General features: G+C 41.6%; 1 long non-coding RNA gene across 3 annotated transcripts; it reads right to left on the bottom strand.

Moving 5' to 3' along the window:
• Positions 1–52,534: 52,534 nt before the first annotated feature.
• Positions 52,535–105,025, bottom strand: LOC127687459 (uncharacterized). Of its 3 annotated transcripts, XR_007978392.1 has the most exons (5): positions 104,811–105,025; positions 80,287–80,357; positions 77,256–77,533; positions 59,072–59,188; positions 52,535–56,492 (listed from the first exon to the last, which is right to left on the bottom strand). It is a non-coding gene; the product is annotated as an uncharacterized LOC127687459 (long non-coding RNA). The 3 variants fall into 3 exon arrangements; XR_007978391.1 differs by lacking the exon at positions 77,256–77,533 and having other exon boundaries at positions 52,536–56,492; XR_007978390.1 differs by lacking the exons at positions 77,256–77,533; positions 80,287–80,357 and having other exon boundaries at positions 52,536–56,492.
• Between the last annotated feature and the right edge of the window lie 39,154 nt (positions 105,026–144,179).

Below are 144,179 nucleotides of genomic sequence, written 5' to 3'. Positions count from 1 at the left end.
TCTTCCTACCTCCACACAAGCCAGGATTAAGTAAGACCCTCACTGTTCTCATGTTCCAGCAAAATACCATGTCCTGCATCATAGTGACAATGAACCTTGGGGATGCAAGATGGTAGAATGACTGGAAGAATGTTCCAGTATCATCACCTGCTGGAGGGTGAAAGTGAAGTGGTGGTGATCAGGTACCAGTTCAAGCAATGTGGAAACTGCCTTATCTTACATAGAAGATTTGTTGTTTCCATTCAAGGATTTTATGATGCTGTTTGTCTATGACAGGACAAGACCCTAGCCTCTCATTACAATCACCAATGTTAATACCTGCTGCTGCCGCCACTGCCGCCACTGCTGCTACTGCTGCTGCTGCTGCTGCTGCTGCTGCTGCTGCTGCTGCTGCTGCTTTAATGCCAACCTCAGCACATTTAACTAGTCTCCATCCAATTAAACCAGGTTCAAATCCTGGGTTCTCCATATCTCCAGCAAAGTGGTCCCCATCTACAAAGCCATCCATGTCAGTCTGTCCTCATCCTTATGGAATCAGTCACTATTTCTCTATATCACTCCTGTGTCACCACCTTAATACTTCCCCAGGGGTAAAGGGGGCATTCTTACCTGTGCTACAGAAGATTAGCCCTGATTCTGTAATATCTCCAGAGACTTTACAACTTGGTTACTGAGAGAACTTTATTCAAAAATGTCTGATTCTGATTAATCTAATCAGAATTGTAATACATAATCTCTCTCTTTCTCTCTCTCTCTCTCTCTCTCTCTCTCTCTCTCTCTCTCTCTCTCTCTCTCTCTCTCTCTGAGTATATATAATCAAGGCAAAAAATGAGGGTATCTGAGGGAACCATCAAGATGGGAATCTGGGAAGGAAGTCAGCTAGAATGTGTCAGCACAGTTGAAGCCCATTTTTACAATAGCCCCATAAAGCATTAAAAATCTCTCTTTTACTAAAAATAAACAAAAAGTAATCACTGTGAGAAGGGCGGTGGAGTCTGGGAACCAGGGCAGTCATTACCATCCTCTGGGGCCAGTCTGATGTATAGGTGGCCTGGATTGGGAAGCAAAGCTCAACAATGCTAGCACAGCCCTGCCACTCACTCTCTGCTGTGAGACACGCATTGCATTTTTGTCCAGACTTGAAGCTGTCTCCTAGTTCTCACCTTATAAATAATCCAGTTGTTTGGAGGCTGGGGGATTTTCTACTCATGCAATATATGTTTGGAACTCTCTAGATACTTTGGGTTTCAAAGCTGACTTTCTACCAACAACTTACCTTCCAGTTTAACTAACCAGGTCTTTGCATATGAAATCCTGGGCATCAACCAATTTATTATTTAAAAAAAAAAAGGTGCTCCAATTATGACTTCAGTGTCTCAGTTGAAATAAGATGGTTTGAATTGTCTCCTAAAAGTGTTTAAAACTCGAAGTGGAGGAGGGCATCTTTGATATAAGCTAAGACATGGTTTTCCCATATGTGAAATCTTTTGGGGTTAGGATGCCAGAGTGACAAAGTGACAGATCCTAAGACCTCCTGTAGCCTAGCGTCTGTCCATTTTCTCATTAGTACAGGGGAGACACAGTCCCGGCCTCCTAGCCTTCCAGAGGAGTAGTGTTCTCATCCTTTAGACTATATCAGAATTATGTGGGATGCTTTGACAAGAGAACTGAACCTCTGTATCTTCCTGGGAAATGCATATAATTGGTCTGCAACAGCACAGGAAACTTGATGGAAAACAACCTATGTGATTCAACAAGCAGGTTCAGTTCTCATGTCATGGGGACTCCAGGTGCCTGGATTCTTCAAACAAGAAAAATTTTCTTCATATTAATGATTTAAAAAAGAAAGCAAAACAGAGGTATTCTGCGTCCCTCAGGTAAGAACTACATGAGGATAACCATGAATGGGATATGATGACATGGGAGAAAACTGTCTGATCTGTAAGCCTGAGAGCCTGCTTTGGGATCCCCATTTAAACACTGGGCACAGTGGCCCACACCTGGAGCCCCAGGGCTCAGGAGTTGGAAACAGACAGACCAGGGGAGGGCTAATCATCTCTGTATAGAATTTAAAGACAGAAGCATCCGGTTCAAGCTGGTTCTTGACTCTGCTGTCACTCAGTGGGGCTCAATAACAGAACCCACCTCAAAATAAGGTGATGATCAACAGAGGAAGACATGTGACATTGACTTCTGGCCTCCTCTCAAACATGTATGAGCGAATGTATGAAAACATACATGTGTAAATCAGAGACAGAGGAAAGGAGAAGGAGGAGGAAGAGGAGGGGGAGGAGGAGGAGAAGCAACAATGTAGATTTAAGCTGTCCACAGACAGAGTGCCTGGGAAGGTGGTTGTTCCAAAAGAGATTTTTGGAATCATCTGGGAATGAATATTAGGCCCGAACTGTGCCAGCCAACGTTCTTTTCACAGTCTATACAACTAGAGACTAAGCATTACTGCCTCAGAATCTGACTCATTTGAACTCAGGTTTCCTGCAGATGCAATTAGTTGAGATATGGTCACCATGGTTGATTACTGGCTGGCATACTTAGTATCTTTATCCCAGGATAAAATGTAGACAGATGTAGAATGCATGTAATGATAAAGGCAGACTGGGTGAATGTTCCTATAAGCCAATGAATGCCAAAGATGGACAGCAAGCCAGCAGGAGCTAGAATATCACAGGGCATATCTCTCCCTCCCCCTTACAGTCCTATAGAAGCAGCTAACCTCATTGAGACCTTGATATTAGACTTTAGATTTGTAGAACTGTGAGATGATATTCTTAGATATCAGATCCAGGCTTTTGTGAAGCCCTGCAAATTAGCATGTCAGCTCTGTGCATTTAAGATCTCTTTGATCAGAGAGTTTCAGACAGTTTAATCAGAGACAGAGGAGCAGTGAGAAAAGAACCAGCATTGGTTGAACACCTACTATGTTCCCAGTACTCTGGGGAGTGTGATAAGTAAAGTTCATCACAACTTAATAACCATGAGAGGTTTACCTGACTGATTAAATAAAGTATATCTAATTACAGAGGAAATAACTGAAGGGAAGGTCATTTAGCTAGAAAATGAGTCATACACAACCAGACAGACAAAAGGAAAGGAAAACATTTCTAAGTGTAATCTATGCATTCGGTGGAGGAGAAATGACTTCTACTTGGGGTTAGAGAGAAAGTTTGTCTAGAGAATGCCTGAGTTCACTCACAGACTGTCACAAACTGTATGACTTAGACACCAGATGTTTGTTTTCTTACAGTTCTGGAGGGCAGAAGTCCAAGGCAAAGGAGCCAGTGGCTTTCTTTCACCTGACATTTCTCCGGCTGTTTCATCAGAGGCCTCCATGACTAGTCTCATGTGAACACACATGCCTGGTATCTCCTTGTGTTCCCAGCCATCCTTTATGTGTCTAAAATTTCTTTCCTTAAAAGAACATCAGCACTGGGAATAGCTCCAACAAGAATGACTTCATTTTTCTCTCAATTGCCACTTAAAGGTCCTATCTCCAACTACACTCACAGTCTAAGACACTGGAGATTAGGACTTCAAGAGGTCTTTTGAAATTATGAAATTCAACCTCTATGCAGGGGGACCAGGACAGACTCTAGGAAAAGAGGTAAGTGGTCTTTATAGGAGAGGCAAGCTTGAAAGGTATGAACTGTGTCAAAGAGCAGTCACATAGCCCAAATGGTCCTACCATAGACACTCTGTCATTATCTACCATTGACAAATTTAATATATTCCCTTGCCTGACTTTCTGTAAACTAATAGAGATACATCTCTAGTATAAGTGTGTGAATATACCCAAGAGCCTTATGCTTTGCTGGTGTGTGTGTGTGTGTGTGTGTGTGTGTGTGTGTGTGTGTGATGTATGTGGATGGTGGGTATTCAAAAGTTTTTACCCTCACTGATTAGAAACTACTGGAGCAATTTTTCATGAAAGACAAGCAGTTTTCTCCAAATTACTTAGATGAATAAGAAGGAAAGTAAAATAGTTGTGTTCTGTGTCATCAAGGGTAAGAAACACACAGGAAAGAAAAGTAACGATCAAAGCTGTTCACAGGTAGATGTCAGGGACTTCCGAGAAGGTGATCATTTCTCTTCACTTGATCCAAAGACTAAGGGGATTGAACATGAGATTATCAACCTTAAGTAGACCTACAGATTTTTCATCTGTAAGATGGCATAGCAATGCTAATCAAGACCCTTATCTCATGTGATAGATAGGAATATTGGATCAGGACAGCAATGGCACCCAATCAAAGTTAGTCTCCCCCATGTACTCAAAGCCCTATAGCTGGTCATGAAGTGGTCACAAACATGTAACCAAGAAATAGATTGTCAGTATTCCTTAGAGCTTATGCAGGCAAAGATGTAAACTGTAATGTGATTCAAGTAGTTAAAAGCATAGAGCTAGGTACTGGGTGACAGCAGAGTTAGGAACCAGTACAAACCAGATGCTTCTGGCATTGGATTCTTCACAACATTAGTTTTAAACGGCTTTCCAGGAGAAAGACAAGTCAGGAAATCAAGGAAAAACAACCCTGGAGATCCTTCCACCTACTCTTGGGAAGCCATAAACTGTTAACCATGCCATGTGGACAAATGACGTGTACCTTGGTGAATGGCTGAAGTCAGGCCTGGGGCAACTCGGCCAGGACACAAGTGGCTGATCCTAGGTTGACACTGTCTATCACAGACTGGCCAGAAGTTACCAAAAAAGCCAGGAGGAGGCAACACTCCTCATGACAAGAAGCACACACAAGTATTAGACACACACATGTGCCCTTTGGGTTTGTGGGGTAAGACTCATTGTAATGACCTGTGGCCTAACTAGCTTGCTGGAACAAGATAAGGTGATGTAATTTGGTGTGTTGTTAAAGAGAGATGTCAAAGTCACCAGAAAGATATAATTGGTGTCTGTGGAGCACAGGATAGTGGCTAGAAAGTTTTCAGGAGCTTAATTATGGAAAATAGGGATGGGAAAAGATCACCCACAATTCTTTACTACAGCTGAAGAAGGAGGAACACTGAGAGGAGATTGATTCACCTAATTATACACAGAAACCTTAAACCTGGGCTGAGATTCTCCTGGGCTCCAATGTCTACCTCTGTGGTTTCTCCACATGTTCTGGGTCCTATCTTTCCCCTCTTCACCTTGACTCAGTAGGGCCTTGCCTGGTTGGCCTTTCCTCTTCAGGATTTCTATGCTACCATAGCCTCTATCTTGTCCTAAGATTCCACAGGAAATCTTTCCCGAGTTTGCACTTGCTCCCAACTGAATGAGGATTATGTTTTCCCTCTCTTCAAGTTCAGTGTTCAGAGTCCCACAACTGTGGCCCTATATTCTCTCTACCCAACTAGAAGGCAAAGATTGAAGAACTAGGTCTAGCATGCAGCAACTGGCACATGAAGAGTTGAGTGCGTGGTGGCTCCCTAGTGTTTATGTATATCCTAGGAGTAGAGGACCAAGTGGAGGACCACTTGCCAGAGATCCTTTTAGGACTTTTGCATTGTCCTGGTCAGCAAGGATTTGTGAGGTCATCTTACTTCTGAAGGAAATTAATTCTTCTTCAACACAAATATAAAGCAGTTTAAGAGCCTAGCATTATAATTCTCCTTTGAACCAGAAAGTTGTTTTCCCAGGGGGATGCTGATCTTCTGTGACCTTTCAGGGGATGTTGGTTCCATGTGTAGGTTCCTTTATCCACTGTAACTGTTCTAAGCTTCTTCTATGGGATTCTATGAAATACCCTGAAGGACTTCATAGATCTCCCGTGACCTTGCTGTTGCAAAGCCACTGATGCCTCTTTTTAAGAGTCTTCTCTGAATTAGAAAATGCAAGAAGTTGGTACCTTATCTTGAATTACTGTATACTAGCCAGGCATAAATGACTGAGAGAAGGGGACACTGAGATGAGATAGGAAAAAAGGTCATTGAAACTAAGAGAGGTAAAAGAGAAAGGTGACACCCTGTGACTCATCCTTTAACTTGTGACTGAGCCAATGAGGTCTATGGAAAATAAGAGAGTGTTCCACTCCAGTGACTTCCAAATCTGCCAGGATGTTAGATTCATCTGTGGAGATTTTTTTTAAATGCATAAATACATGAAATTTATACACCATGATCTAGATGTTTAAGGGCAAGTCACAGACATTGTGATTTATTAAAACTTCCCTGGCAAACCTAATATTCAGGCCAATGAGAGAAATACTGATGTGAACCAGCTCCAGGCCTATGAGGGTGGGTTCTTTCTCATCCTTAATACTTTGAATGTGGAGGTAGGAAGGCATGCTGATAATGTGTCTAGGATGCAGACATCCTGGGTCTTATCCCTAGCAACACAGAAAGCAAACAAAACTTTATTTTGATCTTTGGGTACATTAAGCAGCCATAAGGACCTTTAAAATATTTTGTTTCATTTTGTTTAGTCTCTCTCTCTTTTTACTCTGTATGTGTGTGTATCTTTGTGTCTATGTTCATGTTCCTCTCATTATGTCTTTATGTGTGTGTATGTGTGTGCATCTCTGTCACTTTGTCTTTGTTTCTGTCTCTGTCTCTGTGTCACTCTGCCTCTCTGTCTTTCTCTCTGTGTCACTCTGTCTCTTTCTTTTTCTCTCTCTGTCTCTGTCTTTCTGTCTCTGTCTTTCTGTCTCTGTCTTTCTGTCTCTCTCTGTCTCTGTCTGTCTGTCTGTCTGTCTGTCTGTCTGTCTCTCTCTCTCTCTCTCTCTCTCTCTCTGTGTGTGTGTGTGTGTGTGTGTGCGTGCGCGCGCGCGCGCGTGCGCGTGCACATATATCCCATAGCTTGTGAATAGAGATCAGAGGAAAACCTACAGTGTGGTATTGACTCTCTCCCTAGAGCATGTGGGTTGTGGAAACCCAAACTCAGACCATCAAAGGCTCAGCAGACAGGGTTAGTACTATGGGAGCCACCTGCCAGACCATGAATACCTGCTTGGGGGGACTTCAGTTGATGGAGTTTGAGAACTGATCCACTCTTGGATTGACAGCTTTCCTAATGAACAGTGCCATTACCCACATGGACACCCAGCTTTTCAGAAAATGAACTCATCTATAATATGCACAAACTGTACCCTGCCATCTTCTTCCATCTCTCAGCATTAGGGCAAAAGCATAGGCTGTGTGGCCTGGGAACAACCTCTGCTTTGTTTCCAGTCATCTTATTTCAGCAGCACGGAAGCCATGAGAGACAGGGGCTATTTTCTATCATTTTGGAGCTAGCACGTGAGTGAGTAGGGAGAACAGACACTTTGCAACCGACTGCACCTGGCTTCAAATCCAAGCTCCAATATTTCCTGGCCCCGTGACATTGTCAATTATTCATATGATCCATAAAAGCAAGAGCCTCCACTTTCTTGTTATAGAAAGAGGACAATAATAGCATCTGGCTCACACGGAAGTGGGGAGATTGTAAATGTAAGAGTGTTTGTTATTAAGCGATCCCTACACTTGAGATTCCTTCCTTTCTCACTTTGTCTTCCCCAGTGCCCACCGTGGTCCGAGCACATTGCTGATGAAGAAATGAGCTGCTTGGAGACTCAATGGAGAAATTATTGGGTTCTGTGTGCCATGATTTAACAAAACCCAGCATGAAAACTTCAGTTTCCTACTTGAGTAATAAGTGGCTTGCAAGAGTCATACTTTATAGAGTCTTAATTAATCATTTATTGGGGACTTTGCTATAAAAGGCAATCACCTTGGGGTACAGGCACAGAATGAAAACACTAATTACCCTGTTGCACAAACCCTAGTCAGCACTGGAAGTTCCGTGGAAACCGGAGCCTGTCAATCCAGCATTTGTTAGAGCTGGTCCAGCCTGGAGAAGCCCATGTGGAACAAGTCCTTCCATTCCCTACCTAGAAGCCCTTCCCTGCAGACAGCGAGTCTGGGTAGTCAGGCAGAAAAACACCCTTTATTGGACAGCACCCCAGCTCCAGGCACTGTTCCACATCCATTTTAGGTAGATCTTCACAGCATCCATTTAGTTTTAGAACAATGAGGAGAAAAAATAATAAGAGAGATTAAGGGGCCCACTCCTGTTATTCATCAAGTGACAAGGACAACACTCACACTTTGTGTCCTTGACACCCTCAGGAGTGTCTTGACTCGCATGGAAGGCTTGAGGGTTTACTGAAATGGAAGGTGTTGAGCTGTGTCTTTCTTTCAGGCCAGAAATGGATCTGAAAGCTGGACAGGGACAAACTCCATATTGTTTAGCTGGCCTTTGCCTTGAAAAAAAATACCCAAGAAACCCAACTAACGAAGAGATGATTTATTTTGGCACATGATTTAAGTCTGCGGTCACTAGGCCCCATCGTTTTGGGGCCTGTGGTGAGGCATCCCTTCATGGTAAAAGAACATGCCAGAAGAAACCTTTGTCTTATAGGATCAGAGAAGCAGAGAGATGATTCCAATATTCTTTTCAAAGGAACACCTCCAAGATCTAACTTCCTTCATATCTTAAAGGAGCTACCACTTCCCAACAGCACTGAGACTGACAAGCCTTCAGAATGAGGGCCTATGGGTGGATTTGAGATTGGAAACTCTAATGCTCCACATGGTGACAAGATACAAAACTCCTTAGAGTTGATACTGGGAGAACAAAACAGAGAAGATGCTTGTAGGACTAGAGACATGTGCCGTCACTAAATGGACATGTGAGCATCCTTTCTACTCTGAAGCAGCAGTTTTAACACTTTTTGACTTCACTAGAGCAGATGCAACCATGACCAAGATGTTCCTTAGACAGCTGGCTCAAATTCTCTCTCCTCAAGGAAAGAACATGTCTTCATTTATAACCCTGGAGGAAAGATTTCCTTGCCTCCATCCTGTGTCTTCATACTTTCAAATGGTTTTCATTTATGACCTGCCCCTGATCTGAAAATTGATATCCAAAGTTCAAATAGGTGGGAAACCCCATACTCTACCCATCATTACTTCATTCTTTCAGTCATGACCACCATGGCTTTATTTTGGACTCCTTTATACCATAGATGCTGTGTTCCACCCTGCCCCTGTGTACCAGAGGTTCACTGACCCATCCCTGGTTTCATTGTAGTAACTATTATTTATCTTATCATATTTTTCCTCTTTTACTATTTTCATTACTCTAATAAATCAATTCAAGGAAGGAGGGATGTATTGTGTCTCATTGTTGGGGGAAATATAGTCCATCCTGGGGGAAGGTATGGCAGCAGGCAACTTGGGAGTGAGAGTGAGACTCTTCCTCCTCCTGTCTGTATGGAACAGGAAGCAGGGGGAGCCAGAGGAGGGTATGTAACAAACATCAAAGGCTGTCTCACTCATGACACACCTCCCCAGTTAGGTACCACTTCCCAAAGACCCAACAGTCTCCTAAAGCAGCACCATCAGCTGGGATCCAAGTATTCAAATACAGGAGCCTACTGGGGACATTCCACCTTTAAACCACGATGTCTCTAGTTTAGTACATTATTTCTCAGCTAAACCTCCTAACACACTCTTCAGATTTGACTAAAGCCCACTCCACAAGAGTGACTCCCTTGTCTCTTATTTTGTCTATCCCGGCTACATTTTGTGTACTTGGCTCCCAAAATTCTTATTTTCATAATCAAATAATAAAGAAAAGAACAATTGCACTAGACTTGGCAAAAAATAGAGACTAAATGCTGGGCTGATTCTGCTTTCTTATCTCTCTCTCTCTCTCTATCTCTCTCTCTCCATCAAATGTTGAGTGTCTATTTGCTGAAAACTAGCGAAGTTGCCTTTACCCCCCATGTGCAGAGATTTGAAGTCCACCCCCACCTGTCGCTTTCAGTAACACTTGACATACATTGCAGGAGGCTTGTTTGTACTTTGCAGATAGAAATGGGAGGTCCTAATCTGAAGCAGGGGAAACAAAGCCAGGCTGGAGCCTATGTTTCTAATGTCAAGTGCCCACTTGCAAAGGACATCTGGCTCCTCTTACCTTCAGTCTCTGGATAAACAAGCGAGGGAAGAACTGGCCTCCCTAGATGAGAGCTGCAGGCTTCCCTGATTGAGTTCCTGTGAACAAGTCAGAGATATGTGGAGACCGCTGATCTGGCATAGGGTTTGTCTCTGATGTCATTTGGGAGCTGGAGCCCAGATCTCTTTGAACTTATTCGATGAGAAATCCTACAGAGTTGAAAAGAGCCAATGACCATTTCCACCTATATCCTTTAAGTGCAATGTGTTGGGGCAAAAAATGATTGAGATGCAACTGGAAGAAAAATCATATAGTGGCCTTTGTCTTCTCAGAGTAGCAGGAGTAGGCCTGCTTGCTCAAGGTGGGGGGCACGGTGGGAGTCAGTAGGAACAAGCGAGCTGCCTCACCCTGGAACTATATTCTTGAAACACCACCCCTAGTGGCCTCTTCATGTCACTATGAAGGTATCCTTGCCGGAGTCTACAGCGCACATGTTTGTGAATTTAACAGTAGAAATATTAAGGTTGTCAAGCTGCAGGGGTAGAGCACACAAGAATGAGGATCTAAAGTTGACCCTCAGAAGTTAGTTAAAATCCAAGCACAGATGCTTGTGACAATGATCTCATAGCTGTGGGGCAGAGATGGGCAGAACCCAGGCTTGCTCTCTGGAGGTCCAGGTTATCTCGGCTATCCGAAATCTGAACCAGCTTTGGGTTCGGTGGGACACCCTGTCTCAAAAGATATAATGAAATGATTATCTTGGTGATATCATTTGTTTATTCTGTAAAGTAAACAGCCTTGGTCTGGAGGTGAGACTTGGAAGGTTCTGCCTAGGAGCACTTCAGAGCATTTAACTTGCAGATTATCAGCCTCAGGGCAGAGCAAGTCACTTGGGGAATCACACAGTGCAGGCAGCTCAAGGCAGAAGCCTTGATTACCCTGGATGAGGAGAGACAAAGCCTCATTTTTAATTAGCAGACTCTATGCAGCATTTCTTCTTCAGCTTCACATAAGCATGGAGAGCATTGTGGTTTCCCGGGCGAGCGAATGTTTCTCCACCTCCTTCCCACCACTTGCTCAGCTAGCTCATTTGCAAGCAGAAGATCCAGGCTTCAGGGAGATCAGGTTTACACTCTAATCCCTAGGAAACTTTGCCTCAGCTCCCTAGTTCACTCCAACCCAAGGTGAAAGGAAACTGAGCATTAGCTAACACCAAAACAGGCAATCAAACCAGCCCAGACCAGAACCAGGCTGTGTCACCCTGGGCTTTCCACGCCAGTGCTGCAGTTAACACCTGGCAGGCCTTTGATTCTTACATTAGCCAAACATGCTATAAAGCCTGAGCTCCCTTAGGTCCACAGAAATCCTCCTGTGGCAGGGGGAGGCAGAAGACTGTCACAAAGAGGCCATTCAGCCCTTGCATGGGCCTCTTGAGGGGAGACTTCATGTAAATCTTCCCCAGGAATGCATTGGTTGTTCCTGAGTCCATCCTTGCAGATACCGGCTAAGCTGCTCTGAAATCCCCAGCAACTGAGAGTACATTTCAAAGCCACCTTTCCAGGCAGATGGAAGGTGATGGGATTCCAGGAGATGTGGATTTCTCTGTATTCCAGTGGTTGGATAATATTAAGACTTTGAAAAGCCAATAGTTGCTAACTTTACCTTATGTGGAAGGAAGAGCTGTCTATCATATGTAGAGTATGTTCAAATAAGAGAGCTATTGATTGATAAGACAGGACCCCATGTTCACAAATACAAAATCCAAAGAAGAATTGCAGGAGCATGTATGTGTGTGTATATTATGCACACACACACACACACACACACAGAGAGAGAGAGAGAGAGAGAGAGAGAGACAGAGACAGAGACAGAGACAGAGAGACAGAGACAGAGACAGAGAGACAGAGAATATATTAAACTGCCTAACTTGGAGAAGTCAAATCATGCTTAAATTTATAATTAGGCAAATAGGTAAAGTGTCATCCTTTATGAAGCCAGTGATTTTCTGCTCGTTTGGAGATGCTTGTCTCCTCATGTCTCCCCATCACCTGTCCCCTTCCACAGAGCTGCCCTTTCCTTCCTCCAGCAGCCTCAGCTTGGCTCCATCTGAGCTGAGAGGCAGTGCTCCTTCAGGCTTTATAAGATCTGTCACCGGAAATGTGTTCCCAAGCCACAAGTTTCCATTCACTACACAGTCTTTACAACATAAATCTCTCGCTCCATGGCTTCTTCAAGTGATTTTAAAAGCCTTTCTCATGACAACATGCAGGGAACGGCCTTGAGAGGTCAGACCCAGCCCTTCCCTGCACTTCCCAGAGGAATAATTACAACGAAATTAAACTTCTTTGCCTTCTTTGTAATAATTCCATTAAGTGGCTTCTATGAGTGTACAATAACAATGTTTACTGAGGTTACCACATGTTAATTTCTCTTCTCCAAATATTATTCTGATTTAAACATGAAAATTGTTGTGGCGATGGCCCTGCGATAGATTTTGCATATGAAGAAATACTATCATGTATCTGCTTTCAAAGGGGTGCTATTTCTTAGAAGAAATCTTGTCTTTCAAGTTGCTATTTGTGGTATAGTCACATTGAGAGGTAACAGAGAACGAGGGGTGTCTGGCTTCTTAGGGGAGAGAAAGGATTGGCTACAAAACTTTCCAAAGAGAATGTGTGCTGAGGCTATCCGTCAGGCCACAGAACAGAGGCTGAGAGTGCCTGACCCTTAAAATGTTGAGATATGAGAAGGGTCTAAGATTTTACCCCCTTAGCATCCTAATAATTTCGCTGCTAAAATTTCATTGAAATAAGACTCCTGGGTCAGAAATGAATGAATTGCAATCCTGCCTTCATCTCCTGGATCCCACTTTTCAAAGGTGCAATACAAAGTTGTCTGGGTAGACATGGTGCACACAGTAGGTCTGCACCACAAGTAGGGAAACTGAAGGCCAGAGAACATGAATCTTTTATAATGGACTTTAAGAAAATCAATTTCTATGTTCCCCTTGAGGTAGACTTTATCTTACATTATCTGACAATAAAGCAAGTTGATTTTCACTCTCCAGGGTGGCACTGTTTCTATCTACCGAGGGAGCCATCATGCCAGCCCCAAGAAAGATACTCTTTGCAGTGGTGTGCACATCAGAGCCCTGTTTATTCACTGATCAAGAACTTAACTCCCCAGAGCTAATATTGTTTTGCTCAAAATAAACACACAGTGCATCCCAAAGTACAGATATATAATATATTCACAGTAGCATTGTTTACATATGTGGAATACCATAACCAAACATTCATACAACAAGGAATTTGGTTAGATAAACTATTATGCATTCATATAAATGAGATCCTGGGCAGCAATGAAAGACAGGTCTATATAAATTAATATTAAGTGTTTTATGGACAAGAATTGGAAAAAAGAAAGAAATGACATGTTTAGTTGCTATTCATTATGCACAACAAATGAGGAGGAAATTTTAAAAATTGCATAACTATGCTCAATGCTCACACACACAAACACAGGATAAACAAGAACTTAATGTCATTTTTTTACCTCACACAAAGAAGTGAGTTAATGGTGGAAGGCGGTGGATTGATTGCAAGTGGGCTAAAAAGCATAATGGAGAATGGACACTCTCTGAGGATATATTTTGATGACTTTTACAACTATGCTAATATTTTACATAGCTTAAAAAGTAAAGCCATTAGGACTGAAAGGAAAAAATGAAAATGAAATGCAAACCCTAACAAATAAACCTGGCTACGTACAGATGAGTGTGTGGGGGGGGAGGCGGCACACTGAAAAGAAAGTGCAAGCCTAGCCTGTCTAACACAGGTTGAGTAATGAGTCCTCTGCATCAGAAACTGGCACGCCGTCCATCGTCTCTGTAAATAGATGTAATGATGGTAAGGGCTGTAGCCACACAGTGTGTGGCTATCCTATAGGATAGTGATATCCTATTCTGAAATTAGCTTCAGCTAATGTGTAAACAAGAAAAGAGGAGCCTGTATTCCAACAAAACTCTGAATGACAGGTTGAAATCTGATTTTTTACACACCGTTCCTATGTCATACATTTTTATTCCTTTTGTCTCCTTCTTCTACATATAAAAATGTAAAACAAACAAACAAAACCATTCTTATCTCACGGCCGATTTAAAACAGGAATGGTCTAGATTTGAACCTTGGTGCTGTTTGCTGACCTTTGTACTACATCATTTATTTATTTCATGTTAGTTCTCTTTTTACTGTCAGTGAATATTTTTACTAGATATTTTCTTTATTTACATTTCAAATATTATCCCCTTCCCTGGTTTCCCCTCCAAGAACACCCTATCCCATCTTCCCTCCCCCTACTCACCAAGCAAGCCACCCATTCCTGCTTCCCTGTCCTGGCATTCCCCTATACTGGGGCATCAAGCCTTCTCAGGACCAAGGGCCTCTCCTCCCTTTGAAGACCAGCAAGGCCATCCTCTGCTTGAACTTCATTTGGTATGTGAATTGTATCTTGGGTATTCCACACCTCTGGGCTAATATCCACTTATCAGTGAGTGCATACCATATGTGTTCTTTTGTGATTGGGTTACCTCACTCAGTATGATTTTTTTAGTTCCATTCATTTGCTTAAGAATTTCATGAATTCATTGTTTTTGATAACTGAGTAGTATTCCATTGTCTTATATTATGGCAAATACACTTTGCCCAACTCTGCCAGCTCCCTTAAAATGCTACTTACCTCTGGACCAATGCAAACTCCATCTCACTGCATGCAGTAATATTTGCTTGCTTATGAAATACACAGAGTATATGTATTCTGATCTTTTATTCCACCACATGACTTCTTTTCCAAAGCTGGTTCTTACCTGCTTCTTTATTACTGATCCCAAGCTTTTGTAAGGCTCCAAATGGTCTCACACAACCCAGGATAGTGTCTGTTGTTTAGCTGGTGTTTCTGTATACAGGTAACTTCTGAATGAGTCCACTATTACCTCACAGTCAGAAAGTGTGTCCCACTTTGATCTCTTATTATTCACCTGGGTGCTCACTATCACCCTAGCATCTTAAACTGTGCCATGAGCTAAATACCTAGCGAGTGGCAGACCTTCATTTTATGATTTGTGAAACAAATGTTTCTTCTCTCAGTGTCAACCCTTTACTCTTAGATTTTTCCCCCACACCCTACCTTCCATATATTTCAAACAAACTGCATTTTTTTCTTGCTCATATAAATGTGGAGCAGGTGAAAATACCCTATCCAGAACATTCTCCTCAGTCTCTGTTGGCTTCATGACAGATTTGCTCCTGGCATTACCCATTCTACCTAGTGGTTTTGCTTCTGCAGCTGGACTCCCTGAGATCAAAGACAGACAAACATAAAGCAGGCTGTTGTGTAAACGGGGGAAAAAAGTGACCCAAAGCCTCCTGATCGTGGAGGTCCCCAGGCCATCATGCATGAGCCAAGGACCTTATGTTCAGTCACACAGATGGGTGTCTTTGAGAGAGTGTCATTCACAAGCTCTAACTTTCTTGAATAATGTGGGATCTCTCAGAAGTACCGTTGAGAAGTCTGTCACTGACTGTCTCCAAGCTTCTCCTGCTATAGCTAAGGATAACTCTTTCCGAGACTAGATGGCCATTCATCTAATTCCTCCCTTCCAAGAGGAGCACACTTTTGCCTTTTGATATGTTTCATTGGTAGGTGTGGGTATAAAGACAGTATGGTCTGTCCATGCCTATGATTCTACAACAAGTAAGGACTGGACCAGCATCGGAGCCTAACTACCTTCCATCTGAATGTAGCAGCATGTACCTTCCATATACACACACCTTGCCTCCAGAAATATTAGGCTACTCGGTGTCAACTGAGAGATTAAAGAGTGACATCAATAGATTCAGTGTGTGCACTAGCTTCTTGTCTGGTTGTTGTGATGAAACACTCTGACAAAAGCAACTTAAGGGAGAGAAGGTTTGCCAAGGCCCACAGTTCTAGCATGAGTGCTCAAACACTGGAAAGCTGTGGTGACAGGAGCTTGAAACAGATTCACGCATTGCACCCAGGGTCAGGAAGCATCGAGAGATGAAAGCTAGTTATCAGCTTGCCATCCTCCCTTTTATTTATCTTAGAACCCCAACTCATTCTCTGGAGTACATTGGTGCCTTCCACAGTTGACATGGGCCTTTGCACCTCAATTAATCTAATGGAGATAAGCCCCACAGACAGGGCAGAAGAGATATCTCCCAGGTAACTCTAGATCCAGCCAAGCTGTCAATCAGTACAAGCCACCACAGTGTGTTCCTATAACAAACGGCAAAGTGATGCATCAATAGGATATAAGATCACCTGTGTGAAATGTATTTTATAGAGGTTTTGCCTGATTCCATCTCCATTTGGCAGTAGCATGAAGAAATGATTCAGAACAGAAGGCTGGATAGCACTGTGAAGCACTCTGAGGTTACCTTGCTCTCAGATTTATATATTTGAGGCAATTTGGGGACTGTGGGTACCTGTACTTTATATTGCAAGTCATCATTAATGAGTGATTAAAATAGTACTCAAACACAGCCACAAATCTGAAAGATGTATAGTCTTTGCCAGCCATAGCTAGCAGATGTATAGGAATCATTGGCTTTTAATGTTCATTAGTTTTATTACAAATAATGTATTTGTATGATGTTTGTAAATTTATACACCAGTGGGAAGGCATGGTGACAACCTAGGATCCACAAGAGAAGCAATTAGAAAAGATGAATCCAGAAATTTACTAATGCTTCACCGTTCCATCTATTTATATGTTTGTTTGTTAGCTTGCTTCTTTCAAAATCAAAATACAATTGAAGGGAATTTAAGAAATACAGTCTTTATTAGAATTTTAAATGAAGAAATTATAGAGACAGAGACAGAGACAAAGAGAGAATGAAGGTCAGAAAAATGGAATAGAGTTAGTCTGAACATTCTACCCTTGTGATAAAAGACAGAGAGTAGCCTGCATCACCTCCATTGGCATCTAGGACATAAGTGGTACTGACTGTGAAAACTGAAGCCAACACAAGCATTTCTGGGGCGGGGGTGTGTGTGTGTGGCGATATAGCATTTTCTAGTAAAATAGAACATGGAATTCCATCCTATAGTCAGAAAGGTGAGATACATGGAAAAGCAAACTAATATTGAACAATATCTTGGAGGAAACACAAGAGCATCCTTAGCAATACCACAGCATCAAAACTGACACACCACATCACTGGTAATGCTTGGGCATTTTACAAGAATCCCCTCTCTTGTCTCCTTCCCCAAGTTACTTGTGCATGCTGTCTGGACCTCAGAACATACCTTACAACAGACCAATATTTTAATTATATTTAGATTTAAAAAAACTTGGATTTACTTATACTTGGATTTAAATTCATACAGTGTCTGCTTTCCTATGATGTTGACAGTCTACTCACAGACCAGGGATTTGCATTTTCATATATGACATGGTTTTCCTAATGTCTAGGTCATCACTTTTGTTTCATATGTTTACTACTCCAAGCCCAGAGTCTTCCCCAGGAAAAAAGATGGGCATATCTAACCCATGATCCACCCTTGTTTGGAGTCTGATCTGTGGTAACTACTCATCAGGCAGGGTCCTGGGCTTGAGGCATGGTGTTAGAGTAAATATTTCTTTGATATCACATGACAACCTCCTGACTATCTTGTGTTTAATTATAATTTTAATGAATAGCCCACTTTTGCTGACTCACCTCTTCCCTTTTTTGATTAAAGTGGATATAGGGGAGACTTTTTTGAGTTTGCAAACATCTAAAAAGGAGTATAATAGTTCTGTGCAACTGATGTCATGACAAGTCTATAATGAAGGTTAGAAATACAATTCTCCTTTGACATGCACAGAGGGTCTTTGAGGATAGGATTCCAAAACCAAATCCTAACAAAAAACTACTATTTGCACATAAAGTAGTGCACACTGTTGCTATACTTTAAATCATCATACTTAACACTTAACACTTAATACTTAACACTATGTATGCAAATTATTACACTGCTTGAGGAATGGTAAGAAAACAAAATATGTCTTTATTTAACACAAGTTGTTATTTGTGAATATTTTCTGTTCTGAATGGGTTGTATTTGCAGTTGTAGAATCCATGTGCATAGAGTACTGGCAGGAATTTCCCCTTGGAACTCTCATGGGTGTGTCTCTCTTGCCTCTAGCTGAGGCTCTACGTTTAAGTCTATGGTTAGACCTCAGTAGAGGTCTGCTATTTAGAAGCTTTTTCAGGCCAGATGCACTGGGTAGTCTGGTATCTACTAACATCACTTCTGCCATAACTGCCCCACTCCCCACGTCCCAGCACTGCTGTTCAGTCTTTACTATTGCCCACAAATCCAAACCTCTGCAAGCCTTCAGAGACAGGGTTGAGACCTTCCTTCTATACCTTGAACCATCAGTCAATCTTTCTGAGAAGAGTTGCTGACATTGGCAGGATAGAATGGACCAGCTAATTTTCTGTTGAAGGCACAGTATTTCTATGCTTCAAACATAGATACTCAATTATAACACAGACTTAGTACAAGTTTGGTCAGAGGAATGATTCTATTGTTAATGATTCTATTGTTAAATTTGCCTACCTCTGTTCCTGTGCTCACTTCATGTGCCTGTGTCAGTTCTGGGCTATGATATGTTGTCTTAGTTATATTTTACACGTCTCTGTAGCAAAATACCTCACCAAAGCACCTTAGGGGAAAAGGGCTTATTCTAGCCCACAGCTAAGGTTACAGAGCATCACAGCAGGAGAGTGACAGTTGTAGGAGCTTGAGGGTATGTTCACCATACAAAGTCAATAAACAGAGAGGACAATACATATGCTTGGCTCCCTCTCTCCTGTTCATTCAGTCCATTCCCAGCCTTAACCACACCCTGATTAACTCTCTGAAGAAAATACTCACAGACATACTCACAGGTTGACTTAATCTAGAGAGTCCCTCATTGACATTCCTTTCCCAGGTAACTCCAAGCCATGACAAGTTGTCAGTTAAAATCAACCATCACACAGGGCTGGCTGACATTTTCGCTTTGATTATTAAGTGCCTCTTCTGGGATGGATGCTTTTATGTGATATCACTTTTATGCTTTTATGTGGAATCAGCCATCTGATGGATATTGTCATCAATCACAATATCCCCAAATACACACGCCCATTCATAGGCTTCCACCCACAATCCTTTTCCATCCGCCCATAATATTTGCCCATTCTGATTGGCCAGACTACTGTGAATATATGTATCCTAAAACAGATAAAGTAGTTTGGCTTGCTATTTAGATTCCATTACAAAATTAATAATGGTTCTTGAAAAGATATAATTAAAAATGCTGTTCTCGCCAGGCGATGGTGGCTCACACTTGTAATCCCAGCACTTGGGAGGCAGAGGCAGGTGTATTTCTGAGTTCAAGGCCAGCCTGGTCTACAGAGTGAGTTCCAGGACAGCCAGGGCTATACAGAGAAACCCTTTCTCGAAAAAACCAAATCAAAAAAAAAGTTGTTCTCCTTAGAAATATGTCATTGTAGAATAAATAAATTAACTATTTTGAGGTTAAAAAAATGACTTGGGTTATCCTTGTTTACCATGAGTCTCATGACAAATAGAAGGGCGAGAGAGATGACTTGGAGATTAAAAACATTTACTACTCTTGCTAAGGACCCCAGGACCCTCATGAAAGATCAGCTGTTCCTTACTCCACTTCCAGAGTATCTTAATTACATGTTGCTTCTCTTCAGATACCAGGAATACAGATGGTACATGTGCCTAATACAGGTAAAAGAATTATACACATAAAAATAAGTAAACAAAATAAATTAAAGTTTAAGGTTCGAAGTGGGAAATTTAATAACAGAAATAATAAAGCAAAGTTCTAATGTAGACAAAGATTATAGTGATGAGGTAACAAGTCAAGGATTATCTGGAGTCATCAAAAGCAGGAAGAGACAAGAGATGAACATATAAGAGGTTTCTGGGGCATGCAAGATCATGTCAATATCTTGATTTTAGATTTATGGCCCAAGAACCAGGAGGATATTTGCTTTATGTTTTTTCTTTTACAGAGATTAAAAAAGAGTTGTATTAATAAGATCCTGGATTGCCTTGACCTCTGAGCCCTTGAGTGTTTCACTAGTGTGGTAAATTCAGAATCTCTACCGGGTCCACCTCCCACTGCTGCATGGGATACCAAGGTCTCTAATGACATTGCTACTTTAGGATCCTCCAGTCTCCTTTGTCCGATGATGATCAAGGAAAATGACCAACGCAATGTACTGTGGTCTATTAGACATCCCTGAAGGTTCTTTGGGCAGTTTTGTTGGCAAAACAGAGGAAGAAGAGAATAACTATCACCCTTGGACACAATTTCAGGGCTCTAGTTTTGTAGCTACAAACCATGTATGAAAACCAAGTAAATTCATTGTATTTACATAACCAGATCAGCAAAGAGGTGCAGTTTTAGTTGGAGGTGTATTTCGAAAGGCTAGTGGCAGTGCCTTGTCCTCTAAGTATGAAACACTTCTGTAAGGCATGATTAATTAGCCAAATAGGGATGTAATAAGGAGGTTCCCCAATAATGAGATTCCATTTTTCACAACCTACAGAATGGTATGTTGCTTTTGTTTTACTATTTTGGCTTCATGGAAGAGGGATTTCCAAAAGTTTTGGACAAAGAAAGAAAATTGTAGGCACATAGATAAAGTGGACATTAATCAGATCCATCTCTTTGCTTGGCCATACTCCAATATGGGCCCTTGATGACTTTGGGCCCTGGTGTTGTTATCAGTTTAAGTATTCTTACTTACTGTGTATAAAGTTACTTGGGTAAATGGCTACTGGCCCTTTGGGAAAGAACTGGGTACATCATCAGGACAGTTCCCCTGTATCTTCCCATCCGGGCGAGGGTCCTTCATTCTGTCTTTGCTTTTATTTAATGAGTTCTCAATATAAACTGGCTCAGATACAGAACTCTTCAAGAGAATCAGAATTTCTTGCAATGAGGTAATTGTTTTCAGCTACCATATCATGTATCCTCAATTTCATCTAGTGATGTAATATTAGCTTTCTATGTATTTTAAGCATGGGACACTTTCTAATGTTAATTTACCATCTTAACTAAGGCCTCCTTGCCTGCCACTCTAACCTTGACACTGCCTGAATTCATGGTATCTTCCTGGATTTGTATAATTTAACACCACCATCTGACATTAAAAAAGATTTGACTATCCTTAGGGCTCTGCAATGCCCTCTCCTACTGACAACCCCACATTCAGCCAGGCTTAGGGAGAACACTAGAGCTAAAATGGATGGGGTTCTCCAACATTATGCCATAGTAGCAAGACTGTCAATGCTCCTGATCAGACACTGGGTGTGGGTCATTCTTAGATACACATGACATTGAGCAGGAGAGAACCTACAACTGGTAACACGTGGAGCCTGTCACCCAACATCTCTACCAACAACTGGGAGAGAGATAGTCCTTCCTTATAGGACATATGACTGTCACATCTCTAGGTATGTCACAACTAAAGAAGATCTGGAAAGGAAATTAAGATACCTTCCATCTTTCATATGATGAGTTCTATCTCTGCCATAGAAACATGGAATCATTCGATTTCCATAAGTCACAGATCTGATTACGAGCTAATGCTCTCCGTATATTACAATAAGTCCCAGAATAATTAGCAGTGTACTAAACACACACATATACACACACCACACACACACACACACACACACACACACACAAATATTCCTCTCAGCCTGAGGATATGGCTTAGTGGTAGAGTACTTGCCTAGCATCTGTGAAACCTTGAGTTCAGCTTTGCACAAATAAAGCAAAAGGAAACAAAACCCTGATTGCTGTATAAGCAGTAGAAAATGGGAAAGAAACTATCCACTCCTGTCAGTGCTGAATGATTTCAGATGGATCTAGTCAGTAAGCATTGATCAAGTGTCTGTATGGAGTGAGATACTGTGCCAAGGGGCACTGGTCCCTAGATGTATGCTCTAAATCCAGTAAAGACACAAAACACATTTGACAGGAAAGCTGTTAACTATAGCAGCAGTTGCTATAGTTAAATAATGCCCCAGCTACAGTACAGCAAGAGCTTAAAAGAGATAGCCTCCACAGGAGGCTAGAGAGAGAGAGAGAGAGAGAGAGAGAGAGAGAGAGAGAGAGAGAGAGAGAGAGAAGGAGAGAGAGAGGGAGAGAGAGAAGGAGAGAGAGAGAGAGAGAGAGAGAGAATAAAGCACCCGGACCCTATGAGAGCTGACACAGCATCATCCCTTGAAAGGTGCTGAATAGATTATGAGTGGAATATTAATAGACAAAGAAATTGAAGTAGAAGGGAGAACTCCAGGCAGCCATTAGATGCTTTCCTGAACAGAGAATAGTGGGTAGTCAGTAAGATATTTATCAGTGAGCCCAGAAAGGCATGATGATGTCACTGTGCCTTGAATCCATTGCAGAGCATCCTTCTAACTGTTCTTTGGATGGAGCAGAGGGTGTCCAGCAGGGGAAGGTTTTCAGCTGGTGAATGGCTGACAATTGTGGTTTAAAAGACAGGAAAAGTTGATTATTTAAAGTGAGGATTAAGAAACAAAGACAAATTAAGGGGCTCTGACAGTGGCACAGACAGGAGATAATAAAGGCTAAGGTACCAAATCTCAGGATGGCAGTCAAGGAAAGAGAATACTCATAAGGGAGAGTGAAATTCCAGTTCTCAGATACAGTATTCCACCTGAGATCCCATCATTCACATTTGCCACATTTGTGTTTCATTTCTCACAGCCCTGATGAGGTTACAGACTTTAAGAAACCAGCAGAAGTAGGATTTGATACCAGCCAGTCTTGACTCTCTCCAAGTCCAGCTTCTTGTAGCATCTTTATGCCTATAACCATGAACTAGTGAAATCTATTTAATTTTAATAACTGTGCATCCGTATCAGCACTTTTATTCACCACTCTGTGTGCAATGCCACAAGATAGGTCTGTTCACAGGATAGGTCTGTTATCTGAAAATTAGATAGCATCTAGCTTTGCTTGTTTCGTTGTTTCCAATCAGATGACCAGCATGTGAACCACACCTTGCCACCTTCCAGATCTACATTTGTCTTTGTGTTGCTCCTCTGTCTTCTCATAGTTGTGGACAGAGCCAAAATGTGCAGAGATTTCCCTCATGAGCTAGGATACAACACTCATCCACCCAAATCACTTCACCTGTTTCAGTGTGATGGAGAGACTTGAGTGGAGAGATGCATGACCTCACACAAGGGAAGCAGGACAGGAGCAAGTTGACCAGATGGACATGAAATCCAGGGTAGGTTCTTGTAGTAGAGTTAGTCTCCAGTCAGTACCCTCACCCCCAGGTTTCCAGGTAGCAAAACCAGAAGGAATCAGCTGTGTAGCTGGCTGATTCACTTCCCCTCCAAATCTATTTTCTCATTCAAAGCAAATGATAACAGTCTACTACACCAAGTCACAAGGAAATGAGGAGAAACATTTTATTTAACATGTCAGTCATGGCACTTGACAGATGGAATATGCTTGACAATAGAGAGCTTCCTTTTCTTCACTTTGTAAAGATTCTAGAATTTTCCAGGTGCTGGTACAATTGTCTTCTCTGTCTCTTTGGGATTTTAAACTCTTGGTAGTGAAACTATGATCTATATTTATAATCTCAATTGAACTGGTGGGGAACGTTCGGGGGCAGAAAATTGGTCAGAGCCTCAAAATTGATAAGTGCATCAAATGTTCCTCTCCCATTTTCAATGGCTCTCAAGTCCTGATGGGTTATTAAGCAGAGATCTTCTTTCAAGAACTTCAAATGCAAAGTAGGCTGGAAAGATGGCTTAGCCATTAATGGCATGCACAGTTCTCAACAAAGGACATGGGTTCAGTTCCCAGCATCTGTATCAGGTGGCTCATACCTGTCTGTAACTCCAACTCCTGTGGATCCAGTGCCCTCTCTGGGCTTCCATAGTCAACACATGCACTTGTGTGCACATAACCACACATAGATGCATGCGCATACTTGCAATTTTGAAAACATTAAACATATCTTTAAAAAGGAGGACTTCAGATACAGGAAACTTTGGGGTGTCGATCCATTTGGGAAGACTATGTTTCACCTATCTGCTTTCTCTCTGGAGAAATAAGAAAAGCCTGAAGCTTTCAGTGTGATTTTCTCAAAACTTCAATGTCATGTTTGCCAAGAAGTCATCTTAAGGTGGCTCACAAAACAAAGCACCATTAAATATATTTCTAGAAAGTCATGGCTCAGTGCTTAAGAACACTCACTGCTCTTTCAGAATACCCAAACATGGTTCTTAGTCCCCAAGTGTAGCAGCTCTCTATTACCTGCAACTCCAGCGCCAGAGGACTCAACACCCTTTCTGGCACCCCCACATACATACACACACATGGCTTACACCCATATACATACATTTTTTTAAAATATCAGATTATTGGTAAATTTAAGATGGCAGAAGCAAAAGTCCAACCAAGGATCTGTCCTTTTTTGTCTTGGACACTATGAGTTTGTGAAGCAAGCTTTACTACTCTTAACCATCACAGCTGGCCATTAGATGCTTTCTTTTCTGTGTGTGGCTCTGCCTTTGGATGTGAAGCTAGGCATCATGTTTTACAGTGAGTGACAAAGTGATATGTTATATCCAGCTACTTTTGGAGGTCAATGTCATGGAGCTGTGGCCCAACCAATTTGTTCACATCTAACAGACAGATTAAGTGGGAAAAATGTCTTAGGACAAACAATATCCACCCATAACTAGCCATGGGTCTGAATATCTTTGCACACAACCTCCCCATCTACTAATACAACTCTTCTTTATTTTTCTTCCCATGCCAGTTCTTGTGCTTATCATCCCAGGGGGAAGATGCTAATAGGCAGCAGAAAGCAAAAGGATGGTTTGTGTAGTGGAGACAAGCATAAGCCTGCACCCTTGACACTCTCTAATTCTAAGGTAGTAAGTAATTCAATTGACAATGGTCCCAAATCTAAACCAGGATAAAATTAAAATTAGAAGACATTAAAATTACGTCTTCTACTTCACTCACATTCTAAATTTCAACTCATTTCTGGAAATAAGCTACATATTATAATAGTAATCAATTGTTGTATTTTTATTTTAGAGAAAATATAACCATTTGAGTACACATCATCAGGAGCAAAACCCTTCATAACACCAAGGAATGGCAAAGAACTTGCTTTCCTTTCCCCCATCTCTGCATTGTACTAAATCCCCAATCTATCATCTCCTGACATTCAGCTTTTACAACTTGCAAAATGCCTCACAAACAATCCAAAGAGATTTGTAGAAATGAGCTCCCTCACCCCTGCCAGAGTGGCACCAGGCAATCCCAAGAGTAAAATAGTCATTAGCAGTGATCATGTTGATGACATCACCAGTAATTTGCCTCGTTCATTTTTTAACACATGGAAATTTCACTTTGCTCATGCTGCCCAGAATACAGTTATTGGCAAGGGCTTTGACCTCTATCACCTCTCAAGCCATCTTAGACTTAACTCTTTGAATGCTGAATTGTTCATGCTGCTTTGCAGCCTGAGGGGATGCTTGGGGCAGCTGAGGTATGTGTAGATACATCATGGGTTGTATGGTTTCAATTGATGTCATCTTCTTCTTGGGAGCATGTTACCTATAGAGTGATGTGGTGTGAAGCTGTAAGCAAATAACAAGGAAGACTCAATTAGAGTCAGAAGAATCCATGGCAAACTGAGAAATTCAGCTGAATTACTTTATGCTTTAAAGTATTAATTCACATCATTCCACTGTGACTCTGGAAACCACCCAAGAGCATATACATAAAGGTAGTCAGAAAGCCTTCGAACAGTTAGTTGAGATGTAAGAAGTAGAGTAGAGTTTAAAAACTACAAGCCGTTTGTTTGGTATATATTTCTAATGGAATAAATATGTTAACCACAGAAATTGGGAGAGGTAGGAGACAGTTCCAAAGGGGACTCGGTTCCATTTCAGTTGTCAATGCCATTCTTTCCAAAAATAACCTCTTTCCCTACCCTCATCACTGGTTTGCTTCTGGAACTTGATATATGTGAAGACATACTCTATGAACTCCAAGAAAATGGCCCTTTCTTACTGTCCACTCATTCAATAATGAACCTTGCTCTAGGGTTCCTATTGCTATGATGAAACACCATGACCAAAAGGCAAGTTGAGTAGGAAAGGATTTATTTCAGCTTATACTTCCAGGTGACAATCTATCACTGAGGGAAGTTGAAGCAGGAACTCAAATAGGGCAGGAACCCAAAGGCAGGAGCTGATGCAGGGGCCAGGAAGGGATGCAGCTTACTGCCTTGCTCCTCCTGGCCTGAGAAGCCTGCTTTCTTATAGAACCCAGGAATACCTGCCCAGAGATGGTACCACTCACTTTAGGCAGGGCCTTCCTCAATCAATCACTAAGAAAATGCTCTACAAATTTGTCTAGAACCCAATCATATGGAGGCATTTTCTCTATTGGGGTTCTCTCCTCTCAGATGACTCTAACCTGTGTCAAGTTGACATAAAAGTAGCCAGCACAGCCTCTTCATTTGGTAAGACTTGGGGATGATACCAAAGGGTTTCATGGTATCCTAATTTACATTCTATTCCTGTGATAAACCCTGCCTAAAACTACCTTGTAGTTTACACATTTTTTTTTACTTGTTTTACACATCCCAGGTCAGTTTCACACCAAGGGAAGTAAGGGCAGGAACACCATGGAAGAACACTGCTGATTGGCTTGCTCCCCGTGGCTTATTCATCTGCTTTGTTACACAACCCCTGGATCACCTACCCAGCGGTGGCACCCTCTCCAATGATCTGGGCCCTCCCACATCAATAATCAATCAAGAGAATGACCAACAAACTCACGTACAGGCAATTAGTGTAGCAATTTTCTCAGTTAAGGGTACCCCTTCCTAGATTATGTCAAGTTGACAGAAAAAAATCAAAGCAAAACAAAACAAAACAACAACAGCAACAAAACCCTAATCAGCACACATTGTCAATTGTGTGAAAAGCAAATAGCAATTATTCCCAGTAAACTAAGGGTATCCGTGTCTCTACAAGAATAACATTATATCTATCTTTTGAGACATTTGAGTGATTATTTCAGAAGTCTTAAAAGTGAAATTGTGCAGTTGTTAAATCTGCATCTTCAATTTTGAGAAATGCATAAAGTTTTCTGAGTCATGCGAAGTCATATCCCTGCCATCAATATTCATAGTTGCTTCATATTTTTGATTCCTATCTTGATTGAGCTTTTTTGCAGGCTTTATCATACGCAAAATGTCCATTTGCAAATCCTCCCTGAAATGTCTCTCTAAGATTCTTGCTTGTTGATTTTCCCTTGTGTCTCTGTATTGATTTGGAGTGGCAGTGAATGCAAATTTTCCTCTTCTCTGTCAACACTGAAAACAGCATAAGGAGAAGTAATGTGCAAGATTGGAATTTGATTTGAGAGAGAAAAACAAAGTGGAAAAAGATAAAATGCCCAAATTGATCCTTGTGGATAATAATATCTACAAACTGCTATCAAAGGTCCCCAGTGACAGCGTAAGATGACTGTGCTGGATGAAAAGGATCTCACAGCCCTTTATATGATGGGATCCTGCAGATCACTGTCCTAAAATTGGTCACGTGATTCTGAGAATAAATAAAGCAACTTTTCTGTCAACTGACTTATCTTCATGAATACAAACTCTTCTTTCGTTTTAAGTAAGTAACACCATTCTTCCTCTGGGATTGATGTGGATTTTATTTATGCCACATCATTTTAGGATGAGGAACCACTGGGCATTTCTGGTGTTTCCTGTTTTGAACTGTGCAGGACAATCATCTGGAAGTAGAGATCTGTCAGAACCAGAGGATGCTCTCAGCATGTTCCTCAACTGTCATCCCCTGAAGTGGTTAAACATAGGGTGCTGTGCTCTTGAGAAGTGAGTGAGATCTCTCCATCCCTCACCATGATCCAGTGAGGTTGTAATTGCTGGTAACTATTAATTAGTGACTAAAGGCTTATTATGGTTAATTTTACATTTTTCTATCCGCCAATGAGTTTTTTTTTACAACTTTCCTTCTCTGCCTTTCTCTCCCCCTCCTATCTCCTCCTCTCTCCATACTTCCTTTTCTTTCCTCTCTTTTCTTTTTAGCTTTGTTTGTTTGTTTGTCTAGACTGTCCCTCCCCGATCATGTTCCCAGACTACACTCAAATTCAAAATCTTATTACCTCAGCCTCCCAGATGCTAAGATTATTGGTCTACAGCAATGGCGTGCAAGTATCAATGCTGAGCACATGTTTTCTTGATAACAGGAAAACCTCATTTCACTTAAGATAATTCATGCACATATTGAAATGAAAAAATAAGAAAAATTAGACATAGGCAAAGAAGGAAGTTTGACCACAAATAAAGTTTTCAGACCAATGTAGCATGATTTCATTTCAGAGATAGCAAATAAATATATACACTGATCATGAACAAAATTACAATTCCATAATTTAGGTAAATGATACATCCTAAGTTCATCATGTCCAAAAGGAGAAAGAACAGGGTAAAACAAGGAAGAAGAAACTACTGAGTGGCTTTGATTTTTATCTGTGGCATTTTATTTGTCTCTTTAAAAAAAAGTCTTGAAAATAATTATGGCACCACCCAACTACTGATTGGATATATAGACAGCTGAGGCTTCTTCTCTTCATACTCGTTGTATTCCTAACTTTTTATTAACAAAAAATAAATGCTGGTGTGGGGCAAGAAATAAATGATGTCTAGGAGATGGCTTGACGAATAAGAGAGTTTGTGCACAAGCATGAAGACTTGAGTTCAAATCCCCAAAGCCCATGGGGATATGATGGGTTGTGACTCCAGCTCTTTGGGGGATGGAACAGGAACATTGATGGGGCTTGTTTGGCCACCAATCTCGCTCTAGTTCAACGAGAAAGCCTGTCTCAAGGCAATGAGGTTCAGAAAGATGGAGCTGGACAGGGTCATCCTCCTCTGTATGCAATCATATGCATTTACAACACACACACACACACACACGCACACACAAACACACACACATGCACTCACGCACATGCACACACACACACACACACACTTTCTAAGAATCACTAGAAACCACTTTTCCTTAGTCTATCATTGTTGAATAGTCATATTTCTTCATGAGAAAAATAACTTCCATTTTCTAGGTTTTATAGAAGCAAGTTATAAGCAAGCATATGTACATTTGGTGACCATAACCGCCTTCATTCTCACTGATTTTCTTTCTAAATATCCTCACCATCAGTCATCTCAATCAATGTCTTACGTTTTGATGATTCAGTCTTGTTTGTAAGACTGCAAATTCCTTAGTTTCTGGCAGACAGGTTTTACAAGGCCTTAGCATTGCAGCATTTCCTAGAATGTCCATCAAGCTTCTTAATAGCCAGCTGACGACCAGGCTGTGCATAACATGCTTACATCATGCCGCCTTTCACCCCGTAAGCCTCTGCTTACGCATTTATGCATTGTTGTCTACCATTACCTAATGCACTATAAAAGTCTGAGTGCAGTGAGATGTTTTTTTTTCTCTCCTCTGTTACCAGATTCTTACCTCCCCACCCCCAACTACTATTCAGGAGTTTGGCCAAGACACAAACAATAGCTAAGACCTATTAAGTATAGCTGCCTGCCTTTCAAGCAGTGCCCTTCAGTCCACCACAGCATAGTTAACTCATTGTATTCCCATGAAACTGCTGTGTTGTGTGCGCATTCGCATGCCTGCTTATCTGAGTGCATGTGCTCATGTGCGTGCTCATGTGTATGCGTGTGTGTGTGTGTGTGTGTGTGTGTGTGTGTGTGTGTGTGTGGTGTGCATGGTGCATGATTCAGTGGGTGCATGTGTGTGTGTGCACGTGTGTATGGAGTCCAGGGTTAACATGAGGTATCTTTATTGTTCACCATCTTTGTTTTGCTGAAGCAGGGTGTCTTTCTGTCTGACCTAAGAATTGTTGGTTCAGCTATTCCAGCTAGCCAGCTTGCCCTAGGATCTCTTGTCTCTACCTCCCAAGCACTGAGGCTGTAGGTGGATCACTACTCTACATTTTGTGTGCATGCTGGCCACAAATTCTAGTTCTGACCTTATAGGAAGCATCTTATCCACCAAGTCAACTTCCCAGCTCCAAAACTAGTATTTTTAGTATCTTAGGAATCTCTTTTACAGTTTGGAAGTTAGCCCAAGAAGCCTGTCTAAACGCAGATGAACTTGGACTCGTATCAGGAGAGTCACCAACTACTTTCTCCTGTGAGCGTGTGGAAGTTTCTCAGCTCCAAAGGGTCAGGAATGAGTCCCCTGTATCTGATGCGTCTTCAGTCACCACCCAGTCTTCTCCATTCCACAGGTGTGGGTGTCCATAGGCTGCTTCTCTGAAGTGTAACCTCCTTCCTGTGCTGTCTCTGTAACTTCGGCCACCTCTCTGTGTTCCCCAGTGGGCTCCTGATAGCCTCAGTCTCTTCTTCTGTAACCCAGTTTTGATCCCATTTAACATCCTCCTCTCTAGCTCATCCACCACATTACTTTTTATGTAGCAATTCATTTTAATTGACACATAATAATTATACACACTATTGATGATGGTGTGATACTTTGACATATCGGTATAATATATGATGATTAAATAAGGGTAAATTTCCCATTCATTCTCTCAAACATTTAAGGATTCTTCGTGTCGAGGGCATTCAAAATATTCTCTTTCTTGACATTTTGAAACCCAGTGTTTCTGACAGTAGCAGCCTCCCTGTGCTAGAGAACACTAGACTGCAGTCTATTGTCAGTATTTCTGCACTTCTATCCTTTCTCTACCCCTACTTCCTCCGTGCCTCTACTAAAGCACTACTTCCATTCTGTTGCTGAGATTTAACTAACTTCTGTAGCTTTTACATGTAAGGGAAGCTGTATAAAGTGTGTCATTCTGTTCCTGGCTTATTCCCCTTGGGAATCTATGATGGCAAAGATTCATCGTTCGTGTCTGAGCAATGTCATCCACTGTGTGTGTGTGTGTGTGTGTGTGTGTGTGCCATGCTTTCTTTGCACACAGCCATTGACTTACTCTGATTCCATAGCTGGGTTAGTGTGGCTGCTGCTGCAGTACACTGGGCAGTAGCAATAGCTCTCAGCTACAGTTTACTTAGTCCAGTTTGCGATGTTTGATACCCCCTTTAACTGACGTTGTTTATGCCAGTTTATTATCAACCTTTTCCACCATGCTGAAGAGAGAACACAGGGTCTAAACCATATCAGACTAGTTATACACCACAGCTGAGCCATGGTTCCTGTGCCTCTATTTCCCTTTTTATTTACTGTGAGATGGGGTCTCACTAACTTGCTCCAAGATACCTTGAGGCTCCCTCTGCAGCCCAGGTAGGTCTTGAACTATGGTGCTTCTGCCTCAGCCTCTCCAGGAGCTGGGATTACAAGTTATTAAGTCAGGATATCACTTACTGTCTTTTTAATACAGGGACTCGACTCTGATAAAATATCTTGTAGGATTGGAGTACTTCCTTTTCTTTCTTTTCCTTTTAATTGGATATTTTCTTTATTTACATTTCAAATGTTATCCCCTTTCCAGGTCTCCCCTCCAGAAACCCCCTATCCCATCCTCCTAAGAAGGTGCCTCTATGAAGGTGCTCCCCCACCCACTCACCCACTTCTGTCTTCCCTCCCTGGCATTCCCCTACACTGGGGCATCGAACATCCACAGAACCAGGGAGGCTCCTTCCACTGATGTCCAACAAGTCCACCCTTTGCCACATATGTGGCCAGAGCCATGGGTTCCTCCATGTGTACTCTTTGGTTGGTGGTTCAGTCCCCAGGAGCTCTGGGGGTCCGGCAGATTGACACTGTTGCTCCCCCCACGTTCCTTTTACTTGATGGAGACTTTGTTCCGGGAAACTTCTCCAAGGCTCCTTCACAGGCTCCCTTTTCTGATTCTGCATTTCTTCTGGTTTCCTGCTTTCACAATGGCTCTCAATAGCCTGAGATTTCCCTGATGCCTCTAAAATACCAACAGCTAACAGAGCTTCTACCTCTCCCGGCCTGTCTCTCGCCCTGGAGGTTCCATTTCAGAACTGGTTCCTTTGCTTATGTCTCCATTTTCATAAGAAGCCTCAGAGGTAATTGACTGCTCTGATTTGTTGATGTTTCCTGTTCAATTTTGTATAATTTTATTATCATAATTGGGTTTATTCTGGGTATTCCAGAGTGTATCTTTCTTATGTGGCTGGGGAAATTGTGTTTATATTGGATTGTTCTAGCAATATAGACATGGCCTGACAGCTGTATACTACCAGTGCCCTAGGCTCTGCTGGGCTGGCACCCATTTTCCCCAGATGGCACTGGGTAACATGAGGGAAACTTATTGTTTGAACAAGGAGCTGCAGGGGAGAGGCCACGTGGGGCTGCTTCTTCGGAGCCTTCCCACACTCCCTTTTCTCAAGGGACAACCAAACTACATCAAGATTTATTTCTCAATGTGTTGTTGTTTTTTCTTATTAGAAATAAACATTTGCTATGATCAATCTCTGTCTCTGTTTCTGCTTCCTCAACAACTGGGAAAAGGTGATGGAGCAGGAACAGGCTTGCCCAACTTAGAGAATGACCCTTACTGTGATGGACAGAGTTTCCAACTAAGGCTGCGACCTTTCCTGGTAGCACCTAGGATGCAGTTCCAAATGGAGGCCATAAAGAGACTTGCTGAGCTTTGCTCATAGCTACCCCCTCATCCCCTGGGTACCTGCTTATGGGATGGAGAAGAATGTGTCTGCTGTTTCTAGATTCCTTTCTCTTTCTAGTCCAGATTATTTCCTTCAAAATAATAAATTGTGTTCCATATTGTATAGTTTTCAAGATTTTGAGCTTTAAAGTTTGTGTATATATGTTTACATGTGTGGGTGTTTGTGTGTGTGCATATACACACATTCGTGTGTATGCATGTGTGCATTTGTGTATGTGAGTATATGTGCATGCCCTGTGTGTGCATAAGTCTTTTGTGCAAATTCATGTGTGTTTGAATTTATGTGCCTGTTGATGTGTGTGCATGTATGCATGCATATTCATGTGTGTTCATGCATGTTCATGTATGTGCATGTGAGTATGTACACATGCCTTTCTGTGTATTTCTGTGTGTGTGTGCATGAGTATGTGTTCTCTGTGTGTGCATGCTTGTCTGTGTGGTTCTGTTTGTGTGTGACTGTTGATGTGGGTATGAGTGGTGTTGGGTGCCTTCAACACTAAGACACCACCTTATGTTTACAAAAACAGTCTTTCATTTCAAACGCAGAGCCCTTTGATTTGGCAAGACTGGCAGTCATCAAATCCCAGGGATCTTTCTGCCTCTGATTCTCATGCCTGGACTAGATTTATAAGCTCTTAACACCACCATGCTGGCTTGCTTTTGTGGATGCTGGGTATCCAAATTATATCATGCTTGTGTCTTCAGCACACTTTACTAGATGAACCATCTCCCCAGCACTGGATCTGTCCAATATGTTAGCTTTTTTTTTCTTTTTATGGAGGTAAATTTCACAGTGGAAGGTTTTGATTTCATCTTGTTTCATGCTATTCCCTGTGATTCTCCATCAGCTTACACCCTGCTTCCAGAGTCATCTCACTTGCCCTTCCTTCATTTCTGGCTTTGCATAAAATATGAATGAGTACTGCTTTTCTGACCCTTGTGCTTGTGCCAGAGTCCTTTGGTTTGCTTTATGCAGCCTTACCATAACTCTCTCTGTTTGGCTCTCCATCATTCTTGATTCTTGGCTACGGATGTGACAGTGTGATGCTGTGGCTGATGTGCCTTGCCTATTACTCCCTCTTTATAGTTTTAAACCTGTTTGTATCCCACTTACCTATTGCTATGTACAAATTAACCCAGGCAATGTGACTTTAAAATAATAACCCTTTTCCCATCAATTCACTGCATGGTAACCAGGTTCAAATTGATAATTTTAATTGAGTTTCTCTCCCTTGACTTTAATCAGTTGGTGATAAGGCTGAAGTTATTGGGCTATACCCAGTCATAGCTCTAATTGGATTAGAAAACCTCAAATGTCTGGTGCTATGGCAGCTGGAAGAACTTGGGTATCTCTTCCCATCATAATCATCTCACCATGCAGTTTCTAAGCCATGGTGACCAAGGCCACAGCAAACTACTACCAAATTCCCAGGTGGGAAAATAATTGGACTCCTCTGGCCTCAGAAAAGGGAGCATTCTAAAAGGGTCTGTTAGCCTATGCATATTGGTGTGAACACTTCTAGGAAAGAAATGAATTTTTCAGGATCTATCCTCTAGGCACAATGGCTCACTTCATTCCCAAACTGGAAACATGTTTCACTGTCACAAAGACTGCCCAAAGCTTCAATCCAAGATATCATTGTGTTTGGGCTTTCTATCAACAGTTTTGTCTTCTGAACAAGTTCCATAAGGTATGATAAGGTAAAACTGTGAATTCAGAACCACAACCCCATTAGTGTGATTCTCCCAGAATAGAAGAGCTGTAGAATAACACAAAATGTGACTTACTGCTTCAATACTTACACAGCACAGAAAAATGCAGCAAATATAGAATAATAATGACAGGCATTCTTATTCAGAAGACTAGCAAAGGGGTGTCTACAGAGGCAAGGTCCACAGTGTTCCTGCAGGCAGGCCTGGAATACATTGTCAGTTCATTTTTGTCACACTGATGACACAAAGAATTGTGCGTATTCAGTTTTTCAATATAGTATCACATCTTATACACTTGTTCATGCATCCACGGATTCATAATTTGTCAGTTCACCTAGTTTGGCCATTATGAAAACTGCTGCAATTAATGTGGAAGTACATATATCTCTTGAGATGTTATTTTAAATACATTTGAATATGTAGAATTGATAGTCCTATATGATCTCAATTTTTGGCACATATGCATATGCATATATAATCTGCATACACACACACACACACACACACACACACACACACATTGGTTTTCATCGGCCACATCACTTTGCATTCTCAATAGTGCACAGTCTGGTTTTCTCCATATCCTTACCAATACCTAAAATACCTATTATTATAAAGTATTTTTTAAAAGTGTTAATAGTGAGCTTATCAGATGTTGGTAATAATAGTTTATCACTATTTGGTTCACATTTCCTGAATAATTCACTATTTCTAACCAGTATAAATTATAATAGTTAAAGTACAACTATAATCTCACATACATATACACATACTCATGCACACACAAATGGAGCAGACTAAAAAGCCTATGTGTTAACTCACATATATACAGTTCTGCAGTATGGGCCTTGAATGTTCCTTGAAGATACTTAAGTCAAAGGCTTGGCAATCAGCTTGGTGCACTATTGGGAGATAGTAAAACCATTACAAGAAAGAACCAAGTAGAAGGACCTTGGGTAGATGGTGCCCCTGAATAAGATCCTGGGGATCATGGGCCTTCTGTCAATGCTTTATTTGCCTGTTGCCTTGAGGTGAGCAGAATTCCTCCATTGTAGGCTCTTAAAATGATTATGAGTGTCACCACAAGCCCAGTGCAACAGAGCCAACCAAACATGCACAAAAGCTTCTAAAACCAGGAGTCAAAACCAAGCTTCCTTTTGTCTAAGTTAATTCTCTTTTGTGTTTTGCCGTAGTAGCAGGAAGCTGCTAGAAAGCAAAAAGAACTGATTTTGAAAACAATCATAAGAACATAAAATGTAGAAGGCAATCATCTCAACAAATAATGCTGAGGAAATTGGATCAAAGCATGCAGAAAACGTGTTTGAACCTCATGTTTTGAGTCATACAAAAATCAGCTCAAAATAGATTAAGGACTTAAATGTATTTTAACCAAAATTGTAGAACTCCTAGTAAAAGATTCATAGAGAAAGGACTTCTTGACCTTGCATTTGGCAATAATTTCTTAGATCTGACACCAAAAGCCAGAATAGACAAGGTGCATTAAATTAATCTAAAAAGGCACCATACAGCAGAGATGACCAACAGGAAGAAAATCAGTTTATAGAATGGAGGTTTGGTTTCCAAAGCATGTTTGTAACTTCTAACATTCAATAACAAAAAAGAAAATAACAAAAGAAAAATTAATAATCCAAGAAGCAATAAAAACACAAGCTAAGGATTTAACTAGATATTTCCCCAAGGCAAAAATAGCCTATATATATATATATATATATATATATATATATATATATATATTCATCATTTTAAAACTTAGGAAAGATTTCCCAGCTAGCACAGCATCCTGAATTTTTCTTCATTTCCTTTAAAGTATAGCATATATTCGCATATTTTAAGAAAAGGTATTAATTTCCACTATTTATAGTATATGTATATATGTGTGCATGCACAAACGCATGCATGTGTGGGCATGTGTGCATGGGTCCATGTCCTATGATGGGCGTGTGCAGGTCAGAGGACAATTTAGGGCAGTCAATTTGCATCTTCATTCTACCACGTGGGTCTCCGGGATGGAAATTAGGTCATGGGGTTTGGCAGGGAGCACCCATATCTGCTTAGCCATCACACAGGTCTTTGTTTAAAATTTTGTAGTTTTCTTAATCTATTAAAGTGAGGTGGGAGTGTGAAGTGTGAAGTCTTTGCCATCTTCAGTATCAGCTAATACAACCCTGGGCAAGCATCCTGACTCAGTTAAAACCATCCATGCTCAGAAACTTCTTCACTGTGATCCCTTCTTGACTGGAGACTCTCAGGAGAATTCTGTTAGACAGTGAGCTCGAGATTACCAGACGACACACTACAAATGTTCAAGAGCAGATGCTGACCCTTCAGGTCTTCCCAAGGATTTTGGCTATTTGAAAGTGCATGTCAGGGAACAGCTGAATTTGCTCATGACCCTAACAAAAGAGTCTTATCCTCAAATCTCCACTTCTGCTTTATGTTTCCCCTTGATTTTGTATGAAATTTATTTCTGTTCTGAAGTCAGTTTTTTTTAATTTCAATTGTTTTCCCACTGTGGAGAAGCTATGAACCAGGAACAGATTTCTTTCCAAACATAGTAGGTCCTTTACAATCTCTACTTAGTTCTTTACTCATCTCCTTTTCTATTTCCCTGTGCCCAGTCAGAAGCAGCTACTTGGCACTGTCAGCATTCTGCCTTGAAATGGTATGTGGGTCATCCTGGGCACACATCCCTACTGTAGCCTCTGAAATGCCCACCCTTGTATAAGGCGAGTCCTGTCCTGTAGCTTGTCATAGTGAGTTTCCCATTCCCTGTTTATTTTCCTCTGACAGTTTCCTTGAGGTCCATGTCTCTTCAAAGTTTCTCCTTGCCATATTTCAACTTATCCCTTTGTCCCATAGCCCCTTAGTTAACCTATCCAAAATCCCCTGTCATAGTATCTTATAGGGTATGAAGTATCATAGTATCTATGAGTGCTGCCTCAGAGGCAGGTAGCAGAAGCAATTTCAGTAGTCAACTGCATAACATGTTATTAGTTTTAAGCAGCAGTGCCCCACTACTATTATTCCCCTGTTATAATTTCTCCCACTTCTGGGCCTTAGCTGTACTCAGTGGGGAAGTTCTGCAGGCCTCTCATGCAGCTGTGGTACAGTATAGTTAGGACCACCAGCTCCTGTCTGCTTCCTCTATTAGATGTTGGCAGCACTGCAAGAGCCACCATTCTGAACTGGAGGAAGTGGATCCACATCTTGATAGCCCAGTGTAGTCTCTCCCAAGGGCATTTTAAGCCGGATGTATCCAGATAGCCTCATGAGATCTGGGATTCTTCCACAGTGGATCAGAGCATCAAAGAGAGTTTCCCAATAAAATGAGGCAGACAAGAACAACAGAGTGTGTTGTAACATGTAGCAGAGATTCCAATCTCGATGCTTAAGTCACAGGTGCCTCATCCACCTCCTCCTCAAGGCTTCCCAGGGCTTTAGGCCAGGTAAATATATTTTATTTTTTTATGTCAAAGATTGTGGAAGATCAAAAAGGGCCACAACTGGTCATTTCTGGAAATCAAAAGCTATCACTACTTTGAGATTCCATCTTACACTGGTCAGAATGACTAATATCAAAAGCTTGAGTGATAGCACATGCTGGCAAAGAGGTAGAACAAGGGTAATACTCCTTCCTTGCTGGTTAGAGTCCAAACTTGCACAACCACTTTGGAAATTAATTTGGTGGTTTCTTAGAAAACTGAAAATAGTTTACCCCAAAACCCAGCTATACCATGCCTGGGCATCTACCCAAAAGATACTCCACCATCCTACAAAGACATTTGCTCAACTATGTCTGTAACAACTTTATTTGTAATAGCCAGAAACTGGAAACAACCTAGATGTCCCTCAACTGAAGAATGGATAAAGAATATGCGGTACATCTACACAACGGAATACTATTAAGCTATGAAAAACAAAGACATCATGAATTTTGCAGGCAAAAAATTGGATCTTGAGAATATCATCCTAAATGGAGTAACACAGTCCCAAATGGACATGCATGGTAGTATTCCCTTATAAGTGGATATTAGCCATAAAATACAGGATGTCCATGCTACATTCCACAGACCCCAAAAGGCTGGACAGGAAGGAGGGCATGCAAGGATGCTTGATTCTTACTTGGAAGGGGGACTGGGATAGTCATGGAAGGCAGATAGATGGAGGGAACTGGGTGAAAATGGGGATTGGGAGGGGATTTGGGAGTTTAGGGATTGGGTTGGGGAGGGGCAGGGGACAGCCAAATAAATGGCCATGAGAATGAATAGAAATCTTCATCTGACAGTGGGGAGAGGTAGGGAGCATCTCCAGCAAGAGACTGAGACCCAAGATAGAGGAGGTGCCCAAGAATCAATGGGGGTGTCCTTAACTGTGACTCACAGCATTGGGGATATAGAGCCTGGGGATGCTGTCTCCTGAAGCCAAGCAGGAATCCCAGTGGAGCGATATAACCAACAATCCAACCACAAAACTTTCTACCCAGAACTAACCCTGTGTGCCAAAAATGCACAGATTGGGGTTGGAGCAGAGACTGAGGGAATGGCCAACCAATCACTGGCCCAACTTGAGACCCATCCCATGGGCAAGCACCAACACCTGGCACTATTAATGATACTCTGTTATGCTTGCAGACAGGAGTCTAGCACAGCTTCCTCTGAGAGGCTCCACCCACCAACTAATTCTGACAGATGCAAACACCCACAGACGAACAGTGAATGAAGCTTGGGGCCTCTTATGGAAGAACAAGAGGAAGGATTGCAGCTCCTAATGGAACAGGAACTCCACAGGAAAACCAACAGAACCAACTATCCTGGAACCTTGGAGCTCTTTGAGACTGAACCACCAACCAAAGAACAGCAGGGACTAAACCTAGCCTCCCTGCACATATGTAGCAGATACACAGCTTGGTTTTGATGTGGGTCCCAAACAACTGGAGCAGGGGTTATCCCAAAAGCTGTTGCATATATGTGGGATGTTTTTCTCTCTGGGCTGCATGTTCTGGCCTGGCCTCAGTGGAAGAGGAAGTGTCTAGCCTTGCAGATACTTGAAGTGCCAGAGTGGGGTTATACCAGTGGAGCCCCTACCTGCTCAAAGGAGAAGCAGATGGGGGAATAATTATGTGTGCTTGTGTGTGTGTGTGTGTGTGTGTGTGCGCGCGCGCGCGCGCGCGCGTGTGTGTGTGCATGCGTGTGTGTGTGTGTGTGTGTGTGTGTGTGTGCATGAGAGAGAGAGAGAGAGAGAGAGGAGAGAGAGAGAGAGAGAGATGTAAAGTGGATAAGTAATAAACAAAAACTATCACATTGATTCTTCTCTGTTGTCTTGGGTCTTGAACTTTTCTAGGATGAACAGTATTGTGTGAGAATGGGCAGGGGTGGGGATGGGATGAGACAGGGGGAGCTGGAGAGTACTGTACAAACCTGTTGGCAATGTGAGCCCAAGGGCCACAGCTGTAATGACTATGAAACAGCTCTAAGCCTATATCCCTTGACCACTGCTTCTGACCCTTGGACGTAAACTTCTGACGTGTCAGGGAAGAGTGTTAGCTTCAGGTTGACTTCTTTCTAGAGCTAGTCATAGAAATAGAGTCCTAAAGACCATGAGGGCATCTCCTGAAAAAGAATATGCAGGTCTTAGCCCTGGGTCCTGCACTAAGGGTGAGATACAGCCTGTATCAGCTATAGGACAGTTGGGTGTGAAAACTGCTGGGTGAGTTTCTTCATTCCTATAGCTTGAATTTTTTTTAATTTAATCGAAAGATTTATTTCTATTATTTTATTTATGTGTATCTATGTGTATCTGTGAGGAAGTGCCCTATATGAACAAGCTTGCAGAGGATAGAGAAGGAGGTTCTCCAATCTTCATTGGAGGTAGAGTTCCAGGAGGTTGTGAGCCACCCTGTAGGTGCTGGGAACCAAACACAGATAGATCCTCTGCAAGAACATTTAGTGTTCTTAGCCCTCTTACCTCTGAGCCATCTTTCTGGCCTTGTCAGTAGACATTTATTCTGTCCCTATAAAGTCACTCTGGCTGTGAGTCAGGTATTCAACTTCAAAGGAGTACAAAGAATACAAAGTCACCAATGGACACAAGTCTGTCTCCAAGGTGTAGAGTCTCATGGTAATGCTCAGGACCATGCAACTGTGAGGCCTGGAGTCCCCGCTCTCCCCAAGATGCATTGTTCACCTCTCTTGGGAACAAGAGACTAGACCACTTGGTCGGAGGAGCCAACTCCTGGGTCTTGCTCTTCCCTTATCATTAACACAGTAGACTTTAGCTCCTTTGTAGACATCCTTCTTTAAGACCTGGAGGGGAGTGTCTGCACTAATTAGTTTACTTTCAGTTACCAGACTGTAGCTATTAATTAGTGTAGTGGAAAAGAAAAGGCCTGCCAATTGTTTGGTATATGCAAACTATTTCAGGGGCTTAAGTTGTATATTTAAAGCATCATAGAACTTTGTTTAAGGAAAGAGCACTCCTCCTTAATAAGCATCTGAAAAAGTAAGCATTTTGCTTATGTCTCCTTGGCAGGAAGTGGAAGAGTCAGCCCTTAACCCAAAGTTAAAAAAAAAAAAAAGCCTGGAGATGTATGGGGGGGGGGACTTCCCAGGGAGCACAGGAAGTCCCACCGTCATCAGGTGGGAAGAGGCTAAGCGAAGAGACTCCCTGAGGTTTAGGGAAACTTTTGGACGCTTAGGCTCCTTACAGTCCTTAGCTGTGATAAGAGATCTAAGGGAACCGCAGCTGTGGTGAGCGTGGCTTAATCTGTGCTCCTGGAACTGTGCTTCTGTGACCTTCCCTGCAGACAGCCCTCCCACTTTATCAAGGATTTAGATAAACACTCTTTAGGTTTGCTTTGATCTGCCTTTTTGAAGTAAAGAAATATTTAATGTGCATCTTATTTTTAGGAATGTGCACACCAGCTCATCTTCATAGTATCTGAATGCTTCTCTTCAATGTGACAAAATTAAAAACAAAAACAAAAACAAAAAACAAACAAACAAACAAAAAAAAAACCCATTAACTTAAAGGGATAGTTTTGGCACAGTCTGTGGCTACTTTGGGCTTGTGGTGGCACAATACCAGATAGCAAGAGCACGTGACAGGGGTTGTTATTTCCTTCATGGCGGTGGAGAAGCAAGGAGAGAGACCTGAAAAGCTGATGAGAGGGCTTAAAAAGAGGAGGATGAGGGGGGGGGGTTAAGGGAATGTGGCATGGCGGCGTGGGGAAGGGGATGCCCAGGCAGGCTCTTGCCTGGGCACCTCTGCCCCCTGATGGACCACACACACACAGGTATGGTATAGAATAGAGTTTATTCAGAGTAGGGGATGGGAGTTAGTGGTAGAGAAAGGTAGAGAGAGAAAGAGAGAGAGACAGAGACAGAGAGAAAGAGAGAGAGAGACAGACAGACAGAGAGAGAGAGAGTAGAGAAGTGGAGTAGAAGCTGGCCATGACCACATGGAGGGGGGAGGAGAGCCCAAGGGGCAGAGAGGTGAGAGAATGTGGGAAAGCAGAGAGAGCAGAGAGAGAGAGGAGGGGCAAGTAGCCCCTCCTCTTATAGCGGGCCAGATCTCTGGGGCGGGGCATACCTGGTTATTGCCAGGTAGGTGTGGGGTGGACCTTAGACAAAACACCAACAGCTGAAATTCCTGATATTCACATCCAAGTGCTCCCGGGAGCCTAAAGTCCTTCTACAAGACCACAGCTTCTACAAGTGTTACTGCCTCCTCATGGCACCATGGACTGGGGACCTTGGTTTTGATCCGTACACCTTTTGGAGACATTACTATGGTATCTTCCTTTAGCAGATGTGGAAACTAAGTATCAGGGAAGTCCCTGACTCTCCAAGTCTGCACCAGTTTAGGGGGAGCCAGGATTCAGATATAAGTTCATTTTACTCAGAAAACCCAGCTTCTGTGGTCCTAAGGTGCGTTTGGCAAAGCCTTTCTCAGTCCATCATCCTTTTAAGGGGATAGCCACATACACATACTTCCATTCAGTTATTTCCTCTAAGATTTTACTCCCAAGTCCCTTTGTCTTAGCTCCTTAAGGTCTGTTTCCTCCTGTGAAGGTCTCAAGAATTTCAGCTCCTATTTCCCAAGCCTTTCATCAGGGGACCCAAGCCCAGAAAAGCTTCAGGTACAGTTCCCAGCCAACCCCTGTCCCTATTTTTGCTTTTATTTTTAACTGCCCTTTCTGGCAGGAGCCCTGTTTGTCCTGACTCGTGTCTGGTGTTATGAGTCACCAGGGGGATATAATATGCTGATTGCTGAAGCAGGTTATTACTTTCTTCTTTTTCTATGACTCATTCTTTTCAAAATCTCTAATTTATGATAAAAGTCGGTTAGATGTAAGCACAGAAACAGTTTCCATTGGGCTGTCTTATTATGTATGCCTGGGCCCACTCTGTCTGCTTTACCTCTTGGGGAGTACAATGTGAACCAGTGTGCCTCTTAGAGAAAGCTATAGCTGGAAATCTGAAACTGCTACGACATCCCAACCCAACAGGGCAACTGCTGAGCAGGGATGGGGTGCAGGCATCAGAGGAGTCAATGATGCAGCCACTAGAGAAAAGAGCATTTTGTATGAAAAGTGGTAAAGGTGTCCTAGATGTGTGAATTAAAATGGCAAAGAGCCAAGGAGAAAAGTTTTGATTTACAATGTTCTTCCTGAAGGGGACTTATACACTCTCATCCCATTCACCTAACACGGAAAACAGAGTCAACTCACACTAAAAAGGAAACATAGTTCATGTCATTACAGTGTCAAATACTAAGAATGATTGCTGGTTTAGAAAGAGATGGGGATTTGTGTGGGGGCTGGTGGGAGGGTCTGTGTCTTATGTGCAAGTTTCTGTGGGTTGGTTACAGTGTGTGCATGTGTGTGGAGTCAGAGTTGTGTGTCTTCTGCAATTGTAACCCACCTTAGTTTTTTGAGACAGGGTCCCTTACAGAAGCTAGAATTTGATGGATCAGCCAGACTGGATGGTCAGAGAGCTCTAGGGATCCTCCTGTCTCTGCATCCCTCCCCTCCTCAGGGCTGGAGTAACAGATGCACACCACCACGCCCAGTTTTACTTGGGTGCTGAGGATCCAACCTCAGATCCGTATGCTTATGTGGCAGGAACTTGACTAGCTGATTCATCTCCCCAGTTCCCAGAGATGGGGAATTTTTTTCTTTTTTTTTTAATTTATTGATATATTTATTTACATTTCAAATGATTTCCCCTTTTCTGGACCCCCACTCCCCAAAAGTCCCATCAGTCCCCTTCCCTCCCCCTGTTTTCCCACCCAACCCTTCCCACTTCCCTGTTCTGATTTTGCTCTATACTGCTTCACTGAGTCTTTTCAGAATACCCAAAACATAATCCACACATCAAATCAGGTACAAGATGGGGAATTTTTTAATGATCCCTTTTATTTTAAAAACAAAGATCAGAGTACTAGACCATATTGTTTTTCCTTGTTGAATGTCTTCTATGGTTCTTCAGACCTAGTATCCTCAGACCAAGCAGGTGCTGATGGAAACTCTCTGCATCTATACCATTAAGAACCTTAATTTCACTGTCTGATCACTGAATAATGTCTGTGTCCTGATTTCTCCTAGAACCAGAGGGAAAAAAAATAAAATGAGTTTATCTCTGCGCCACCATGTTCTCGTGAGGGAAAATTCCCAACTCTAATTTGGTCCCTTCTGTTGTCTGCACAGCTGTCTGTTCTCAGTCTCTTTAGCCTATGGCAGGGGCCCTTGTGTGACAAGAGGCATCATCTAAGTAGATGCACCTGTACTCTTTAGTACCACGGGCTGTTCATTTGTGTTAGCCTCTGTCCGGCAAATTAGCTTGTCAATGCTGCTACCTGGGAGTCTGACATAGCCCGATGGCTGGAATGGCCCATGGTTTTCTCCCAGTGTCAGTACCCTGCTTGTTAGAGAATGAAGTTCCTCTCCTTAAAGCCCAAATGTTAAAGTCCTGTAGAGATAACATCCTGTGGAGATAAGTAAGGGGAAATGAGGTCCTCAGAACAGAGCTCTCATGGTAGAAGACTGGTATCCTCAGAAGAAGAGGAAGAGACAACAGACATGAGCATGTTCAGTGGAAAGTCCCCTGCACAGATGTCACAAGGAAGTGACCCTACAGAAGCCAAGAAGAGCCTTGACTTTTGACCTGCGCTTGAAAAGTAAACTGTATTATTGAAGATGCCTTCCACCTGACAGCAACCCGACTGAACAATCCACCCTCTTGTCTAATCATCATCCTCTTGTCTAAGAAGAACTCCTCAGGTCAGCTACCATTCCTCCATCTGGTGCCCAGTACGTGGTGATCCCTCCCTTCTCTCCCAGGGATAGCCCAGAGCTTCCTCTTTCACATGCTCTTTCTTTTCTCCTTCTACTTCCATGCAGTGCCCCAAGAGTCTCCGTCACTTACCATTTCACACCAAGAGTTGGACTTACTGTTGCTCTTGACTCCAAAAACAGGTCATTCATTCCCTCCAAGACTCATTTTTCCATTCTTATAGAGAACATATTTGGCATAAGTGCTGATGTCTTCAAAGATCTTATGACTTCTCCCGATCCAAAGTTTTCAGAGTTGAGTTTATGGGGAAGCTATCAACCAGCAAGAAGCAATTCCAAGATGCTGGCTGAACTGTGGGTTGAGGAGGAAGATACAAAGGAGCAACTTCTGCCTAGTGATGTTCAAGGAGAATATCTAGAGAGACTGATACTTTGGCTGGCCTTGAGGTGATTGTAAGTTGAGTTCAAGAATGAAGAGGATGGGAAGGATCCCCAGGGAGTAGAACATTGTGGGAAGCCATGAGGAGGTAGGCATGTAGCAAAGGTGGGTTCAAGAAAGCATGGCTTATGGTTCTTGGTCCAAGTTAATGAGAATAAGAGCTGTGGTTGGTGGTCATGCTGAATATGACTGTAGATCACTAATGCAGATACAAGTCACTCTACGTGACCAAGGGACAGTTTCTGAGCCCCTAATTCCTTGTTGTTTCTGAGAAAGCCCATGATAGATGACACACATGAATCCTGAGGTGTGTTAGTGAGAATCTTACTTGGGGTTGAGAAGGAGTTATGACACAGCCCCTTTCCATGTCTCCTCTCTGCATAACGACTTTGGTAAAATGACATTGTCAAGGGTGTGTGTGTGTGTGTGTGTATTCATGAGTGTGTGAATGCAAATACCATATACATGTATCCAGAAGCCAAATGACAACCTCAGATATCATTTCACAGATACCACCTACCTTGTTTGTTGGGATAGGGTATCTTGGCTTGGAACTCAACAAATCAGCTTGACTGGCTGGCCAGTAACCTCTGGTCTCGGCCTATTTCTTCCTCCTATCAATGGAGTTTAGCAGCATGCCACCATATGCTGCCTTTCACCTGGATTCTAGGGGGGTTGGATGCAGGTCTTCAAACTTGCAAGCATTACTCTAGTCCTACCAAGGAATTATTTTAAAATAAAATTTACCACTCAGTAAAATAAAAATTACTTTATTTTTAAAATAAAAATTCTCACTGGCCAGAAAAAAAACAATAAAGCAGATTTTCATTTTTCAGGCAAATTTGGCAACTAACAGAACTTTGGTTGAGCCGCCATATCTGGGTTTCTTCTGTGTTCCTCCCTCAAATGCTCAGTAGACATTTTTATAGGGAAATAGATGCACCTTAATGCATTTTGATAACCTATTTGCTGGCCTTGGGAAAAGGTCCAATGATTGTCTGCATGAGCTCAGGCAAAAACAATTCTACTTTGGAAACTAACATTTGCCTTTCTGAGTAAGTTAAATAGATTATATTAATAAGAAAAACATGTGTGCCTGTAGGTAGAGCAAATAACTCAGTTAATGTTGGCCAACTTGTATATGAATAATTGATATTTTTAAACCATTTAAATTTATTATTTATTCCATTTGTTGAGAGTGAATGAATATAATAAAGTTGAGTCATTTCTACTCTCATTGTCCTGTCTATCCCTCTACAGCTCCCAGTGAACCTTTATTCATCCCTGAAAGCTCCCTTCCTACTTTAATGCTTCTGTGTATGTGTAACCAATTGAGTTTAGTTAGGGTTTCTTGGATAAGAGTGAGTGGGGTGTTATTTAGTAGAGCATAGAGAGCATATCAGTAACCACACCATTAAAAAAGATGAAACTTCTCCTCCAGCCATCATTAACTACCACTGGTCTTTAGGGAAGAGAGATACCTTGTGGGCATCTCTTTTCCACTCATGATGAAATGTTGTTGGGCTGAATCTTGTGCAGGTCTTGTGCCAGCATCCACAACTGTAGTCAGATCAAGAATACCATGTCTTGACATCTTTTTCAGGCCATCCTACAAGATATATTTTTTTCCCCAGGCTCCTCTTTTGCTGTGTTCACTTAACCTTGGAGGAGGTGGCATAGACATGCTACTCAGGGCCAAGAAGTCTACCAACAATATTGTTTCGATTGTACAGCAGTGTGTGTGTGTGTGTGTGTGTGTGTGTGTGTGTGTGTGTGTATGAGAGAGAGAGAGAGAGAGAGAGCACCAAGTAGTAAAGCCAAGTAGTGTTTATTAATTCATGCATTCCTTTGTTCAACCAATAGTCTCCAAGCACCGATATCCTCTAGGTCAGTGGTTCTCAACCTTTCTAATACTATGACTCTTTAATATAGTTCCTCATGTTGTGGTGACACCCAGCAGTAGCAAAATAAAATTATTTTTGTTGCTACTTAATAACTATCATTTTGCTTCTGTTATGCATAGTAATGTAAATATCTAATGTGTAGGATATCTGAATGACCTATGAAAAAAAAGGTCATTCAACCCCCAAAGGGGTTGTGAGCCACAGGGTGAGAACCACTGCTCTAGGTCTTAGGAGACATGAGGGGGTGGAAGAATGAGAGCTCAGTGGTTCTAATGTACTTTCTGCTTTTGTAGACATCCCAAGTCTGGTTCTTGGCATCTGTTGCAGGTAACTTACAACTCTAACTCCATGGAATCCGATGTCCTTTTCTGACCTCTGTATACATAGGAGTATACACACACACACACACACACACACACACACACACATATCTTTAAGGGAAAGGGAAGTTTGGAAGAAATCATGCAAATCAGAAATACCATGAGTGCTCCTTGATTACTTCTTCATATGTGTTCTGGGCAGCTTTATATCAACTTGACACAAGCTAAAGTCATCTGAAAGGAAAGAACCTCAATTAAGAAAATGCCTCCATAAGACTGGGCTGTAGGCAAGCCTGTATGGCATTTTCTTAATTACTGATTGATGACCCCACCCAATCTATTATGGGTAAGGCCATCTCTGGGCTGGTAGTCCTGGGTTCTATGAGAATGCAGTATGAGCAAGCCATGAATATGAACCCAGCAAGCAGTGGTCCCCAATGTCCTGTGTGAGTTCCTGTCCTGGCTTCCATTGGTGATGAACTGTGGTGTGGAAGTGCAAGCTGAATAAACCCCTTCCTCCCCAATTGGCTTTTGGTCACGATGTTTCATTGCAGCAATAGAAACCCTAATTACGACAATAATTCTGTCATATCTTCTGTAGAGAAACAATACAGACAATTTAATCTTCCCTCTCCTTTATTTGCTTGGGTTCTTTATTAATAGTTCAGGAAACTTCTGTCATAATTCTTCGAGAGCAGTGTCATGTCAGATTTGGGAAAAACTAGTACCACATTTGATTTATTATTTGAAGACACTCTAGCACAGAAGTCATTCTTAAAATTTTTTGTCAAGTCAGTATTTGTTAGCAGCCCTGACCCCCATGGTATGCTGGCATAATGGGAGTTTGCTGTTTTTCAAGTGTTGGTATTTCTCATCAACTTAGCAGGAAATCTGAAAAGCTATTTTTATAACTTTACCACATCTGAGTTCTTTCTGAAAAGAAAAAAACAAATGTGGGACATTCTAAATGTAGATGCCGCATTATCAAGTATATTCTTGGAAGGATGAAACTTGTGTTTCAAATTATCTGCTTAGTGGTTTACATGTTTGATGATTGGAGGGATTTTCCAAAGATTAGCTCCTGATTCTGGGCATTCAAGATTCAATTTTATTCTTTGCAACCCACACAGTCCTAAGCCTGGGGGCAAATTTATTTCATGGATCAACCTCTACCCCTCCCGCTTTGTGTAAGGGCACTGAGTGCCTCCTCACAGTGTGTGGTAGGTTGAATCTCACAGATTCTAGACATTAGTCCTACATGAGGATGGTTAGCTTCAGAAAGACAGTGTGTATATAAGTTCAAGTCAGTAAGCCCAAACTGTCACTGCCAGCCATCCTGCTCAATTCAACGCACAAAGTACCAATTGATACATTACTGCTACACTACAGTTGATACAATACTGCTATACTATAATTGATACAATATTGTTACACTACAATTGATACAACTCCCACTACAAGGGAATGTGACAAAGAAGGTGTGGGAAGAGACTGGGATGGTCTGCACAGAGTGCTACAAAGTTGAAACTTCATTTGATTCTCAGAAATCACCCACCCGCACCTGATATTTCCTAACATCTAAAACAGATTAAATGGTATAACAAAGACCACATGCTAATTGACAGATTATGATCTGGAACACGGGTTTTATATGAAAACAGATCTTTTGTTTCTACAAAGGCTGTCAGGACCCAGGTGTGGAATCCCACTGTTTTTTTTTTTTTTTTTTTTTTTTTCATGACCAATTTGGCACCCAAGCTATTGACTTTTGTGCTTTGGTTAGGAAAATGGTTCTGGATCAGGAACATTTTGTAGCCTAAATCCATCCACCAGAGTGTGGTCATTTCTCAAATGTTCTGATGAAACCCAGAGCCTGAAGACATCTTGCCTCTGGCCCAGCCCAAGCTTACCACAAAACAAGGTGCCTGAGAGCACAGTGAGCTGAGCTCCCACTGAGTCTGAAGAGCTGACGAAGGATGCCTGTGTCTTTTTAATGGCGGAGTCTCAGTGTGAGCAGAGGCCTCACGAGAGTCTACAGGGACTATTCCCTTGACAGTTTTCAGTTCAGATTCCTGAGAGATCCATCCCCACGTTCCTAACAATGAGGTGGTTTTCCATAATGAACACAGCCAATAGCATGGCCTCATCACAGTCATCGGCCCTTGCACCTCTGGAGTCAGTATTCTCCAGAGTAGGAGAGAAGGATATGTTGACATTTGTGTCTATCTGTATCTTAACTTTGTAGATCATCTCTGTATCTACCATATCTATATAAAGAGAAAAGCATTTGTATGAGCAGTCACAGAACCCTTCCTAGCTTCCCAAAACACATTGCTCGTATAAGAGAAAACAAACTCTTTGATGATTCTCATCATTCTGGATCTATTTAGAAACATCTTTTGGTGTTTCACATAGAGGAACTAACTCTAGGGAAGTCCTTATAAAAGCAGGGAGACTTAAGGGGCAGATAAAGATACAAAGGAATGAAAAGGAAACCAGGTCTGATCAGTGATCAGGATGTGCTAACACACATGTGGTTGGGTGTGCAGGCTGCTGCTGCTTCTGACCTCCTAGAACATTCTCGGAGGCATGGTACAGGGTCTAGGGCAGGAATTCCCAAAGAGGTGCAACCCCTGCTCAGATAACTAGAGGCTAGGGTCTTTTCAGCTCTCATACACCTACAGTATACACAGTCAAGAAGCAATGGCTCTCTAGCTCTACCCCTGACTCACAGTTTTCAATTAACAGATGCTAGGGAGACTCCTGTTTGCAAGGGAGCTTGGGAAATGTAGTCTGTGAACTTCCACCTTTAGATACTGACACCATGTCTTGCACTGTGTGGGGACTCTTGAAGGTACTGTTCCTAAAGATCTTACTGGTATCTTCGCAGTTCTTTTTGCAGCATCTTTGTCAAGACAGAAATAAAGTTTAAATAAGTTAATCTGTTGCCAGGCAACTTCACTTCCGTTCAGCATTCTTTGTATTGCTCCAAGCAAAATTGCTTTATTTCTTCAGTGGCACAGAGTTCTGGAAGGTTTCAAGGAATTACATACACACCTACCATACTGATAGGATTTCTTTTATGGGGCAATACTCCTTTCTAAAAATGTGCTGATTTTTATGACATCGGCCAGTGCCTCCATGAAGTTAACAGAAGGAGTGTGCCTGTCTCCCACCTTGTCTACTTTTAGGAGGTGCTGTTTATGTGATCTATCTTGTAGACTCTTCATTTCCTGCTTTGAAAATCAAGTAAATTTTATGTCTTGGATAGAACATCAACTTCTCTTGCTTTTCAATGAATTTATAGTAAGTGTTAATCATACTTTACTTTCATATCTATTCCCTGAGAGGGGGGAAATACCAAAGCTAGTTAAAAAATCATGATTTTTTGGATGTGAACACTCCAAACCAGTTGGCTGCTGTCTCTCATCTTTACTTGGGGAAATTGACATGCAATCGCTCCATGCCTTCTCTGCTTCTACCTGAAGCTACACAGAGAGACTGAATGGATTCCATAGGTTATCCCACTGTCAAGGGTTGCTCTTCACAGAGATTTTCATCTGTTGAGATAGCCCTGGGTAGACTTTGCCGTTTTTTTTCTCCTTGTAGCTCATTGCCCTAACTATAAGTGAAGGCATGAGGGGCAGAGAAGTCCAGTGACCTTCCTGCCAGAGTCAGAGCAGCTGCTGTCGGAGACAGGCATCAATCCTAGGGCTGTTGGTGCTCATAATACAGAACCTGTCATGCTACTAAGATGATAGCACTCAGAGAGCTTGGGTGGTGTCTGCTCTCTACACAACCATGGCACAGTTGCTGAACTATAAGAATGTTTGTGTTACCCACTTTCTAAAACAGCATACTCTTGGTGTTTGCTCACAGCTATACTCACTGTGACACTAACTGAAATACTTTGACATGCCCAGCTACAGGATGCAGGTCTTCTCCAGACAGAGGTTCACAGAGCTGTGAATCTTCACCCTTATAACAATGAGTCAGGACTGAAGAACCAACCAGGGTGTCTATTTCAAGGCTTTTCTAAAAGTCTGACCTGGACTGCTCTATCCACTCAACTGCTCGGCTTCATATTTGGGGGAATAAAATGCTCTGTATCATTCTGTGTTCATTATTGATTGCATTTATATTTTCATTGACATATAAATAGGGCACTTTCATTATCTCATGTTTATACAAATATAGCATTCTCCTTTTCCTGTGGTCCTTCTCTAGCTCCCCCACCCCTCCCCCACCTCCTCTCCCTGGCTCTTTCCCTCCCCTCTTCTGCTCTCATGGCACATGTATGCATGCAAAGTTTTTTAAATCTAGAGTCCACATACAACAGAAAACATGATATTTTGTCTTCTCCCATCATCCTCTCTTGTTTTTGCACCCCCTTTCATTATCTTTAATATGCAAGAAACAAGAGGGGGAAAAGGCCTATTTTTAAAATCTCCTTTATATTTATTTTGGTTTTGGCCAGTTTTCACACTTGTACCATTTGAGAGCAATAGTTAAATTAGGGATAAGCATTTCCTGCTATTATTTTGCTTCAGAGGACAAGAAAAGAGAAGCAAGTGTGACCACCATCTGGTTAAGTGTTTTAGGGATCTTCTAATCAAAAATACTAATTTTGGGCTGGAAAGATGGCTCAGCAATTAAAGCGCCTGTTCCTGAAGCAAGGAGTCTACAGTTAGGAAGCCAGACCTCATGTCCATTCCAGGTGAGCATGACAGTCCATTTGAAATTCCAGCTTGGGAAGGCAGAGACAGGATCCCTGGACCAAGCTGTCTGGGGAGACTTCTAGCCCAATCGGCCTGCAGTATCTATCAAAGAGGCTCAAGTTTTCTTGTGATTCTTCTATCTACTACTAATTTAGGATTTGGACAGAGTGACCTGAAACAGTATATTTCATTTCCTTTAGAACCAAGGACCTGTTTATATCCTCACAAATCTCTTGCATGATAAGGAGCAGATTCTGGCAAGAAAAAAAGATGCCCTTTAGAGGCGGAGGGCAAGCATTTAGATAGTTACTATGGTCAGGTGTCTGTTGCCTTCCCACTCACTTAGATGCCATAGCCTTTTGGAAAAAAAAAAACAAACACATTTCTGTTTATTTAATTGAAAATATTCTACACATGTAAGCTAACAAGCATGATAGCAGCCAGCATTCACAGCTGCCCCCCCACCCCCCTTTTTTGTTTTTAATTAAAGTGGACTCTGCCCATAATTTTCAAATTATTTACAATTCTTGAGGGCCATAGGCAGAATAAAACTCTTGGTGTCAGTAAATATTCACTCAACTGTTTGTGGATGTTGGTGAGTGTGAGGAATGGGGAAAGGGTGAGATTACTGATGCGCTTTTTATGATCCTGATTAACATTAAAGGGACGTTAGGATCATTTTCCTAGTTTGCAAGCTGTTAGCTTCTGGAGTTGGCTTCAGTGAGCTCAGAAACCATCTTCCTGTTCACTCTATCTGACAGACAATGGTTCTCAGAGATGCTGACTCCACACTGTTATAGAGGGTGGGCTGCTTACAAGGGAAGCTAGGAGAAGGATAGTGTAGAATAGATGGCAGCTCCAGTCATGTAGAGGTTCACCAGTCACTGAAGCACCAAAGGCATCTTTTTATCCCCAGAGCCCCACAGTACCACTGAATACAGATTCAGCAAACCAAATGGGTATTCTCTTTGCACTCTGGACTAAGGGTCAGAGTTTCTCAGTCTGAAAGCCACAAAGCAGCAACTCATGAGGGCCTCAGAGAGGGCATGGGGCTTTCAGGCTTTCAGTCTGTCCGTCCACTCTTCCTTCCTTCCTCCCTCCCTTCCTTCCTTCCTTCCCTCCCTCTCCCTCTTTCTTCCCTTCCATCTTAGCTCTCCACATGCTTATTGTGACACCTGGATAAGCATTTAATACACATGTGTTTCTCTAACTCAATGTTTAATGAGAATCACACAGACTTTTCAAGAGCTTTAGAAGAGATCAAAGGACCAAAGCAAACATTCCTGGGCAGGGGCTGGGGGTGGTCAGTCCTTGGGGAGAGCTCACATCCAGCCCTAGAAGTATCCTTGCCTGTTAATGGCCCAGGAAATGTCTTCCATGCAAGAAAGAACAGCTATCCCTTCGGCTGATATATAGGACAGGCTGTCAATTCAAACTCAGATTTTAAAAATGTTTCCTTTTGCACTGCATCCCCCCCTTCCTGCAGCAATCTTTCTCACTGTATGCCCTCAGCCAGCTTGTTTCTATTCCATAGCACTCAGCTCAAACCTCACCTGGGGGAGCTCATCATTCACAGCAAGTGCTTCTGCTTCTGCTCTCTCCAGAACTTTCCTATAGCTCTTCGAGGGAGAATTGTAAGAGACTCTGCCTTATTGATTTCCCCATCCAGCTCAGTACCTGTAAAGAGTTCTCCCCAGACATTAACAACTGATTAAATCAGGGGATGAATGAATAATTGAGAAGTTCTTCTCTGCATTTGAATTTCTGGTAGATGGAAGGATTCCAAGACTGTCTCACCTAACTCATTCACGGTTCCCAGTAAGACAATCATAAGAGACCCGATTTCTAGAATTTTCAAAATCTCCCGAGCTTTGGGGTCAGAGCCATGGAATACATCTGAAATAACAGACCTGTTGCTACATGCCCAGCTGTTCAACAGAATTATGGTGTGAATAAACTTCTTCCAGGTTCTCAGGTTATGGGCCAGTGGGCGTGACTTCTCCTAAGGAGCTGCGAACAAATGTCTGCTTCCACAGTTAGGGCACGGACAGCAGACCAAAGAAACAATTACACCTAATTATAACTTAGTGAATGAATGAGGCTGCTGGAGTTACAGGCAGATATACAGATGATTCCAAGACAGCTGTAACTGAGCTGTCCCACCTAGCACAGGGTATGTCCCCAGAGCTATGGCTGCCCTTTGACATACCTGCTTTAAGTTCTTGAATGTAAAATTTCAGTTGTGGCCCTCTGCACTCGGCTTAATTTTCTTGTAATTTCTAGTGTCCATTTTTAATGCTTTTCTTTGTTCTTGTAGAAATATCTCTGTTTCTGCCTCTCTCTTGCTTTCTCTCTCTGTGTGTTTGCGTGCATGGTATGTATATGTGTGTGGGTGTGGGTGTGGTATGTGGTATGTATGTATGTGCATATGTGTGTGTACCTGAGTATGTGTAATTGTTTGATATACATCTTTATAGTCCCCAGATCCTCCAAACATAGTTACAACTGTATTCTCTAAGATATATTATTTTTTTAATTTTATGTATATGAGTGATTTACCTGATGTATGACTGTATACCACATGTGTGTATGGTGCCTGCAAGGTCAGAAGAGGGGATCAGAGCCCCTGAAACTGGAGTTATGGATGGCTTTGAAACACCATGTCAGTGCTGGGAACTAAACCCAGGTCCTCTGTAAGAACAACATCTCTTCTTAATTACTGGGTCCTTTCTCCAGCCTCTGACAATTGTATCCTTTAGTTTTTCACATAGCCCCACAACCTAATCCCCTGTCTCTGTTTTCTGGTCCAGCCTCTGACTCTTCCATTCCCCATAGCTGGAGACATCAGAAGTGCAAGTTCTCCTTAAGTACTTCTGTACCAATTCATGTCCTAAAACAATCTGAGATGTGACCTGCAGGATAACTTTTAAAGCTTCTGCCCAGGTGCTTCCTGCTGGGTGGGCTGTGGTGGATCTGTGGCTTTCGATCTAGACACAGCCAAGTTCTATGGAATAAATTTGCATAAAAAGTTTATGCATAAAAAGTTAGCACACCCATGAAGATGTCCAAGGCCAATGCCCCTGGCAGTATGGAAATGTGAATGCCTGTTTCTGTCGGTGAGAGATTGCGGTGCCGTGTGTTTTGTTTAGAACGTTGTATTGAACCCTTGATGTCTTTCTTCCCTCTGTTCCCTGCACTCGCACCTGTTCCTGTCCTCAGAGACTTGGTCACATTTCCCAGAGCTGGCATCTGTAAAGCCATCGCTATGATGATCACTTTCTCAACTTAGCAACACATCAGCTGTGACAGCGTTTACTCTGTTGGCCTTTCAGTGACGTGGCTGAGCAAGTCCTTCCCTGATCTAGCATTTCACACAGCTGAGGTTCTAGCTACCAGGGAAGCCAACAGGAAGGAACTGTGGAAATTCATTTCGACGTACCTGTGTCAGGTTCCTATCCAGGGATAGCCCAAAACTAATGTCACACATATACCCTAGTCCAATCACATACTTGACCCCAGGAACAAGCTTCCACGAGACAGTGGGTCTCAGAGTATCGCCCTGTGAGAGGTATTTCTATGGAGTTCCCTGTGAAAAACAAGCTAGCTGTTCATGTTCCTGTGTAGCTATCTTTAAGTTCTTCTGAGAAGCCAAAGGGCCACGGTCCCAATGTCCCAAGTCCAAGGTATTTAGTTACTGTTAATACGGCCCCATTCAGACTACTGTGCTGAGGACTGACCTTCAGGCTTGTGGTTTTGTTTTTTAACTCCAGGCTGGGGATTGGAACAACAAGGTTAACCACCTGAAACAACAGAATTTGCCTAATCTAGAGAGCGATCTATCCCCCCACCAGAGCTCTCTCTCCATGTTATTTTTATTTTTAAAGGGAGTTAACATTTAACAGGAGTGTTAGCATGTTCCCACTGCTCTGAATGGGTCTGTTTGTTTCCACTTGAATCTCCCTTAAACTGTTGAGCCTTGCCTTCCTCTGGGTTCAGAGAAATCTGAGTATTAATAAGGACCAAAGACCCCTGCAGTTTGAAACTGTTTCTCTACCATGTACCCCAGTAAATGGTTTCTTAAAGCATTTAGCAACTCTGCAAGGCTGATTAAGAGTTGACGAGAAATGCTCCAATTGGCATGATGATGGTCTTTAAATTCCTATATGAAAAAAAGGCATCGGCAACCATCCACTTTGTATTGAGCACCTTGGAAAAATGTCCAGGGATGAGTGCTTCTTCTTGCCTTGGTCAGCAGCAGCAGGACCTGAGCTTCTGACAGATGCTGGTCCTACAGGGAGAGATGACTGAATGAGTCTGGGAAGAAAGCTTAGCCAGAAAGCCTGCTCAGGGGTGAAGACCTGAGCCTGATCCCCATAAAAAGAAGCCATGAAATACATCAGACATGGTGGGCCAGCCAGTCTAGCTAATTCACCAACCCCATGTCCCAGAGTCAACCCTATCTCAAAAACAAAACAAAAACAAACAAAAACAAACAACAACAACAACAAAAAAAAAAAAACCCAAAGTGGAAGACATTAAGGAATGATCCTTAAGGGCGGCCTGTAGCTCCCATATTCACTTATGAACTCAAAGGAGCACCCCTCCAACCTCCCCCACCATTCTGGGGTAGGACCTAGCAACACTGATGGGCAGATGGCTTAACGGGTAGTGATCACTTGTCCTGCAAGCCTGAGCACCTGACTTTGGATACTTAGGACCTACATCAAGCCAGGAGTCCTTCTGCACTTCTGTAATCCCAGAGCTCCCATGGTAAGAGAAAGGGAGACAAATGCTCTAAGAACTCAGGGACCAGATCTCCTGGTGCATGCAACTGTCAACAACAGAGCCTGTGTCAAAAAGGTGAAGGATGAGGCCTAATATAACAGCCTAATGCCCTGTCACATGGGCAGGCACTCCATGGCATGTGTGCTTCCCTCACGCATTAAACACATACGTGCCTGCCTGGTATACACACACAATGTCAATAAAAACATGGTCCATGGGCTGTGGATGGCTCTACAGATATCAGGGATGAAAACTTTCTATCTCTGCAGTTGGAGTAACGAAAACAGCTGACTCTCCTTTCTCTGAATCAGCTGAGCACTTTGCCAGGAGTGAAGTATTGCAGGAATTTCACCTTGAGGAAACGGGTTACACTAGGCACATTGATTGAGTTTCTGCATGTTAGTTTTAGCTTCTTGGTTCAGTTCTGCATATTTAGTTCTTAGCTTTATTAGGAACTGGGGGAAAATGCCAATTTTCTTTTTGAACTGAAACGTAAGAGTAGCAGGCAGCACATGGTCATGGGACAGCTTGTAAGCATCCAAGGGAAGGACAGGGGGGTTGCTTTAGAGAAGTCATTCATGGCGTTTTTGCATTAAGCCCAGCCTGGCTGTAAAGCAGGTTCTTCCTTTGGTGAATCCTACATGCTATTACATTAGCCACATGACCTATGGGAAAGAGAGACTAACTCGAGGGTTTGATGGGAAGAACCAAGTTTTGTAACTAGTAACATTATTTTCAGGACTGGTCTTTCCAAGTATGATGTTTGTAAACTCTTATTTGGATTTTTACATCTTAATATCTAACTTTGTGATTGTTTCTAGCAAACGCAGTTATGGACAAAGCACAATTGAAAATAGAAAAGTTTAGGAAAGGGGACAAGAAGTGAGCTAGAGAGAAGCTGGTAGATGAAGGAGTTGAGGTGACAACTTTGCTCTTTAAAAGAGACACCTGGGGCAGGTGGGGATCAGAGGCAGGCGGACCCAGCCTGGAGGGAGGCAGTGGGAGCGAGACAAACCCCTTCCTCTCCATTCACACTCTCTAGTGAGCATGCTAAGGTGTGGCTTCTTCATCTTCAGCATTCAAGTTTAAAGGAGAATTTGGCAAATAGGAATTAACCCTAGATATCCAGAACCCTAACATTTGAAAATTCCTTCAAATAAGGGAGCAACACCCACAGGGAAGGTGGCGCTCAGCTAAAGAGGGAAGTGGAGTGAAGATTCTGTTTTTACAGTCAAGAGAGCTGAAAAAAATATCAAGCCATCTGTGACTCACTCTGGGTAGCATTAACTGACTGGAAAATCAGGAGAGAGAAGAGAGAGAGTCCAGCTGACTCACATTAAGTTACTTACCCAGTGATAAAGATACAATCATCTCTCTTGTAAGTTATCATCACTGAATAACCAACAAGAGACCCTTGATAACCCTGACAAGGAAGTTACCAAGAGATTTGCAGGGTATGGTTGTCATTAGACGATGTCCTTTTGCCCTTTTTATGGTCCATGCTTATGAGCCGTCTCTGTCATTGTTGTTGTTGTTGTCTTGACAGAGTTAAAAAAATGGCCTAAGTTTAGAGGGAAATTTAGGTCTCTGTGGAACACACCTGGGCTTTGCTGACATGCACACCTAGATAATAAGATTCCAAACCTTCCTGGTTCCTGTTCTTCCCCATTCTGATTGTAGAGTCTCTGTCTATTTGGGCATCTTTCAACTCACCAGGGATGTCTTATCAAAAGATGCTCAGGGCTGTGGAGATGGCTCATGACATAAAAGTGTTTGCTGCCAAACCTGGGAACTGACCTGTTTAATCCCTGGAGCCCCCACTGTGAAGGAGAATATCCACTCCTATAGGTTACCTACCGGTTACCCTCCAACCTTCCTACACATGCTGTGGTATGCTTGCACATGTGCACATGCACACACACACACACATACACACACATACACACAAGATAAATATGAAAGGGAAATGCCCCTTTCCATCCCTAACCATTTACAGGGCTAAGAAACTCACAATTAAAGTTTATAAAAATTGGACCAGGTTGTTAAAATCTAAGAGAGAAAGGGAGTCACTGGCATTTTTACCTCCAGGCAGTTTCCTAGGAAAGATACTGTTTGATGGATAGGCATCGGTAATGTTAAGTCCACAACAGTTTGTGCAGTGGGTCCTGTGGGAGACTCAGTCCTCTGCAGATGGTATGACTGCAAGAAAATCACCAGAAAAGCAAAACTAAGCTGAGACCATTGTGTGACCTGACAGAGAAGATTCATCTGTTCTGAAAGAAGCTTTCCCATGTTATCTCTGCACTTAGGATTGTGTTCCCAGTAAATCATTCATAGGAAATCATCCATGTTAAATTTTCTGGCACAATAACCTTGACATGTTAAAATTATAAAGTTAAAGACTTCTGAGATGAAAATCTCATTTTTAAAAAAATTCTTTAAGGTGCTTAGGTTTTAAAACACGATGAAAATATAAAATCCCCATAAGTCAGATGAAATATGTATAAGGCTTGGAAAATTGAATTTTTAAAACCATAATCCTTGACAATTACACCTTACTCCTCTAGAGTTGTCTAATTTTTTCTTTGCTTATATCCTTTGTCTCTTTCAGAAATTAATCCATTATGCAATAGAACCATTACATTGTCCCCAATTTTAATGCATTAATTCACATGGTTTATGCTAGCTGCTACCATGATTTATTTTGAATATGGAAATGCTTTATCTTTTGCTTCTTTTCTTCTTCCTCTCTCTTTATTTCAGCGCAACTTTTAAGTCATAACAAAGTTCTTGGTACATTGAGATTTTATCTAGATCATATATTATTAAATGTTTACAGTTGTTTTATTTTTTCAGACACTTAATTTTTAAAGATTTTAAAATAAACAGTAGTTATGTTAGTTGTTTGGTCGCTGAAATTAAATAGTGCATTATTTCAACTGAATTAAACTGCAGGCTCTGACAGAGGTCTTATTATTTTCAGGGACCCTCTTCTGCACTAAGATTTAATTTTAATGGTGCGTATGATCATGAGTGTTTTGCTCAGTGTGGGTGCTTAGAACTCAAGTCCTCTGTAAGAGCAGCAAGTGCTCTTAAACCCAGAACTGTCTCTCCAGCCTGGTTTTTCAGCTGACCTTGAATCCATTCCTATCTGGAGATGGTGACATCTTAATTGTATTTGATTAGCATATCACAAGTGTAGTGCCTTCTACCTTTACTTCTGTCAGAGTTTAACAAGGCCTTTGTCATTATTCTTTATGAATGTTAAGAACATTCACTACCTCCTCATGGGAATTCTGTGAAATAGTGTACATTCCTTTTAAAATTAGCATCATTATGACACCAGGCCTTCTTGTTCAATAATTATTTTATTTGCTTATATTCTTCAAATATTTTCATCACAGATCTCTTGTACTTTTCATGTGAATGTCATGCCTCTGTGTGTTTATGTGTGTGTGTGTGTGTGTATGCGTATGTGTTTGAGTATATAGGGTCTGTGTGTATATGTGTGTTTATATATGTGTATGTGTTTGTGTATGTGTTTGTGAATGAGTGTGTGTGTGTGTGTGTGTGTGTGTCTGTGTGTGTGTGTGTGTGTGTGTGGCCAGAGTAGGGCTAGGGGTAGAATCAGGAGTCTGCTATCACTCTCCATCCTATTTTTTGAGGCAGGGTTTCTCATTGAACCTGAAGCTCACCATTCTGCCAGGCTGCTTGGCCAGTGGCTTCCCTGAATTCACCTGTCTCCATCTTCCAGTGCTGGGATTACAGACCTACAGAGCTATGCCTGGCCTTTATATAAATATTGGGGATTTGAACTTGGGCCCATTCACTATCACCACAAGTGCTCTTATTCTCTGAGTTATCTCTTTAGCTCCTTAAAGCTCATTCTTAAAGGTTTTATACTCAGGTATCATGTTTTTTATTGAGTATAATCTTCATTTACATTTCAAATACTAAAATCATTCCTGGTTTCCCCCTCCTCAAAAACCCCGGGCCCCTCCTCCCACCCCCTGCCTCCAAGTATATGCCCCTCCCCCACCCACTCCCACCCACTCCCATTTCCCTTTGTTGGGGCATCTATTGAGCCTTCACTGGACCAAGGACCACTCCTCCCACTGATGCCTAACAAGGCCACATTTTGGGCTGGAACCATGTGTACCCCTTGGTTGATGGTTTAGTCCCTGGGAGTCCTGGGGCATCTGGGTGGTCAACATCATTGTTCTTCCCATGGGGCTGTAAACCCCTTCAGCTCCTTCAGACCACCCTCCAGCTCCTCCATTGGGGACACCATGCTCAGTCCAATGGTTGGCTGCTAGCATCTGCCTCTGTATGTATAAGGTTCTGACAGGGCCCCTCCAGAGACAACTATGACATGTTCCTTTTGGTATATACTTCTTGTCATCCAAAATAGTGTCAGGGTTTGGTGGCTGTATATAGGATGAATCCCCAGGTAGGGCAGTCTCTGGGTGGCCATTCCTTCAGTCTCTGCTCCACACTTTGTCTCCTTTGTTGCTCCTGTGAGTATTTTGTTCCCTTTCTCAGAGGAACCAAAGCACCTCCACTTCAGTTCTTCTTCTTGAGCTTCCTGTGGTCTGTGAATTGTAACTTGTTTATTTTGAGCTTTTGGGCTAACATCCACTTATCAGTGAATGCATACCATGTGCATTCTTTTGTGATTGGGTTACCTCACTCAGATTGACACTTTCTAGCTCCATCCATTTGCCTAATAATTTCATGAATTCATTGTTTTTAATAGCTGAATAGTACTCCGTTGTGTATAATATACCACAATTTCTGTATCCATTCCTCTGCTGGGTTCTTTCTAGCTTCTGGCTATTAAATAAGGCTGCTATGAACATAGTAGAGCATGTGTCCTTATTACATGTTGGAGCATCTTCTAGGTATATGCCCAGGAGTGATATAGCTGGGTAATCAGGTAGTACTATGTCTAATTTTCTGAGGACTAATTTCTGAGGACCGCCAAACTGATTTCCAGAGTGGTCGTTCCAGCTTGCAATCCCACCCACAATGGAGAAGTGTTCCTCTTTCCCCACATCCTCTCCAGCATCTGCTGTGCCCTGAGGTTTTCATCTTAGGCATTCAGACTAGTGTGAGGTGGAATTTCAGTGTTGTTTTGATTTGCATTTCTCTGATAACTAAGGGTGTTGAACATTTCCTTAGGTGCTTCAGAGTCATTTGAGTTTCCTCAGTTGAAAATTCCCTGCTTAGCTCTGTACCCCATTTTTTAATAGGGTTATTTGACTCTCTGGGGTCTAACTTCTTGAGTTCTTTGTATACATTTTATATTAGTACTCTATTGGATATAGGATTGGTAAAGATCTTTTCCCAATTTGTTGGTTGTCAAGCATCATTTTTAAGGGGGAAAGCTTCCCATCCCTATTACAAGCATTTAGGAAAACTAAAGACTTTATAGCATCATCAACAGATGTTGAACAGAAACCATTTCAAGAGTGTTTGTTGGTTAGTGTATCCTAAACGTCACCAGGTGTCCTAACTGTCACCATGTTATTTTCATGTATTTGTAATTCATCCTGAGATTTCTACAACTATTATGTTCTGCCAAGCACCATTTCACAACATTACCTGTCTGAATTCTTGACATTTATTTCTTTATTTGATAATATTTTGTTTCTTATTATTTTGTGACAACTTCACACATGTAGACAAAGCCATCCTAGTCACCCACACCCGCCATTCCTCCATCCACCAGTCCCAGCTGCAATTCCTCCCGCTAAGTGCCCATCCACTTTCATTTCTTTTTTGTTTTATTTTTGTTTCTGTTTTGTAAGCCAGTGTGCATAACTGGGGGTGCTCACATGGTCCTGGGTGTGAGGCTGGCCACAGGAGCATTAGTTCCTTACCAGTGGCTATGCGCACGCGCTATGCTGTTTGCATGGGTTTTAACTTGTATGCTTGCTGAATAGGCAATCTCGAGATCTCTCTGTCCTTTGTTTTGCTGATAAGTCAGATTACTTGACTGTCTAAAGTAGGTATCTTTCTTTCCTTTTCAGCAGAAACAAGCCAAAGTCATGATGTTTACAATAGGAGATACATTTTACAAACCAGGAAAGCCCCTTCCCCAATGCCAGTAGTGTCACCAGGCTTTGTCTTAGACCAATACCAAGAGAGTGGAGAAAGGCGTCCTGTCTGCAGCATTCCTGCGTCCTGCTCTAGTCTCCTTCTAGGCTTCCACTGGGCTAGTGGTATAGCCCAGTTTTGTTTTGCTGTTTTGTTTTGTTTTGTTTTAATTTGCCCATTGGTGAGTGGGTATTTTAATTATCTAATCCTAGGTAAGGTTCAGCACTTTCCACATATTCCACACCATCTGCACACCTTCCTCTTTTAACGGCCTTTCTTTCTTCCCAGCAAGTTTCCAGTTTAGAGAGTGTTTCCCTTTCTAGTTATTATTTTGGTGCTGGGACTTGAATTCAGTCTTAGTTGTAGAGCTAGCAACTTCTTCTCTGGGCTGTCTTTCACGTGAGTATTTTCTTTGCTGTGCAGGACCTTTTGAGTCTCCTGCAATCCCATTTGCCAATTCTCAGTTTAATTCCCTGAGTGAATGGAGGCCTTTTTGGAGAGTCTTTGTCAAATGCTTATACCATGAAGTTTTCCCATTTTAAAAAATTATTTTATTTACTTACATTCCAGTCATTGCCCCCTCCCAGTCCCCCCTCCCACAGTTCCTCAACCCATTCCTCTTCCCTCTTGCCTCCAAGAGAGGCTCTCCCACACCAGACCTCTCCCTTCCCTGAGGCCTCAGGTCTCTTGCGAGTTAAATGCATCTTCTCCCACTGAGGCCAGACCAGGCAGTCCTCTGTTATATTTGTGCCAGGGCCTCAGAGCAGCCTGGGTATGCTTCTGGTTGGTGGCTCAGTCTCTGGGAGGTTCCTGGGATCTGGATTAGTTCAGACTCCTGGTCTTCCTATGGGGTTGCTCTCCCCTTCAGCTTCTTCGATTCTCCTGATTCAACCATAGGGTCTCCCAACTTACTAGCAGCTGACTGAGATGCGCCAGATACTTACACCCAACCATTGGACTGGAGTGTTTCCCATTTTTTCTCTAACCATTTAAGAATGTCAGGTCTTACATTAATGTTCCTAATACAGGATGAATTGCCTTCCATGGAGTGAGACGTGAGTATCTGGTTCAATTCCTCTACACATGGACACCCAGTTTCCCCAGTCCCATTTGTTGAACAGACTTTCTTTTCTCCAGTGCAAATATTTAGCTGTGACTGTGTTGGTTTACTTATGAAACTTTCATTTTCCTTCAATCATCTACATATCTCCTTTTCTATCGTGTTTGCTACTCTATACTGTAACTTGAAGTCATAGGTAATGGTGATACCTCTAGCAATGTTTTTTTGCTGAGAGTTGTTTTAGCTAATAGGAGTCTTCAGGCCTCTACATGAATATTAGGATTGCCTTTTCTATATCTTTAAAATTTTCATTAGAATTTTAATGGGAATTGCATTGGATCTGTAGATTTGTTTTTGATCAGTCAGTAATCTTACTATATTATGTTTGACATTCATGAGCATAGGATCTTTTGTGATATTTTCAGTTTCTTTTATTTCTTTAGAAATTTTATTGTAGAAATCTCTCATATCCTCAAGTAGCTTTCTTCTGGGCATTTTACTTTTTAAGCTAAGGGAAGTGAGGTTATCTTTCCAGTTTCAGCCTCAGAGTGTTCACTATTGGCATTTAGAAAACCTAACATTTTCTATATTTTGACTTTGCATCTTCCTATTGTTCTGAAGGTGTTTATTAGTTCTAGAATTTCCTGATGGATCTTCAGAGTCTTTTGTGTATGACAGCATACCATCAGTAAATAGAAGTAATCTCATGTCTTGCCTGAAAATAAATTCTCTGATTCTTCCTTCTATTTCTTAGGACTTTAAACCTAAATTCTCATTTGCTGTCAGTGACCTGGGCCACCAATAACAATCTCACTACAACAGTAGTTTTAACCAATGGTGTGGCAACTTCAGTTCTCTCCGTGTGTCTCTGTATCTTGGCTCACCCCCTCCCCACCCCAACCTGCTTTAGGCTGGCTCTCAAATCCCACTACTGTGGGGCAGTGGAAGGCTGTTGGCTTTCTTCCACTCTTTTGACACTTCTGTGAATCTGCAAGTTTAAAGACAAAATATGCTCTCATTTTCTTCTGCTATGTGCTATACACTCACAATGCTTTCTTGAATGCAGAATCTCATAGACATCTCCTTTATGTCTCTACATTTCTTCTTCATTGACTCACACTTCCTATCCCTTTTGTACTGTGCTCTGGAGGAATTTCATGACTTGATCTCCTAGCCTGTTAATTTTCACCTAAGGAGTCTTCTACTTGTATTTCTGCCCCACTAATTCTTACTCACTGTTAATGTTTAAGATCAAAGTGACTATTTAGAAGAGATGGTATTTGCTCTCTTGTCTTTTTAAAGTTACTGTTCTAATTCTTTCTCTATGTGAACTACTTTTTATTCCTTAAACATGCCTTAGTAAAAGATCTATCCTTCATTTAAATTATTTATTTATTTACTGGGTGGGTATCACTATAGAGCCTAAACTGGCTTAGAATTTCCAATCCTTCTGCCTCAGCATCACAAGTTCATGAACTTGCAAAGGTGTGTGTGTGTGTGTGTGTGTTCTACCACATCTGGCTCATTCCGTTATGTTCTTTAAATGTGAGTTTAATAGAGGTCTCTGCTCCTCTGGTTTGAGAGTGTCTGTCCTATATAGAAATGTATATTTCATGAATTTCTGTTTAGATAACACTACTCTGCCCCAGTTTACAGTACTGTTCTGATTCACTTCTTTTTTAGAAATTTCTCTTTTCTGTCCTGGGTTTTGGAGACAAAGGGACAAATGGCTTGTGCATATGTCAATCTAACCTTTTCCCTGCTGCTTTCTAATTAAGTTTTTATGTTTATTATGCTATAATGTGGTCTTTGGGCAGATCTGCCTTCTGTGTGCAGTCAGGAAGTTAGTATCAGTACTATGGTGGTGGTGTTGATAACCACATAGGAACTATTTGAGGAATAAACACAGATCCTAGTCATCTGAAAGAATTTTTTTTTAATTTTTGGAGTTTTGTAAAAATAATAAATATGTATGTGTATGTGTATGTGTGTGTGAGTATGTATGTGTGTGTATCCATGTACATGTGTGTGTGTATGTGTGCATGCACTTGCCATATGTACACAGTTGCCCTAGAGGCCAGAAGAGGGTGTCAGATCCAATAATGTTCAAGTTATAGGCAGTTTGTGAGTCACCCAGTATAGGTTCTGGGAAAGGAAAGAAGCCTTCTTAAGTGCTGAGCCATCCTTCCAGCCCCCGGAGGCTACTTGCTGACACCTTGAGCAAGTTCAAATACCTCTGGGGGAGGAGAGCACTTCCTTAGTAACAATGATGAGTAAGCAGCCTGGGCATCTGTAAATAACCCTTCACCTGTGCAGCAATAAATAATCCCAATTAAACCCTCTGCAGCACCAGGAAGGGAGGGAGGGAGGGAGGGAGGGAGGGAGGGAGGGAGGGAGGGAGGGAGGGAGGACAGTGAGACAGGAAAGTAGATGGAGGATTCCTTTGGAAGAAAAAGGGATCACAGCAGAAGTCAGGGGACAAGACAGGGTAATGGGAATGAGAATGATCAAAATCCATAAATGAAAATTTCACAATAAAACAACTAATTATGTGATAATAAGAACACAAACAAATAAAGATGAAGAATAATCACCAACATAAAACACTGCATCATTGTGCAATTAGCTTGAAAACACATTAAAAAGCAACTAAGTTCTGGGTGGCTTGGAGGATAATGATTTATGGGGAAAATACATAACAACTAACATAAAACTGTTTTAGACAAATAATTTTGAATATGAGATGTTTTAAGGATACCCTTACTATTTTGTCTTTTGAGATTGCGTAAGTAATATGATGTTACAAATAAGTACTCATAGTCTAAAAGAGCTCTTTAAGTAAATACAAAATAAAAATGTTCCATGATTTAAAAAACAAACACATAATAACAAAAGAAAACAAAACAGGATGGCAACGCTAATGTGCCATAGAAGAAAGAATGGCATTGTCTTTTCTAGGTGTACCTTCAAATTAGTGCATTAGACTACTTGAATGCAGTATCAGGTGGTATTTTTAAACACCGGTTAGCTCCATTACGTTGTATGAGCCACCACACTAGCCCCCATGAATGGGTGCGCAAATTGTGGATCAGAAGAGAACCTCAGTGTTTGAGCAGGAAAAAGTAGGATGGAGCATACTTATGTCTAATAGCCTCAAGCCGTAAGGATTTTGCAAACAGACAGACACCTTCCCAAACAGTGTAAAAAGCTCCTATTGAGACTGGAAAGGTACCTTCCAGTTTATACTTAGGGAAACCTTAGTGATAGTCCTTTGAAATTAGGGAAATATGAACAAGGAAAAGATGATGAGGAAGACATTACAGAGGAAGGGATCTCCTGAACAGGAACAGGTCTGTTTGGTAGACATTTGACAGCTTCACGAGGTGACATCTTGTGTCCTGAGGGCAGTGGAACAAGGCAGGGTCAGAGCAGGTTCACCAGCTCAGGTGGGTCTCAGAGGGTAGTTCATCAAGCCTTGACACTTGGGCTTCACTGTAGAAGAAATTAGAGACAATAGCCTGGATTTCTTTTTTTATCATCTGTAGATCTGATCATGATTTAATGATGTGTAAGGAAGATAACCGTGTATCGGGTGAGGGGATCATGTGTGGGGTTTGGGGGATCAGCAAGTTGCATGAAGAAAGGACTGTGCAGATGCGGGAGTGCTGGCATGAAGTATACATATCTGGTCCTCAGAGCAGTGGTACAGGCATTTCAGTTGGATTGTTACCAGGGACTGCGTTATCAGCACATAGCAATTCTCAGCTCTCTTTGTCCATATATCAAGACTATCTTTACTGGGAGGTCTCTGCATCAGCGTAACTGTCCTCTGGCTCCTGCAGCTCTGCTGGTATGGACAGATATTATCACATTCTACAGAGAGCTTCTGGGAGCTGACCTTCATCTTCAACTGTCAGTTTCCTTTGAGCAGTTATCCCTCAGAACACTGCAGCTCACATAAAAACAAGCGAAAACCAAAGCGATATCACCCTGCGAGCCACACCCAAGGTGAGGCCCAGGGTGTCTCCCAAACTAGAGACTCATGATGATGATTTCCCTATGACTAGAAATGATAGGAGCAGAAAGAAATAAGGAGGAAAAGTCACTCCCACCACTTCACACACACACACACACACACACACACACACACACACCATTCCTCTTTTGTGAACTACATCTTGCAGTAAACAAACAGCATTAAAGGCATTTAGGTGCTCTGGCATATGTTTGCTGCCACGGTACTTTGACACATTCTAGTAAAACTAAAGGACTCCATTTAAGCTAAAATGGAATTCCTTAACCTGTGCTCATGTGGACAATTCTAGATTGCTGAGTCATTTTGAGCAGCCCTCCACCACATACAGTGACAGAAACAGCACTTTGAACCTGCCCACCTGGGATGGGGTCTTTCGTCTTAGTTTCAGTTGTTTGTTTGTTGTTTATTTGTTTGTTTGTTTTGAGGAACTGTGCTTCATCTCCTAGCAACCGAAAACTGAGTGGTTCAGCCTCCTTTTTGGGGGAGGCTTGTCTTACTGAGAACATTTACTGAGACAGAAGCTTTACGAGGGACTGGTTTCCATGAACTTGGACCCTAGTTACGCGTACTGCCTTATGCTGCTTTGAAGCCATATTCCAGTAACCACAAAGAATTCCATTTGTTTAATTAAACATATGAGAGGATCAAATGAAATGGCATATCTGCTAAGATTCAGCACAGGAATAAGGGATATATCATATATTTGAGAATTTATGATTTTGCATGTTATTACATGTAATTAAGCACAACACAGAGATATATAGGGTTATATGTAATTCCATAAGAATAGTCAATATATTATTATATATAAATATATACTTACATGGGGACATATGAAGAGAGAATAAGGGAATAAGAAAAAGAGAGCATGAAAATTCAGTTTATGAGTTTAGAGAACTGAAAATTCTCTGTCCATAAGCTGGAGTCCTATTGCTGATGGTAAAATTCCATTGTGAATTTAATGCTGAATCCAAGGTATTCAGTGTCATAAAAGCCAAGTCCAAGGAAAAGAGAAGCTGGAGGAGGAGGAGGAGGAGGAGGAGGAGGAGGAGGAGGAGGAGGAGGAGGAGGAGGAGGAGGAGGAGGAGGAGGAGGAAGAGGAGGAGGAGGAGGAGGAGGAGGAGGAAGAGGAGGGGGGAGAACAAAGTGAAAGACCTATGCCCCACTCTTGCGTGCAGAAGAAAAGGGTTCTAAGTGTCCTTACAGTTTGCCTTCTTGCTCTGTTCCAGCCCACAGCAGGTTAGATGGTACCTGCCCACACAATGCAGGGCAATGTGTTTTATTATGTTCTTGAATTCAAATTTATCTAGAAATATGTTACACAGCTGTACTAAAAATAATATTTATTTGGAGGCTTCAGGGAAGAATCAACTAACATCTAAAGGTATGCATCCTGAATTGCAACTACTGTATTTTCCTTACCATGGAGAAGTTTATTTTCTGAGACCTGTAACTGATGCTAGAGAGAGCCAATAGGATCCCTGTCTTCATCAAAGCTTACAGTCCATCTCAGTAGTTAGGGATTCTATTGCTGTGATTTGGAAATACACCATTTCCAAAGCAACTTGGGGAGGAAAGAGTTAATGTGTCTTATACTTCTATGTCACTGTCTATCATCAAAGGAAGTCAGGACAGGAACTCAACAAGAAAAGGACCTGGGGGCAGAAGCTGATGCAGAGGCCCTGGAGGGGTGGGTGCTGCTTACAGACTTGCTCAGCCCAGAATCTAGGACCACCAACCCAGGAATGGCAGCATGCACAATGCTCTGGGTCCTTACCCCACTGGACGCTAATTAAGAAAATGCCCTACAGATTTGGTGCCCCACTAATTTATTTTTCTTTTTATTTATTCACTTTATATTTCACTGTGCCCCTCCTGGTGGTCATTCTTTCCTACAATCCTTCCCCCTTCTCTTTCTCCTTTGAGTGAGTAAGGACCCCTGGGTATCCACACACCTTGGTACATCAAGTCTGCCAGGCTAGATACATCCTCTCCCACTGAGGCCAGACAAGGCAGCCCAGCTTGAAGAGCATATCCAACATACAAGCATCAACTTTTGGGATAGCTCCTGCTCCAGTTGTTCGGGACCCACCTGAAGACCAAGCCCTGCATCTGATACATATGTGTGGGCAGGCCTAGGTCCAGCCTGTGTGTGTAGAGGCATTTTCTTAATTGAGGTTAATCCCTCTTCTCAGATGATTTTAACTTTTGTCAAGTTGACATAAAGCTATAACATTATCTGGTGAATGCCCTGTGCTCTTAGAATTAATCACACTCCTCTTGCTCTGCCAAGGAAAGTTTCCATTGTAAGAAAGGTGAAGATGAGTTCCTGTAGGAGTGTGTTTATTCCCAGGAGCCATCTGTGTAGATGTAATCCTCCCTGGGATTTGGTCTATGGTTGCTGAAACATGTTTGCTCAGACCAATAGACAATAGAGTTGACAGGTAAAGCTAGAGATGCAAGTGTTTAACTTATACCTCAGTGGCTGTTCCTTCCTGACCATGCCTAATCTCATCTTTACGTGGATGAGACTTTAAGTTACAAATAAGGCATGGTTAGAGATGAACAATAGCAAATAACTGGCAATAACTATTAATAAAGAGAAAAACTGTATTAATTATTTAATAAAATTTACTTAAGACTCAAGTTATTTCTGAAATTACTGTGTTCTATATCCATATGATGGTCGACCTCACACAATGAGAGCAAGGATAAGAAACCACAGATTCAAGAGACAACTGAACTTTAGGGGCCACAGTAATACAGAGCTGCAACCGGTTGTCTCACTGCAACCTTACCATCTAATCTCTAAGAGGAGAAAGATACAGGATGATTATAGATGATATGGAGGGATGAGAAAGCAGTCCTGCTTGCCTAAAATGGTATGGACTGAAATATTATTTCAGCATCCACAAGGAAACCAGGAGTAAATGTGGGAGATTGTCAGAGCAATGAAGTGACTTTTGGAACTCAATTTGTCTCTAGTGATTTTTCTCTATGGAGGGTACCTATCGCAGGGTAGTTATACATCCCAGAATACCTGTGGCTGCTCAGCCTGGTATACAACATTTAATGTGGAGAGTAGAAATTATCAGAGTCAAGAGCCTGGGGTAGAGATGGTAAGAAAGGGTGATTGAGAGGAAGGGCCATCAGCAGTAGAACCAAGCGGACAGGGTCCAGGCAGACCCGGAGCCCACGGCCACTGGCCATCGCTGGCCAGCCAGGCTGCAAGCAGCAGCGGATTTACGGTGCCTTTCACCACACAGAAGCCACATCAGAACTCTGCCTCCCGCCAGTCAGTTACGAGGGCTCCATATTGGTTCTCGGTCGCCAGAGAAATCAGACTGAGGTACGCAAATATAACCCGAGACCAACATCGTGGGGGTCTAAGCCCGACGGGCGTTGGCCTGCACCCAGGCCCTGGGCTGATCGGGGGTCCACCGGGGTGCAAACCCGGCCAGGAGGTTTTTTTCCTCCCGGGCCGGCGCGCACCACCACCATTTTGCCTAAGGGAAGCCAGGGAGACCTAGCAGGCAAAACCAAACCAGCTAACAGGCATAGCCCGAGGCGGACATAGCAGGGGTCTCAGACGGTCAGGCCTTGGACTGCCCCCAGGTCCTGGGCTGCTCGGTGGGCCATCTGTGTGCCGACCCAGCCAGGAGCTTGTTTGCCCGGGCCAGCGCGCACCGCCGCCATTTTGCCTACGGGAAGCCAGAGAGACTAGCAGACAAAACCAAACCAGCTAACAGGCATAGCCCAAGGCGGACATAGCAGGGGTCTCAGACGGTCAGGCCCTGGACTGCCCCCAGGCCCTGGGCTGCTCGGTGGGCCATCTGTGTGCCGACCCGGCCAGGAGGTTGTTAGCCCAGCAGACTCTCCCAGCACTCTCAGGGAACTCGCGCACGCCACCATCCTAGCCACCTGACACACCCAATTAACACCCACAGCTGAGGGGAACTTTGCACCGACATTGGCCTGCCAGGCTTTTGCCTAGACTCAGGGCCTGAGCAGCTAGGCTAGCCTTGTGTGCACCAACCCGGTTGGGAGTTCTGCTGCCCAGATCAGCCTGGGCTGCAGCACCACATCTCCAAGTCCTGCAAGTGGCTAGCTGGGTTTCCGGGCGGCCAGCTGGGAGAAGTCAGTGTGCTCCAGTGAATCCAGCGGGCCCCAGCGGGAGCCATCGGGTGCCTGCTTTGGGATCTGAACAGCCTGGGCAGCAGCACCCTGTCTACAAGCAGTGCAGGAGGTAAGCTGTGCACCAGAGGCCAACTGGGAAGGGGCAGCTTGCACTGGTGAGTCCAGCACTGACAAGACAAACTAACACCAGTGAGAACTAGATGGCAAAAGGCAAACGCAGGAATGTCACTAACAGAAATCAAGGCAATATGGCAACATCTGAACCCAATTCTCCTCTACCAACATGTCCTGGATACCCCATCACACCAGTAAAACAAGATTTGGATTTAAAATCACTGGTCATGATGCTGGTACAGGAACACATGAAGGACATACTTAAAGAAATTCAGGAGAAAATGGATCAAAAGTTAGAAGCCCTTGCAAGGGAAACACAAAAATCATTGAAAGAAATCCAGGAGAATACAAAAGCCAACAAGGAGGAAATGCAAAAAACACTTAAAGAAATACAGGAGAACTTTGGTCAACAGGCTGAGGTCATGAAAGACGAAACACAAAAATCTCTTAAAGAAATACAGGAGAACTTTGGTCAACAGGATGAGCTCGTGAAAGAGGAAACACAAAAATCTCTTAAAGAATTACAGGAAAACACAAACATGCAAGTGAAGGAGCTAAGCAAAACCATCCAGGATCTAAAATCAGAAGTAGAAACAACTAAGAAAACTCAAAGGGAGACAACTTTGGAGATAGAAAGCCTTGGGAAGAAATCAGGGGACAGAGATGCAAATATCAACAACAGAATACAAGAGATAGAAGAAAGAATCTCAGATGCTGAAGATTCCATAGAAAGGGTGATTGAAAATAAGCATGGAATATGGAAAAACAAATGATACATGTACGAGTGGGCCCACAATTTTCTCTCTAAATTATAGCTTTCCTACATGTAGAAAAGGGGGGAAGGGCAGAAACTTATAAACACTTATAACCACAATAGGTTTCTATTGAGGGAGATAGGCAGAGGGTGGCTGTTTGGAAGGGGCATTTTCTCATTCATAGATGTCGTAGTTCACAGACCCAAAGAACACAAAATGTCTCTCTGATAGGCAGGTAGGTGGCTAAGCTGGGGGACATTGTGGAGCTGGGCCCAGCTCTTTCTCTTATGTACATTATTTCATATTCATGACTATAATTAAAAGACTGAGTCCACAGCCTTCCCCTTCACCCAGCACAGGGCTCAGAGGCAGGGAATGTGTGGGTATCCTTGCTTCCAGTTCCTTATAGGAACTGAACCTCTGGTCTTGAATGCAGAGGATAGAGGTATCTTGACATTTCAGCTGACGAAAAGAGATGAAAATCCAAGCTGTTTCCTGTGAAAGACATGATTACAATGGAGAGGATCTCATTTTAAGGGAAAAAAGAAATCATTTCTCTTTGCTTACTTTGCTAACAGATTGTATCTTTAATATTAATAGGAAGGTATTCATTTGGGGCTTTAATGACTGCTATCCAATATGGTAGCCAGCTACTATAAACTTAATAAGCCTTGCTAAAATGTATTCTGTGGAATTAGAAACCCAACTCTTTGATAAATCTACCCCCATCTCAGCTGCTTCAGAGAATCAATGTGTCTATGAAACTAATGTTCGCTCTGAGTAAATGGGTCTCTGACTCTTATGCCTTCTCTTGGGCTCTTTTCCTTTTATTTGTCTCGTCCAACTCCAAAGTTTTAGGTTTTATTTTATCATAGTTTATTTCATTGTCATCCCTTAGAAACCTGTTTGTTTTTTAATAAGAAATGGGAAATGGGTGGATCCAGATATGTAAGGGGCAGAGGTCTGGGGGAGCAACCAGGAGTAGTAGCGGAACTGGAAACCATAATCAGGAATTGAGGGGGATAAAAAGAAAAGCTCAAATTACAAAACAAAAAAATATTAAGAAAAATGGATACATGGGAGGGAAAAAAGCCAAAAAACTTGCACTTGCATAATGCACAATGCAGACAGAAGATCATTCTATCATTGCAGAATTCTTTCTCAGAATGTCACTCTAGTGCAACAGCAGGAAGGGCTTTAAAGTGATGGGAAGAAGGATGCTCTAAAGAAATGACACAATTTCTGTAAGAGACATTTTCCCTTTGAAGTCAATTCATTTTGACTCACCTGTGAGCTACAACCATGAGAACTCCCAGGGTACACTCAGAAAGCTTCCTTCCACCACTTATTAGACAAGAAATGTGGAGGAGATTTGTATTTAAAGTTTTTATTTCTTTTTTTATTTACTGTGGGGGAGATGGAGGAGAAGATAGAGAGGGAGAGAAAGAGAATGGGGAAACAGGGAGGGGAAAAGGAGGAGGGACATAGCGGGATGGCGAGGGGAAGAGGAGGGAGGAACAAATGGACAGACAGACAGGCAGGCAGGCACCTTATAGGAGTTGGTTCTTTCCTTGCATTTTTACATGTGGGTTCTGGGTGTTGAACTCGGACCAACAATCTGCAACAAGCGCCTTTACCCACTGAGCAATCTATTCAGTCCTTTAACTCTTTTAGATTGTGTTTTCTGAATCATAAGAAACGATGAAGTACTCACGAGAGTCATTCATTCCTCTTGCTTCCCCATTTTGCCATGTAGCATATGAAGACAAGGTAATAGCAGCCTTCCTCTCTTCTGTGTTTCTTGCACATAGCAAGAAACCAGAGGATAGTAGATGCTTATTAAGTTTTGAATGTTAATTCCATAAATCACACTTAAGTAAATTAATTCCTCCATTATGTTAATGAGACTATATTCTCTGGCAAGGTCATACTACAGGACTAAACATGAGTAAGAGCTGGACCTTACAATATGTCTGAACCAGAATCGGAGCATCCCAGTAGATCATGAGATGGGTTATGATCAATGTTTCAAAGGAATTGTGGGACAATAGACATCACAGAACAGATTCAACTAAGCCTGAGGTCAAGGCTTGATATGGAGCACCATAGAAAGATGGTTTTAGAATCCTAGATCTGCAGTTCCAACAGCTCACTGGAGTCTTTTGCATGTGTGTATAAAAGGAGACCAAGGCATGCTATAGACAATGGGTCTTCTGCACTACACTGATGTCAGTACTGAAAAGGCCCTCCTCCCTGGAGACCTCCAAGCCTCAGACACACTGGATTTGGTGAGGATAATAATCTTCTTTCCATTTTCCAGACAGAGACAAGAAAATAATCAGAGACAGTGAGACAGCAGCCATAGACTGCACCGAGGAACCAGGGCTACACAGGAAGGAATAGGTTACAGCCATACAAAATGTCCTCCTAAAAGACCACAGAAAGCTAAAGACATTTGAAAAGCTTTGTAGAGCTGGGCAACAAGAATTAAATATTTTAACTTTCCAGAGAAGGGAGAGTTCCTGAGATAGCAGCTCATGACTAACAGCTCCCTTTCCCCTCCTGGGATAGAAAAAAGTTCTGAGTGTGATGGAGAGAGAAAAATCTAGGGGAATGATTTGAATAGGGAGGCTCATCGGAGAAGCAAAATCTACAGCAAACTGATAAAATGGTTACTTGAGAATGAAAAAGAAGTGAAAGATACTAAATTGAGACTCTAATATATGTATCATACGTTAGATTAGACCCAAAGAAAACACAATGCAGAAGAGAAGGTGTCAGAAATCCTGGAAGCTAGAGCAGAGAGAAGATAAGTGAAATGACCAAGCAGGACAAGCTTCAGAAGGACTGGGTGTGGTGGTGCATGCCCAGCAGAGGCAGTGGTCTCTACAAGCTCTAAGCCAGCCAGCCCTTCCGAGTAAGACCCTGTCTCAAAATAATGAAAAAAGCAATAACAATAACCAAACCCACATCAAACAAACAAAAAACCCATAGTGCATTAAAAACATAAGCAAATATGTGTGAACATGAAGTCTTAGAGGGATCAAGAGAAGCACACTATGGTACACAATATCTGAAGACACAGTAGCCAAGAATTTTCCCAAACCGATCAAAGACGTCCATTCAAATATTCAGTGAATCTCACCCACGTAAATACAAAAGAAACCAATACAATGCTGTCTGGACTTTCATATGCAATAAAAACATTCCTGGAACATAAAAATGAGAAAAGAATAATCCTTGTAAATAAATGGTGAGAAAAACTGTGGTACTCTGTGAGGAAGAAGACAGCTCTTGACAGAGATGTGAGAATGGATGAGAGAATGGAGAACACTGGAATGTGAGGTCTGAGGACAGGCGAGCTGACACCAACCAATTAACCATCCTGTATATTTCATTTGTATGGAAAGTCTAGCAGTCTGTCTCAGATGCAATGCAGGCATGAGATGAAGTCACTGAAATCCTTCATGGATAGAGTAGGAGCATTAAGATGCAAGAGTAAAATGTAATTGTAATACATCAATGTGCATGGCAGAGTCCAGGCTGGTCTTGGAAAGAGGAGTCAAAGAATGTGCCACTAACACACTAACAGGATGATACTGGGAAGCGATTTCCCAACATTAATAGATGCACAGTGGCTCTTGGAAGGAATGAGATTAGGGATTCTACCTTCTACCGAGACAACTAGGCACAAAAAAGCATGCACACAGGGTCACTACATGAGGTCACCGCATAAGGTCACAACAACAAGCACAGAAGCTCAATTGGTCTCACGATGCTCCAGGGAGCCCAGGATATTTTCGTGGTCCTGAATGATAGAGAGAGAGCCATTACTCCCAAGGAGCAGGGGTTTTATTTCAAGAGCAAAAATAAGCTATGTTCTGTATGGACAAATAGGAAAAAAAGTACAGTATTAGAGCAATATTCATCAGATTAAAAAACATTATAGAGGCTGGAGGTCTGATAGAATGTTTCCACAGAGGAAGATGGATGCTAACTGTTTTTCTCCCTTTTCCCCAAAGTCACATTTGGGGAACCATTGCATCACATCTGGAAATCTCTCACCTGGCTCATAAATTCTTGGATGACTCAGTGGGGTTGAGAACAGGACATCCTCCAAGGTCAGACTCACTGTTTCCTTTCAAGCCCTTTCAGCTTTTAATTGCAAAACCAATGCACTGGCAAACCACAAGGACATGGCCAGTGCATGTTGGAGACTGAAATCTTAGCATCTTTGCTTTCCAGAGGCAACTGTTGATCCAGATTATATGGGAGGGGCAGGAGGATGAATCGGTCACTTTTGTGACCCTACCACTAGGTGGGTCTTCCTTGGGTCAGACTTTCTGGAAAGCAATACAATATGTAGTGAGCAAAGACATAAAGTATCCCTGCCCAAAAGGAGACCACTCCCCCCCCAGCCCAGTCCACACTATAACACTAAGAATCCCTTCACTTAAGGATTCACCCAGTTCAAATGACAGAATGGTCATTTATGAGTGAAGCCAGCAAAGGCTTCTGAGGACAAAGCAGTTAGGATCTCTTCACAGGGACCTCTCACAGCCAGGGCACTTAATGAAGGAATTAAAAATCCCATCAACACCATCTCTTATGTCTTCTAGTCTGCCAGACACTGAAGGTGCCTCACTCTCCCACTGGGATCACAGCTGCCTGTGCTGTATACCTGCTTCCGTCTTAGCTCCTTTGCTTGTTGCTCTTGATAAGATACTTGGACAAAAGCAAGTGAAGACAGAAAGGCATCGATTTAATTCACAGTTTAACGTACAGTCTAGCATGGTGGGGAGCCAAGATCCTGAAGCATCCTGCCACATTATCTCCATGATCGGAAGAGAGTAGTAAGTAGTGAGCAACTGGTGCTAGTGCTCAGTCCAGGACCTCCCAATGAGGGTGAGGATCTCCCTGATGCATTCCTATACCAGCTCCAGCTCCATAGGCACAATAACCTCCCACAGGCAGTCCAAGAGGTCCATCTCCCGGGTGCTTCTATATTGTGTCAAGCATACAGTTGGGACCAGAACTACACCTCCCATATGAGGTGGTGGATCCTTTGAAGGCAAAGGCTTTATTCAAAATGCTGTCATGTAGTCTCAGAACCTGGCACTATATAAGTACTTAGCTGACAGTCAAGGGATAAAACGAGAGAGGTAGGGAAACAGGAACACTTTGAACAAAGCAGTAAGTGTTCTCTATTAACTTCCCCCAAAATAGAGTTTTTTCTTATTTTCTAAGTAGAGAAAGAAAGAACAGACAGAGACTGTGACCAGAGATCAAGCTTAAAAAGCCAAGGTTCAAATGATTGCTCAGTTATTCCTTCTGGGCTATAAGGAAAGGCTGTACTGAATCCTATGCAGCATGCAATTGTTACCACCAAAGGGTTCAGACTCTAAATTCAAATTTATCTCTTTTCCCTCCCTGCCCCCCTACTCCTAAAGCAACAGCCAAGCTCAAATCCTCATTCTTATCGATCTCATCCTCATGCTGCGCGGAGAGCTTGCGTTTGTTTATAATGTGTTTTCATTGGAAATCATTATTTATCTTTTAAAATTCATCTTAAAAATTGCTTCTGCTTTGAAACCATCCCCAGGCACAATTGCTTTACTTCCTTCTCCCTGTTCTCGTTAGTCCGTGTGCCCACATTTATTATAACACATGTCAGCCTCATTTTTAATCACTTGCCATTAGTTTCTTCACTGGAAAGCTGCATGGGCTGTGGAAAAATAGAGATTCTCTAACACAAACCCTGTGTTTTCTTTATTTCTATCTGTTTTGTGTCTGGAATTTTTGTGGGCCCTAAGATGAACTAAACAGTAAAACGCAAACTAAATAAATGCTGGACAAAGATGTCATGGGTTAGACTCTCACAAAGAACCTGGAGAGACAGAGGTAAGAGAGATATGAGGCAGAACACAGAGTATCCCAGTTAGATTTCTGGGATAAAACACTGCCAGAAACCAACCTAGGTAGAAAGGGGTTTATTTCAGCTCATACTTTATAGTGCATCACGAAAGGAAGCTAGGGCAGTAACTCAAGGCAGGAACCTAGAAATAGGAATAAAAGCAGAGACCATAGAGGAAGGCTGCTTACTGTCTACTCCCCTTGCATTGCTGAAGCTCTTTTCTTATATTTCCAAAGCCTATAATGGTTAGGGGTGATACTGACCACTTGGGGAATGGGTCCTCCTATAGAAATGAGAAATTAAGAAAATGTCTTGCAGACAAGCTCACAGGCAAATCTGAAAGAGGCAGTTCTCCAATTGAAACTGTCTTCCCAGGTAATTTAAGGTAATATAATTTTGAACAAAAACTTTCTAGCACATTGAATAACCATGCCATTGGGAACACAAATGGTACCAAGATTGCATTATCCCCTTTTGTGTTAAGAAATGCCTACCAAACTAAGAAAAATTACTGAAGACAGAAGCACTAATGATGAGCATGTGAAAAAACTCTTAAGACCCTGACGCACTGCTTCAAAGGGGAATCCCAAAGTCTTGCATAGCTTTGAGCTACGCTCCTATAAAAGAGAACATACTTATCCTTTGAATAAATGTGTGGACATTATATTGTGAAGTGGGGATTTATACACTACCCATGAAAATACATACCAACTGTGTGGAAAACAGTATGGGAGGTCCTCAAAAATCTGAAATGAAAAAATGCTGTGCAATCCAATAATCATAGCCTTGGATATAGAGAAGAAAATGACAGATCAGAATGGTAAAGGTTTCCATATTATAGCACTATTCCTAATATCCAAAATATGCAATCAGCTTAAATGTTCCTCAATGCATAGATAGAATGTATATACAAATAAATTGCTATCAACTTAAAGAAATCTAGAAAATACTTTGTTCACTGAAATAAACCATGTGCAGAAATACAAATACCATGTGATATCACTCATATAAACATTTTTTTTAAAGTTAATCTCATGGGGGCTGAGACATAGTGACCAGACATTGAAGGAGACATAGACAGATATTGGTTAAGAGGTACTGTTACAGGTTTATTTCTGTTGCTATGGCTAAAACACTCTGATCAAAAAATATAGAGAGGAGAAAATGGCTTATTTGGCTTACAGTTTTCCAGGTCATTGTCCATTATTTCTGGGAAGTCAAGACAGGAACTCAGGCAGTTGGCCACATCACAGCTACAGTCATGAGTTGGGAAAAAAAGAATTCACCTATGAATCCTCCTCGCTTAACATACTCACTCACACAGTTCAGGGGCCAGTCTAGGGAATGGTGCTGCCTACAGTGGGGTGGGCCAATCGACACAGTTCCCCAAGGATATTTTCATAGCCAAAGTGATCTAGACAATTCTTCAATAGAAACTCTTCCCAGGTGATTCTAAATTGTGTCAAGTTGATAGTTAAAACTAATCAGTACAGGTAGATGCAATGTTACAGTCATAACAAGAAATAACTCTGTATTCGGTGGTACAACAAGGCAAATACAATTAATAATAATGCCTTGTATATAGTAAGAAGAAATGATTTTTGATATATTCACTTCAAATAAAGGAAAGAAGCTTAAGGTGACATGTATGCTAACTAGCCTTATTGCCAAATGTATACATTAATCAAAACATCACAGTATGCCTCACAAATATGTACAAAAATGTAAATATTAAACAAAAGATTACTGTGCATTTATTAAGAAATAAGAATGATTAGCACATAAATTATCAAGTGGTTATCAAAACCACGATTCCAGTTTGCTCTCTCTTCCTGGACACACGTCGATCACCTGCCCTACATCTCTGTTAGGTGTTACTCTATGTGTTTACTCCATGCCTAAATTCTAGCCAATGGACTCTGAGCAGAAGGCAAACAACACTCTGCTTCCAAACCTGGACCATTCAAACCTGCCATGCAATCCTTAACATAGTGCCTCTCATTCGCATGTGACAAAGCACAATACAGAGGAGTAAAGGATTTATTTGACATATGATTCCAGGTTATTGTCCATCATTTCTGGGAAGTCAAGAAAAGGAACTCGAACAATTGCCATATCACAGCAGACACAAGACTAGAAAAAAATTCACCCATGTAGCCTGCTTGCTTATTGAGTCAGTTGTCTTTACTCAGACAAAGGCAGATATGGTCTAGAGCCCTGATGGACAACTGAACAGTGAGTTCATGAGAGAGTACACTCAGTCTCAGAAACATAGCCTGCAGAAGATTTCTCTCACTTAGTTTCTACAAAACCATCACATGTGATATGAACTGTGAAAATCCTATATCACAGCAGAACACTGTGTTTCTCTCTTTGATTCTCAGCACTTGGAAGGCCAATGAGGATGGGTCATGAGTTCAAGGCCAGCTAGGCTGGACAGTGAGAATCTGTTTCAAAAGCAAGTAATAATCTCACTTCTTAACAGCTTCACATAGAAAACCTTCCCTGCTACTTCTTGTGGTAATTTGCCCATAATACAGAGGAATTCAGTACATGATTCACTTCCAGCCTCTCCTCTGACATAGGGAGATTTATTCTGGAAGTTTCCTATATTTGTTAAATTGTCAACTTAACACAACTTAGAATTATCTGGAAAGGCAGTCTTCCTGAACCGTTGTATAGATCAGGGTGGCTTCTAGATACATCTGTAGAGGGTCTTGGTTGCTAATTGATATAGGACGTGGGTGGCATCGTTTCATGGGCTGGAGCCTGCACTGTGTGAGAGTGAAGAAAGGCAGCTGACCATAAGAGAGCAAGCAAGCATGGGTGTCCTCAGCTCTCTCTGCTTTTGAATATGCATGTGGTGTGACCAGCCGACTCATATGCCTTGCATGATTTCTTTGAAATTACTGGATGCAACCTGGAACTGTAAATTAAAATAAACCTCTTCTTTTTCTGAGTTGCCTTTTGTGAATGTCATCATAGAGACATAAATAAAACTAGAACACCTCCCTTACAGGGTAAGATGTGAAAAGGAGGCTAAGGTTTTTGCTTGTTCTCTCACTGGTCCAGGCTTTGGAGTTGATCATATCATTTTGTCAAGGAGACTGGACAGAAAGAAGAGAGGCAACAACTTCAGAGCATGTCCTTTCAATTGTAGGAGAGCAGTGTGTAAAGAGATCTTGCCACCGTGAGTTGAAGGGCTAGCAATGGCTCTTTGAGGCTGAATGTCCTGTAGTTTGGTCGAGTGAGTTCAGACTGCAGCCTTGGGATCTGGCATCTCTGCACTAAAACATTCTTCTCCATAACATGGGCGTATGTTGTTCAGAGCATACTTCTAGAACACCTAACAAATGTCTCTGGGCTTCAGCACTATCAGCTGTGTGCTGAGTGAGGTCTGATTCAGTAGACTTACATGCCACTCCCACCTTGGTGAATGTCCCTAGATGTATTCAACTCTGTGTGCCTGCATGTGTCCCAGTGCCCTCTGGTTTCTTGATGGATGTCACAAAAGAAATTCTCTCACTGTAGAGAAGGGAGGGTCCTCGCTTGACGTGTTACCTTTCAAAGTTGTTTCCAAGCCAAAGGTTTTTGAGATGACTTTGTGGTGAGGAAGACCATGAGTCACGCTGGGCTCGCTAATTCTATTTCTGGAAACCGTGGGAGGTGGTGTTGTGTTGTGGAGAACAGCAGAGCACTGCAGTCACCCTGTCTTGGGATTAGAACTTAACTCAAGCTCACCATCTGTGTGGGACTGAAGTATTACTCTGACTCTGGGTCTTAGTCCCTTTCCCTGTGAAATGGGTTATTGAGTTGTTAAAAAGACTCACATAATGCAGCATCAGGACACTATATGATGCATGGATAGTGCAGAATACACCTTCTGGAACATACTGTCAGAAAGAGTCATAGTTCTGAAGTTTCACAGATCCTGAAGGCATAGGAGACCATATCGTTTCTAACTTCAGTGCTGCCTTCTAGTAACACTGTAAGACTGTAATTGTATACTCACCTTAATGGTCAAAGATACCCAATACATTATCCAGAAAAAATTGTTTCAATTGTACCTGTTTACAGTCCCTCACCTAAAGTAGAAATAATAACTGCTTCATTGTTGTCAAGAGTTAAAAAAAAAAAAAGGTAGGGAAACTTGTTGAATATTAATAGGGTTTAAACACATCTATTCTTTTAGAGATCAGAGAGGTGCTGTGTGATTCCTCTACTGTATGCCACATGAGCTATGTCTATAAAAATGCTAACTGGTATTTATTGACTTCTACCATGGTCCAGAGCCTATACATTTTCCAAAGCAATATCCCGAGAACACATTTCATTGCTTTAATTTTGAAGATGGGGAATGTGTTGTTTAGATGATTAAAGTAACCTTCCCGATTGCCCAGTTAGAAGCAGGATACCATTCTGGGTCTCCTACCACAAAGCCTGTGCCTTCCCAAATGCATGAGCCTCGGCTCTTGTTCTTCTTTACTGCATAGACAGTCATGCGGGACTCCTATCCTTGAGAAGAACATCATGATCGGATAGAACTATCTTGAGGCTGATTCTTTCAACTGGGGTAGAGAGGCAGTACCTGTCCAAGCTGAACTTCCCCTAAACTCAGTTACAGAGCTAGAGATGGAGAATTGGGCATTGCATTCCTTTCGTTTTAATGAAATACCTAACAGGAAGCAGTGGAGGAGAACACATCACTGCCAACCAAGAGACGTGGAGTTTCCAGAGCAGCACAAGTTTGAAAGGTGAATTTAAGCCCTATAAAAATGAAGAGAGTTTTCAATATAAAGCAAACCAGCCATGGTATTTTTGCCCCTGCATATTTGAAGCTATCATTTACAGGGGGAAATTGCAACGTTTACAAGTCCTGTCATCTGTTTTCTTTTTCTTGGACTATCAGTAGTTCTTTTGACAACCCTGGGACCCACTCACTTAGACTAATAGAATAGTGGGAACTGTTATTGATGAACCTCAAGCCAGATGCCTTACATGCAAGTAGTCCTCGGGGGAGGGATGGGTAGCATCTACATGCCAAGGCATGAGGTTGAATCAGCAAAGATCTCTCTCTGATCTGTGTTCCTATGTTTAGATGTAAAGCCCAGACACACAGTGTGACACCTGTCTTTCACACCAGAAAACCAGGGTCTAACATCTGTTCTGGCAGCTGCATTCTGCCTTGTGGCTCTGAGCTGGCTAGTTCCTTCCTTCTTTTTCTGGGTCTTCCATTCTGAAGCCTTCCACCGGCCACCAACTCTCTGATTGCCTTCGCGACTTTCAGTCTTCTTATTTCTAGAATCTCCTTTGCCGGTTTGCATGGCATTTCTTTCTCCACATACTTCCACTAACACATTTCTTGAGGTTTTTTCATTCCTGGGTGGTATCTACTGATCTCCCCAGCAGGAAAGGCCTACATAGAGCTTCCTATCTTAACTGCATTTAATATTCAGTGTACAGTGTCTCTCTTTCTTCCCCAAGGAGGAGACCCTGGATAATTATAATAGCCAGATTCAAATTCTGCATGCCCATTCTTTTAGGAATTGGAGGTCACCAAACATCAGACATGGCTGAGGTTCTCAGAAGACATGAAAGTTAACAAACTAACAGAAAGCTCCATGGACTTCCACAAACAAATCACAAGGTCTGCCACTGTGCAGGACCTTTCTAGACCTCCTGAGAGGTCTAGACTCCTTAGGTCAGGCTGTTCCTCAGAGATAACTGTTATCAAATGCTCTTTTTTTCCCCATCCTTAATTGTGCTGAGATCCTGAGATGTTGGAGCCCATCCCCCACCCTGAAGAGAGCACAGTGGGAAGTGGGTGCAGATGTGTGTGCTTAAACCTCCACCTCCCACCCACCTCAGACACTCCATCCCTCAGGAAGCTTGAGGTGGTCACTTCTGAAAGAAGTGCCGAGGAGGGGGGTTGGGTGGATAATCACATTGTATCAGCTTCCCTGGGAAGTAACTGACGAAATCATACACTTATATTAATTATTACCTGTTACATTTCAGTCCCAGGACTTGGTACCTACTAGGCAAATTTTCTACCCTAGAGCTATGCTCTCATCTTGAGAATTGTGCTTTCAGAGACTGAGATGTTTACCTCTGCCAATTAACATGTCTCTAAGCCATCATCTCCTTCGGCCTCTTCTCAGTATAGGTTTGACTGTGTAGCTGCCTTAAGCCAAGCTTGTAGTCACACCAGGCCTGCTGGGCAGCACTGATTTGCAAACCCTGGTCTCTGCTTGCTTTTGGAATGAGTAGCCCTGACCTTCTAGTGCCTGTTCAGCTAGTGTGGGGCAGGAAGGGGAAGGGTGGAGGAGAGTTCCCACCCTTTCCTGCATAACAACGCGGGACCTCAAATGTGCACCAGCTACCCAAACAGCCAACAAAAGAACACTGTCTTCATGCGACTTGTGCTGCTCCTTGCCTGAGTCCTCACTTGAAATCATCCTTTAAATCCTTAAATTGTGCTTTTTAAAAAAAAAGTCTCTTTCAACAAGGCAAAATTGCCTCATTATTTGCAAGAATGTAACCACAATACAAAAATAGTCGATGAAAGAAAAACTACATCAATTAATATCTACATCTTACTCAGCTCTAGACAATAATTGCTAAAAAGAATGATTTCTACTTCTTTAACATATTATCTGGGGTATGAAGAACCTTTCCTCCATAAGGAGAGAAAAGAAAAGAAGCACTCAGATTGGTCAGGGCAGTCCATGAGCCTTTTATCTGGACCTTGTATTGTGTGTGTGTGTGTGTGTGTGTGTGTGTGTGTGTGTGTGTGTGTGTTAATTTTTATTTTAATAACCCTGCTTATTATACTTCAAGAGGCTCCAGACAAAAACAATTAGCAAGTTGTCGCCTGATGAATCACTGACAGCAAAGGCTGCAGACTGCGGGCGGGCGCAGCTGCCACCTTTAGGGAAGACCTACCTGACAGCAGGAAGGGAACCAGAAAGCTCCAAGGATTGTCTCCTGGAGGCCTGTTTGAGTCTCTCTGTAGTTTGTACTATTCAGTTTCCTCACTGGACACTGGAAAGAAGGCTCTGCCACAGATGTCTCTAGAGCATTTGGACTTTCCTCAGTGTCTCCTGACAAAGCCGGCCCCCAGCTCTGGTGTTCCCACAGGGGTGCACACAGGCAGGGGGAGCTTGATATGTCGCGGCTTTCTCCTTCCTAACTTTGCTTTGCTTTAGAACCCAAGCTTTAATTAATGGATTAATTTACTAGGTACAGGGAGAAAGTAGCAAAGCCTGCCTTACAGGCACGTGCATCCCCGGTTCATGTCCTGCCCCTCCTTCCCACCAAGCATGCTCAGATTTCTCCGAATAGAGACTCTTCTCTGCAACTGGAATGACCTAAGGCAGATTCACTGTGTGGGAATAAAGATGGCCGTAACTCTTTCCCTAAGCAGCAAGTGAGAAAGGAAGATGTTTCCCCCACAGTGAGGAAAGCACATAAGTGTTAATTGTCACAAGAGCTCCTGTTGCCACTTTGTGAAGTTAACCTCAGAATGAGGAGATGGGAGCTGGAGTCTTTGGACAAGTCAGGTAAAGCCAGAAATCACAGCCGGGTGAAAGCAGGTTCTCATTAGCCGTAGGGTGCAAGCCCAGCAGGCTCCCACCTTCCCCACCTTCCTTGCATGACCAGAAGAGAACCCAAAATGTGGAGCGAATGACCTGTCGAAAGTAAAGGAGAATACAGGCCCGAGAGATGCTTGTCCTGCTGGCACTAGAGAATGAGTTTGGGCCCCAGCACCAGCACAGAAAGCCAGGCTCGGAGACACATCTATAATATCAGCACTGGGAAAGCCGAGCGGCTGGGTCCCGGGAAACCCACTGCCTAGCTCAGTTAATGGGTTTCCGTTCAGTGCTCTGAAGGTTTCCCCAAAGCCTTCTGAAGGGTTCTGGTTTAGCATCCCTGAGCCTAGAGGTAAGCAGGGCTCTTGGGAACATTTCCAAGGGCTCAAGAGAGTAGCCAGGCCTCCTCAGCCCACCAAAGAGGACCGGAAGCTGAGTGGGCATAGGATAGCCCCCTGCGTGTTCAGAGGGAAGGTGTCTGAACGGAGTCTGAACCCAGGAGGCTGAGTGAAATCAGGAAGCTGCAAGCTCCGTAGGGCCAGCCCTGTAGATGACAACAGAGCTCAGCGCCGGACCCTTTGGTCCCCACAAGGAAACTGAACTACCGGTGAATGAAGGTGGACCTTTACCAGGGGTTCATGGCTGTAGTTGTGCTGTCTCCAGATGCCTTCAGCTAAGGAGGAATCGGAGAAACAGGGCAGCCCACAGAGACCTGCTCCGAGGTAATGAGCGGAAATAGAAAATGTAATTAACATGTCTGCCCTGAGAAAGGAGAGCTAACTCTATTACTCTCGGCCTCCCTGCTTCCATTATGAATGACTGTGTTTCAATTATGATCCCAAAAGTATTTCCTTCAGGAAATATGTCAGGGTTCCGCAATAGGAAAGAAGGAAATGGAGCCATGAAAGTTTAATTTATTGTGGTGACTGCATTTTAAAAGGGGGCGGGGGGGGATCCAAGAACAGGACTGCAGGGGGTGGTGACAAATACAGCCGACTCACCTGCTGCGAGCAGGGTCTGTTTGTATAAAAGAGGCCCAGCCTGTCTAAATACTTGTATGAAGATACCGGATGGAGAAGGAGAGGGGATCCCACCCTCCTCCCACCCTCCTCCCATCCTCCTCCCACCATAATGCTGTGCTCTGGCTCCTACTAGTCCCTTGTGCCTCACCTTGTGACATTTAGGAAGGAGAGCACTGGGTGTGAGGGTGATCAGCAGTCTGGCTCCAGCACCCTACAGGATACTGGATGGGTAAGGTGAGCCCAGTGCCACCTCAAATCTCAGAGTGTAATAATAGTACAGAACGGACAGCTAAAGTGACAGGGATAGAAACTGACCTAAAGGGCCCCTACAGCAAGCCCACAGCAATCGATAGGTGGGGAGCCAGCTGAGGAAATCAATAGGTCCTGACTCATGCTGGTCAATGCTCCTCCCAGGGGAGACATCACCTCTGCAGATTGGAGAGGGGATGGAGACTCCTCCATTGCTGCATTTGTTCATTTGCTCATTCATTCATTCATTCATTCATTCATTTTTATGTTCAAAATGAGGCTGGGAATCCCACCAAGCAGGAAGTCTAGACAAACATGGAGGCAGGGCTAACCAGGTATGTAATAGGCTCAGGTGTCTTGGATACTGTTAGCATTCTTTCTAGGCTCTGTAGGCCTAGCTTGCTATTAAAGGGGCTGTTTAGCCTCTCCTCACTCTCTCTGCTCTCTGTCTTTCTCTGTCTCTGTCTCTGTCTCTCTGTCTCTCTCTGTCTCTCTCTGTCTCTCTCTGTCTGTCTCTGTCTCTGTCTCTCTCTCTGTCTCTCTCTCTCTCTTTCTCTGCCCCCGACTCCTTCCTCCTTCCCTCCTCCCCAACTCCTGGCTGGCCTCCCCTCTCTCCTCCTCCCCTCCCTTCTCAACCCCCTTTTCAATGCCCTAAATAATCTCTATCCTACATTATCCCTTTCATATATATGGCTGGTACCTCAGGGGAAGGGATGCCTCAGCAAGGGCCCATTGAGGCGCCTCTCCCCCCTCACTATACCACGTTCTTCTAAACATATCCTGGTCTTTTTGTAAATCAACAGACACAGAAGCAGCACAGGGGATTCTCCACAAGAGAAAAGCAGGTTTCTGAGAGAAAGAGACCTCTGCAGTCATTCTCAGGGAGGTTTTCCTGGCTGATAAATGAGAACAAGAGGCTGAGAATGTGCCTGCCCTGAAGCGAGAGACGCCATGTTTTCAGGCCAGCCTGGATTGCTGTAGGAAGGGACAGGAGAGAAACTTTCAGAGTGCCATTCAGGTTGAGGGGTCAGAGTAGTAGAGAGCTAGAAACATAGATTTACCCCTGACTGTACTGAAGACCTCAGGAAAGACTTCAGCATGAGGGCGGCGTTGGGAAAACCACTGGAGGAAGAGGACTTCTCATTAGAGCAAGTCAGCGGAGGGACAGAGAGTTGCATGGATGGACGACTACAGTCAGGTAAGAGGGATGTGGCTGACCAAGGCAGGGGGAGCACAGACCAAACAGAGGATGTCCCAGGAGCTAGGTCAAAGGTCAGTAGAGGTCAGTATAATGGATACCTGGATTTTGATTCACAGGTACATTCTGTTCCAACCAACACTTTAGTGCAAACACCTAGGGCATGATGGGACTGGGAGATTCGTTATTTACTACGTAATCAGGAACTGACTCAGAAGGACCTTCACCTATTTGTTTTATCATAGTGCCTTACCTCGTTTTGTCCCCAAAGCCACTAGCAGACAAAGAAGCACTTCTAGCCCTTTGGGTTAAGATCAAACATAAAGACAAAAATCAAATTCCAAAGGAGGGGCTGGAGGAAAAAGCTCTGTGCTTAGGAGCATTGGCTGCTTTCTCAGAGGACATGGGTTCAATTCCCAGCAGTTACATACAAGCTCACACTGCCTGTAACTCCTGTTTCAGGGGAGCTGACACCCTCTTCTGGCCTTCCAAGGAGTGAAACACGAAGCTTGCACACTCATATACATAAAAATAGATATAATAAAATAAGAAAGGAGACACTACACCTCACATTATTTAAAAACAGAAAGAAAATCACAGAGTTTAAATTTGTTCAAAATCTCTCATACCTGGTAGAGATGCTAATCCTAGCACTTGGGTGTTGGGGGCAGGAGAATATTCACACTATATAGTAATAGTTCGAGGCCAGCCTGGGCTACAACAAAAAGATCTTCTGTCAATTCTAGAGTTCAGAACTTGTGTCTTTTAAATTTCAAGCCAGGATGTGTTTCCTGCCCTCACTCCTGGGGCTCTCCTTTTCACCCTCTCTCCTCCTTCTTTCCCCCTCCTTTCTCTTTACAGGTAGCTTCTTAGGAGCCAGGACCAACAGTTTAAGATCTTAAACATGAGGTGGATTGACACACCATGATCCCTGGCAAGCAGAGGGAAACCTGCCATTACATGTGAGGAAAGGAGAGCTGGGCCTGATCATTTCAGCTTGATAGCAGAGAAAGTTATTCCTGACACCCAACCCCACATCTACCCTCCTCTAGGTCTTCCACAAGGAAGGTAGCTCTCAATGGGAGAGTAAACCATTTTACAACTTCACAAAACACTCTGAAACACAAGAGACTCACAGGAGATGCACCTACCCTGAGCCTACAGGTCAACCTGCATTTGTTGTAACCTACCCACTTTTCAGATTTGCAGTCCCCTTGCATTTCTTTCCAATAGAGAGCCTGTGTCCCCTTTACCTGTTGCTCTTTCATTGGTTTGCTGGCTATAGTTGATCCCCTTGACCATCAGTTTCATTTTCTGATGTCTCTCTGCTGTCACTCCACTTTACCTGGCCTGTTTCCAGTGTACACAGGCCTCCTCACAAGGGCTCCAGGAGCTAGGAGCCTGTGTGTGTGTGTGTGTGTGTGTGTGTGTGTGTGTATGCAGGTAGACTCACCTGAAACTTAGGAGCCAGCCTGCACTCTCCTTCAGAGATAAGGGACTGAACCCTGAACAGGAACAATGGAATACTCTAGTTCCTGTCCTAAACAGCAGTTCAGGTCACGCCCTGCCCATAGGGGAAGCAGCCCAGCATTGTAAAAAGACTGATGAATAATTAAGTCACCATTTACAAGAAACTCTAATCTTAGTTCAGTTCAAGGTAAAGACAGATGGCAGCTACCAACAGCCAAGAACAACATTGCCAGAACACTCAGGACACAGGCCTCCAGCCAGACACTGTTATTATTATTATTTTTTTCTAAATACTGTCGCCAAAAAAGCTCAAGTCAGAAAGTCTCTGTCCTTCTGGCAACTCCAGCATATCAGTAATAATAACAATAAAAAATAATTAGCTATGATTTAGGATTGCCTATTAAGGACTCAGCACTGTGAGTTTGAATTATTTTATTTTAAACATTACCCATCCCTTCATGAAATCCCCATGGCATTATTACAGAAAAAGAAATGAAGAGGTTAAACTAATTGAAGTCCCACTGTTAATAAGAATCAAATCAACGCATAACCAGGATAATGCCTGTCTACCTGATTTTCGGATTTACAGTCCCCTTGCATTTCTTTTCATCTAGAGAAACTGTTTCTCCAGATGAAGGTTGTGTTTATTTCTGGGTCTTCTACATCTCAACAAAAGCATTTCAATGTTTGGATATATATTACATGAATATATTATATATTAATTGCAGTGCTAGAGGGATAGTTTTTCTTTCATTTTATGTTAGTACAGTGAAAAAATCGGATCTTTCTTCCCAGAAACCTATACATGTAAATGAGGTTTTCATCAAAGGCTGTATTCTAGATGAATTTTAGAAATCCACTTGTGATTCAGGTGACCGAAAGTATTTGTGTAAATGTAAAGCATTGTGTCTATCTTCTTCTATAAGAAGCTCTGGGACAGGCCAACCTTTCTCTCACAATCACCTTCCATCCTTTTCTATATATACTGTTGGTCCAGGAGGGCCTACTGGTCAACCTACTCTGCACTAGAGGAGAGCAGACTCAGAAGGGACATTGCCAGTTGTCACAAATGGTTCTGGGTAGCTTAAGCTTCATTCCACTGATAGTTGGGTTATTTTTACCTCTGTCATTTTCTGTGTTTTGTCTAACTGTCCAAAGAACAGATAGAAGCCCTTACAAGTGTCACAGTTTTGGTTTGTTGTACTGACGACTAGAACAAGATGATATTAACATGACTTTTCACCAAGTCTTAGAACATCGTGTTCTCCTGTGGGCCCCTCCACCACTCTTCACAAACCCCTTTAGATATTATGACTGAATCCTTAGAGCAACTCAGTCAGAGTAAAGATGATGGTCATGGCTGAGCAAATGTTCTCTAGACAGAAGGCTACAGGGAAAAGGCCTTGAGAGGAAATCCTGTGAAGCTACCACACTGACAGACCTACAGATTCCCTGACTTCAGTCCCTTAAAGAATCTGATAACTCACATTAGTTACTGATATGTGATAATGTGATTTAGGAAAACATTTTTTGTTTCTTTTTCATTTGTACTTTGTGCAGTGTGCAACTTTTTGACCTCAAGTAGTAAGACCATTTTGCAAATTTCCTTCAGATTTCTTGGAGTTTGTTGATAGGATGTTTGTGAGGAAAGGCCGTGTTTAAATCATATATACTCTCCAAGGGATTCCCTAATTAGAAAGTTTATTTATTATAAGGTGTGTGTGTGTGTGTGTGTGTGTCTTCATGTATGTCTGGGTGTATATGCACATATATGTAGAAATTAGAAGACAATCTTGTCTATAATGCTCAGGAATGCTGTCCACAGAGAGAACACAATAAAAGTTAGAAATTATATTTTGAGTGTTTTAAACTTTATATAGTAGCATGAAAAGGGACCCTACACAGCTCATTTCGATCAATACTTTTTTTTGTTATTTTGCATACAACCCCCTCCAACTATCCTTCTGGTCCTAAAAGGAAACATTCATAGATTAAATTAAAACAAAGTTCTTGGCAGTTATCAGTTTTATAGACACATCAAATATCAAAAGTTTTAAAACCACATTACAAAAAGACATTTTGATTTGAAAAAACAAGAAATGTGGAAAAGCCTTTTTTAAAAAAATTATGGAATAAATGATTCAGACGACTTGCTTTCTATTGCCTAATTCCTTTTAGCTATACTTCCATAGTAACAGGTAAACAAGATAGATATGATAAGGAGACAATATCCAAAAGCCCTGAGTGCTAACCTGCAACATAGTCCCTACATGTGTGAGGCTGGAGAAATGCATGCAGTGGTCCCAGGCAACATCATTGGATGGTTGGAGCTCATTGCCTTTCCTATTTTTCAAGTCTTGCTCTCAGTACAGGTGACATGGTATTCTCTGAAAAGTGGCTTGATATAGTGCTAGGCGTGGAGGTGAAGCATGGTTCTCTGCTCATACCAGGAGCCAGGGATACAGTCAAGGGCTGTCTCTTCTCTCTGCATGTCAATGTCTTCATCCACTGAAGGAAGATATTTTATAACCAGAGCATTCTCCATTTTCAGACATTTTCAAATTCTAATAATATTCTATGACTCTCTTTGAAGGAATATTTGAAAAACAATGAACTAACAATTGGCTTCTATATAGTATTATATAGTTGCTAAGTTGCTTTCTCATCCAAATTCCTACTTTATGCTATTTTCATTATACATGCATTATGGCAATTGTGGTTGAAGAGTCTAGAGACAGATTGACTGGTGTTGTGTACCCATGAGTCATTAACATACCACATGGCTTTGGCAAATTGCCTAATCTGTGACGTTAAGGTATGCTCAAAGATTAGAATAAATTCTAGCCTATGGTATACTCCCAGTATAACTACCAAAAGGTGATCACTTTTCTTGAGGTTGTATGTTTACTTGCCTGTGTTTCTCCTAGACTGTGAACTTACTGTAGACAAGAATCTTGACTGGCTCATTGCTTTTTCCTAGCCTCTAATACAGTAGAATCTAGGACATAATCACTCAATAGAGAGCCAATAAATAGATGTTCTAGTCTCAATCACTCAGTCAATTTTTATTCAGTCCTATTTTAGACAAAGTAGAACAGCAAAATTATCCATGGACTTTAGTTAATTGGTTGGGTTTCAGGGGCCTTGTACATCCCCATATTGTTTGATTTTACTTATGTGGTAATGATGTTAAGGGTCAGTTCTCCCACTAGCTAATCATACTACAGTCTCAGCTTTAGAGTGACAGAGTCAAACCCAGATGGCCATATTCTAAAGCAGAGTCCTTACTCAGTAGAGCCCTTACACCCAGTAGAGTAGACTGGTGCCAAATTGTTTTTGTGGTATCAAGTAATATTGATTTTCTAGAATACTGTTGCTTCGGAGTGACTGAAATTGCTTCTATAGATAGAGAACCATAGAAATATGTGTCTGTTCTCCAATACTCCAGGAAAGCCCTGTGTACATCCTAAACCACCTAAAACACTTACAAGCACTGCCCTGCAGACTTTTTAAAAGAGTAAGTGTCAGGGGAATGGATTTTAATCGTATCTTTGTGGCAAACACTCATTAGCACATAAAGTAGGTGGTCTCATTCTTTCCATTGTAAATGTGCACGTCATCTAAACAATTGGTCACACACACAAAAAAATTGAAAAGTCAGCTCAAACATGTGGTGTGTTTGTGTGTGTGTGTGTGTGTGTGTGTGTGTGTGTGTGTGTGTGTGTGTATGTGTGTGTTTGTCCTAAAGGAAAAGGTCAGGTGCCATTCCTTGTACATTGATCATCTTCTTGAGACAGAGCCAATCACTTGCCTAAAACTCAACAGTTCAACTAGAGAGGAGGATCACCAACCACCAGGGATCTGCCCATCTCTGGCTCTCCAGTAGTAGAGTTACAAGTGCACAGCCCACACCCTGCTTGTTAAAGGTGGGTTCTTGAGTCCTTGTGCTTGCAAACAAGCTTAAACCGTCAAAGGAGACAACAGGCCTAATAAGCTTCTGACAATGGCAGGCCTGGTTCACAAGCATCTATTCCTGTTGCCTTAAAAGTCTTCACTTGTTTGGTTTTGTGCAAAGTCCAGAGAAGCAAGCCCAAGGCTTTACTCTTGCAAAGAAAATACCCCATGGAGCTCCATTTCCAGCCAATTTTTTTTCTTTTGGTGATTTATAAATGCTTCACTTATCATATAACATTAGTACCTATCAATAAGGTACAAAATTATAATAATATATACATAGAGACATATACATATATACATATATATATACACACATTATATATGTACAATATGTACACATTATATATGTGTGTGTGTTTGGGTATGTGTGTGTATATAATGTGTAGTGATCAGACCAAGATTATTAATAATACCCTATCTTCAAATATTGACATTTTTGTGTTGAACACCTTTACAGGCTTCTCTAATTATTTGAAGTGTGTCATCAATGAATTCCATATATACTGTGATCCTGTGTATACAGAATGCTACAACTAATTTTCCTCAACTGCATTTCCTATTATCCTCTGTATCCACATGGCCCCCATCTACACTCTAGTCACCTGTATTCCAGAAGGCAAGAGCTTCCCAGTAACAATTTTATGCTTCTATGATGGCTATCACTTGCAAAAGCCACATGCTCACTTGTACACCCTGCAACTATCACTGGAATCCTCAAAAGGCCTCCAGAGTTACTATGACCATATCTCTGGGGTCAGTATCTACTCTATATTTTTGTTTGTTTGTTTATGTGTTTGTTTTGTGATGTACCAGGACTTTAACCTATGGCCTCACATATGCTAGCAGGCATTCCATCAGGGAATTACATCCCCCATTCAAGCTCTGAGCTATTTGCTGTTATTCTTGATTCTACCCTATATTCTCTGTCATTGCCCATTCACTTGGCAAATGTGTATGGAGCCTTTCCTGTCAGGCACTATTAATATGTAACAGGAATCTTATTGAATAAGGTAAAATTAGGCTTTACATATGCTCTCCTTTATATAATATAAATAAACAGGTTAAGAAGATAGGACACAATAACATATACAGAAACATAATGCCTATCCCTTACAGAGACCAGCACCTGGAAGTACCCCAGTTAAGTTTTAATTCAATCTCAAAATAGTCTGGTGAGGTAAGTGTGTTTGTCTGCATTTTAGTGTTAGGTAGAGTGGAAGTTTAACAAGCCAATATGAAATCCTAAATTCTAATTTTTGTTTGTTCTTTATTTGATATGTGTTTTGCCCTCCACACAAAGACATAGCTTGCCTCTCCTCAAGGGATTTATGAGTCCCACATCTGATGATGTTAGAACTAACCAGCTGCTTATTAATTTCATTCTAAGAATTTAGTTAAAGCTTTAATGCATTTTGGTTAAGCATGATGTACTTGCAAGTACATATATTAATCAATTTTTCAAAAAGCAACAGTGTCCATAGCTTTAGATATTGTTTACTCTGTTTAGAAATCGATTAAATTTGTTCTTTAACAAACTCATATATATATAATATATATACATATATAATACATCAATAATATGTATGTACAATAATATATATAATATATTATATATTTTATATATTATATATATAAATACATACATTAATCAATTTTCCAAAAACAACAGTGTCCATAGCTATAGATATTGTTTATTCTGATTAGAAATTGATTAAATTTGTTCTTTGACAAACTCATATATATAATACATATGCATATATAATACATACAATAATATGTATATACAATAATACATATAATACATTATATATATATTTATTTATTTATAATACATTCTGATTACTTTCACTCATTACTGTCTATTATCTGCATTCTCCTGTGTTATCTCCCTCTCTCTAAGTCTGATTCCCACATTTACTCTGTTTTGTAGCTCACTAATTTTACACAGGGCTCTCTGTGTGGCTGCACATTTGGAAATAGCTACAGGAAGCTGGTTGGCTCACTGTTGGAATGGCAACTGAGAGCAAAGTCTGAACTTCCCCCGGAATACATCAGCTGCCAATAATTCACCAGAGACAGTTAGGGCTCCAGGAGCCCATCCTATGTCTGGTATGTGATTGGCTGTTGACAGGCCCAATCTTGTGCAGGAAACTGCAGCTGCTGTGAGATTATGTCTGCAAAGGCTGTGTCATGCCCTGAAGATAGCCTTGTACAGCCCTTCTCCCTCCCTCTGGCTCTTACATTATTTCCCCTCCCTCTTCCATAATGTTCCCTGAGCCTTAGACTAGGTGATTTTTAAATGTTTGGGGCTCAACCATTAATTCATTTCTGTACTTTATGCAGCCACGAGTATTGCAAAGACTCCATTGATTCTGTCTTCTACGAAAAAATTCTATGACTTTGTCTTCTAGGACACAACTCTAGGGAATGAGATGTCACATTTTTTTAAATCAATCTTCCTGTGGCAAACATTTAGATCAGATGACTAATCTACCTATTAGAACTTCTCTCTAGTGGCATGAGGGGTTTCTGTTTATTTATTGAATATCAATGTATTTTTGCAATGGCAAATTAAGTAGAGATTGAGTTTGTTGAGACCTGCCTGGCTTCCCTCATGTCTAACTCAGAATTTAGCTGCTTTTCTTAAAGAAGTAGACCCTTGCTTCTCCACAGCATCATACTGTAGGACATACATCTACTTTCTAACTGGCATGCCTCAGAAATGTCCACAGAGCCTGACTTCACACTCCTTTGATATTGAAATGACATCAACTTGTTAGCCCATTGGACTTCTGCAGGGAGAAGGGATTGGCCTTGCTCCCTCTCATTTTCCAAATATTTAGCCAGAGTTACACATTTTTTCTCATGCTTTCTTGACTTATAAGAGGCGGGGTGGGCTATGAGTCTAACTGTAATATACTTTGTACAGACTTAATGCTTAGTGACTCTTGAATGCCAAACTATAATTTTCTTTACCTCATTTATTATTTATTTTTCCTTAAACTCTCTGCGTGACTGAGAATGGTGACCTTAAACATCTGCCCCTTCTTGCTTTACCTTGAGTGTTGGCACTGCATGCATGTACCGACACATTTGTCATTGCATGCATGTACACCACATCTGGCATTAAATGCATGTACACATCTGGTTTTATGCGGTGCTTGTAATCCAACTCATGATTCCTGGCATTTTACACGAGCACTATACTCTCTGAGATATATTGCCAGCCCACTTTTGCCTTTTATTGATTTTAACATGAAGACCCACCCACTTTTCCTCTATTGGTGTGTTGAGTAGAATAATTATGACTTAAGCATAAAAATACTAAGCAGTGTATAAGACCCTGTACATTGGGCCTCTCCTCATTGTCTTCTGCACTCTTTTAAATTCAGCCTTCATTTTGTACAGAAAGGCAATGCTATTAACCAAAAGCCCCACAATAACCACAGTGACTAAATTGTTAACCCTGGTTATCTGCCTATGCACAGCTTCTCTTAACAGTGGCTGGCCACAAACATTTGTTCAGTTAAGCTAGGAACATTTATTATCATCTTATAGGCCTTAAACATATCTACTTCTGTCTCCTATCTAGGAGCCGAAGAGTGCCTAGAAACAGGGAAGCTTGAGGAGCAGAGAAGTTCAAGGAAAAGATAATTGTGTCTCCAGGTTGCTGAGAAAGAAATGTTCCTTAATAAATCACAATGATTTTATTCTCCTGAAATAGAACCTGGCAGCCCAGTAACCATGGGAATGTTCATTTGGGTCACAATGGAGTCCCAGTTCTTGGTCCTGAATGCTTAAACCTTGGTGTCCAGCTGCTCAACAGCATGGCCATCAATGTACTAACAGTTTAACCTCTTCAAGCCTTTGCTTCTCATATTTAAAATCAATAACCGTTTTTGTGTTGAGTCACTCGGGGCTTCCTACTTCTTAGCAGTCATGCAGGTGGTTTCTCTCACTTCTCAATGAGTGTGCATACTATCCATTCAGTGGTTCTACTACACAGCATTTCATAGAGAAAGGTTGAATTGTCAATGGAGGAAACCAATGTGCACAGTGTGGGGGCTACGAACACAAGCTTTCCATTATTCTTCAATATTGTATCACTAACATAGATTTCTTTAAACCGAAGTTTTATTGGATGGGAGAACACATGTTCATGGTGCATGTATGGAGGTCAAAGAACAACTTCCATCATGTGGGTTCTAGGGCTAGAGTTTGGGTCTTAGGCTTGAAGGCAAAGTGCCTTTACTCATCAAACTATCTTGCCAGCCCTAACACCATACACAAGAGATGATATTCCATTAGCAGTTCATTCATTAATAAATGCACATGTGATGTCATCAGATTCATATGTGTTCACAAATTGGACCCTGAACACAACATTTGACTGCTTTAAATCTAGTATCTGATCCTTCATGATCTTTCTCCTTTAATTTTTCTTCTTTTTTTTCTTCTCTGTTTTCAAATGGAAACTTTACCAGATAATAAATACTCTGCTATTTGTAATAGTCAGGAGGGGGGAAAAGAAAGAAAAACCATGTATGCTGGTAAATTAATTCTGTTTGGTTTACATACCCAAGGTTCCATATAGGTTGCAACCACTACCTCTTCAAAAAAGAGCTCTTAATGTTAAAAAAAAAAAAGAAACAAAAAAAACAAAAACAAAAAAGCCATTAATTCAAATTAAATAAATTTATTTTATTTATACTTGGCTACAGTGGCAAGCAAATAAAGAAACTGTTCAAAGTTCAGAGACTAGGAGAGTCTCAAATACAGACTGATATTTAGTCCTGCAGTGTTTTTCAGTTGTTGGTAAGCTGGTACCTGGATATGGCTGGCCTCACACAAGCATCAGAATAAGATAATAGGGTCTGGTGTAATAGCAACTGCTAATCTTTGCATGGGTGGATAGTAAGATGGACCCATAGAAAGACAGTGGGGAACAGCATTATGGAAGCTTCATGGCTCTGGGTGCCCACAGTGACGTCAGATACAGTTTAATTTTAGAATATGTATTTACCATGGGTGAGGCCCTGAGCTCTGTGCTCACCACTGCAAATAAAAGAAAAAAGTCTCATGATGTTTCTCAAATCACTTCCTGACATGTGGCAGCGTGGTTTTCACATCTGGAGAGCCTTATCATTTAACCTTATCATGAACCCTTCTTGTTTAATTAACCTCACACTCCACCTTAGTCTAACAGTCAAGTCTTTTGTTCTTCACTCTGTGTCCTAGCGACCAACACAAGGTGATACAGTTACACTATTTACTAGTAAACAGGCAGGTAATCTTCCCTAGAGCCCAAGGATAATGAATAGGATAATGATAATATATGGTAATGATAAGGATAATGAATCTGCACACTGTCAAGATGCTTATGAGAAGATTCCACAGCAGGGACTGCAGAGATAGGTGAGCTGATGACATTCTTACCACACAAGCAATAGTACCTGAGTTCAAGACCTCATCGCCCACATAAAAACAGTGTTGTGTCTATGTCAACACTGCTCTGGGGAGGCAGAGGCAGAGGCAGAGGCAGAGGCAGAGGCAGAGGCAGAGGCAGAGGCAGAGGCAGAAGAACACCTTGGAATTAATGGTCAACCAGTCTAACAGAACCAATAAGTTCCAGAGTCACTGAGTGACCCTGTCTCAGAAAATAAAATAAAATAAAATAAAATAAAATAAAATAAAATAAAATAAAATAAAGAGTAATTAAGGAAGACTCCTGAATGGCCTCCATGCACCCACATACTTGAGTTGCCACAGACAGATAAAGTTACTTAAACACACACAATGGAAATTAAATTAAACCTAAGAAAAATGGAAATTCCCATAGAGCAAAAGAATGTCCTTATGAGCACAGGAGTGGTGAGGAGAGGCAACATGGCCTCTGGCTGACTTCATAAGGATGGGACTTACTTGGAGGCGCCACTAACTATAAATGAGAAACCAAACTCAAGCATACTAAGTAGGTTTAATGTGTCCTGCCCTCTTCCCCCACTTTTGTGTACTGTGGATCTTATTGCCAGCGGATGGCCTGGTGGGAGGTCATTAAATTCTGAGAGCTCTAATCTTACCCACAGTTTGATCTCCCGATAGACTCATTATGCCATAACCTTATTAGGAGATAGGAAGCAGTAGGTGGAACGTAGTTGAAGGGATCATATTGCAGGAACATGTCATGCGTGCTTCACCTTGCTAGAGCCCCTGTCTGTAGTCCTTTCTCAGCTTTCTTTCTGTTAACCAGAATGGGAGACACTTGCCTAACATCTCCCTCCCTGATAGGATGGACTAAATCTATGTAACTGTCCACAAGCTAAATCTTTCCTCTTTTTCAGTTCTACAGTGAGGAGACAGCTAGCAGGTAGTTTGCTGGTTGCAATGTTCAAAGAATAGAAGCTATCATCACAAATAGATAGAAAGCTGGGTGGGATGCATCAACATCAACAAAAATGGGCTTCAGAACAAACTTTACCCTTCATGAGGCTCTCTGTAACACCAGTCGTGACAATCCTAAATGGACAGATTTGTATCTAATAACAGACCAAAAAGTCAGACTATGCAAATTTAAGTAATAGCTTGTGTTTATAAGAATCTTTTCTCATAAACAATAAACATACAAAGAGAAAATGAGACTGGATGCAAAAAGGCCTGAATGACATCACCAGTCAACTGGATTACATTGACCTTAAAGTTATTCCACCTACCACTGGGTAGACATGCATCAAGGTATGCAGAAAATTAAATGAGGTAGACCATTTTCTTGGTTGTGAATTAAATGTCAGTAAATGGGAAATATTAAAAACCATAAGGTGTATTTCTAGAGTGTTTGTTTCTTTTGTTAGGGCTGCCATAGAAAAATGTTGCACACTAGGGGTCTTGAGCAACAGATGTTTGTTATTCAGATTCTGAAGGCTTGAAGTTCAAGGTCAGCATGCTGCTGAGTTTCTTGTAAAGCCCAAGTCTCTGGTTTACAGACAGCTGCCTTGTTTGTCACTTCATCTCTCCATGGTCCATCCTTTGTCTGGGTTAAGTGTCTCCTAATCCCTTGTCATTGTAAAGACTACAACAATACTGGATTGTGCCTGCTCTAATAACCCCAAAACTTAAATTACCACTTTAAAAGCCCTGTTTCTAAAAGTAATCACATTTTGAGGTACTGAGCTATTGCTGGAAAGTTAGAACATTTGGGTACACAATTTAGTTAAAGATCAGATGAAATCAAATTGGAAAACAGTACCAAAACAAGAACACCCCCCCCCAAAATTGGAAATCACACAAGACACACAGACTAAAGACACAGTCCCAAGTTGAATAAAATATTTCTGCTTAAATGAAATTGAAATTAAAACATCCCATACTGTTGTAGGATGCAGAAAAAAAATTGGTACCTTCTTAAAGGCTAGTGGCATCAAACAGCTTACAGAAGGAAACCAAGTTCTGAATCAGTCAGCTAAGATTTTGCATAGAAGAACAGAAAACAAGGTCAACAAAAAGAGAAGGCAAGCAAAGAGGTGGTCAAGAGTAGCCAAGAGAAAAACCAGACAGAGGAAAACAATGAAAAGAAATAATAAAGTAAAAAGACAGTGCTATGGATAGAGGACCAAACCAGCTATACCTGTAACAAGACATATACATGTGAACACACAATGAGAAGGCAGTGGTAGAGTGGGAGACAAAAGAGAGATTATCAATGTCTTTAAGCTGTCCATATACATCAAATGATAATATGTTTACATGAACTCACATTACATATGTTATTTAGATGTACCTATCCACTTATATACATAATTGTGTTAACTGTGTTACTGTTATATGTGTCCCTTGATAAATGACATGCACAAGATGTACATATACATATCTCCACACAATTTTGACTACATATATTGGGTAATCTAGATGGAAACTCAACTCTCAGAAAAGACTAAAATAATTGAAACAAGGCCAAGATTGAACTGATAATCAGAATAACCTAAAAAGCATTATGAGATGGTTAGCAGTTTAAAACAAAACAACCACCCAATATTCAGAGTCTTAATCATATCTGTTCTATAAAATCTCTTCCAGAGAGTAGAAAGAAAATAACACTTTCCAGCTATTTTTAGTTCAACATTACCATGATGTCAATGCCAGAAGTAGTATAAAAAGATACAAATCACAAAGCCATTTAAATAGCTTCAATAGTATAAACTCAAAAATATATTTTTAAAACAAATCCAGTAATATGCTTTTAAAAAGTGAAACACACATACAAAAAATCCTTATAATCCCAGAATTGTTGCTATTTAAAGTCCTTTTGTACAACTTCAACAAATGAATTGGGAATAAATGTGGCACTGAGTTGGAGAGATGGGTCAGTGGTTACAGAAGTTCACAGCTCTTTCAGACAGTGTAAATTCAGTTCTCAACACCAATGCCAAGGTGTTTGCAACTGCCTGTCACTGCAGCACCAGGGAATCTGATGCCCTCCTCTGGCCTCTTTGGGCACCAGAAAACATGTCACACATACACATACATAAACACACATATACCCACACACATGCATACAAGCACACATATTCACGCACACACATGTACATACATGCATGCACATGCACACAAACATTTTGTGAAAAGAAATGAAGCAGATCTTGTACAGGATCTGTGTTCCATATGCTAAAAATGTAGTACAAAATACTAAGCAATCGGAGAGACATGGGCAGTAATTATCAGTGCCTGAAAAAATGTCAATCCCTCATTGATGGTTAATGTCCATTGTTAAGTTGATGGGATTTAAAATCACCAGGGAACTATCTCCCGGGTTGTATGTCAAAGTGTTTCCAGAAGGTTGAACTGAAGAGAAAAAGCACATTCTGAAGGTGGGCAACACCATCCATTGGCTGGGTCCCCAGACCAAATAAAGAGAGAGAGATTTCAGTAGCAGCATTCGTGTTTCCTGGCTTCCTAACTATGGATGCAGAGGAACCAGCCGCTTCACACTTCAGACACCATGCCTTGTCTGCCATGATGGACTATCTCCACAAATGGTAAGCAAAATAAGCTTTTCGTTTTTAAATTTTTTATTTCTTTATTTATTTACATTTCAAATGGTATCTCCCTTCCTGTTTGCCCTTCACAAACCTCCAATCCTCCCCCCTCCCCCCTGCTTCTATGAGGGTACCCCCCACCAACCCACCCACTCCTGTCTCACTGCCCTAGAATTCCCCTATGCTGGGGCATCAAGCCTTCACAGGACCAAGGGCCTGTCCTCCCATTAAAGCCAGATAAGGCCATCCTCTGCTACATATGCATCTGGATCCATGGGTCCCTTTGTGTATTCTTTGGTTGGTAGTTTAGACCCTGGGAGCTCTGGGTAGATCTGGTTGGTTGGTATTTTTGTTCTTTCTATGGGAATGCAAACCCTTTCGGCTCCTTCAGTCATTTCCATAACTTCTCCATTGGGGGCTTTGTGCTCAGTCCAATGGTTGGCTGCAAGAATCCTCATCTATCTCAGGAAGGTTCTGGCAGAGCCTCTAAGGAGACATCCATATTAGGCTCCTGTCAGCAAACACTTCTTGGCGTCAGCAATAATAACTAGGTTTGGTAGCTGCATATGGTATGGATTCCCAGGTGGGGGACTCTCTGGATGGCTTTTCCTTCAGTCTCTGCTCCACACTTTCTCTCCATATTTTCTTTAGTCAGGAGCAATTCTGGGTTAAAATTTTGAGAAGGGTGGGTGGCCTTTCTTAGTTAGCTTTTGTTGAGTATTTTATCACAACAAAAGAAATGATAACCGCAAGTCACTGATCACAGCCCAGGTGGCAGTAAGTGTTAATTACTTTTAAAAATGTAAAAAAAAAGTACCCAGAAAATGGGTACCTGAAGATGTCTGTGGGAGATTAACTTGATTAAATTACCTGAAGTGGGAAGACCCTCCCACTGTGGGGATCACCATCCCCCAGGTGGGGGCTCCTAACTTGTGTAAGAGTGGAGAAAATGAACTGATCCCCGTTCACCACCATTCATGGATTCATCACTGTTCCCTGTGATGACAGATGCCATGTGACCCACATCCCCGAATTCTGCTGCTGGGCCTCCCCAACCCTGAGGGATAATAACCTAAAACTATAAGCAGCAGAAAATGAAACCAAGACGCCGTGTATTGGAACCATTTCTGTGGCTGTGGTAAAACACATGACCAAATGTAACTTAGAGAAGGAGTTTGTTTGGGCTTACCATTCCTGAGAGATAAGAATTCATCATGACAGGTAAGCACGGCAGCAAGTGACATGTGGTGGTGGTCGTGGGAACAGGAAGCTGGAGGCACACTTCTTCAAGCCACAGGAGGAAAGAACTGGCAGTGGAACAAGGCATTAAACTCATAGTCTGCCCCCTCAGTGATGGACTTCTTTCAGCAATCTAAGCAACTGCCACCCTCAGCCACTCCCCCAACTCTGAGCCACACAGCACCACCAACTGATAACCAAGTATTAAAATATCTGAACCTAAAGTGGAAGTTCTCATTTAAATGACCATACCCAACTTACATGTAAATTTAATACAACTAAATGTTGATACTCCAGAAGGTGTTTTTTAGTTCTTATTCTAGTGTACATATGTTCCTTGCCCTACCCCCGTGAATTTATGAGGAAATGTAAAGGTGCTAACAATCAATTTGGGAGAAGAATAAGTCAGAGTGATTACAGCATTTATTTTCAGCACATTATTCTAATGCTACAGTAGTCACACTGCTATAATAATATTGGCAACGGGAGACACAGATCAATGGAGTGGACTTCAGAAACCAGAAATAGACTGCAAGCACAGCTAAGCTATATTTAACAAAGATGCAAAGTGATTCAATGGAGAAGGTGATTGTATTTTCAAAGGAATTAGCAGGTGTGGACGTCTTCATGTAAACCCATGAAGTTTGTCATAAATAGGCTGTCTTATTCTAGGAAAGTTATTCAAAGTCAATCATAGCTCCAACTGTAATGAATGCACAAGCTATAAAAATCTTTAGAATAGAATGAAAGTTCCAAGTAGGTCTAAACAAAACCCCCAAAACACAGCCCATTGAAGAAAAATGTGATTAATTGGATCACATCAAAATCTGAGGATTTTCTTTGTTAAAAAGGACAGAGACAAAGACAGACTAAGAATATTTGAAAGTTACAGATATCCAACAAGGATTATGTGCATATGATTACCATTTCAATAATTCTCAAAACCTCAACAATAAGAACATCATCAATATTTACAAACCTAGGTGAATGACATGCTGAGACATGTTAGCAAATATGCATGAGTAAGCAGAGAAATGCATGAGCTATGACATGTTCCATAGTGCCAGTCATCAGAAGAAAGCAAGATCAAATTGTATTGAGGTATGCCTTACTCACATATTGGAATTGTTGAGTTAATTGGCAGCCAAGCCTAGTGGTCCTGGTCTTTCATCACAGCTACTGGAAAGGATGAGGCAGGAGGGTCATCAATTCAAAGCTAACCCACTTTACACAGTGAGCTCATGGCCAACTTGAACAAATTGGCTAGTAAATAGTAAAAAGAGTAAAAAGAGGGCTGGCAACACAATTCAGTCATACAGTACCTGGCTGCGCACAAGGAGCTGTTCAGTGTGTAAGCACATGCAGACAGTACCATATGCTGATGAATCAGAAGAAGGCCTGGGATGCTCCTTTGTTGCTTTTGAGTATGTACAACCAGGCAGCCCTTCTAGGAATCATTTTGGCTATGCCCACAAAGTTAAACTTTGCAACAGATACAGGAACCTATAGAAGGTATGCACCAAATTTTGATTGCAGTTCTATCCAGAACTAGCCAAAGGTTTAAAGAATCCAAATGTCTTTCACTAGATAGAGATACAAACTGCTCTCCTTGGGTCAGTTCATGACCACAATTAATACCAGTGACCACAAGCTTAGCTGCTTAGAACCATACAGACTTATCAGTATACAGCTGTTGAGGTCAGGAGTCAGAAACCAAAATGCTCTCAGGACAGCATTCTGGAAAGTACAGAGTAAAACACATTTCTTTAAATTTTCTTTTGTGTTCCTTCTTCCCCAATTTTTATCTTCAAAACACACCACTCTGGCCTCTTCTTTTGTTGTTACAACTCCTTTCTGACTCTGACCCTCCTTCTCATAAGGATTTAGGTGGTATCTAACCCACATGGATCCTACAAAGTCCCATTGCTGTGTAAGGTGACACAATCATTGAGAACTATGATGAATACATTGTTGGGACCAATATCATTTATGCAACATACACTCATGCTGTTGGATACTACTGACCACCACAATGGAGAACACTTGGACAAAGGTAGTAATGTAGGTCAACCTCAAACTACTTATGCTTAATGCTTAAGAACCCCGCATTTAAACTCATGGACTCTGTGTGTCTGAGTACCTGGATTTCCTCAAAAAGGCAAATCTCCTGCTGGAGAACAGGTCTGCCAATGCCAGGGGTTAGGGGAGAAAGCTATAATGAGGTACCATCAAGCAGCCGATGAAGGGAATGGATGTGTTCTAACTTCTCAGTGTACATGAACTGATACCCAAGTTACATCTTATAGAACTCTACTCCAAAAGAAAATTAACATTCAAAGTTGACTTTGTTCTATGTTTCAGAGATACAAAGAGAAATAAAGGGAAAATACTTCATTTAAAAAAAAAAACCTTCACTCTTCCAACCCTCAGTGGTGTGGGTTTTATATAATTATAGGAGGAAGGTGTTGATATAAGAAATCTGGGGATCAACACCCATACTTTTCTACTGGGGCACTTGGCAAAGATATTGTGTGATTTACCCTCCTCTCTCACACCCTCGAAGACAGTATCCTAGTATAGAAGGTCTAGAGCCCCTCAGTGCCCAGAAAAGCTCACTGGGGTGTGGGGGTGGGGTTGGAGGTTGGTGGGGTTGGTCTGCTGCTTGACACTGGGCCACTGAGAAGATGCTGAAAACAACGGTTTCCACCAGTGTATTTAGTCCTTTAAATATATATCCACACGCATACGTACATCTTTGACCTTGTTTAACATTCTCACTGAACTCCACTTTTTCCTTTCAGGAAGCAGAGAGATGCCAAAAACAACAGAAAATGGATCACAGGAGCCTCAGGAAGATGACCCTGGAGACAGCACCACCTCCTGGAAAATTCTCTGCGAGAGTTTATGAGGCATGTGTAAATATGCTGGGATGCTGCTGCCAACGACCTTTACACTGTTTGCATTTCAGGAAGATTTTAAGCAGAGTTTCTATCCTGGCAGATACTTGGGATTCTACACGTTACTTGGAAAAAAACCTCCAAACTAGATTCCACTTGAGTTGAAGTCCAGAAGTGACAATGTGGAGAATCTGGCCATAACACCTTTCTCCTCCCAGCATGGGCCCTGGGCCTTGGGAATTGTGTCCAGTGTTTCCTGCATGGGTCATCTGGCCTCAGCAACTTTCACAGGCAAGAATTATTATTCTTGCTATTATTACCCTAAGGAAAGGGCAAATAATTTGGAGTTTCATACCCTGTGAGGGTGCGAATTTCCCATGTATGATGTTGTATATCAGGCAGGCTGTTACAGATTTTGCACCAAGATAAACAATATTGTAGGTACTGGATACATCCAAAATTCTCTTGACATGGGTAAGCCAAGAGCCCAACCCAGGCTCTACAAGCTCAGTATGCCAGGGCCTTGCCATGTCCTCTGATCCCTCTTGTTCTAGATCTGCCTGGGGATGCTCTTTCACTGGAATCAGAATGGGACCTCCTTCTAGCCTACAAAGATGAAGAACTGACTGTTCTATCTTAGGGTTTTTCTGTCACCTATTTTAATGGCCAGGCAGAGGTGACAGAAACAGCTACTATGGTGAATCAGCTAAGCATAGAGTATCCTCTCTCATCAATAGGCAGGAATGTTGAGCTCTCATTTCTAGATCCTTCCAGATAGAAGGCAACTACAGCTGTTTTTTTTTTCCAGTGTGTTTTGAAGGGCACAGTAGAGATGCATTAAACTTTCCTAGGAGGGTTTAGTACAAAAAAGGTGAGTATCACACCTGCATCTGGCCTGGCCTTCAAGGAAGTGCAGTTCCAGTGGGATACTTAACTACCCCTTGTGTATAGTGAGTATTAAGGCTGGTGACACCCTTTAGATGACACTTGGTGCCTCTGTCCACTCATATTGGCGCAAGTGTTTGATTTTTACCAGTCTAGGTGTTAATGGCAAGAAGAATAAATAGTAAAAAAAAAAAAAAAAAAAGGAGAAAGGGAGAGGAAGAAAGAAGGAAAGACAGGAAGGAGGAAGAAGGAAGGAAGAGAGCACAGAGAAAAGCAGGGAGGGAGGGAAAGAAAGGAGAGAAAAGGAGAGAGAACAAGAAGAATGCTCTCCGTATCAGACTACACTAAAGAGGGAATCAGTCACATACCAATAGCACTGAAAAATAGCATTTAGTCAGATTAAATAAAAGAGCAATCTCTCTGGCCCAATAAACCTCTAGCTTAGAGAATTGATTATTTCATTTCTTTCTCCCTCTTGTTTTGAGAATTGGATAACTAATTTTGAGAAGTCATTTCACATACAGAGAATGTACAGCCAGAGGGGAAGCATCAGCGATCAGCCCTCAGCCACAGGCCAGATGAGATGCTGCACGCCTCTGAAGTGTTTCCCCTGCTGTTTTCTAGATTTTGATCTGTGTGTCCTTGACGCATTTGGTGTATGAACCTACATGTGTACAATTCAGAGTCAAGTCAGAATAAACCACAGCTATTCCTCGTCATTGTAAGAGTCAAGAAAAGACTATGGAACTTGAGTTTGCAGGTGAGACTGTAGAGATATCTCTGTGGACATCTGAGATTATGGGAGCATGGGTGGATCATTTGCACCCTGACACTCAGAGTGCCACGTTGCAGCAATGCACATTCTCTAGTCTGACCCATGGACTGGCCCTGTAAGATGCTCACACTGGAAAACATTAGTTGGCATGTGTGGCAGAACTTGCTCTCTTCACATATAGTGTAAATCTACAGTCTCACCTGAAAATTAAAGTTCCACAGTCTTTTTTTTCTTTTTCTTTTTATTTAAAAGGGAAGTAAAAACAATTTACGATAAAATTAAAGACATACATGGAAAATATTTCAGATAAAATAGAAGAGATACATAAAAAGCACATTAAAATTGACAATTTTCATAGAAAATTAAAGAGTAAAGTGATGGACATGTAAAACATTGCTAAATTAATTGAAATATGAAATAGAAACATTTTATGATAGAAATGAAAATTTACATAGAAAATATTTCTGATAAAATTCAAGAAATATATAGAAAAACTTGTTAAAATTAAAGATTGTCATGGAAATTATACAGATAAAGTGCTAGGCATAAAGATAATTCTAAGTTGATTGAAGGTGGAATTATAAACATTTTCAGATGAAACTGAAGATTTACATGGAAAATATTTCTGGTAAAATTCAAGAAATATATAGAAAAACACGTTAAACTTGACTATTTCATAGAAAATTTTACATATAAAATGGTAGATATAAAAGCTCTTTCTAAATTAATTGAAGGTATAATTAGAAACATTTGTGATAAAAAGATTTACATTGAAAACATTTCTGATAAAATAGAGAAAATATATAGAAAGATATTAAAATTGAAGATTATTCTGAAACATAATGCAGATAAAATGGTAGACATAAAAACATTACTAAATTAATTAAAAGGGGAATTACAAAAATTTTCTGATAAAATTGAAGAGTTACATGAGAAATATTTCTGTTAGTCTTTTTTTAACTTTTTATTTTCAATATTCTTTGTTTACATTCAAAATGATTTTCCCTTTCCCAGTTCCCCCCTCCCCAAAAGTTCCCTAAGCCCTCTTCCCTCCGCCCATTCTCCTATCACTCCACTCCTACTTCTCTATCCTGGTAACTCTCCTACAATGCTGAAACAAGGATTTTCAGGACCAGGGACCTCTCTTCCCTCCTTCTTGGAAATCATTTGATATGTGAATTGTGTTTTGGATATTCAGAGTTTCTGAGCTAATATCCACTTATCAGTGACTGTATTCCAAGTGTGTTCTTTTGTGATTGGGTTACTTCACTTAGGATGATAGTTTTCAGATCCAACCATTTGCTTAAGAATTTCAGGAATTCATTGTTTTTAATTGCTGCGTAGTATTCCATTATGTAAATATACCACATTTTCTGTATCCATTCCTCCATTGAGGGACATCTGGGTTCTTTCCAGCTTCTGACTGTTATAAATAGGGCTGCTATGAACACAGTAGAGCATGTGTCCTTATTGCACGCCAGGGAATCCTCTGGGTATATGCCCAGAAGTGGTATTGCAGGGTCCTCCAGAAGTGTTATGTCCAGTTTTCTGAGGAACCGCCAGACTGATTTCCAGAGTGATTGTACCAACTTGTATTCCCACCAGCAGTGGAGGAGTGTTCCTCTTTCCCCACATCCTCATCAACACCTATTGTCTCCTGAGTTTGTTGTTGTTGTTTTTTTTTTATGGGTCTAAACAGACCCATAACCCCTAAAGAAGTAGAAGGGTTCATAGATAGCCTTCCGACCAAAAAAAGCACAGGACCAGATGGTTTCAGTGCAGAATTCTATCAGACCTTCAATGAAGACTTAACACCAATACTCTTCAAACTATTCCACCAAATAGAAACAGAAGGAACACTACCCAACTCCTTCTACGAAGCTACAATTAGGCTGATACCAAAACCACACAAAGATCCAACTAAGAAAGAGAATTTCAGGCCAATTTCCCTTATGAATATCAATGCAAAAATACTCAATAAAATTCTTGCCCACCGAATCCAAGAACACATCAAAACGATCATCCACCAGGATGAAGTAGGCTTCATCCCAGGGATGCAGGGATGGTTCAATATAAGGAAATCCATCAATGCAATCCACTACATAAACAAACTCAAAGAAAAAAACCACATGATCATTTCATTAGATGCTGAAAAGGCATTTGACAAAACTCAGCACCCTTTCATGCTAAAAGTCTTGGAAAGAACAGGAATTCAAGGCCCATATCTAAACATAGTAAAAGCAATATACAGCAAACCAGTAGCCAACATCAAACTAAATGGAGAGAAATTTGAAGCAATCCCACTAACATCAGGGACTAGACAAGGTTGCCCCCTCTCTCCATATCTTTTCAATATAGTTCAACATAAGGAGGTCAAAGGGATACAAATTGGAAAGGAAGAAGTCAAACTATCACTATTTGCAGATGATATGATAGTATACTTAAGTGACCCAAAAAACTCTACTAGAGAACTCCTACAGCTGATAAACAACTTCAGCAAAGTGGCTGGCTATAAAATCAACTCAAGCAAATCAGTAGCTTTTATATACTCAAAGGATAAGCAGATTGAGAAAGAAATTAGGGAAATGACATCCTTCACAATAGCCAAAAACAGCATAAAGTATCTTGGGGTGACTCTAACAAAACAAGTGAAAGACGTATATGACAAAAACTTCAGATCTCTGAAGAAGAAAATCGAAGAAGATCTCAGAAAATGGAAAAATCTTCCATGCTCATGGATTGGCAGGATTAGTATAGTCTATTGAATTTTTTTTTTTTATTTGATATAATGTATTTACATTTCAAATGATTTCCCCTTTTTCTAGCCCCCCCCCACTCCCCGAAAGTCCCGTAAGCCCCCTTCTCTTCCCCTGTCCTCCCTCCCACCCCTTCCCAGTTCCCCGTTCTGGTTTTGCCAAATACTGTTTCACTGAGTCTTTCCAGAACCAGGGACCACTCCTGCTTTCTTCTTGTATCTCATTTGATGTGTGGATTATGTTTTGGGTATTCCAGTTTTCTAGGTTAATAACCACTTATTAGTGAGTGCATACCATGATTCACCTTTTGAGTCTGGGTTACCTCACTTAGTATGATGTTCTCTAGCTCCATCCATTTGCCTAAGAATTTCATGAATTCATTGTTTCTAATGGCTGAATAGTACTCCATTGTGTAGATATACCACATTTTTTGTATCCACTCTTCTGTTGAGGGATACCTGGGTTCTTTCCAGCATCTGGCAATTATAAATAGGGCTGCTATGAACATAGTAGAGCATGTATCCTTATTACATGGTGGGGAATCCTCTGGGTATATGCCCAGGAGTGGTATAGCAGGATCTTCTGGAAGTGAGGTGCCCAGTTTTCGGAGGAACCGCCAGACTGCTTTCCAGAGTGGTTGTACCAATTTGCAACCCCACCAGCAGTGGAGGAGTGTTCCTCTTTCTCCGCACCCTCTCCAACACCTGCTGTCTCCTGAATTTTTAATCTTAGCCATTCTGACTGGTGTAAGATGAAATCTTAGGGTTGTTTTGATTTGCATTTCCCTGATGACTAATGAAGTGGAGCATTTTTTAAGATGCTTCTCCGCCATCCGAAGTTCTTCAGGTGAGAATTCTTTGTTTAACTCTGTACCCCATTTTTTAATAGGGTTGTTCGGTTTTCTGGAGTCTAACTTCTTGAGTTCTTTATATATATTGGATATTAGCCCTCTATCTGATGTAGGATTGGTGAAGATCTTTTCCCAATTTGTTGGTTGCCGATCTGTCCTCTTGATGGTGTCCTTTGCCTTACAGAAACTCTGTAACCTTATGAGGTCCCATTTGTCAATTCTTGCTCTTAGAGCATACGCTATTGGTGTTCTGTTCAGAAACTTTCTCCCTGTACCGATGTCCTCAAGGGTCTTCCCCAGTTTCTTTTCTATTAGCTTCAGAGTGTCTGGCTTTATGTGGAGGTCCTTGATCCATTTGGATTTGAGCTTAGTACAAGGAGACAAGGATGGATCAATTCGCATTCTTCTGCATGCTGACCTCCAGTTGAACCAGCACCATTTGTTGAAAAGGCTATCTTTTTTCCATTGGATGTTTTCAGCCTCTTTGTCGAGGATCAAGTGGCCATAGGTGTGTGGGTTCATTTCTGGATCTTCAATCCTGTTCCATTGATCCTCCTGCCTGTCACTGTACCAATACCATGCAGTTTTTAACACTATTGCTCTGTAGTATTGCTTGAGGTCAGGGATACTGATTCCCCCAGATTTTCTTTTGTTGCTGAGAATAGTTTTAGCTATCCTGGGTTTTTTGTTGTTCCAGATGAATTTGATAATTGCTCTTTCTAACTCTGTGAAGAATTGAGTTGGGATTTTGATGGGTATTGCATTGAATCTGTATAGTGCTTTAGGCAAAATGGCCATTTTAACTATATTGATTCTACCGATCCATGAGCATGGGAGGTTTTCCCATTTTTTGAGGTCTTCTTCCATTTCCTTCTTCAGAGTCTTGAAGTTCTTGCCATACAGATCTTTCGCATGTTTGGTAAGAGTCACCCCAAGATACTTTATACTGTTTGTGGCTATTGTGAAGGGGGTCATTTCCCTAATTTCTTTCTCAGCCTGCTTATCCTTTGAGTATAGGAAGGCCACTGATTTGCTTGAGTTGATTTTGTAACCTGCCACTTTGCTGAAGTTGTTTATCAGCTGTAGGAGCTCTCTAGTGGAGTTCTTTGGGTCACTTAGGTAGACGATCATGTCGTCTGCAAATAATGATAGTTTGACTTCCTCCTTTCCAATTTGTATCCCTTTGACCTCCTTATGTTGTCGAATTGCCCGAGCTAGTACCTCAAGTACAATATTGAAAAGATAAGGAGAAAGGGGGCAGCCTTGTCTGGTCCCTGATTTCAGTGGGATTGCTTCAAGTTTCTCTCCGTTTAGTTTGATGCTGGCTACCGGTTTGCTGTATATTGCTTTTACTATGTTTAGGTATGGGCCTTGAATTCCTGTTCTCTCCAAGACTTTAAGCATGAAAGGATGCTGAATTTTGTCAAATGCTTTTTCAGCATCCAATGAAATGACCATGTGGTTTTGTTCTTTGAGTTTGTTTATGTAGTGGATTGTATTGATGGATTTCCGTATATTGAACCAACCCTGAATCTTAGCCATTCTGACGGGTGTAAGGTGAAATCTCAGGGTTGTTTTGATTTGCATTTCCCTAATGACTAATGATGTTGAACATTTTTAAAGGTGCTTCTTAGCCCTTCAATATTCTTCGTTTTGTCCACTTGACTGTGTCCTTTGCCTTACAAAAACTTTGTAATTTTATGACGTCCCATTTGTTGATTCTTGATCTTAGAACATAAGCTACTGGTGTTCTATTCAGGAACTTTTCCCCTGTGACCATGGAGAGTTGAGTCCATTGTTAAGAGATATTAAGGAATAGTGTTTGTTGCTTCCTGCTTTTTTTTTTATGTTATTTATATGTTTGTGTGGGTATCTTCTTTTGGGTTTGTTGGAAGATTACTTTCTTGCTTTTTTTCTAGGGTGTAGTTTTCCTCCTTGTGTTGGCATTTTCCATCTATTATCTTTTATAAGGTTGGATTTGTGGACAGATATTGTGTAAATTTGGTTTTATCATGGAATATCTTGGTTTCTCCATCTATGATGAATGAGAGTTTTGCTGGGTATAGTAGCCTGGGCTGGCATTTGTGTTCACTTAGGATCTGTATGTGGTCTGCCCAGGATCTTCTAGCTTTCATTGTCTCTGGTGAGAAATCTGGTGTAATTCTGATAGGTCTGCCTTTATAAGTTACTTACCCCTTTTCCCTTACTGCTTTTAATATTATTTCTTTGTTTAGTGAATTTGGTATTTTGATTATTATGTGCAGGGTGGAGTTTCTGTTCTGGTCCAGTCTGCTTGGAGTTCTGAAGCCTTCTTGTATGTTCATGGGTATCTCTTTCTCTAGGTTAGGGAAGTTTTCTTCTATAATTTTGTTGAAGATATTCACTGGCCCTTTAAGTTGGAAATCTTTGCTCTCATCTATACCTATAATCCTTAGGTTTGGTCTTCTCTTTGTGCCCTGGAGTTCCTGGATGTTTTGGGTTACCAGCTTTATGCATTTTGCATTTTCTTTGACTGTTGAGTCAATGTTTTCTATGGTATCTTAAGCACCTGAGGTTCTTTCTTCTATCTCTTGTATTCTGTTGTTGATGCTTGCATCTATGACTCCTGAATTCCTTCCAGGGTTTTCTATCTCCAGAGATGTCTCACTTTGTGATTTCTTTATTGTTTCTACTTCCACTTTTAGATCCCGGATGGTTTTGTTCAGTTCCTTCACTTGATTGCTTGTGCTATCCTGTAATTATTTAAGGTATTTTTGTGTTTCTTCTTTAAGGTCTTCTGCCTGTTGACCCATGATCTCCTGTATTTCTTTAAGGGAGTTTTGTGTTTCCTCTTTAAGGGCTTTTACCTGTTGACCAATGTTCTCCTGTATTTCTTTAAGGGAGCTATTTAAGTCTTTCTTGAAGCCTTCTATCAGCACCATGAGATACGATTTTAAATCCAACTCTGTGTATTGGATATCTGGAACTTGCTGTGGTGGGAGAACTGAGTTCTGATGTTGCCATGTGGCCTTGGTTTCTCTTGGTAGGGTTCTTGTGCTTGCCTTTCACCATCTGGTTATTTCTGGTGCTAGTTGGTATTGTTGTCTCTGGCTGGAGTTTGTTCCTCCTGTGGGCCTGTAAGCCTGTGTTCTTACTCCTCTGATCTCAGAAGTGAAAGCACTGCTGGGAGATCACTTTCTCCTGGCGGGCTGTGCACAGAAAGCTGTGGAATCTCCCTGTTCCCTGGTGCCAATGGTGGCAGGAAGACTTCTGTCTCAGCTGCTCCACTCTCCACAGTCTTTTCTTGACAAGGAATAGCTATGGTTTATTCTGACTTGCTTTGTGGGGAAGGATTCTAATATTGCTATCACAAGCACTGTTCTTTTTATGATCCTACATATAATCTACAACTCTGAAAAATTTCAGAACAACAGAATAAGACTGCTTTTTGTTTGTTTGTTTTGTTTTGTTTCTGTCTTGTTTTTTGAGACAGCATTTCTCTGTGTAGCCCTGGCTGTCCTGGAACTCACTCTATAGACCAGGCTGGCCTCAAACTCAGAAATCCTCCTGCCTCTGCCTCCCAAGTGCTGGAATTAAAGGCTTGAGTCATCACTGTCCAGTCAGAATAAGACTGTTAAGCCAAAATTCTTTTGCTAGAATTTGAGAATTGACAGTTTAGTGAGTGGAGGCATCTGCCACCAAGACTGATAAACTGAGTTTATCCTCAGGACCACACGATGGAAGGAGAGAACTGACTCCCACAGATTGTCCTCTGCTTCTGATTGCATGTCACCGTACATGGGTACGAGCGCGCGCGCGCGCACACACACACACACAGACAGACAGACAGACACACACACACAAAATCAATTAACAGAAAATAGTAAACAAATAGCAAATAAATAAATATATGTAATTTTTAAAAAGATTTTAAGTCTATTAGGAGTTAATGTTTTGCTTCAGTTGATGTGTACTTTTCATAGTAAATAATTGCATAGTAGTCTGATAAATGAACGGGGTTGCAATTTTTAAACCTTTCATGAAGACTCAAAATTCAAGACTATACCTATAGAAGACTGTGGATTTTCTTAAAGAGTTAAATAAGCTGCACAGAAATAGTGACAATTCTTTGCATGTGTTATCTGTCAAATATTTTTTGACCTCTAAGTGTTTAAGAAAGCATCTCAATTGCATCAAGATACATAACCTGACATCCATAGGAATTTTAATTTTTAATTAAATGTTCATCCTAAGATTCATACTAATGAGTAAGCATTAGTAACTATTAGTATGTTCAATATCATTTGCTTTCCTTAGTATGAAAAGGATTCTCCATACTTTCTCACACTGGGAATAATATCTTTGTTTGTCTCAGTAGAGTCGATTTAAAACTTCAGTTCCAATGAATGAATGAATGAATGAATGAACAGCTCTATAAAATGCTGTTGTTGGAAGAACAGATACAGAATGGGTAGGCTGAACATGCAAGAATTGTGGGGGGGTTGGTGTTTTAGGGCTTGGGACATGAAAGGAACTTGAAAAAATTAAGAACACGTATATTCAAGGTTGTTGAAATTATTCTGTATTGCAAGATACTGGTAGGTATATGACACTGACCTTGTCAAAACCCATCAACATTTATAGCAAAAAGAATGAAATGATATATGCAATTGTTAAGTTATATAGGAGGCTCCTTAAGCATTCCACTATTAGATACAGACAGTAACAAAATAATCCAGTATCCAAAAATACAGTCAAAATACAGATTTGGGGGATAAGAGGATCCACCCTAATAGGCAGGGAGATGAGTAGAAACTGTGGCCTATGGGTCAGAACTAAATACAGAAGGACTGTGCTCTCATTGATAGATTGTATCAATAAAGTTACCTATTACTAATTCAATTGTGTGTGTGCATGCACGTTCTCGCAAGTGCATGTGTAAAAATGTACATAATATAAATGAACAGGACAGTTAGTAGATGGAGTGTGGGTGTTAGGAGCCAGGTTGTGTCTGTTGCAGTGGGCATGTACACACAAGGTAAGTGATGGACTAGAGTAAAACAAACAGCAATAGATTCTGTTGGTAGGCACCAGGACAAAGTCATTCTTAATTTAAGATCGACAGTTGTTTGATGTTGAAATATTTGGAGATATGTTTATGTAAGCACATGCTTACATGTTTGTATTTACTTCTTTGCTCTGTCAGCAGAGACGGCACAGCATCCTAGTTGAATAAATACCAATTTTAGTTCCTAATAGGATTCTTCACTATATCAGACCTACTTAGAGGAATGAGTAAGCATGGAGATGGAGGAGGGAAAAAGAAAAATGAGATGAGTACAGTCTGTGCTAATAGGAGACAGATAAATGCTAAACACAAAAGTGCATATGCATGTACACACATGCATGCACACATGCATCACACACACACACACACACACACACACACGATTGAGTGTCAAAAGAACACAAAAATTCACATGATGGTAACAAAGCAGAGCGATGAGGGCCAAAGTCATAATAAATATAAAGGAAACTCACTGATAGATTTTATGGATTCACTAAATAAATTAATGGTAGGGAGAAAAGGGCAAATATCTCCTTAGTATTTATGAGTGGCAGAGTCATGAATAGCAGAACTTAATACTCTTCACTGGAAAAATAAAAGTGATTATTACTATGATCAGAACCTTTCTTCCTTCATATAAAGAATAGAATAAATAGGCTACTTACATTTTCAACGCCAGGCACTTGTTCTGTCCCATTTCATAATATGTGTATGTATATACTTGCTCTGTCCTGTACGCCAGCTTCCATTTATTTCCCAGCCTATTAGGATAGATCCTTATACCCATCTCTGTGACTGTATTTTAAACACTTGAATTATAACTGGATTGTATATACCTATATACATAATATGTATATGTATATATAACATGTAGGTATATACACACAATGTGTATATACATACATATTATAATTTTATTAGACTTCTTTGATAATTTCACACACATATATAAGCCTTCTGATTACCCCCCCCAATTCCATCCCAGCCCTGTCAGCATCCTTTTCCCCCTGGGTTGACATCTTTTTGTTTTGCTTTGTGGCCTGTTGAGTTGCACCAGGCATAGCTCCATGGCCACAGGCATTGGCCTATCCAGTGGGTCCTGGTGAGATCACTGGCCCACCCAGTTCCTAGAAGCACAAACACCATGCTGAGTTTCAGTGCCACACAGTACTGAGGGATACCAGAGAGTCCCCTTTCAAGAGGTCAGGATTATCCTGATGAAGGCTTCCTCCCAGATCTCCTTTGTTCTGTAACAGTAACTTTAACAGCTGCCCTTGTCGCTGCTGAGCTAGTTTTAGAAAAAGAAGAGATCGTCCAGTGGGAAGGATGCTCCTGACTTGGATGTGTGTGATGAATGCAACTTCGTTCCCATCTAATTTCTAGTGGAAACTGTATTGTGTATACATGGCCTTTTGAGCTGTGTGTGTGTGTGTGTGTGTGTGTGTGTGTGTGTACTTCCTATGCCAAGGAAAGTGGGATGGCAGGCACCCTAGGACTGGATGAAGGTAGAATCTGCAGCTGGGCCATGTGTTCTGGATATCCACAGGGACCCGCACCCCACCCCCCAAGGATGGACATCAGCTTTTTGTTTTTTCTTTCCTTCATGTAAATGAAAGCAGCTTCTGTTTAAGTCAGACAGCACATATGGAGTCTGCACAACACATGGTTCAAGCCTACTTCCTTTACGCTGAGCATGTGACGACATGGCCGAACAGCTTTACATTTACAGAGGATTTCGTGCATGACAAACTGCACTTTAATCAGCCTCCATGGCCTCACCCCGTTCCCCGACCCTGCCCATCTGCCCCTGGAACGAACACAGGATCAAGGACCATAGGATGTCAGTCATATTTGTAGGTCGGGAACGGGAAGACTTATAAGGGGTCATTGGATCCTAGAGGTGAATAAGCGCCAGGTAGATAAGCACCTGTACAACCCCACTGTAGTGGTGGCTTTATTGTCAGGGACAGGGCTCCCGTTCCTAAGCATGGGACCTTACTCACCGGATGTCATTACATGGAAGCCCAGCTCAAGCACTATTGATGGGATCTTCGAGCTTCGAAGGGCTCCTTCTTCCATCTCTCTTAGTGCTCCCCACTCTCTGAAGGCACCATGACCACACCCCAAGCCCTGCGCTCACCAGGATCTGTTGCTTCTCCACTGTAGCACTGCCTGTATGCTTTGAGTGCTCTACATGGTGCATGCAGCTTCCGTTTCAGGTCTTCTCGGGGTGCTGGGGTGCAAGCCGGTTCAACACACAAGCATGAAATAAGAAACAGAGGGAGAAGGGTAGCAAATAGATAGAAACCAATGAATGGGGTGTGTACAAACCACCTATCATGTGCCCAGCCTGGCCTCAGCCCTTTACAGCTATTATACAGTAGATCCTGAAATCAGTACTTAAGTTCCCATGAAGAAAACCACATTCAGGAGCGTTAAGTCATTTCCTCCAATTCATCGAACCAGCGAATGTCAGATTGAGATTTGAGCACACTTAGCATTTTCATCACGAGTGCTACCTATAGAGGATCCCAGGTGGATTAATAATTTTCTTGGGGCTGTAGACTCTTAAAAATCCATACTCCATTTTCCTCACCTGAGAAGAGCAGAATGAAAATTTTCCAGTGAGTATTCTCTATATGCAAAGAATAATCATGTCTATTTTCATTGGCTTTCTACCCATTTTTTTTTTAATCAAGAACAACGGAATATTTTCCACTTGAGTATAAATAGATGTCTCAATTGTAAAGGTGCCTAGAGCTCAGAGTTACTTAACTTCCAGTTTAGGTATCCACCCTGCATTGCACAATTATCAAATGGGATATGGTGCAATTTTTTTTAAACAGACTAAGCAAAACAAGTATTGAGTAACTAGAATCTCTCTTTATCCTTGTATGTGCCTAGCAACCTTACAGGTTGGTTAGGAAAAAAAATAAAGGCTCTTGACACTAGCTCAGAAAGATCCCCAAAGAGTAGGAACACATGAGGCTTTGCGATGTTGCAATGGCTTGGGCAGGCTGAGATGAACAGAGGAGAGACCGCACAGACTTCCACTGCATCTTCTGCTCTCTCTGTTTGGAGGTAGCAGCAGCTACTTGCTGCTGAGACAAGAGACAAATAAATACCCCTGGCACAGTCCCCTAGTCTTCCGACAGCTAAGCCTGCTAAAAGGGTGTGGATTGCTTTCCAATGTGGATTTTTCTGCTGAATAAAATAACACAACATTACAGGAAGTTGGGAAAAATTTAAGAATTTCTGTTGCCCCTTTTCTTCTCTCCAACAGGGTATTTTTGTTCTTGGCTGCTCCCTTCTAGCCTCCCTTTTCAGTGATAAGTGGTTAACCTGTAGGATAAAATGAAGAAGGCACTATGGCCTATGGGAGGCATCCTCTTTGATTAGAAATTAGATCTCTGAGTTGATGTCTAAGGAACTGGGGAGAGGACTCAGCAGTTAAGAGCTTGTGTTACACTTTCAGATGACCCAAGTTCGATTCCCAGTACCCTATAAGGCTGCTCACAACCTCCTGAATTCCAGTTCCAGAGAACTTGATGCCATTTTTGAACCTTCCCAAGTATACGTATACACACCAGAAAAACTGAAAGCAAAATTTAAAAAATTACTTATATAAAAATCCTTCTAGATCAATCAACAGACTCCCCTGTACTTTACAATGAAGTTTGTAACCTAAGACAGTTTCTGGACCTCTCTAAACTCTCCTGTTCGGGTCCCACACCTGGGACTGAATTCCAGTCTGTATGACATGGAATCCATTAGGTCTTCCTGTTACTGTCAATCCGCTATGGTCTGCATTTACCACCACATCGAAGCATCTTGCTTCATTGTGCCCATATGAATTAATATTATATATAACAAATTTAACCATCAGACATGGTGCCACATGCTGAAACACTAAAATTGGCAGCAAATGGAAATTTCAGCTTGCAAAAATAAAATTCAAGGCTGTGGCTGTTTTCTGTAATCATCCTACATTTTTCAAGATATGAAATCTAATTCTGATCAGGAAAGACTTGATATCTCTGTGCCCTGGAAAATTCCAGAAGGTTGTTTGTTTCACATTCTTCACTAGAGCCCATTATCTTAGGGGGGTGGAGGGAACCCATTAAGGCCTCCAATGTTTATTCTTTACCATCTTAAACATCCCCCAGTGGGCCCCGCTACCCTCCCAGGTCCTACTTATCTCTTCTGAGAGGTTACTCTGTACCTCTCAGAAAGCCTCCTCAGGTCTGGCTTGATTCAGCAACCATAGCAAGAAAAATGGGAGTACAGCCAGATGATTCGGTTATCAGCTGGGCTTTCCAGCACCAAGCTTTCCTGTCAGGTGGGTCCATGCTTAGAGCAGACCAGCTTTATTCCCAAGTAAGGTTTTCAGTGGACCAGTGGCCATGGAGGTGGTGGCATTTACTGTGGTGTGGTTCTGAAAGGGTGGCAGCTAACCTGACTATATGAGGAACTCATGGTTGTAACCATGATCCCAGTGACCAGTAAGCAAGATGCATGTGTGCCCATTAGGGTTCTTCAGAACAGAGCCAGCATGTATGTCTATAGTGTGAGTTTACTTCAAGGAATCACAGTGATTGTAGAGTCCAAAGCAGGTGGAGAGGTCAGCATGCTAAAAGCCAAGGGCATCTGCAGTGAAAGTCCGAAAGAATCTGTTGCTAAATCCTTTTGCTGGGAAAAGGAGGGTCAAGAGTATTTTTGGTTTTTTGTTTTCTTTCCTATCTAAGTATATGAAATCCACTCACATATGGAAGGCCACCAGGTCAAGTCAAAGCTCAGTGATTTAATACAAATCCCACCCTAAACCATGTCCGACAACCATTCGGAATAATTGTCAGCAGCATATCTGAATGCCATGACACAGACAGGCTGACACAAAATCAACCATCACAACATTCTTGCACAAACAGGCACTGGAAACAAGCGGCAGAGGTGACTGCTTCTCCATGCTTCTCTATAGAGTATTTTTCATCCAGTTTCTAAACCTCCAGTTACCCTGAGAAAGTGCAATGACTAAACGATGAAGGAAGAGAAAAAGAAAATGAAAGAATGACTACTTTTGCAACACAAGGATTAATTTGTTTGAGAAACATTAACTGCCAGGCATTCATCTCCATGGATTCACAAGGTGACTCAACTCCTTTTACTTTCTCAGATAACTGACTTTAGTATCACGGCAGAAAACAAACTAGTTCTATAAAGCTTACCGTGTTGCTACTTAAGCTGTTATAATGGCAAAAGGTGTTAAGAGATGTTCATTTTGGTTTTCAATCCAATTGACTTTGTGCATTTTCACCTGGGTGTTAGGCGGCTGGTTCCACCAAGAAGGATTATAGGAAACAACAAGAAATGTGCCCTTGTGTCAAGGTGGGATGTCAATAGACAGTGACATCTACATTGTGTCATTGCCTCCCTTATGAAGACCTTGAGAGAATAGTATTAAATTCAGAAAACAAAATAGTTGTATTTTTGCTCAGTCAATGGTTCCCTTTTTGCCTTAATGATATAATTAAATTTTAAATGTGTGTGTGTGTGTACACACTGTATATATATATATAACATGTATATTAAATGTATATATTTTTCTTTCTTTTGATATATAGGAAGAAAAGGAACCAAGGTTACCAAGACAAGGACACCTCAGGACTGGGTATTTTCATGTATACTTACTATACTGTGTCTGTCTCTCTCTTGCTTTATGTTTTTTTTTATTGTTTTCTAAAAGATGCTTAATTGTATTTAATGATCTGTTTTACAGATGTCTTAGACACACTTTGAAAATACATAAAAAGTTAGTAATAGGGATGAATTGATTTTTGGATAGATGGATAGAGATGGATGGATGGATGTAGTTGTCTAGATGGATTAAAATTGGATGAATGAGTAGACTGAAGAATAGATGGATAAATACAGTTGGATAGATGGATATAGTTGGATTGATGGATGGATGGATAGATGGATGGATAGATAAATGGATGAATGGAATATTAGATACTCATTTGACAAAGTTATGAAAATTAGCTTTGAAATCATGACTTTTACAAGGCTATTCTAAGAGGAGGAGTGACTGTCAGCTATAAGGGAGAACAGTTTTTATGAGGAGGGGAGGTAGAGTGAGGGGACTCTCGATTGCACTAATCTTTGGTGAACAGAGCTAATTAAATAAGTGACTTAGCACTCACATCATCTGGTTAATGCACCTCCAAATGGGCCCCAGATACCTCGGTCATTATGCTGATGGAAAGCTTTTGGGGAGAGAAAACACATCTCCCTGTGATCACCCTGTAATTATCCATTTCTTGCCTAGCTCTTGCTGGTTTTGATAAGATCCATTAGGATAATAATTACAGGCTCTGCTAATGTACGATGACTCTACAAGACATACACTTCTTTCAGTCACTGTGTGAGACTGAAATACGTTAACCTCTTAAATGTCTTCAGTCATAGGCTGTGTCAACAGCGTGGCTCCACTGCCCAGACTCCCACTAGCTACACACATGTGCAGAAACAAAGCCTTTTCATTTTGCTCATGGCTATTTCCCTTTTTAGGAACATGAAATGAAATACTGTGTTTATCCTGTAGGTCCCAAGAATGTACGTCAGCTGCACTGCCTGAAATAGACATGGTTTGCTGCCCTAAATATTTGATTCTTGAGTCAACTTATTATAATTGCTAGACATCTTTCTTTAAATAGAAGGGAAGCACAGCAGCACATTTGAAATAAATGCCACATGAAGATGTAGCATGCTTCCTTTTTTAAAATATAATATCCCCCAGGCTTAATGGACACTAAATACTGATGAGCTTTTTAACTCATCTGAAAGTCTGTAGCTTTAAGGAGGCAGGATTAAAAGGTCTCAAGGTTAGGAGAGGGTTTGTAGCAAGCAGTTAAAGGGATTTCGGTTACAAAAAGACATAAACTTAACACACCCTTTTGTAAAACCATTGTTGATCAGCCAAGGCTCCAACCCTAAGGCTGCTTGTTTCTGTTAACCTGATAAGTATATTCAGACTAAAGAGTGAAAGCAAATACACTGACCACAGACAAAGCTTTGCACAGGGCAACCTAACTGCCTTTGAATTTCTCGATAACTTATCTTCCACAAGCAGAGCAGAGCTGAAGCTGCCAGGCCACCTTGACATCTAATGAGATGGCCTTCAGACAGAGATATCTTCAAGGAGTCCTGCTTGGAACGTTATCAAGTGAGAGAAGAAAAGAGAGACTAGGAGTTTCTGGGTGTTCCTGGAGAATACGTTGTGGTGCGAAATGCCCACTAACATCCCAGTCTGATTCTTGTGATATTGTTGTCAGTGGTAGTGGTAGTGGGTAGTAGTGGTGGTAGTGGTGGTGGTGGTGGTGGTGGTGGTGGTGTGTGTGTGTGTGTGTGTGTGTGTGAAAGAGAGAGAGAGAGAGACAGAGACAGAGACAGAGAGACAGAGAGAGACAGAGACAGAAGGAGACAAAGAGACGGGGACAGAGAAACAAGAAGAGAAAAAGAGATTTCATCAGGATCAACTTGACAAAGACAGATGAGTTCTATTAACTTAAGTCTATAGCAACTTACTAAATTTTAACCCGTATTTACACTCTATTTTCTGCTTTCCCATAACCATGCAAGTTGCAGGAAAAAGAGTAAGTTAAGATGAGCTTTGTACCCCCAAATGTTGTCCATGTGGATGAAAGCTAGTAATATTCACAAAGAGGTTCAAAGAAGATTGTAAACTCATGTGACAGACCCTTATGATGCGGAAATGAGGAGCTGCTCCACACTCAGAGAAGAGGCACTAGCCCAGCTGGGGGGTGAGGGGAGCAAAACACTCCACGAGTCCCAGGCTGGTTTCTGTTTGACTCTTTGGATCAGGGCTGTCTCTTTTTATGCAGTAAAATAAATGCAGAAATGCAAGCTCAGTACACTGCTTATTGTTGGCTCATTAACATACGTGTGGGGTGTGTGTGTGTGTGTGTGTGTGTATGTGTGTGTGTGTGTGTGTGTGTGTGTATTTCTTCATGTAGTTGATTCTTTATCTGAGGTCTCATTCTCACAATGGCTTGGGCCCATCTTCTCTACTTCCACCATCAGGAGCAATCCTATTCTGGTAATGATGGCCATACTGTGTCAAACACAGTGTATTTGTTGCTCTGTGGACATTTCTTAGTTTTGGCAAGCAGCATTACTTTCCACATTCTACCATATTACTGGCTTTCTTTCCCATGAGCCACATTGTCAATATCCACCCATTGTCCCACAGGTCCACTACATCTGTGCAGGCCCTTATCTTCCTATCTAGTGCATAGGAAAGCTATCTCTGATTTCTACTTGCATTCATTGGAGGGTGAGATAAACAGTTAAATCAGCTCAGTCCTTCTTTTCCAAAATTCAAATTTATTCAGTATTTATAACCTGAGCCTGGTAGATGTAAAACACGCAGCTTTTCTTCTAGAAATTAATGGTGTTTTGGGGGTGGGAAGGAGGATTTACGACCTATCGATAAATCACATGGAATAAAACAGACAGGTTCAAGATCAGTGATTCCAGCTCACATGAGAAGGCAATCGGGACCTTCCCCAAGTGCAGCCCAAGTGTCATACAAGCACACGACAGGAAAATAGAGCTAGAGACTCAGAGAAAGCATGCATTATTCAGCTAATGTAGTGATTTCTTCACTCGCAGCCAGAGAGGCAGGAAGCCCACCACGGTCAAAGCAAGTGCCAAAAGCAAGAGCTAGTTCTTACTATGTGCCGGGCGTCAGAGGCAGGAGGAATGGGCACAGAGGAGTGCACACAGGACATGAAAGACAACAGGCATTTATTTTCCTAGAAATTCACAACAGGAGATGCTTCATGTGATGGCATCCTAAATGCTGAACAGAAGTGCTCTCCTTCTGAGTGGTTCTATAAAGATTTATTAATTACCCTGTGCCAGGTAATAGTCTAAACCCTAAGGCTCTCAGTGAGTCTAACAAAATCTCTATGCTGCTTCTCAGTAGAGTAATTCTGTAGGCAAGAAAACATGATGCAGCATTTTAATATGTAAGACTAAACACAACAGAAACCTACATAGTTTTGAGATGCTATCTTCATATCATATACTACTTTAATATATAATATGCATACTATATACAAATTGTACATGCTTATAATATACGTTAATATAACAGGTCATATAATACAGAAGGCTAACTCACTTTTAGGAACATAGATTTTATCTTTCGTTACGTGCATGGGTGTCTGGGGGGGCTGTGTGCATGTGAGTGCAGGTGTCAGAGGAAGCTGGAAGAAGGTATCAGACTCCCTGGAGCTGGAGTTAAAGGCAACCGTGAACCACTAAGTGTAGATGTTGGGAACTGAATCTGGGTCTCTACAAGAGCAGCAACTTTTCTTCACAGCAGAGACATTTCCCCAACTCCCTGGCTGCCTTATTTTTAACTGTATCCATCAAGCTATCTTCCTTCCTTCTCCAAAGGATCTTCCCTCCCTTCAGTAGATCTCCTTTCCTTCTTTCTAAGATAGTCTCTCTGTCTCTGTCTCTATATATGTGGGTATCTCTGTCTCTCTATCTCTATATCTCTTTCTGTCTCTGTCTCTGCCTCCTCTCTGTCTCTCTCTGTGTCTTTGTCTGTTTGTCTGTCTGTCTCTATGTCTTTGTTTGCCTGTCTCTGTCTCTCTGTGTGTCTTTGTTTCTGTCTGTCTCTTCTGCATCTTGTCTCTGTCTCTGTCTTTCTCTCTCTCTCTCTCTCTCTCTCTCTCTCTCTGTGTGTGTGTGTGTGTGTGTGTGTGTGTGTGTGTGTGTGAGAGAGAGAGAGAGAGAGAGAGAGAGATAGGGGCTAGAACCCAAGGACCCACACATACCATGTCATCACTTTACCACCGAGCCATCCTCCCAGCCCCATATACCTTATTACAGATGCTATCCCGGTAGCTTTTAACAGTCCATGCCTTGTGAACTCTGCTTGACAAGGATGGCATTTCCAGACGTGTATAATCATAATGTAATACCAAAGATAATCTATGATCTCCCTTTCTGACATGTTCTGAGTGACTGCTAACACTGCTGATCTGGAAGGCTCGTTGAACCTGAAACAGCAGGAAATGACAGATGTCAGTTGGTGCAGGTGACACAAGTGGAAAAAGAAATACTCCCCACCCACATTCACAGGTTCCGTCTGTCACTCCATTGAGAATCTGTAGACCCTGATCAGGAACTGTCAGGCAGGAAGAACCAACCATGATGTACAAATAGAGAGAAGTATGCAGGTGCATGGCAGACTTGAAAGGAAGAGAGCACAGTGTGACGCACGCTCAAAGGGCAAACAAGACCAAGGCTGGCGGCAGCTGCGGAAGCCGTGCGACTGAATGCTTTGACCTTGCCTTTCAGTTTTTGGACCTGGAAAACCAGAGAGCAACAATATCAGATTTGGGTTCTGAAACTTCAGGTTCATACTAAGATAGAAGATATTTCATACAGTTCTTTAGTTCTTCTTCTTCTTTTTCTATGAAACACATTGTTTGAGAGCAGAGAGCAGGAAAGAGAGTTTTCACTTTAAATCTCTAAATTTGTCCCCTTTCTACCAGCAGTAGGGATATCACAACAACAAAAACGAAAGCACATTCTGGGAGGATCCATTTTGGCATAAAATCCACTTAGTGAGAATTCACTTCCAGACCTTAAGCTAATGTAAACCTACCAACAGTCAATTTTCATGGAATTTTTAGATTTGACTTCAGATAGACTGAGACACTGCTACCCTTTCCACCAGGCAAAAAATCTCCCTGATCTCCCTAGCCCAGTCACTGACCAGGAAATAAGATAGAGATACTGCTGCATCTTTTTAAAAGAAGTCATCTTTGTCCACTGATCACCATGTCCCAGAGAAATTTTAAATGAACAAACACTGTGACATTGGAAAAAGTCACTGAACACTCTCTAATGAACCAGCTACATCGAATTAGATGGTCCCAATCAGATATTTTCTCTAGCATAATTTGTCCACAATCCCAGAGAAATTAATTTGTTCATAGATGTTCTTCTCTTGAAGTCTGTATATTCTCACAACTCAGATGAATTTGTATGCGTGTGTCTATGCATGTGTGTTTGTGCATGTACAAGCATATGATAGATATACATTGTGTTTGTGTGTTCATGTATGTTTATGTGTATACATGTTTATGTGTACACACATATGATGTATGTATATGTGTATATGTGTATATAAATGTGTATGTGTGTATGCATATACATATGTGTGTACATGGTATATTATGTGTATGCACTTGTGTAAGTGTGTATCTGTGTACATATGTGTGTGTGTGTGTCTTATGTAGAAGTGTGTTTACATATGTATGTGCATTTGGGTAAGGGATATTCTCCACTAAGCAACAATTGCAGTACTTGTTGGTTCTGACCAGTCTTTCCTGGATGGAGAAGTTAGAGTTGATCATTCCCTCTCTGTTGCTTCCACAATAACAAATGTTTGAATCTCTATCACTCAGAGATACTCAAGGCTGGAAGAAACCCTTTTGTCTGTTGCTCGCTGTCTTGTCTTGTGAGACAAGCAAAGTGAAAGTATATGAATAATTTTCATGTAAATTCTAATCCATTTTATCATTCAGTTCAAATTGTCACCATCTAACTAGTCACATTATTACCAAATATAAATCCAATTCAAATCCCAGGATAGGAGAGTACCTTCCTGGTGTGCGCTTTGTAGTGCACAAAGCAGTCTTTTAATCCCCTCTAATGTTGGGGTGCCAGTTAAGAGTGTACCACTCAGTCTTTTCATCATGATGAATGTTTGTGGGTGGGTGTGACCCGAGACAGAGGTGACCTGTGGGTTCCAGGTACAAGATGTCTTCTAGTTTGTCCCTGATTTTTTTTGGGGGGGGGGGTGAGTGCCTGGCTTGTCGTCAGAACAGTGTTTCTGGGGAGCACTGTAGACAGAGATGTAACAGGTATTTGCTGGTCAGCATCCTTTGTGCCTGAAGGGAAGCCTCCCATGGAGTCTCCTCCTTCACATTTATGTGTCTGCTATGGGTCCTCCTGTGATAGAATCAAGTCCAGATGCTTTACTCTGCCCATTCAGAACACTGTCTTTGTGGGCAGAGACACGGAGATTACAGAAGTCCTTCCTTATTTCTGTGATAGATGATGGCTCACTGCTAAGCACTCTCCTCCTACTAGCCTATAGATAGATGCTATGAAGAACAGTTAGTGATACATGATGTTTTGGTCTCTAAAGTTCGTCTGAGGAGACACATGCAGAGGAGAATCTTCTGTTTCTGTTGGAGAATACAGTGGTGAGGACAAGTGCCAGAGATCAGCCATGGGCCAGAACAAAGGGTCTGGTGGAAGATACCCTGAAAAACCTCTATCTGAGTTGGTCAATGAAAGTTGAGAGAGGAACAACAGAATATGCCCTGATGAAAAAGCAAAATGAGGGTGAGATGACGGAAGAAGTTCTGACAGAATTAATACTAGGGACAGAGAGTAGGAAAAGCAGCTGTATAATGTGTGTCAATGGAGTGCCAGTTTGCCCTGACGGTCATAAGAGACACCTCATCAACAGCAAAAGTTCATGCTTCTGTCACAGTTGAGAGCAACTGTTTTCAGTCTGTGCTGGCCCAGCAGTCTCACTTGGTTCCATGTGTCTTCCTCATTCTGGGATTAGAACCAATGCAGGACCCACATCTGGAACACATTATAGGCACAGCAGAAGTAGAAGAGGCAAGTTAGGAGAGTGCCATGGCTCTTAAAGCCTTTGATCCCATACAAAGTCGATCGTACTTAACCTTCTCCCAACTGATTACTCATCTCATGTCAACCAACCATGCCTAATATTAAGAGGAAAGAATTCTCTGCCAGCAGGAAACTGTGACTAGGGTGGAGGTGTAGTTGGCATGAAGACAAAACATAAGATGCTAAGCACTGATAATATGAGTTTTAGAACCTGAAGACTATGGACAGGTGAAAGGTTTCCCTGTGAGCAAAGGTCTCAATAAAATTATATCTTCGTTCTCTGGGACTGCGTATTAGTCAGTGAAGACCGCTATAACAAAATAACAAAATAAAACACGATAAACAGACATAGATTAATGGGGGTAAGCAACAGAAATCCAACTCTTTATGATTCTGGGCAAGTGGATTCCAAAATCATGGTTGGCTTCTAATAAAGTCTCTCTCTAGTTTGAAGAAGGCCTTCAGGTCAGAGCTCCCATATCCACAGTTCTGGGTAGACATTGGCAGATCTTTTAAGCACTGGCATTGGCTCATAGCCTTCAAACTCAGTGAAATAACCCACCATCATTTAGTAATCCTTACGTTACTACTTTTTGTTTCATAACAAAATGTAATTTGTTTTATAAAAGCCAGGCTAGCATGGTTCTCTTCTTCTCTCTTTCCTCCCACCCCTGGTCCTCTTTAACCATAATACTGGGTCTTCAAAGTTGCTCTCGTTATTTCAAGAACATGTGATAACTCCTCGATTATCTCTCATAAGTATCCAACAAGGTCATTTTGTGTTTTGAAATCTAGCCTCGAGTCTGACATGGTTGAGGGGAAAACACAATAAAAAAGAGGCAAGAATAAATGATGGGTGACATCATGGAGAATATTTTCTATTTTCCCTCAATAACACTTGAAGGCTTTGTACGCCAGACATGTCTTTGGATAATTAAAAGCTGTGCCCTTGAACATGATCAGAGGCACGACTCTGTAAAGAAGAAGGGGAAGAGGGTGAAAAGGGAGCACTTTGCAGAATACCTCCAACCCTAGCAGAAATCAGTCTTTTCCCTACCTGTTCAATCTGGCAGGGCTGGTCCTCTGAGCCACTGTACTTTGCTCTATCTTCTTCCCATCAAGTCTCTTTACACTGGCGATCTAATTAGCCCGGCTGCAGGACCAGCAGAGGACCAGGCAGGCTCAATTGGCTCGTTAAAAGTTCCCAGTCTCCTGCTTGGGAAATTGTTCTCTAGTTTTACCAGAGCTGTTTGCCTTTTGCAGACCTCAGGGGAGAGAGGCAGGGCTAGTTGAATTCCTGGTAAGGCCCCTTGGCCCAAGGCCTCCATAAAACCTTGGCACCAGCCTTCCTGACTTGGGGCTTTCCTCGTTAAACTTAAACCGAGAGACAGGAGGTAGTTGTGTGTCTTTCAGAGGCCTAGCTGAGACAGACTAGTCTCCTCTTCCCTGAGGGCTCAGGGCTGAGACAGGCCTCTTAAAGTGAGGTTGGGGGAGGAGATATCAGGCTCTGTATGTGAGAGGGAGAGAAGTAGCCAAGACAATGGGTATATGCAAGTTAGAACTCAATAGTTCCAAAACTAACATGCTGCGTGCGCTTTTGTGACAGATGGAGCTCCCCACTGGAAAAAGTCACACCGTCACTATACACTAGCCATCTTATACTGGAACTTGAGTTCAGTCTTCTTACATCTTACTTGATCATTTGGGTCTTCTTGTTTCAAAAGAATAACAAGGAGGCACCATGCAGAAGCAGTTTTCAGAGAGAGAGGAAAGGATAAAAGAATGAGGCCCTAGTTTCATTTCCAATGTGTTAAAAAAAAAATGGGCTCAGAATCCTCCAAGAGACACAGGAATGAGTATCCTGAAACAAACATGCCTTTGATACCCAGGCATGCCAGCAGCTGGCAGCTTCCCTCAGATAAGGCCTGGACTAGACCCTGTGGCTTAGCATGGGGACAGTCTAAAACCAGGCGACCTATCTGTTTTCCTCTTTCCCCAAGCCACTCCCAGCATGGAACTGCCACTCGCAGAGTGGGACTTGCCTTCTGGGTCTCCTGGATCATCACTTTTAGAGAAGTCAGTGGCATTGATGAGAATGAATAGCAGTCAGAGAGAACATGTGCAAGCTCTGATCAGATGTATGCAAAGGAATGTGCAGAGTCCGGGCTGCTGACTGCAGGGTTCAGGGGCTCCAAAAAGACAAAAGCCTCTAGAAATGGGCAGTCGCCTCTATCACACTCTCAAACACTAGCTTTGGTAAGTGCTATTTGAGTGGAAAATATCTAGAAGGATAAAAAGGGTCCATCTGTGGACTCTTAGGATGCCCTAATGGGCAGGGGCCACTGTAAAGATCAGTGAGTGCTCATAACTTTTAGATGAATAAAATCACCACAACAAGGAGCATCAAGGACTTGATCCCTCTCCCCCCAAGTCCCAAATAACCTGTGCAGTGCATGAGGACAGAGTGGGTCTTATTTATTTTTAAATCACTGAAAGGCTCACCTAAGTTATGGTCCTCAAGTGGCAGGCTAGAGCAAGGACCTATTCTGCTGCTCCTCTTCCTTCCTGCTCACAGGGTCACTTGCCTCCTTATTACACTGTGTGTAAGTCATGGGCTAGTTGTACAAGGATCTGATATGAGAAGCATCCTAGGATAAAGAGCAAGGTCAACTTTAATTCTCCGAATGACAGCCTCTGAACGGCGATATGACAATGGAAGCCCCTGTTGACGGGTAGCTGACGAAGTGGAGGTTAGAGACTGGTTAGTGTAACACCTGGCTGATGGTAAGTGCTAAAGCTCTGTGCTCTGGGTTATACTTACTGCCTGCATCCATTAATAAGCACGCTAATGACCAGGCTGTCCCTGAGGTCTCTTTCAGCTCTAGCAGGCTGTGTTCAACGTCAGGGTACTTGGCTTGCAGCATTTAAAAGTCGATTTCTAGAATGTGTGTGGATGCCCTATGGTACCCAACATCTGGGCAGGGGAAGATCAAAATGGCATTTCCCTCTTTGTGTTAGAGATGACATGACTGACGGACCTGCAGTTCTCACCCTCCAAGCCTTGGACTGGAGCTGTTGCTCTAAACTGGGAAGATATGACACTGAATTAGCAGTAAATGTAATTAAGATCTCCAACAGCCAGCTTCCTGAAAGCCCTCCAACTGGAACACAGCTGGGCAAGAGTCCCTGCTCTGGCCCTGGATTAAGGTTTCTCCAGGGCTTGCCTACTTGTGCTTATATGAAACACAGCTCATTTTAATACCCACCCTGGCTATATGCCAGCATAAAAACTATGCAAAGATCCATATATGACATTGTATGTTTTCTTCAAAAATAATGACAGGTTTTATCTACTGCATACCTGGGTATCCATGATCTTTGATAAATGTGTTTCATGTAGAACCTCTTCCTTTGTCCTGAGCCTTTGCAGGTAAGCATAATTCGGACTAGGTTCTGGAGTCAGAATTCTAACTTAGCTGATTCTGTCTTCCTACAACCTATACAACTCCTTGACTACACCAAAGTCATAAATATGTAATCACGTGGTGTCACCATCACAAATCCAAGACTGATTTCATGAATGAATTGAGCCGCAATATTTGACCCAATTAGACATTTTCCCATGAAACACAGCCTCAAAATGTCCTCACTGAGCTCCTGTATTTGAACACTTGGTTCCTAGTTAGTGGCTCTGTTTGGAGATGCTATGGAACTCAGGATGTAGAGTCTTGCTCAAGGAAGTACGTCACTGAAAGCGGGCTTTGAGAGTTTATAGCCTTGCCTCCCTTCCAAGCTCTCCCTGCCATGTTCAGGGTGCAGATGGCTTGCTCAGCTTCCTGCTCCTGCCACCAGGCCTGCTGCCTGCCACCAGGCCTGCTGCTTGCCACCAGGCCTGCTGCCTGCCACCAGGCCTGCTGCCTGCTGCCTGCTGCCTGCTGCCTGCCTGCCTGCCTGCTGCCTGCCTGCCTGCCTGCTGCCTGCTGCCTGCTGCCTGCTGCCTGCAGCCTGCTGCCTGCTGCCTGCTGCCTGCAGCCTGCTGCCTGCTGCCTGCTGCCTGCTTCCTGCTGCCTGCAGCCTGCTTCCTGCTGCCTGTTTCCTGCTACCTACAGCCTGCTGCCTGCTGCCTGCAGCCTGCTTCCTGCTGCCTGCTTCCTGCTACCTGCAGCCTGCTGCCTGCTGCCTGCAGCCTGCTACCATGCCTTCTCATCATAATGGACTTTTCTATCTTCAGAAGAGTTCACAAAAAATAAAGGCTTTCATCTCTAAGTTACTTTGGCTCATGCTATTTTATTACAAAAAAAAACCAGAATAGTAACTAAAACAAACTATTTTTATAAGATATTTGATATTCATTTGTATATTTTCTGCAAGTCCACCACCTATTCCTTCCCTTTTATTTTGACAAACTTTAATCCTCACCTAGTCCATTTAGTACAAGTGTGGGAGCATCTACTAGAGCCTAGGGAACAAATTCATCTCCCTAGTCCCTGGTTCCTGACGGAAGCATAGAGCAGTGTTACTTTATCCACTCACTCAGAAGAGCATTTACAGAGGACGGGTCACACCATGAGAATAATGAGGGCTTCGGGGTCAAGTAGTTCTACTTCATTTTTCAACAAATGTTTATTTAGCATATGTTCTATGCCAGACACAGCTCCAGTGCCAGAGGCAGCTCCCCTCCCCCCAGCTCCTACTTTAGGGGCAGGGTACCCAGCACCTGTTAGTCTGTAATCTCAAGCAAATCATGTAAGCTTCCCCAGCTTGTTTTTGTTTTTTGTTTTTTCCATTTGTAAAATGGCATTTTAATTAGTTTTGTTGCTAGAATTAAATCTAGCTGTGCCTAAAGTTTCTACCATACAATAATAGCACAATAAATTCTATGTAAGTCAACACCATATAACATGACTAAGCATATTTACAATTACATTATTCTGGGTGATATGTGAAGAATTATTTTTCAGTTCTTCTCTCTGCATGGTTTTAATGCTATAGATATAAAAACATCATACTTTAGAATTATTGATTTTTTTTGGAATTTATTTTCTTTTAAAACTTATTCATAAGTGTGGGCAGGCGTATGTGTGGATATGTGTGGATAGTATATATGCTCTATATGCATGCAGTTTATGTGTGTGCTGTATATGTGTATGTGCATATATATGTGGGGGGTACATATACTCTGTATATGTGCATAGCATATTGTTTGGTGTATATGTGTATGTGTGTATGTATGTGTAATGTTTGAGGTATATGTGCATATGCATATGTGTGTGTGGTGTATATGCTCTGTATGTGCATAGAATATATATGTGTGATGTATGTTTATATGTTTGTGCATGCATAAATACTGTGTGCAGGTGTGTGAATGAAAGTGTAAGTGCCCACGGCAGAAGAGGATTCCGGTGTCCTGACTTAACATTCTTCGCCTTTTCCCCTTGAGAGAACGTGGGACTAAGCTGGCAGGCATCAAGCCCCAGGGAGCCTCCTGTCTGGGTTCCTCAGGATTCTGCCACCTTCCTCAGCAGCATTCCCTGCCTGGATCTAATATCATCCAGTTATTTCTACATCAGCATAGAAGCAAAGTCGGAGAGAAGGACACTAGACTATCAGTTCTGCCTCCAAGTGCTGTTATTTATGGCTGTTTGTTTTCTTTCTTCATGGGAAGAAGTAGCATTGGTCTAGGAGAGGTATAAACTGAATATATTAGACCACCGCTCAAAATCACAACTGTTGTCAGTGAGAACAAGCAATGGCTATGCTAAGGGTCTGCACTCTGAGGGATGAGGAGATAGTGGAAGAGGGGAGAGGGAGTAATGAATACCCCAGGTATCAATAAAAGTGGCTATGTACGTGGACTTAAATTTCTGAAGGACGAGAATGAAGCAGAGCTGGGAGAGAACCAGAGATGCCACAAGCTGCAGCTGCGAGTTCCCTGCAGCTAATGCATCTGAAGCACCTTTGATGGGACCCCAACCAAGGCTTGCTTGCTTTATTTTTACCCATGTCAGGAGACACCCAACTCCATTTGCATAATGTTACAGTCTTCTGAAACACAGATGTTCCTTTTGACACAGGTGTTCACTTTACAGGGACTCGTATAAAAAGAGACCTAAACTTTGACTGTTAAAGTGATTTTTGCAATGTCTTTTGGTATTTTTAATATTTTAAAAATAATAGCTGTTTAAAATAGCATAAAAGATCAAAAATAGATACTGAATATTTCTCTCCGATGTAAACTCTAATTTTAAAATTGCATGCTTGTATTTACATGTGTGATCATGTGTATTTACTTGAGTATGAGTGTTTACATGTTTGTATGTATGTGTGTGTGTATAATGAACAGGTTTACATGTATGTGGTTATATTTGTGTATGTATGTTTATATGCATGGGTTTATATGTGTTTACATATATGTGCCTATATGTTTATGTGTGTGTGTTTGTGTGTTTAAATGTCAGTATATGCATCCTTACATGTATATGTTCATATTTGTATATGTATATATGTGTTTTTATATGTGTGTATGTTAGGTGTTTACATGTGTATGTGACTGTGTTTACATGTGTGTGCCTGTATGTTTGCATGTGTGTATGTGAGTATGTTTACATGTACATGCTTATATTTGTATATGTGAGAATTATTATGTGTTTATACATGTGTATTTGTTTCCATGTGTGTGTATATGAGTGTGTTTACATGTATGTTCCTCATTTTTACATATTTACATGTGTGCATGTGAGTATGTTTACATGTACATGCTTATATTTGTATATGTGAGAATTATTATGTGTTTTTACATGTGTATTTGTTTCCGTGTGTGTATATGAGTGTGTTTACATGTATGTTCCTCTATGTTTATATGTGTGTGAGTGTGTTTACATGTGTATATTTATGTATGTGAGTGTTTTATGGTGTGTTTATATATATGTATGTGTGTGTGTTTACATGTGTGTGCATGTGAGTGTGTGTATATGTGTATGTTTGTGGGCAAAGAGACATCGTGAAGGGGAAGTCTGAAAGGAAATGAGAATTGGAGAGAACATATGAAATAACAGGGCAGAGAGCGACTGTCCTGGATTACAAAAGGGAAGCAAAAAGGGAGGGAGAAAACATGACAGGAGGGGAGAGGAAGGAGTGAAAACAAATATGACATGTTCATGAATACTCCACAATCAAATCAATTCCTTTGTATCAGAACCCAAAACCTAATAAAAGTAGGAAAGCAATATTATACTTTGCTTCTTGTGGCTAGAACCATGACTTATCTTTAGTTAGTAGCTACCTGATCGCTGAGGTAGAGGACAATATCTATTTGTCTAGTACGTACTTATTGAGTTACTTTAGCATCATTTTAAAAGAAGAAATTTTGCTTTGAGGGGAAGTCCTGACTAGGAAAATGTTCAATTTAGTCATAGTTAATCCACAGTAGAATTTTATGATTCGACTAAAAGTCAGTCTTTTCCAAAGACTGTTAATGACAAGGAGTATTGCTTAAACTAATAAATAATTTAAAAGAAACTAAAAATTATACACAGAATACTTCTCATTGTGTTTATAAATATTTACACACCAATACTATTAGAAGAAAATTCACTAAAACATGAATAGTGGTTGTCTCTGAATGACAGATTATTTTTCCTCTCTCGTTTTCCTGTCTTTCAAAGTTTCCACCAGAAATGTTTACTACTACTAAGGTTCAATTGGAATGAACTTTTTAAGTGAAATTTCTTGTGCTAAAGTTTTCTCTGATTACCAACTAGAAGCCTGAGGCATCGAGACTTCATAATAGCATTTTTCCATTTGGCAGTTTCTCCAAATGAACTTCTTTGAGAAGACAGTGGAAAGAAAGGCTCTACTCAAAACCACATGATAAATGTAGATCAACGAGGAGACTCAGACCGAACTTGGGTCTCCTCAACTGAATCCCAGAACTCCTCTCATCCTTGTCTTTTTCATTTCTTATCATCAAGAACTGCTCTGACTTGAGTGGGAACAACAGCAAAACTGACAGGCAGGAGCTATTGAGAGGAATTGCTGAGGGGAGATTCAAACCTTCAGAGTAAGACTCCACTTAGTTCCCCACAGGGCTTCACTTGACTCTATGTGGACAGGGTAAATAACACCTGGGACTCTCACCACATGAAGCAATTTCTTAATATCTCATTGTTAACTCTCCGAACGTAGTATATAATTGGATATCTCTCTCCCTCTCTCCTCCCTCTCTCCCTCCTTCCCTCTCAGCTGACCGGTGAGATAAGTCATAGATCTGATTTCTCATTTCTCCTCAAACATCTGTGTTACTCTGGAAGTCTTGCTCTGTGCCTTTAAATCCTGATGTTTGGGGAACTTTCTGGAATCGTTGTAAAGCTAATGAATCTGGAGAAGAGCCAACACTGGCTTCATAACCACATCTTCGTTCTGATCCAGTTTCCTCGTGGTAGCTCATCAGGTTGCTGTCTCACGTGCTTCCTTCTTCTATTTCTTCTTGTCGTCAGTGCTCTCTTGTTCCCTTGCCTTCCTCTCCATCTTCCTTTGTTCCCTTTCTCCAAATAACTTAGCAAACACTGCCGATTTAGCTCTTCTTCCTGATTTAATGTATTAATTACTGCATTAGCAGTGGCTCAAAGCATGGACTGAGTTGATCAAACCACATATTTCACTTTTTATTCAATATCAACTAAAGCCTCGACTGTGGCAAGATCAATTCATTGCAAGTTTAATCATCTCACGAGTACCCATGTGATCTGTATCTCTTAAGTATCTTAAGATTTGTTAGAATTTTTTTTAAAAAAAAAACTTTGTAAGTGAAGAAAATGCTAGTTGCCCATGATCTACTGTAACCATCACTACACAGCTTCTATAGCAATAGGTATGAAGGCTGCTTTTAATTTCCAACATGACCGGATTGAGAAAAATGCTGTACAGTTTACATAGCACACCTCTGAGTGTGTCTATGTGGTATTAGCCAGAGATAATTAGATCCCGAGGGTTTTAGCACAGTCAGTGGACTAATTCCTTACTGCATCTATATGAAGGCATTACTGGAATATGGGCAAAGGTAAGTGGAGAGGCATAGTTGGGTCAAGTAGGACTTTAAGGATTCTTGCTTTTGCGGGTCATTCCCTGTATTTCCTTTTGCTCTGCCTTCCTGTCCACCATAGTGTGAGCTCTTGTTCTCTGCCATAATCTCTCAACTCTGACTTCTGAAACCATGAACAGAACAAATTTTTCTTTTCTTAATATCTCTGCCAGTTATTTTCTCAAATTGATGAGAAGAAGAACTAATATGATAGATAATCTATGCCTGCCATCTTCCAGAATTCTAATAATTTTAGCATCTGTTCTTTTCTTTTGGCACGCTAGATGCCAAATATGAGATTCAGCTTTTGAGAGGAGCTAACAGTTTGGCAAAAGAAACAAGAGTTTGACATAAAAGAATAAAGAAGATTCTTACTATACCTCTATCCTGGTTACCTTCAACTGTCAGATAAACACAACCTAGAATTATCTGGAAAGGTGATCTCAATGAAAGTATTGGCTAGATCATATTGGCCGTGTTTTGGCCAGTGGACATGTTTATGGATGATTGTCTTTGGCAGTGCCATTCCTTGGGCAGCGGATGTCCTGAATTGTGTAAGAGCTAGCTGTGCATAATTCTGTCCACCAACTAGAAAGCAAAGTTCTCCGTGGCTTCCACCATTTTTTTGTCTGTGATTAAGTTCATCAGTCAGAAATAATTCTGGATAAAATAACAAAATAGCAAGCTGACTTGCCTTGAGGCTCCTGCCTTGAGTTTTCTCAATGACGGAGCATGGCTAGAAATTGTAAGCTGAATAAACCTTCTCCCTTCTGTTGCTTTCTTGTTAGGGTGTTTTTATCTAACAAGAACTTGAAGGAATTATAAAGCACAGTCCTTTGCATAGATTCTCCATGTTCACACAGATGGTCTTGTTTTGTCTGTTTTCCTGGAACTGCAAGTCCTTGAGGAAATGAGCACTCAGCACATCCCCACCCTTGATGTGATATGATCAATAATTCCAAAATAAGCCAATCGAAAAATGGGCCTAAACCTAATATCTAATGTTTGGTTGCTTTTATCCATTTTAGAAATCTATTTTAATGTTCCTGCAAAATTCTGAGGGTTTCATAATGCAAGTATTGAAGTGGGCACTTTGAGCGTAAGGAAGCAAGCACAAAGGGGTCTGTGATACGGCTCAGGCCACAAGCAAAGTTAAAGTTGAATGCTGTCATAGACATGAACTATTTCTGGCTAACTCAGATATGGCTCTATTCCAAAGGTCAGTGTTATGGCTTGGAACCTTCACAGGCTTAGGTGCTGAAGCTTGCTCCCAGCTGACAATACCAGTAAGAGGTGACTGAGTCCTGAAGGCACTGTTAGTGAGCTAACCTGTTGATAAGCTTCTAGTAGACAAAGGTGGGGTCTCACTGATTTGTCTACCACTCAAATGGATCCCTGGTGGGAAGGGATTTATAAGTGATAACTGTAACGCTATGCCTTCCTGAGTCAATCTCGTTATTTCTTCTTCTTACCATCCTCCTTCCTCCCTGCCTCCCCCAACTTTGCTGCCTGATTACAGTAAAATGAGTCATTTGTTCTTTATTCTTTCCATTAGGATGTTCTGCCCCACCATCACCAGAAACAATGACACTGCTTGAACTCTCTTGAAAACAAGACAAAATAAACCTTTCTTCTTTTGAACTGCTTCTCTTAGGTGTTTGTTGCAGCCATTAACGAGTCCAGGGAACCAGCAGCCCTGGTTCAGTAGATGAGATTCCTTAGTCCACTCTGTTCCCCAAATCAGCAAGCTATAAGAGTAAGGAGAAATGTTGTGTCTGACCTGGTCCCTGGAGCAGTGCTTGTCTCCAGCTGTGCATTAGATATGACTTCCTAGAACAATCTGGAAAGGCCAAAGATAAGTGATGGAACTGATATTATTCATGTACTTGTAAGGGGCAATGGTGGGTAGGAGAAGGAGTTTCAGAAGGTGAAGCCAATCAATACAAAGAAAAGGAATGTGATGATCTGAAAGGAAATGGCTCCCATAGGCTCAGGGAGTGGCACTATTAGGGGGCGTGGCCTTTTTGGAGAAAGTCTATCACTGAGGGCTGGCTTTGTGGTCTCAGAGTCTCAAGCAAGATCCAGTATGGCACTCTTTTCCTGCTGTCTGCCAATCTAGATGTAGAACTCTCAGCACCCTCTCCAGCTCCATGTCAGCTGCATCATGCTAATGATGGACTAAACCTCTGAACTCTAAGACAGTCCCAATCCAATGCTTTCCTTTCTAAGAGTTGCCATGCTGGTCAGGGTATTTTTTTCACAGCAATTAAAACTAACTAAGACAAGGAATGTTGGAATTCTGTGTCCTTGCTTATGGGGATGGTAAGAAAAGAAGTCATTGGAGATGGCTGCACTGTATTCCTGGGCATCCAGGACAGAATATAGTATACTTGCATGGGAGAGCTAGTAGCAAGTTCTCATGAGACTGAAGGAGAATGAGGGTGACAGCTGATCTACTCACCTAGCTGCACCTAGGTGAAAGGTGGATCTCAGCTGTTCATGTACATCTTTTTAAATGTTCACATGAAGTTACAAATTAACAGTAAATGAATGTCAAGGTGTGGAAATTATATAAAACATTATAAAAATTATATAAAACATTCTGCCCAGGAGAAATGGCTTAGCCTGTGACTGCCATGTATGAAGACCTGAGTTTGATCCTTCAGAACTCAAATAAAAAGGCCAGGGACTGTGACTCATACCTGTAAGACACAAGAAGCCATCCTTGCCTAATTAATGATCCCAAGGTCAGCACAAGAACCTCTCTAAAAATGTAAGATGGAGAGCAATAGAAGAAGATTCTCACCATCAACCTCTAAACTACACACATACACACACACACACACACACACACACTTGTGCCTCTATACATAATCACACACTCATGAACACAGACACACACACATACACACACACACACACACCATTTCAGTGAGTGTACCTATGTAGCTAATACTTAGATATGAGCATTTTCAGCAGTCAAAACTCACGCATACCTCCTCCCTGCCACCATAATTTTCTAAGTATGATACTCTCATGACTTCTTGGATCATTGGCTTAAAGAAACAAGAAACCAAAAGGATAAATGCTGGTGATGTTCTTCCTGGAGAAGGAAGCAATGATTGTTAGATTAAAGGGGTTATTTCTGGGCAGAAAGCAGAACTGTGTTTGAGGGCCACATCTACCACTCATAACTTGTTTGAGGCATGTGCTTTTCTCACCAAACTCTGGTTTCCTCATTAGTGAAGTGGGGTTGCAATGTTGAGTTGTTGAATTACTAGTTCTGTGGTCAGGGCTGAATGGTGCAATATCTAAGTATATATACATTCCAGGCCCGGTACTCATTAAGTTTTGGCTGAGTGGAGATTCATGAAATAAAAATAAGAATGCATAGAGTGATTCAGAGAGAAAGTTAGAGCCAGCTTCACTGCGGCCCTGGAAGTAGGCTCTGTCAGGATTTTGGTGGGAAAGCAGGGTTGGGGGCAAGAGAGAGACATGTGTCCATACTTGTTGAGAAACCTCTGTGAGAGTGCCTTTCTTTACGCATTCTCAGTTCCCACCTTATGTAATTGGTAAATTCTATAACGCATTTTAAGACTACCAATATATCTCAGAATCACTATGGAACTCAAGTTAGTCAGCTGAGAAAAGCAGAATAAAAATAAACAGTGATTATAATGCCCAGCAATGTATATAAATTTATACTCATTTAAGGACAGACATCTGGATATAGAAAGAACTCAAAACCATCTCCTGTCAGAGCCATATTTTGTGAGATTACAAGGCTAATGATGTAAGGTCAAGGTAGACCTGTAAAAGTACTCATATGGGACAGATGCATCCTTCATGATGTGACACCCTAACACCAAATGAGGGATCAGTGACATAAGACTGAGAAAGTTCAGTCTCCAGGACATGATGTCTATCCTGACATCAGAGGTCAAACTGAGTCGTGAGATATCACAGGTGAAGGAGAATGTTCTGCTCAGCTATGAGCTTGTATGCCCAAGGCTCTGATGGAAAATAGTGCCAAATACCTAGAAGCCATTGGAATGCCACATGCTCACGTGCACATACACACACACACACACACACTCCACAGACACAGACCACACACACACACACACACACACACTCATGCACACAGCAGTTATTAAAGGACCTACCACTCATCTGTGGAAAAAAAAAAACAAAGTGTATATGAGTGAAGGGGTTTGAAAATCCAAACTGAGTGGCAGGTGATCTTTGTTCTCCACATGCCTAGAAACTTAGGAAAA

Source organism: Apodemus sylvaticus, chromosome 6 (genome assembly GCF_947179515.1).
Source record: "Apodemus sylvaticus chromosome 6, mApoSyl1.1, whole genome shotgun sequence".
Taxonomy (NCBI): domain Eukaryota; kingdom Metazoa; phylum Chordata; class Mammalia; order Rodentia; family Muridae; genus Apodemus; species Apodemus sylvaticus.
Note: the sequence above shows the minus strand (reverse complement) of the source record. Positions and strands in the feature narration are given on the sequence as shown.